At 36.3% G+C, this 144,179-nt stretch overlaps 1 protein-coding gene across 1 annotated transcript; it reads left to right on the top strand.

The window, feature by feature from the left end:
• Positions 1–63,232: 63,232 nt before the first annotated feature.
• Positions 63,233–129,826, top strand: RNF19A (ring finger protein 19A, RBR E3 ubiquitin protein ligase). The gene is given in 12 exon segments (XM_074200623.1): positions 63,233–63,381; positions 65,914–66,071; positions 106,688–106,821; positions 106,824–107,451; positions 113,827–114,035; positions 118,546–118,690; positions 119,724–119,886; positions 122,403–122,517; positions 122,881–123,042; positions 125,853–126,066; positions 126,691–126,834; positions 127,578–129,826. Coding segments are annotated over 11 exon segments (2,619 nt in total). The 5' UTR covers positions 63,233–63,381; positions 65,914–66,045; the 3' UTR covers positions 128,257–129,826.
• Positions 129,827–144,179: the final 14,353 nt, after the last annotated feature.

Here is a 144,179-nt window from a genome sequence, read left to right as displayed (position 1 = left end):
CTTGGTTGTGGGTGGATCACAGTCTTTATAAGTCCATCACAAAAGTTACTTACATATTTTTCCACCATTGCCATTGCTGATCGCAACTCCCATGTACTATATTTTTCTCTCTTCTTTCACTCTGACTCTGCTGTAGGGTAGCTGAGTGGTGTAGCAGACAGATCCCTGGCTCTGGGGCCAAGAAGCCCTGAGCCCCAATACCACCCCTTAGGCCCAGCATCCACCTGGCCCTATGGTCCTGGACAGGCCACCCAATCCCAGCCCCTTGCAAGAAGTAAAAAAGAAAATGCATTATATCTGACCACTCTCCCCGCATGGTCCATCCTCTCCTCCTTCATTCACATACCCACCCCTTCCCCCTGTTCCCCCCGCTCCTTCTTACTCCAGATGTCTATACCCCATTGAGTATATATGCTGTTTCATCTCCTAGCCACCTCTGATGAGAGTGAATATTCCCTCATTCCCCCTTGCCTTCCCCCTTCCATATCATTGCAATAGCTCATTGTAATCAAGAAAAATCTTATTAAATGAAATCTCTTGGCCTATTCCCCCTCTCCTTTTTCTTTCTCCTATTACATTTCCCTTTTTACTATTGACTCCATTTTTACACTATATTTTATCTTCAAATTCAGCTTTCTCCTGTGCTTCATCTATAAAAGCTCCTTCTACCTGCTCTGTTAATTGAGAAGGCTCATATGAGTATTATCAGTGTCATTTTTCTATTCAGGAATACATGTAGATCATCATCAAGTCCCTCATATTATCCCCTTCTCCTCCAATCTCTATGCTTCACCTGAGTCCTGTATTTGAAGATCAAACCTTCTGTTCAGCTCTGGCCATTCCAACAGGAACATTTGAAATTCCCCTGGTTCATTGAAAGTCCATCTTTTTCCCTGGAAGAGGACATTCAGTTTGGCTGGGTAGTTGATTCTTGGCTGCATTCTAAGCTATTTTGCCTTCTAGTTTATTATATTTCAAGCCCTACGAGCTTTTAATGTAGTTGCTGCTAAGTCCTGTGAGATCCTGATTGCAGCTTACGGTATATGAATTGTGTCCTTCTGACTGCTTGTAATATTTTCTCTTTGAGTTGGGAGTTCTGGAACTTGGCTATAAAATCCCTGGAGGTTGGTTTTTTGGGATCTCTTTCTAGGGGAGATCTGTGGATTCTCTCCATTTCTATTTTGCCCTCCACTTCTAGGATATCAGGGCAATTTTCCTATAGTAATTCTTTGAAAATGATGTCAAGGCTTTTTTCCTGATAATGACTTCGAGGTATTCCAATAATTTTTAAATTATCTTTCCTAAATCTGTTTTCCATATCAGTTGTTTTTTCAATGAGATGTTTCACATTTTCTTCTGATTTTTCATTCTTTTGGTTTTGAAGTATTGATTCCTGCTTTCTCATAAATTCATCAATCTCCCTGAGTTCTATTCTTTGTCTGAAGGATTTGTTTTCCTCAGAGAGCTTTTTTTATCTCTTTTTCCATCTGTCCAGTTGTACTTTTTAAAACCTTCTTCTCCTCAATAACTTTTTGAACTGTTTTATCCATTTGACCTCAGCTGGTTTTTAGCATGCTATTATTTTTTTTAAGGTTTTTTGCAAGGCAAATGGGGTTAAGTGGATTGCCCAAGGCCACACAGCTAGGTAATTAGCAAGTGTCTGGGACCGGATTTGAACCCAAGTACTCCTGACTCTAGGGCTGGTGCTTTATCCACTGCACCGCCCCTAGCATGCTATTTTCTTCAGCATTTTTTTGTATTTCCTTGACTAAGCTGCTGACTTCATTTTCATGTTTGTCCTGCATCTCTCTCCTTTCTTTTCCCAGTTTTTCTTCCAACTCCCTCATTTGATTTTCAAAGTCTTTTTTGAGCTCTGTCATAGCCTGAGCCAAATTTCTGTTTTTTCTTGGAGTCTTTAGATGCAGGAGCTTGTGTTTCCTCATCTTCAGACTGAGTATATTGATCCTTCTTGGGATCACAGATAATGTATTTCTCAATGGTGTTCCTCTTGTTTCTCTACTTGCTCATTTTCCCAGCCTAAGCCTGTTTTGGGGGTGCTTCCTGAGCTTTTGGGACACTCCCACAAGGGTCTCAGTGTGTCAGGCTCTGTCCTCCCTCCTGGTCTGTGAGTGACCATATACGCCACCCTCTGCCACAGGGCTGAGGTGGGGGGGGCCCTGCTGTTCTATGGGGGGGCGGGGCTAGACTGCAATCAGGATCTGAATGTGGTCAGAACCCCAGAGTTCTGTTCCAGGGACAGAGGACAGAGCTCAGCAGTCTCTCTCTTCACTTCCCTCCCTAGGTTCAATGAGCTCGTGCCCTGGGGGCTCCTGCTTATGGGCTCTGCCTGCTTCTGTTTCCTGGATTGGGATTGCCTTGGCCACCCTGCTGTTTGCTGCTCACTGTGTGCCATGAGGGCTGCGCTTCACGTGCTTGCTCTGGCAGAGGTCCCCCCGCTGTTCCCCCAATTTGTGTCTGATGCTCCCCAGGGTGTAGATCAGGAAACTCCCCCACTGCTGGGAGCCACAGCTCCCAACACCCTGGGACTACCTCCGGGAGGCTGAAGTTCTTTCACTCTGGCAGGCCACCCCTCTGGCAGGCCACCCCTCCAACCCCAGGGAGCAGAGTCTTTCTGCTCTTTTCCAGGTTACCTTGAGTAAGAGAACTGCTTCACTGGGTCCCTCTGTGGGTTCTGTCTCTCGAAAATTTAGTTAAGAGTCCTGAGTTTAGAAGTTTTATGAGAGAGCGCCCAAGACACACTCCTCTCTTGTCGCCATCTTGGCTCCGCCCCCAACCTGCCTCTCTTTAATTGGATTTCTCTTTTCAGAAATTCCACTTAAGAAGGACCCTAAGTCCAGGCATGTCTCCTCCTTCTACAGCCTGCTCTCTGGAATCTTTTCAACTATGCCCTCTCCGCAAGTACCTTCATCCCACACCCATCTTCATTTTCTGCTTCCTTTTATGTTCTGTCTTTCTCTGTTAAAAAGAAAATTCTTCCGATTAATAAGGCAAAACTCAGGGGAATAAAGAATTAAAAGAGTTTATTAAAAAATAGATCAAGGTAGCAACATGCCAAAGTATCTCTATTGTTTTGAGTAGGAGGATTCATGGAAAGATATGAACAAGAATTTTACAAGCTAAGTCCTGGTAGAGATTTGGAGTATCTTGATAGAAGGAACTTTTATAGTGATGAATTCATTATAGTATTAAAACATCAGAATAGTAGCAATTATTGATTCCCTATGAACTAAATAGTTGGAACAAGACATTCAAGATGGAGGAAGCAAATCAGCTTTTATTGATAACTTTTGTAATGAGATAAAGATAATTTGGATAGGTCTACGTCTGCAAAAGGGCCATTTCAAAGGGCCATTTCAAACAGAGCCTTCCTCAGCAGAGCCTCCCACAACACTGATTTACAGGCATGACTGGAAACAACAGGGTCGCTAAGTCAACATAACTTTCAAAGGCCCCATTAGAATATAAGCTCCTTAAAGGATTTTCTTATTATTATTGTTTAGTCTTTTTTTTCCTGTTATCTCCAACTTTTTGTGACATCTTTAGGGATTTTCTTGGCAAAGATACTGGAGTAATATGCCATTTCCTTCTTCATCTCATTTTACAGAGGAGGAAATGAGGCAAACAGGGTTAAGTGACTTGCCTAGAGTCACACAGCTAGTAAGTGTCTGAGGCCAGATTTAAACTCATGAAGATGAGTCTGTTTCCAAGTCCAATGCTCTATCCACTGCACCATATGAAACCTTTCCTTTGTAGTCCTATATCTATAATATGTATTGTAATCTGATGTATACAGGATTATAAAGGAAAGACTCTTCATATATTATTATGTACATATATATTTATATAAATATAAAATTATATATATTTTATACATATATATTTATATAAATAATTATAAAAGTATATATTTTATACACATATACAAATAATTTCATGAATTTAAAAATGTTATTATGAAAAGAGGGTCTACATTTCTCCAAATTGTCAAATAGATCCATAAACATTTAACAAAAGACTGACTAGAGTGAGGGGATGTACATTTCATACCATTAAAAGTTTGTTCTGACTTAACATTTTCTCCACATCACTTTCCTAGTCTAGACAATTAAACAAGTCCTGATTGTAGTGATTACCAATTTCTGAAGTGTAAATGCTCATGCTAAAAACTGACCAGTTCAATTACTTCCAGTGCACGATGGGGTCCATAACAAACTTAATACCAGCTCATAGAGCGAAAGCTGGAAAACATCTTCAAGAGCATCTTGTCTAAACCCTTATCTTGTAGAAGAGAAGTCTGAGCCCCAAGGAGATTAAATGATTTCCTCAAAACCAAATAATTTATCAGTTCCATTCTTTAGAAGTGTAGGGTTATGAATCAGCTGAAGACAGGATAGAACCTAAATCTCCCATCTCTCATTGCAGTGCTCTTTCCACTACAACTTCTTTAACAAGTTAAATAAGTCATATTACTGCAAAAATATTATTTTCAACTAATTAAAGTATTGGGATACCCTTTAACTCCTTTGTAGATTCTCTTACAGACTTCAAATAACATGTTTTTACTGGATTGTACTCGGGAATTCATAGTAAAACCTCATAAAGTCATAATAACCTAAATATATCTGGAACATATAATATGTGCAAGTTCTTTTTACTTTTTAAAAAGGCATCTTTGTAGTCTATGTTGCTGGGGAATAGTTGGCATACATCCATTTGGTGTTGCATTTCTACCAATTAAGCTCAACATTTCAAAGGTAGCCATGTTTTTTTGGTTTTTTTTCCCATTGACTTCCTCAATTTTCACAGACTTAGCTTTTGTATCTTTTTTGTTTCTGGAATCTGGGCAATATAATTCATTATAAGTTTATTTCAGCTAAGACTCATATAAAAGGCTCTGGTCTTTTGCTGAAAAGCAGTCACTTTGAAGACTAATATTATCAAATAGATTATAATACATTGTTATTAGCTCATTTGGTAAAGACCCTTCTCCTAAATTCAATTGATACAGCACGCATGAATGGAAAGATCCTTGAGAAGAGCTCTAGTCTTAATATCCTGATCTACCTTATATTTTCCAGTCATGACAGAAATATAATTGACTAAAATCTCCTTTATTCCAAGCAAATGATGGTATACTAATTTGATGTAGTGCTGTTAACAATAATAGCTATGTGCACTAAATGAAAACATGGAAAAATTATGAGGCAAAAATCTAAGTTGAAAAAGGAAATAAGTGTATGCCTATATGATTATATAAAAATATACATGCATGGATTAATAAATATGGGAAAAATTTGAAATATTGTAAATAGTTCGGTGTTTATGCTTATTAGATTGATTTTTCATTAAGTTCTCAAGTTCCTAAAAAGTGAAAAGTGACCTCAAAAACTCAGATTAAATCATCAATCAATCAGCAATCAATCAATCAATCAACAGACATTTATTAAACACCTAAGACTCCTGAGCACTCCCAAATTTCCCTTCAAACAATTTAAATAATGCCTCAAAAAAATTCTAGAGTGGCAAATTCCACAAAAAGATGCAGTGATACAATTTTCCAGTCCACGACAACTTAGAAAGTTGGAAGGAAAGGTCACATTGGGGTGAGAGTGGAGGGCAGTCCAACATGGACTACACCAGCATAGGAACCAGCAGCAGGTCTTGAGGGTGACTAAATCAGCAATGAGAAGCAGCTGATTCCAGAGCTCTCAATCCACAGATGATAAAGGGACTGGACAACTGGTCAGAAGGAGACTGCAGGAGTACCTTTGCAGGCCCTAGGTGCAGAACTCTGTTTCATTGTCCATACTCATATCTGAGTTGCAGTTTGAACCCTAGGAAGATCACTAGCACATCAGAGCTTAAGGATCCTGGTCACAGTTCCAAGGTATAAAAGAGTGCTTATGGTCACCCACAGACCAGAGCTCAGACCAGGAGAGAAGCAATCATAAGATCTAGTAGATCATACCACCTTGGAAAAATGAAAGCTTACAGACTCCCCCAGAACAAGCTTTGAAAACAACTGCATAAAAAAAAAAAATGGAGCTAGGGATCAGAAGCAGAGAGCAACTTTATTATGAAAGCTAAAAAAAAAAAAGGCTGGGAAAATGAGCAAACAACAACAAAATCCTGACCATAAAAACTTACTATGGTGACAGGAAAGATAAAAATAACAAAATTAAAACTGCTACATCCAAAGTCTCAAAGAAATATGTAAATTTGTGTCAGGTCCTAGAGGAGCTTAAAAATCAAATTAAAGATCAAATAAAAGTAGTTGAGAAAAAATTGGGAAAAGAAATGACGATACAAGAAAATCATGATAAAAGTGTCAAAAGCTTGGTAAAAGAGGAACAAAAAATTCTGAAGAAAATATCTTTAAAAACAGAATAAGGGGCAGCTGGGCAACACAGTGGATAGAGCACTGGCCCTGGAATCAGGAGGACATGAGTTCAAAGACAGCCTCAAACACTTAAAAATCACCTAGCGACCTTGGGCAAGTCACTTAACCCTATTGCCTTAAATAAAAATAAAATTAAAAGAAAACAGAATAGGCCAAAAGGCAAATCAAATGAAGAAAAGAACATTTTAAAAAGCAGAATTGGCCATAGGAGAAAAGATGTATAAAAATTCACTGAAGAAAAGAACTCCTTAAAAAGTAAAATTGGCCAAATGGAAAAGGAGATAAAAAGCTCAATAAACAAAAATTGTTCTTTAAAAATTAGAATTGGGCAAATGGAAGCTAATAACTCCATGAAATATCAAGAAACAATAAAACAAAATTAAAATAATAAAAAATATAAGAAAATGTGAAATATCTCATTGGTAAAACAACTGATCTAGAAAATAAATCCAGGAGTGATCATTTAAGAATCATTGGACTACTTTAAAGTCAAGATCAAAAAAAGAGCTGAGGCATCATCTTTCAAAACTTTTCAAAAAAACTACCCTGATATCCTGGAACCAGAAAGCAAAAGAGACATTTTTAAAAAATCTACCAGTCACTTCCAGAAAGATATATCAAAATGAAAACTGTCAAGAATATTATAGCCAAATTACAGAACTCCTGGATCAGGGAGAAAACATTGTAAGCAGTCAGGAAGAAATAACTCACATATCATGGAGCCACAGGAAGAATAAGATAAGATTTAGCTTTTTTCTACACTAAAGGATAAGAGGACTCAGAATAAGATATTCCAGAGAGCAAAGGAGTTAGGAATTCAACCAAGAATAACCTACCAACAAAACTGAGTATAATCCTTTGGGGAAAAAAACAGACATTTAATGAAAGAGGACTTTTTCATTTGTTTCTTTTATTATTAATTTATGGAACAAGCATTCCATGACATAGAATAATTCTTTAAAAAGATAATTGCACATCAAACTTAAATCTATTATGTATTATGATATTTCTTTTAAATATATATATAATAAAATTATTATATAAATTTATTATTTTTCTTTTTCTTCCTTCCCCCTGCCCTAGAGATGGGTATTAGTCACAAATATGTGTGTATACATATATATAAATATAAATCATTCCATACATAATTATATAATTCTACTTATCAGTTCTTTTTCTGAATGCCGAAAGCATTTTCCTTCATAGATCCTTTGTAGTTATGATTTAGTCATTCAAAGTTTTTCTTAAAACAATATTGCTATTGCTCTTCATTATTTTGAGCAATTCTATCCATGGTTTACCTTAAATCATTGAGCTGTCATTTCTTACAGCACAATCATATTTCGTCACAACCATATAACACAACTTGTTCAGCCCAATTAACATGCCCAATCAATAATGGGGATCTCTGCAATTTCCAGTTTTTTGCCAGTATCAAAGAGAGCTGCTGGGGCGGCTAGGTGGTGCAGTGGATAAAGCACCAGCTCTGGAGTCAGAAGTACCTGGGTTCAAATCTGGTCTCAGACACTTGATAATTACCTAGCTGTGTGGCCTTGGGCAAGCCACTTTAACCCCATTTGCCTTGCAAAAACCTAAAAAAAAAAAAAGAGCTGCTATAAACATTTTAGAACATATATATTCTTTTCCTTTTCCCCTAGTCATCTTTGGAAATAGACCTAATTGTGGTATTGCTGAGTCAAAGGATATAGTCAGTTTAATAACTCTTCTGAGCAAACAGAATTTTCAAGCATTCCTGATGAAAAGACCAGAACTGAATAGAAAATTTGACATTCAAAAAAAAAAAGACTCACCAGAAGCATAAAAAGATAAACAGGAAAGAAAAGTCAGAGATTCAATAATGAGTTCTGTTTTGAGAATATTGACTTTAAAACATTGATTGGGCATCCAGTTGATAATTGCCAGCCTAGAGATGGATCATCAGCATAGATAGTCATGAAAGTCTAACTTTAAATCCTTTGATGATTCAATTAATAGATTAGGGAAATCCTATATATCTATATATCTATATCCTATATATCTATACATCCATAGATAGATTTCAGTAAAGCATTTGTCAATATCTCTCATGCCATCCTTGACATGAAGACCTGCAGGGTGCAGGTCAGGAAACTATTTCTGCTGCTGGGAGCCACAGCTCTCAGGCACCCTGGGATTGTTCCCGGAAGGTGAAGTTTCTTCACTCTAACCCTGTGGAACAGAGTTTTTTCATTATTTTCCAGGTTACCTTGGGTGAAGAATTGCCTCACTGGGTCTTTCTGTGGGTTCTGTCTCTCAAAAATTTAGTTAGGGTCATAATTTTAAGATTTTTGAAATATTTTGGAGAGAGCACCTAGGAGAGGCTCTTCTCCTGTTGGCATCTTGGCTCTGCCCCCCATAAATGGTATTTTTATAGAATTTGTATATGACACAAATTCAGGAGGGAATATCTGATGTGCAGAATGAGTCAGTATCCAAAACAAAAATCCAGACAGACTAGAATTTAAGGACAAATATAATTATAGAAGACTTTGTTAAGTGTAAAGCTTCACACTTGAGTTAGAAGCAGTCAATTTCATGAATATATGATGGGGATGACATGGTTAGAAAGTAATTAGATTTCTTGGTGATACAATATAAGAATTTCAGATGACCCAAAATGTAGTGAGAAGGGTCAAGGTGGATTAGATTTAGATTAAATATTCTTTTTTTTTAGGTTTTTTTGCAAGGCAATGGGGTTAAGTAGCTTGCCCAAGGCCACACAGCTAGGTAATTATTAGGTGTCTGAGACTGGATTTGAACCCAGGTACTCCTGACTCCAAGGCCGGTGCTTTATCCACTACACCACCTAGCCACCCCTAGATTTAAGATTCTTAATGGGCAATTCATGAATTCTTTTTTTTTCCTCTATGGATAACTGAAATTTAGTGAGACAGATTTTCTTTGAAATCCTGTGTATTTTTTTATGCACTTAATAAAAATATTCTGAGGAGTTCCTAGGTTTTCAATACAGTCCATGTTATCAAAAAAAAAGTTAAGAATTGTAATTTAGATCAACATCTTATACTATATGCCATATTAAGCTACAGATTTGGTGAGGACCTATGATTTCATTGGGAAATTCCAAGGAAATCCAGAGACAAATCCCTCTGTCAACTTAGATTGACAACTTTTCTGCAAGCTAGGAAAGTTGCCTGGGAGTACTGAGAGCTTAAGTAACTTGCTTTGGATCCCATAACTAGTAAGTATGGATGGCAGAGACTGGATTTGAACCTAAGTGTAATTAACTCTCAAGATAGCTCCTTATCCACTATATCACACCAATGCCCAAATGGAGAAGCATCACTTAGACATAATTACCACCTAACTATTAAAAGTCACATTATTTTAAAAATTAGAAAAAATAGTAAAAGGTACATTACATAGCCATAGCTGAAAGAGAATTCCTAAAGAAAGAATAGGTATGATTTTTAAAAGATAAAATGGGGTGGCTAGGTGGTACAGTGGATAGAGCACCAGCCCTGGAGTCAGGAGTTAGTTGAGTTCAAATCCAGCCTCAGACACTTAATAATTACCTAGCTGTGTGGCCTTGGGCAAGCCACTTAACCCCATTGCCTTGCAAAAAAAAAAGATAAAATGGATAATTTTGATTATATAACATAAAAGAGTTTTGCATGAACAAAATCAATGTAGCTTGAAAGAGAAGAGAGGTTATCAGTTGAGGAAAAAAATCAACACATTGATGTCTCTCTTAAAGGTAAATGTATAGGCAATTAATACAAATATTAAAAAGCAAAAATTATTTCCCAAGTGGTTAAATATGATCTGACAGTTTTCAAAGAAGGAAAGCAAATTATCAGTACCTATTTGAAAGAATGCTCCAAATCACTAATATTATGAGATAGGCAAATTAAAACAATGTTAGGGTCTCATCTCATACCCATTAAATTGGTAAAAATGATAAAAATTATGACTGGTAAGGGTTAAGATAATTGTGAAAGGGTACTCTAATATACTATAAATCAGTCAAATAAAAACATTTGGAACTATTTTAGAAAGGTCACTAAAAAAAAAATTCCCTCTGACCTAGCTGTTGTTGCTGTTCAATTGTGTCCAACTCTTCATGATCCATTTGGGGTGATTTGAATTTTTTTTTTGTCTAATATACTGGAGTAATTTGCTATTTTCTTTCTCTAGCTCATTTTATAGATAGGAAACAGAAGCAAACAAGGTTAAGTACTTCCCCAAGGTCCCACAACTACTAAATATCTAAGAACAGATTTAAATGCAGGACTTCCTGACTCCAGGCCTAGCACTCTATCTATTATAAGTCATATACAAAGAAGGTGAGATCATGAACCCTAATGACAAATTGGATATAGGATTTGAGAGATAGTGAAGAGAGACCCGTGTGACACCTAAGTTGTCACTAGGAGGATGGTGGTACTCTCAATGGGAATAGAGATGGAAGGGTTTTGAGAAAAAGATAATAAATTCAGTTTTGGACATATGAAATTTAAAATGCCCACAAGATATACAGTTCCAAGATATTCAACAGATATTTGGAGATTTGAGTCTGAAGGTCAGCAGAGAGGTGAAGGCTAGATAAGTAAATTTGAGAATCACAAGCATAGGGATGATAATTAAATCCATGATTGCTTATGAAATCACCAAAAGAAATAGTATTAGAAGAAGAAGAGAAAAAGACCCAAGACAGAGCCCCATTACAGTTAGCAGGCTGACCTGGTTGAAGATTCAGCAAAGCAGACTGAAAAGGAATGATCAGATAGATAGGAGAACAAATAGGATTTAATTATATCTATGCTGTTTCTTCTCAAAGCTACCTATTCTGCCCTGACCTCTTTAATAACCTTCAGGCTTGCATCTTTAACTGCCTTTCAGACATCTTCAACTGGATGTCCCATAGACTGTTTTTTTGTTTTGTTTTGTTTTTTTAGATTTTTGCAAGGCAATGGGGTTAAGTGGCTTGCCCAAGGCCACACAGCTAGGTAATTATTAAGTGTCTGAGGCCGGATTTGAACTCAGGTACTCCAGGGCCAGTGCTCTATCCACTGCACCACCTAGCCGCCACCCCCCCCCCCCCCAATAGACTGTTAAACAAAGCATGTCCAGAACTAAATTCATTATCTTTCTCCCTTCACTCTCCCACTCTCCAAACTTCTCTATTATAGCCTGCCATTCTCCTAATCACTCAGGCTTTCAACCTCAACTCTTCACTATCTTTTACCTTGAATGTCTAACCTGTTCCCTAAAGCTTGTTAATCTTCAATCTTCTTTGCCCTGATACTGACACCATCATGAGGATCAGCCCTCATTACCTCATGTTTGGACTATAACAATAGCCTGCTGGTAGGTCATTTCAGCCTCAAGTCTCTTCCCTCTCCACTTCACTCTCCTTTTTTATCTCTGACTTTCTGGCTTCCCTCAAGTCCCACCTAAAATCCCATCTTCTGGGAAGCCTTTCTTAACCCTTCTTAGTTCTCATGCCTTCTCTCTGTAAATTATTTCTAATATATCCTTAATATAGTTTATTTGTACATATTTGTTTGCTTTTGACTGTGAACTTCTTGAGGTTGTGATCTGTCTTTTGATTCTTTTATTGTAGCTTTATCAATTAGTACAGAATCTAGCACATAGTAGACATCTAATAAATGTTTATTTATTCACTGACTAACCAAGAAAGAGGACTACCACAAAAACCAGAAAAAAGAATATATCAAGGAGAAGGTAAATAATCAACAATGTCAAAAGATTCAGAGAAGTCTGTTTTGAGGATCTGAGAGTTAGATCCTAAGGTTCTATGGTACTCTGTGGTTGGCTATTTCTAATACCATAGTTCATGTCTCCCACCTATGTGTTTCCCATTAACAATCAGTCAGAAGATATAATTTAGCTCTCAGAAAAAGGCATTTCTCAAAATGGTATAATAATAACACTAAATATAAAACCTTTTCTTACAGACATACTCCACCACTAATGAAAAACAAAGTCTGTAAAAATATTCACAATCTTAGAATACAATGGTAGGGAGACATATGTAGGAAATAAATATAACCAAAGCAATTTACAGCTCCAGGACTACAGGGGCCTCAAAGTCTTTTGTTGTTGTTGTTCATCTTTCCTTTTTTTAAGAGGATTAAAGACATTATGAGGGTGATGTCTTGACTTGCTTGTGAACTGGCTTTAAGTACAGCAGAGCTATGCAAAGTTCTCAGTCTCACTTTTTCCTCCAGTTATCAAAGTTCAGAGACAAGACTAAAGTCAAGAAGACTGGCAATGGCCAAGGATGTAGCAGGTGACCTTGTTCTTTCTAAATTAAGGTCTTATATTAAAGATTATCCTGTGTGACTGACTATAAAGAATGATGTAAAATAAATACAAAGAAAACTATATGGGAATTGGAGTTATTTGTCTGCCATTTCAGCTTTGTATTAGAGCGAAACCTGTCTCAGGTTATATGAGTTGGTTGCTTGTAATAAACTTGTCAACAAGAGACAGAGAGAGAGAATAAGAGAGACAGAGACAGAACCTAAGAAGCACAAAACACAAAATGATACTCAATCCAACATGACCCCTTCTATTTCTACAATGTTGGAGTTAAATTAAAGAGAAAATGAATGTAAATTATAACATTAGTCAAATATGTGTACATGAAAATTCAATAACTTACCATTTCTTAGAAATGTTCATTCAAATGTACTATTAAAAATTTAGGATTGAGAATCACATAAAATTTGTAATCAAAGTTTTCAGGAGAGAAATGATATCATTGATCTTGACAGATGTCTTAAACCAGAGCTAAATATAGCCAGACCCAAGGGGAAAGAAGCATTAGAAAAGTAGCAAAGTAGTGAATAAAATCGTCCCTATTTAACAAATTTGAATTTAACAAGCATTCATTAAGGGGGATGGACTCAGGTACCTCCCAAGGAGTTAGCTCCATGCTAATTCAAGGATTTCCCTGGTCAACACAGAAGGTTCTGGATTAGGTTGTGGCCATACAGAGACAGAAGCAGTTACAGTTTCTTCTCTCTAAAAGCAAGAACTTTTGCAGGAGCTATGATATGTACACAAATAGAAGTATGATAAGACAAAGGCAGAGAAAGAATCCAAAGTTTTCAAGGAAAACATGAAAAGTGAAAAATCATTTTCAATTGGAGAAATCAAAGAAATTCAGTATAGCTTAGGAAAAAACTAAGAAAAAGTAAACTCAACAGGAAATTTCAAAACATTCATGATTCTTCTTTTTCATTCAAGTCACTTTCGAGCATACTACCTTAGTACTAAGGAGGGCATTGGAGAACAGTTGAAAGAGGAGATGGAGGACGGATGGTGTTTTAGAGTAGTTTAGAAAAGACATTCAATGAAGCCTACCTTGAGAGCCTCAGCAACTATTCAATGCAATCACCCAGCAATTTATGGAGACTTACTCAGAACTGCCTGCTCTGTCTGCTACAAGAAAAAAAAAAGTGAAAAGTTATAGAATTACTTGATGATTTCATCTCTACCGTATTGGGACAAGAATCTATATCATTTCAGGACCAGAGAAAAATACAAAGAATGAAAGAGATAACCCAAGGCCTGAGGTCTATTACCCACTTTTGGGGTGGCTGGGTGGTGTAGTGGATAGAGCACCGGCCCTGGAGTCAGGAGGACCTGAGTTCAAATCCGACCTCAGACACTTAATAATTACCTACATGTGTGGCCTTGGGCAAGCCACTTACCCTTTTGCCTTGCAAAAACCTAAAAAAAGGAAGCCACTTTTTAACTGTCTACTTCACAAAGGGGATATTTATGAAGCAGCCTAGGGATAATGAAAAAAAACAGGTCCTAAGGGTCTTCCTGCCAAAAGAGTAAGGTGCAGTGATTATTGTCATTTTACTGATAAAGAAACTATAGCAGACAAAGATTTAATGACTTGCCCTGGGTCACAGTTGGAGTCCAGAATGGTATTCTGATCTTTGTTGACTATGGTATCTACTGTATCACCAAGCTGACTTTCAAAGTTCACCTAAAGGACCAAAACTTGAGGTCTTTCCTACTTCCTCCTACCTGCTATTCCTTCTCTCCCTCACATGACCTGGTTTTAGTTTTGTTTATACTTCTATGTTTATATAAGCTCCCTTCAAAATGTAAGCTCCCTGAGGATATGACTAAAGGAATGTGAGACTGTTAATGACTTTAGGGATCAGTCATTGGAATATTAAAGGAACAATGATCTTTGGAATTTGAAATCTCTATTGAGTGAAAAACCCAGAAAAATACGGCCAGCCCTTCCACTTGTATTCCATTCCTTCCTTTCCAATTTTTTCCAAGGGCTTGCCTCTCTAATTACACTTTACTAGAATGGTCTTATTGGGTTCTACCTGCCAACACCATTAGCCCCAACACAGGAAACAGATGGAACATTTCAGTTTATTCATTCAAAGGGTAACATGCCCCCTCAGCAATTGATGGAAATATTCCATTTCTACAATATTGGCGTCAAATTAAAGAGAAAATGAATCTAAGTTATAACATTTGTAAAATATGTGTACTTTCTAATAGTTGGGCCAATAAGATTTATACATTCTTTTCTTCAAAACCTGGAGATAATAGAGAAAGAAAAAAATGCTTCTTATAGAGCAATTTGACCAGAGAATATAGAGGACTTTCTGAGGGAAAGGGACAAAAGAGGATACTTATCACTTGTTCAGCATGGAAGAATGGGTCCTTGTTAGCATAGACATTTATACTAGACCAGTGAAACAATATCTTTTTTTTTAATCAGTCAGTCAATAACCACTTGTTAATCAGTTTGAATAAAAGATAGAGAGACAGCTTTTTTTGAACTATCAAAGTCCTGTTGTCATGGAGTTATTTGGAGGAAGGAAACGATTGAAGGGGAAGTTTGCTTTAAACAGATCCCTGCTATTTGTGCTGATACATCATATAGTAAGAACAATAAATACTGAACAAAATGAAGTCAGTTATGTCAACTCTTAATGGATCACTTTTAGTTTTTAAAAGAATCTTCTTCCAACAATTCCCGTTTTTTTTAAAGATTTTATTTATTTTGAATTTTACAATTTTCCTCCTAATCTTGCTTCCCCCCCCCCCCCCCCCCCCCCCCCCCCCCCCCCGCCACAGAAGGCAATCTGTTAGTCTTTACATTGTTTCCATTAAAAAAGTAGTTAAAATGTCCATTTCCTTTGACCCAGAGATTCCTATTGCTGGGCACAGATCTATATGCATCAACATAATCCAATCAACCTTTTTTACTTTGTGGTAGCAAAGAAAAATAGATGGTCATCAATTGGAGAATAGTTTAAATAAATTGTACTACATGAATATAAAAAATATTACTGTGTCACAAGAAATATTGACTATAAAGAATACAGAGAAGCATGAGAAGATTTATATGAACTGATGTAAAGTAAACAGAATTTGGAAAAAACATACCCAATGACAATATCAATAAAAATAAAATACCACTATCAATAAAAATTGAACACTGTAATTATAATGAGCAAGTTTGACCTCAATAAATGGAAGAGAAAATGAACTTCAGCACCTTCTTAGCAGAAATGGGGGATAATTGGGATGGAACATTGGATATGTTTTCAGATTTTGTTCTATGGTTTGATTTTACTTATATGCTTTTTACTTTGCTTCATTCATTCTTTTTTTACTCTTTTTCACAAGGGATGATTCTAAAATAGGAGAAATGTGATGTAAAAGTTATGTAAAAGCAGAATGCATCAATTCAAAAAGAAAAACTTCACTTACTGTTACTACTTCCTCAAGCAATTATGTCCTGGACTTTATTGTCTAACTCCTAGAATAAACTGTCTATACTCATTGCCTCTACCTGTTTCACTTCCACTCAGTTCTTAACCCTTTGCAATCTGGGTTCTAACCCCACCACTCAAAGGGGCTCTCTCCCAGGTTACCAATGGTGTAACAGTTTTTCAGTCCTCATTTTTCTAGACCTCACTTCAGCTTTTGATATTGTTGCTAACTCCCTCCCATCCTTCCTCCTAGACAACATCACTGAAATTTTTTATTCTCTATTTCTCTTCACACTTGTCTAATCACTATTCTTCAGCATTTTTTGTTGAATCATTATCCACATCTCTCTCCCTTTGCCTATATATATATATGTATATGCGTGTGCATATATATGTATATGCACACATATGCATGTATATGTGTATGTGTGTGTATGTATGTATATATGCACACATACTCCTAGGCTCTGTCCTGGTTCTCTTCTCTCTAATCAAACTCTCCCTCTTTTCCTCTCTCTCTTTCTTTCTCTCTGTCTCTCTCTTTTCTCTGTTTCTTTCTCTTTGTCTTTTTCTCTGTGTCTGTTCTCTCTTTTTCTCCTTATTTTATTAGATCCCATGGGTTTGATTATTATCTATACAAACGTTCTAGTTCTCTCTCTCTCTATATATATATATATATGTATGTATATATACTTATTTCTATATATATATAACTAGTTCTAGTCCTATATCTCCAACTAGCTGTTAGATGCACCATATGCACCTCATATTTAACATATCCAAACCAGAAATCATTGTCTTCCCTCCTGCTAATCATACACAACTCTACTCTCCAATTAGCTGCCACATCTTGTCAGTTCTACCTCTTCAATAGTCTTCATATTCATTCTCTTCTCTCCATTGATACAATTGCCACCCTGGTTCAGGCTTTTCATCACTATTCACCTGAACTATTCCAATAGTCTTATAAATAGCCTCCATTGGTTCAGTTTCTCTCTTCTTCAGTACATCTTCCATATAACTTCGAAATTTATATTTCTAAAATTAGATCTAGATATTTCACTCCTGTTCTCAAGAAACTTCAAAGATACCCTATTGTCTCTTGAATAACTTTCAAAGTCCTCTGGCATCTATAGCTTAGGATATAGGCAGCATCCCCTATCTTTCCAAAATGGTAACATATAATCTCCCTTGTACACTTTTTATTTCAGCCAAATTGGCATACGTGTTGTTCCTCATGCATGACATTCCACTTTCCATTTATATTCCCTCACATTTGCCATCCCCTAAGCCTGAAATGTTCTCTCCTTCCTCACCTCCACCACACTGACTCTCAAGTTTTCTTCAAAACACAACTTAGTTGCCAAACTCTATAGGAAGCTTTTCCTGATTTCACACACACACACACACACACACACACACACACACACACACACACACACACACACACACAACACCTAAGGTGTTAGTGCTTTTGTCCAAATTCACAAAAAAATCAATTGGTATTCATTCTGTATAATTCCAAATATATCTTTCTATGTAGTGGTTGTTTTCCTTTCAGTGGTAAGTAAGGTCTGTGAGGACAAGGTTAGTTTTACTTTTGTCTTTGTATTTCAGATTAGCTGAATTGAATTGGATTTACATGGGTAGATATTATTGCAGAGTTGCTACCAATGATCTTGGGAAAACCCTTAAAAATTTGATCAGTGTCATAGAATGGGGGAAGTTCCCAATCTCCAGAAAATGAAAGAAAATGAGTTCTGGAACCACTCTGCTTATGAGCTTGACTTTGATTCCTGGAAAAGTTTTAGAACATATTATTGAAAAGATGATTTGTTTAGAAAGAGAAGCAGTATCATCTAAGAGCCAGCATTATTTCATCATGGAAAGACCACCCTGAACTACTGCACTGCTGGTAGCACTGAGATTTAGAAAACAATTTAAAGTTGTAATTTAAAAATCACTAAATCATCATATGCTCTTTGATATGACATACCCTTAATATCACTACAAGGCATATAACTTTATAAGTCATGTAAATATCTTAAATCATAACATGTTCAAAAGAGAATTCAGTACCCACACCCACCCCAAACTATGCCTTTTCCCTTAACTTTCCTATTACTGCTGAGGCTACCTCCATCCTAGAAATCACCCAAGCTCACATCCTGGGTATCATTCTCCTCCTCCTCCTCCTCCTCCTCCTCCTCCTCCTCCTCCTCCTCCTCCTCCTCCTCCTCCTCCTCCTCCTCCTCCTCCTCTCTCCTCCTTCTCCTCCTCCTCCTCCTCCTCCTTCTCTCTCATTTCTCCCCTCTTTTTCCTTTCTTCTCTCCTTTATACAGTTATCAAATTATGCTGACTTTAGCTTCATAACATTTCTCAAACTCACCTCCTTTTCCTCTTTAATATTGTCATTACCCTAGAGTAGGCAAACATCATCACCCCATGTCCATTCTACTACAGTAGTCCTCTGGTTGGAATTCCTGCCTTAAGTCTCTCTTCATCCCAGTCCATCTTCCACTCAGCAATAAAAGTAATTTTCCTAAAAGGCAAATCTAACCAAGTCACTCCTCATATTGTTGATTCCAGAATCAGATTTATGAGTAGTAAAGCTATCCCCCCTCATGTAATATGGGAGTGTCTTTGTGAACTTCAAAAGGAGGCAGAATAGATATCACTAGCCTCTTCATCTCTCAACTCTTCTCCAAGGGAGGAGAAAAAGTGAGAGGCTGCTTACTCTGCTCTCCCAGAGAGAGGAAGTTCTGAGCTAGAATTATATATATGTATATATATATATATATATACATATATATACATATATATATATATATATATATATATATATATATCTGCTCCCATAAATATTTTTAGTCTGGGTGATATAATTTTCAGATTCAAGCTAAACTTCCAATAATGGTTCATTAATATAGAAAGAGAAGGGTTTGGAGTGTTCAGGGAGAACCAGCAACTTTGATGTGAGGATTTGCTGAGTCCTTTTCAGGGCTGCTCTTCTACCTTTAGTTTCACATGTCACCTAACTCTCATCTGTGGCTCCAAGAAGTTCCAAGTAGCATGCACAATGGTCATACCCTGGTAAAACTATCTCAGCAGACAGTCTAAACCAGGTTGACGGTAACCAACAGGTCTCAAATCTATCAGTAAGTTAGAGGGATGTCTTCCCCAAGCATGTGAAGACCTCCCACAGCAGAAAGGGTGAATGAGAACAATTTATTCCATCAGTCATGAAGGTGGCTGAAGTAGGCACTGTGGAGCACTAAGAACTTGGTCAATTCACATGCTAGTCAAGACATTATTACTCCATGATGTCGTTGGTCCTCTTCTAAAACTAAGGAGAAGCAACCACAGGAAAAGGAGAACCCTAAGACTATATCCCTTCTCACCAAATACCAGTTCCACAGTGAACACACATAGTAAGTAGAAAAGAAACTGATCTATCCAAATTGATAGTAAAACAGAAATTAAAGTATACATAGGAGAATATACAGCTGTCAATTCAGAGTGAAGGGACTCTCCCATTGGGAATGAGGTGACTGAGCTCAATCAAGAGAGAGAGAAAGTTCCAGACCACCCAAGGGGAAGCTCCCTAAGGACTCTGGTGTAGCAAGTTGAGATAGGGAAATGATGGAGACAACCAGCTCCTTTCTTATTGGTTTCTTCTAAGTATCTTCTTCTCACTTCTACACGGTGAAGTGTGTTTGCAATCATTCACCTTCTCTTTCAAAACTCGAGAAACTCAAAGACATTTGAGGAGAATGAAGAGATTGAAGCTCTTCTCTTTCCCATTCTCCAAATCCACCTCACCCCCTTACTTAAGGGAAGATGTTTTCAGGAGCCAGACAACAACATAAGACAGCTAGGATTCAAAATGTAGTTTCTAATTAAATGGACATTGGGAGTGGGTTACAAGGAATCAATGTTAAATATCAATGATTCATATTATATCACCTTGTCTTTTATGTTCATGGTGTTTATATATACCTGAAAGAAAGGTATACCATAATTCCCTTTATTTAATGTTAGGAGATCAGGGTTATTTCTCCTGAAACTTTCGATCAATTAAAAGCCTGTCTTCTGTTCTTCTTAACCTCATCTTATCAAAGTTTGACTTATGGAGTAATAATGTTAACTGACATTTCTCAAGTAGAGGCCAAAGAAAGTTTAAACTTCCTAAAGTGATTTAGATATTTGTAAGTTATTCTAGTTAACTGTAAGGAATTCCTTGACACTGAGTTTTCTTGGTTACTTTGGTGACATGTAAATCTACTGTCTTAGAATCAATTCGTTACAAACTTTCTAAAAGAAGTTTAATGTAAAATCTGACTTAGTTTACCTATAGAGTCTGTTTAATGAGTCCTGTAGGAACTTTTAAGATTAAGCCTCTAAGTTTGTTCAACTTTAATAATATTGAAGGAAGAATGGGATTATGATTTTTGTGATATGAGTGACAGGTTGTTTCCTAAAGTCAATTGAAGTCCTTTGACTTACAGCAGCTTCTGAGAGTTACTCAGACTGATCCCACTGACTATAAGACATTGGGAAAATTTTATCATCAATCTGACCCTCACTTCCTTAAACGAATTAGATAAAACTTTAGACAGGTTGGTTAAGGAGTCAGGTGCTTCCATTGATTCAAGTTATTTTTGTGCTTTGAAATCACAACCCAGTGTTCTGCTTCTGTAATTGTGCTTTTGTTTGTATGAGAATGTTGCATTTGAGCCCAAAAGAGGAGTTGTAGAATATTATTTTTCACTTATTTACATATTGCTTGAACCTAACTTTATGTGACTAAATATTGGTTGCACCCAGAATATTACCTTGACCATAGGAACTCTCCAAGATTGTTAGAGTTGGCTCCAAGGAATTTTGTATTGCCCCAAGTCCTGAATCATCCCCAAATATTCTTTTTTTGGGTCCTTACACTCAGATCTTGTTTTGGATTTATTCAAGCTTGTGTTTTGGATTTCCTTAGTGTTTTGACTTTTCCTAAGTTTTGTCCATTGTTTATAGTAACTCATATCCATCTCAACTTACCTAACTTTCAAGTTACCCTCTTGGCAAAATTACTTAACTGTGTTATGTGTGGTTCATGTTATATCCTTGTGTAAAAAAGGTAAACCTTCCAGAACCTGGATGGGAAAGAGTCACACCTCCCTTTTTGCTTATTTTCCTTTAACAAATGACCTAATACATTTCTTTCTAAAGCATTTCTAATTTTGCAATTTGTTTTCCTGAATAATAAGATCCCCTTTGGACATATTTAGTTTAACTCTGTACCACTCAGTCAAATTTGGCTTTCTTTCTTATGGCCAGCATCTACAATACAGTAGATTCCCTGGCTGTTATCCCCAGGGATACCACTGCCACTTCTCTGATCTTTGGACTTTTCAGAATTCACAAATTTGCTGCCAATCCTGGATGTGTCCAGAATGGAATGCTCAGCTTATAATCAGGAAATAGAAACACAAAAAGATCAAAGAAGCTCCCAGATATAAACCCACTCTCTAGACTTCATTATAAAACTGTTATATAGAAAAGGACTATCTTTCCTCATTCCTCACTTAAAATAGCTCCCAAGAGAGACAAGATGAGAGACTACCAGCTGCTATAGGCTTCCTCTTCTTATTCTTTTTTTTAGGTTATCAATGCACAATCATGATATATATATATATATACATATTTCCATATTAGTCACACTGTGAAAGAAGAATCAGAACAAAGGGGGGAAAAACATGGGTAAGATAAAACAAAAAACAAATTTAATAAAGTGAAAATAGTATGCTTTGATCTGCATTCAGATTCCAGTTCTTTCTCTGGATGTGGATGGCATTTTCCATACAAGTCCCTTAGAATTGTCTTTGGTCATTGCCCAGAAGAGCTAAATCAGTCATAATAAACCAATGTTCCTATTACAATGTACAATGTTCTCTTAGTGCTGCTTATATCACTCAGCATCAGTTCATGTAAGTCTTTCCAGGTTTTTCTGAAACCTGCCTGCTCATCATTTCATGTAGAACAATTATACATTCATATACCACAACTTGTTCAGCCATTCCCCAAGTGCTGAGTGAGCACCCTCTCAGTTTCAAATTCTTCGCCACCACAAAAAGAGTTACTACAATTTTTGTATGTGGGTCTTTCTCCTTTTTTTTAAATATAATTTCTTATGGTGATAATGCTAAGTCAAAGGGTATGCACAGTTTTATAGCCCTTTTGGGATAATTCCAAATTGCTCCCCAGAACGGTTCGATCAGTTCTCAAATATAGTACCCTGCTCCTCTGCCGCTGTAACAATGTAGAAGTAAGGCACAGAGAAGGGTAGTAAATGAGGGACCACTTAGGCTATATTAGACTATATTAGACTATATTACATATATATATATTATTATTATTATTAAAATGAGTCCTTTCTCAAGGGAATGCAATATGGGTATAAACAGCCCCAAAGTTCCCTGGTGTTTGACTACAGAATCAGGCAAAAAATATTAGTACATACTCTATGAAATGACACCTATGTAATTCTGGGCAAGTCATTTATCCTCTATGTCATAAATCCAGACCACTAGCCTGGCAGTCTAAACTCAACTATCTCTAGAACTCTCTGGGGAATAGAATCACAAAAGGCAATCAAGTGAATATCAACCCATGTACCTAATTCCTAATCTTTATCAATCTTTTTCCTAATCTTTACATATTGAAGCAAACTTTAATCAAAATATGAGAAGAGATCAGGTAAGCTTTCATAAATAATTTTCTATCACAAACACATCTTTATAGTCATATAACAGACTGAAATGTACAAAGAAAACAAAATCCTACTGTTTATTTTCTGCCAATTAACAACAAAAAAGCCAAAACAGAGCTTTTAAGACTCCCCTCCAAAAAAGAATCTTTCATGGATATGTTAATATCAGAGATTCTTTGACAAATTCTAAAAGAGATAAATCTGTTTATTAGCTTTTTGATTAATAACATACTGGTGAAACAAAAAAGGAGATATATTCTTATGAATGTGCTTGATGCAATCATGAAGGTTGTCATCAGTCAGCCATAGCCTTTCCTCTAGAGTCTTCTCCAGTCAATTACAACGGTTAAGACAAAAGTCAGGAAACTGACAATGACAAGAAAGTGAATAAATTTCAAAAATTATGTAGTACTTTTAATGATCAAGATGCTTCTTTTGAGCAAAGTTTCATCATTTTAGCACCAATAGCTTTCATAATTCTGTATGGTTGTGAATTTTAACCTTAAAAATATTTAAATTGCTAGTGGTCCAAAAATGTCAAGTGGCCAAATAATGCCAAGATGCATCATGGGTTGTGTTGCTTGTCCTTCATACTCAAAAAGCATAACATCAGCCATGTGAAAAGACACAGATGAAGGGACTTGCTCAGTCACACAACTAGCAAGTCTCTGAAGACAGATAAGTCTTCCTGACCCCAAGCTGGGTGCTCTCTCCATGGCACCACTTACCTGCCTCCTTTCTATTGATAACCAGCACCCAAGAAGTGGTATAAGGAATATCATTTTGAATGTGATTGGAAAAGAAGTGAATAGGTCATAAGCAAAAGTATTGAAGAAACAAATAGATAGCCTAAGGGCTCCATTGGTACCCTTGAAATGTGAATGCACCAAGAAGTTTTTCTATATTCTCAGTGTTCCTTTGTGAATAATCAACAGAAAAATATGAAAAAGAAGCACAGAATAAGAAGTTATGAATGTTATGATCTGCACCAATGGAAGTCTTACATTGATAAGTTCATATATCTAATTGAAGTATCAAGGTATTATTTTTATTATTGTTATTATTTTAGTTATTAGCCTCATGGGGCTGTTATTGGGAAAATTTTTGTAAATCATATCTTACTATATAAAGTCAATTCCTTTCTCAATATTAATAACTTTTTGAACTATTTTTCTTCCAAGGAACCTAAAGCTTTCCTAGTAATTTTTCTTATGTTGTAAGAATCAAATAAATAGAAGTAGGTTTTGTAATTCCCACTTGACATGTGGAAACTAGATCATAGAAAGAATAGACCCAAGTTCATACACAGCTGACGTAAGACAAGTAATTGGTCTCTTTTAATATGCCTATTTTTTTGTGTGTGTTCTGAATCTATGGAATTAGCACAATCCTTTCTTTTGTCCTAGTTTTCATTTAAGACTTGAGGCACTACCATCAAAACATCAACTGATAATGATGAGGATTTAAAAACCTTTAAGGCCCACAGGAAGAAAAGGAAAGAAATAATAAGGAAGGAGAATAGTTTATGGCTAGACTCAGTTTGGACAGAGCTGAATTGTACTGAATCAGCCCCAGTAAGAATAAAAGGGTGAATTGGGACATTGAAAGGAATACTTCCCTTTTAATCATAAAGAAGTTTATGCCCTCATTACATCTAGGCCAGTTGTATATTATGTGTGCTTTTGTAGTTTATGACCTAGTTGTCAGTTTAGGTGTATCTTTACATTCTATATCATTCTTAACATCAGTTTTTAAGTGGGCAAATGTCATTTCCTATTAGAGCTTTCCCTATTCAAAGACTAAGTAAGTGGTTGCCTAAATTGTGCAATTTCAGGGTCAAAGGGACGTGGTCACTATGTCCCATCAAATACAGGCTCTATACTGGTTTACATTTGAAATGCTTCATTCCTCTAAGCAAGGGTTCTTAACCAGGGTTCCAAAAACTTATTTAAAAATGTTGGGGGGTTTTATGTAATTGATTTCCTTTATAATCTTATATATTTTGTTTTGTGCATTTTTAAATCAGCTCTTTTGAAGTATCTGGCAAAGCAATCTGTGACATACAAAAAAAGCTGATGATCCCTTGTTCTAGAGTAAACCAAATAAAAATTTTGTAATCTATTAAAATCACTGGATCATAGAATTGAAATAATAGGGTGCTATCTTGACTCCCACACAAATTGGATTTAAGTGAGACAGAATTACACAAAGTTGTCAGTCTCACTTTCTCTTCCAGAGTCATCAGAGACCACTAACAAGACAAAAATCAAGATTATTGGTGATGGACTGAAATGCAGAGGATGACCTTGGCATCTTCAAAGTCTGACCAAGCTAAAGCAGTGCCTGCTTCAGTTGCCTTCATAGCTGTTGGAACAAATTCCACTAGGAAAATCTTAACATGCTTGAGCTAGACATCTTCCCAATTCACCAACACTTTTGAGACTCACTGGTTACTCTCAACCTGGTTGAGGTACATAGGGGATTTCAGGGAGTTTGTTCACTTTTGATGTCAACTTTTCTCCCAACTCTCACTTATTGTTCCAAGAAACTGTAGCATTTGTAGCAGTGACGTGTTGGATGTAGCTTTTGAAGTTCTCCCTCCCCCAAAATGACAAAATGTTCAAAAATGAAACTTGACTATATCTTCCTTCGAACCAAATCTCTCTTTTTCTTAAGCTACATTCATGGTCCAACTCAGCTATGAACTTATTTACCCCTTCTAATAAGCCCTTTGGATTTATTTATCCTGGTTCATGCCCAGTAAGCATTTTGTTTGTCCAGGATTCAGACTATGCCCTTTCTCCCTTTGACCCTATTAATTACATTTATCATTTTAAAGGGACAAGTATCTGATGGTTTTGTTTCACTTCATACCTCCTGAAGCTTAGAAATCCTGCAAGTCCTCTACCTAGAAATATCTAGCTGCAAAACTATACATAGAAAAATATTCCAGCAATGGTGAGACCAGACCTCTTAGAATCCAAGAGTAGCAGAACCTTTGCAGGCTCAAAGGAAGAAAAAAAAAATAAGAAAGGGAAACTTCCAAAGCAATTCGCATCAGCTTCCAGCAGAATGATGAAGTCCTCCACATTCTTTCACTACATTCATTCACTCAATAAACATTTCATTTAATAAACATTTATTAAGTATCTATTCCCAGCACTGCTGGGAATTCTAAAATAAGCAAAATCCTTGCCCTCAAGTAGCTTTGTTCATCCTTCATTTTTGAAGAAGACCATGACATCAGGGAGATGATGCCATGACAAGCACATGAATTGAATCTGAGTGAGGGGGTGCTGTGCTAAGTCACCAGCCTCAGTTTCTCCTCCAGAACCATCTGGATCCAGTGACCAGATATGAATCAGAAGCACCGGAGATAGCCCTGGATATGAGGCAATCAGGGTTAAGTGACTTGCCCAAAATCATATAACCTGTTAGAGTCAAGTGTTTCAGACCAGATTCGAACTCCCATCCTCCTGACTCCAAGGTCAGTGCTCTATTCACTGTAGTAGCTTACACTTTAATTAATACACAGGTCTTTTCAGGAATGACTATTCTGGAGTCAGCTGAAGATTGTTAAATTTCCATTGTTGAGGAAAATGTCAATGATGCAGATTAAACATAAAAGAATACCATGTACATAAATTATAAATATGTGTATGTGTATAGATATGCATATACATAGTAGATATGTATTTATGTTGACCTCTAATAACAAAAATAAATCTCTCAATTGTATCAGTGATCACTGAGTGGCATTGATATCCTGGAAGGGGAAGATTTACATACTTTGTGGAGGTCTTAGCCTAGTGGATAAAATATCCTGGATTAAGAGGAGTCATTCCTCCTGATATGTCCTCCTGGACGTATCTCCTAGGATATATTATCCAGCTCCATTCTGAGTTAAGGGCTGTTCCCTTAATGGATTCCAGAGGCAACTTTAAATAGATGTATGTGTATAAGTGTATATATGTGTGTATGTATGTGTGTGTATTTGTATTTGCATATGCAAATGTATATATACATTTTAAGGGACCTAATAGTTATTTATCAGCATGGCTGTTTTGGGGGCTCCTAGCCCAGTGCACACATTACGCAAATTTCCACCCTCAGGGATTTCTCAAGTTTGGACAAGGGAACCTTGACTGTCCTCTGTCTTGAAAAACATGCTGCCTTGCAGGCCACATCCTACTTCACAGATAGAAGCTCTTTCATGTATAATACAAAGAAATTTCTTTAGGAAGTCTTTAGAAAGATGTTTATGGCATTTACTTTTGGTCCATATTGCTAACTACAACAATTCACTTGCTTAATTCTGAGCAGGGACAAAACATAGCATGGTAGGCTATGCCAACTTCTTCTGACCCTTCAGCCAAGATCAGAGGTGAATAGATTGAGAGTTAGAAGGGAATCTAAAAGCCAGCTAATCTAACTTCATTAATCCATAGAGGAAGAACTGAGGTCTAGAGGAGTGGACATACTTCTCCAAGGTCACTCTATTGGCAGAGGTGGAATTTCAATTTCAGGTCTGTGATTTTTCCATTTTCTGGACTTATAGAATACTGTTGAACTGGTAGATTAGTTTGTGGAAAATCCATTTGTAATGAATTAGTCTCTTATTGACTCAGAGTGAATGTAAACAGCAAGTGTTCCTGTTTTGACCAGAAACTCTGAGTCTTATGAAAGAGGTAGCATTAGAAATGAGTTTTGAAGGAAAACAGTTCTGTTATGTAGAGGGGACATCTAGCTGTGTGACCCTGGTCAAGTCACTTCACCCTGTTTACCTCAGTCCCTCATTTGTAAAATGAGCTGGAGAAGGAAATGGCAAAGCAATCTAGGGACTTTACCAAGAAAACCTCAAGTAGGGTTACAAAAAGTTGGACAAGACTAAAATCAACTAACAACAACATGAGATAGAAGGAATGGATTCTAGATGGGGAAGACAATTTATGCAAAGCCATGGAGATAGGAGATGGAATATCATGGAATGTCAAAGGACCCTATGAAAATGTAAGTAAGGAGAAACCATCCACAAAGAGTGGATCAGGGAGGGTTTCATAGAACTGTGGTATCTGTGTTGATCCTAGAAGGCAGATAAGGATTCTGAAAGGCTTAGAGGAGAGAATATATTCAAGGTGGGGAATTGTTTGTCTGAAAAGGAACAATAGTCCACTTTAACTGGAATGCAGAACATGTAAAAGTGAAGAGTGGATTAAGAAATGAATCTGGAAGGTAGATTATTTGTTACTGTTCATCCTTCATTCTGGAAGAGCACCATGACATCAGGGAAGTGATGCCATGATTTGCAAGTGAGTTGGATTTTTTCAATTGCTATTTTGTTTTTTCACTTACAGGCAAAGATAGTTTTCAACATTCAACTTTTTATAAGCTTTTTGAGTTTTTCTACCACCCTCCTTTCCTTCCCACCTCCCCATGATTTAAATAATCTGATATAGGTTATACATATACAATCATGTTAAACATATTTCCATATTAGGTTATGAAAGAAGAATCTCCCTGATTGGTCAACAATAGGAGCCCAGGCTAAACCCCACATCGTCATTTTTGGGGGCCACAATTAGCACAGAGTGAAGGTAAATAGCAATTGTTTCAGTTTTGACCAGAAACTCTTTAGGGTCTTCCCTTCCCAGACTGATTTTTTTTTTACTAGGTAAAAGAAATCATTCTTTGCCTCATTTCTTGCTTAGCCTTAATCACTCAATGGGCCTTGCCTTAGTCAAATTGAAATCCCATAAAGACCCTAGCTTAAAAAGGCCAAGGTCTCCCACCACATCCAGGGCCAACTTCAGTCATCCTGATCTACATCTTGTCTTTGAACCCAGATAGCTATAGAGGAGAGATTGAGACTGGTTACTTTGTATAGTTGTCCCTCAACAATAAGGGATGCAGAAGTGGGACCCTAATGTACTCTTTGTGGAATTGTGAATTGATCCAACCATGGTATTATTGGATCAAAAGATATGAATAGCTTTATTGCCTTTTGATAGTGCTTGTCCTCCATTCAAAAAAATTGTCTTGTACTGATTTTGCATATATTCTGCATATGTTTATATATACTCTCTCCCAGTTTAGACTCATACTTATAGGTTGGGGGTCCTCCAGAGAGATGATTTCAGGTTCTAAGAGTAATCTTTGTTGATGACTATACTCCTAAAAACTATCACCATTAGCAATAATATTCCTCATGGTAGCAGTAGTAGCAATAGCAGCAGTAGCTATAGTTGCAGCATTAGTAGCAGTGACGGAGGGTAGTAGTAGTAGTAGTAGTAGTAGTAGTAGTAGTAGTAGTAGTAGTAGTAGTAGTAGTAGTCGTTGTCGTTGTTGTAGAAGAAAAAGAAGAAGAAGTAGCAGCAATTGTACTAAACAGAGGACTGTGACATTGTGGTGAGGATCAGCCTAGAGCATATGTAACTACAACCCAAGAGGTAAGAATTGGAGATGACTCCAATAGCTACAGCAGTTTCAGGAGCACTCAGCCCAGAGGTGGTAAGGGGATTATACAACTGTTCAAAAAGAGAGATTCTAGGGATCCCTGAGCTGGTACTGAGTGCAGAACTGGGTGCTGTTTGGAAATCCCTTTGCCCATATCAGTTCCAAATTTCACTTCCAGGACAGAGAGGAGCACTAGCTTGTGGCTTCAGGGGAGGAGGAGACCTAGTCACATTTCAAGGCAGAGAGAGAGAGAGAGAGAGAGAGAGAGAGAGAGAGAGAGAGAGAGAGAGAGACAATAGCACTTGTAGCTGAAGGGGGAGTAGGGGCTCTTCTCTGGTAAAGACCATGAGAATAATGATCATACCTTTCACCAGATCATACCACTTTGGAAGCACTGAAAACTTAAAAATCCCCAGAATTAGCTCTGAAAGGTGTAAAACACACACACACACACACACACACACACACACACACACACACACACACACACACCTTGATTTGTAGAGTCCAACTTTAACAAAAAATTCAATCAAGAAATGAGCTAGAAGGGGGGCAGCTAGGTGGTACAGTGGATAGAGCACCAGCCCTGGAATCGGGAGTACCTGAGTTCAAATCCGGCCTCAGACTCTTAATAATTACCTAGCTGTGTGGCCTTGGGCAAGCCACTTAACCCCATTGCATTGCAAAAACCTAAAAGCAAAAAAGAAAGAAAGAAAGAAATGAGCTGGGGAAAAGAGCAAACAACAAAGAACCTGATCATAAAAGCCTCAAAGGGGAAAAAAAAAGTCAATTCGACACAATTCCAATGAGACTCTCTAAAAAGAGATGCAAATGGTAGAGCAAAAATTAGGAAAATAATTGAATGATTCAAGAAATTTATGAAAAGATAATTAACAATTTGATAAAATTCACCGAAGAACTCCTTAAAAAAGTGAAATTGGCTAAATGGGAAAAGAATCAAATATGCTCACTGAAGAAAATAATTCCTTAAAAATAAATATGGGGCAAGTGAAAATCAAGAAACATTAAAACAAAGTCAAAAGCATGGGGAAAAAATAGAAGAAAATGTGAAATATATCAGCAGAAGAGCAAGTGCCCTGGAAAATATTGATGAAGATTGTGAAGAGATAATTTAAAAATTACTAGTCTACTTGAGTGCCATGAGCATAGACAACCATATTTCAAGCAGTCATAAAAAGAAAACTGTCCTGCTATCTTAGGACCAAAATAAAAACTGAAAGAATCCATCAACCCCCTCCTGAAAGAGATTCCAAAAATGAAAACTTCAAGGAAGATTATAGCCAAATTTCAAAATTCCCAGGTCAAGGAGAATATATTGCAAAGAAACCACACATAATCAGGACTACACAAGATTTAGTAGCTTCTTCATTAAAGGAATGCAGGGTTATTCAAACACAAGACTCAAGAATAAAAAGATAAACATAAAGAGTATAATAAGAAACTCAAACTATATGAGAATATGTAACTCAAGAATTTTGCCATCATTAGGGCTGTTAAAGGGAGGCTTCATAGACAGGGAGCATGTTGATTATGTTGAGATAATCCCCCAGAAATGAAGAGGTGAGAAAGAGGGATGTATTTGGAGAAAGGGGAAGGGAGGGGAAGAATGGGGGAAATTATCTCACTTATAAGAGACACACAGAAGGAAGAGTTTATATAATGGAGGAGGAAATGGAAGGGTGGTGGGCACTGTTTGAATTGGTATTAGTTCAAAGGGGGAAGGAGATATACACACACACACTCTCTCAATTGGGTATAGAGAGCTATCTTACCCAAAAGGTAGCAGGAGGAAAAGGGGGAAAGAGAAAATGAAGGGAGGTGAAGGATTTCAGTGGTCAGAAGCAAAACAGATTTTGAGAAAGAGAAGGATACACAGAAGAAATGCATGGGGGGATTACACACTAATCATATCTGAAAGGAGGAACAGGAGGAGAAGGAGAAGAGAAGAACAGGAGGTGGAAGAGGAGGAGGAAAAACAAGATGATAATGATTAATTATTTGCACAGGTTCACACAATGAAGTGTGTGAGACAGAATTTGAACTCAGATCTTCCTAACTATATATCCGGCACTTTTTCCACTGTGCTTTCATTATTGTTCTATTGAATCTTCTAACTTTTTCACAGGTCTGAATGCTATCTGACCTACCAGCCTGTGACAGACAACCTTAATGCTCTGAGGATCAAGCTAGACCATAGTAGCTCAGGGATGCTTATCATTAGAAGGCTGTTCTTGAAGGTTTGATTTATTTTTTGTTATTATTTTTCTTTGGCCAGAAAAAGCTCATGAAGAACCATCCTAGATACATCTATTAAGACCTGGAAGGATTATGATCTGATGTCTTGGGAAAATATCCAAGATGAAATCATAGCTCTTTTAAATTATTGATATTTGTACTTCTAATCTCCTCAGCCAGGCTTTCAGTTTCATGAGGAAAAGGATTAGGGGACTGGGTTTTGTCTTTGGAAACAGAAAGACGGGAATTTAAATTACACCTTTACCATTTACTAGTTATGCAACCATAGACATGTCACAATTGACATTTTCTTCACTTGCTAAAATGAGAAAAAAATATTTCAAAAGACATCACATAAAACACTTTGCAATCTTTAAAGCATAAATGTCAGCTAATATTCCTTGATTTTCTACCAAGTACATAATAAATTCCTAATAAATAGTTACTGTTGGAAAGTCTTGCTTCCTTCTCAAAGTTATTAATTTGCTCTCCAAGTAGCCAAGAAAAAAGTTTCCTATAATGTTTTTAGGCATCTTTTGATATGTCAGTAATAAACTTCTCTACTGTGTATATCTTTGCAATTATTTCATGATTCATTGAAGGGAAGAAAATTTGGCAGTAAATAGTAATTTTAGACAACATTGTCCTGTCCACATTCAATTCGTGACTAGTGTCATCTTGTCATGAAAGAAACCCTCTTTGAGTCATTCTAATATAGTAACTTGGCTGATTTTTCATCATTCATGAGATCACTAATACATTGAAAAAAAAATCTTAGCTATGTTTAACAAAAAGACATTCTATCAAGTGTTTTGATTTCATTAGAATTTAGTTTTTCCAGGACTGTAATATACTGAGAAATAAATAAAATGATATAAAAATGAACTGAAAAGAGTTTATGAAAAATAAACAAAAATACATAGGGAAAAAATATTCGCAGAAATATCTTACTTGGGCAGCATTCTTGAAAATCCAGCAAACTTGAAAATCCAAAGTCAAAGAATTAAAAAATATTTATTCCAGGCAACAAAAACTTCAAAATTCTTGTATTTTATTCATAAGAGAGGTCTTCAAGGCCTTACTCATAATCATTTTACTATTATTTTGCTTACAATCTAAACAAGTTTAGTTATCTAGTCTTTACCTCCCACAGAAGGCTAGAAGCTTCAAATTAGATTTGAGTGATTTCCATACTTTGATGAATCTATGATCTTATCAATGTGGGTCCTCCTTCCAACTGAGAAGAGGCCTAGCCATCCTGCCTTGCTCTTTTCTGTCCCTTTTGTCTGCCTACCCCTCAGTCCTCTACTGAGGTAACCCTTGAGTTCAAAGATTTGGGTTCACACCTTAAATAATTTGGTTGAAGATTATGAAGATATTTAGCCTGGAAAAGATAAATTTAAGCAGGGATGTGATCCTTCTTTTCAAGCATTGGAAAAGAAAGAGTAGATTTGTTCTGTTTGTCATCTGAAAGTAAAACTAGGAAAAATGGATAGAAGTTGCACAAAGGCAAATATAGGTTGAATGTCAGAAAAAATAAAATCCAACTAGCAGTTAAGATGCCTCAGGATTGTCTTAACTGAAGGTTTTCATGGAAAGGCTGGAAAACCATCTGGGTATGTAAAAGGAGATTTGGGGGGTAATTGCTGCTATTGTTCAGCTATGTTCTACTCTTTGCAACTCTGTGGCCCATATTCCATGGAGTTTTCTTGGTAATGATAGTGGAGTGCTTTGTCATTTCCTTTTCCAGATCATTTTACAGATGAAGAAACTGAAGAAAACAGGGTTAAGTGACTTGCCCAGGGGGTACATGACTAATAAGTGCCTCGGACCATATTAGAAGTCAGGAAGAGTCTTCCTGACTTCAGGCCCAGCATTCCAACCACTGCACCAACTACAACAGGTGATTGTTGTTGTTTTGTTGCTGAGTCATGTCTGATTCTTCCTGACCTGTCCTAAACTTTCAATAAATAACCAAAAGGTCTTTTTCCAGTCATGTATCTCTCTGATGATATTCTTGATCCCTCTTTTCTTGCTCTTCTCATTGTAAAATGTTACAGCAAGTTCAGACCATGCATTTTTCTCTATTACCTTTTTGGTGAATCACAGATTTGTTTTTCCTTCAGAAGCTTTAGTATTTCTTCACTTAAAGTCATACTTCATCACCAAAAGTATATTAATGTTCAAAAGATGTCTTTGATTGGTGGAGAAATGTGGAGTAATTAAAAGTAACACACAATGTCCAGAAGACAATCAAAACTTCTCTCTCCTCCTATTCAATTTTGAACCTAATTCATTATTCATCTCTTAGCCTACAATATATGTAATAATGATCAACCTTTGTAGATTATTCATATAGATACATATCATAGTCTGGAAAATATGGATTCTTCCTCTATTAATTTCTTCTTCTTCTTATGTGATTAGATGAGCTGGACTTTTTTGAGTGGTTTTAAATTCCATTCAGGAAGTGTTGCCAGTGTTTATGCAATCAGTATATTGTCATTCACAAATGGGATAATCTGGGACCTTATCAACCAAAGGGAATTGCACTTCCATTTAGAATTTGTTCTGGATGTCTTCTATGGTACCATTAATTTATCTTTGTAACTCATTTGGTATCTAAAATCAAAATAATCTCTGTTGTTATTTCTTTCAAGGAATTATGTATGCTTTTAATAACTACATTGAAGATACTATGCCAGAGAATAACCTTTCATATATTTTGCTAAAAAGAATCAAAAAACATTTTAAAGTCAACAGATAATAAGTATGGTGGGATTTTTAGAAGTTTCATCACCTTTCAGTCAATCATGTGATTGTAAAGTTGTGGTCTGCTGCAGAACGTTATTTGCAAAAAGCCACCCTATTCCTTTCTCTTACCTTCACCAAGGATGCCCTTGATTTGTGCATTGTTTATTTCAAAAATATTTCATAGCTATTTGAAAAGAGAAAGTAGGTATAGAGATCAATAGTTATTAATATTTTCTTGGTTACTTTTATTTGGTAATTATGTTACTGGATGTTTTTCCCCTCAAAATGTATATTAACCACTTCACTTCCAGATAGCTTGGGAATCAAGCCTTCAGTGTCCTTAAAAATTATGTTTCTCTACATAGACCTTTCCTCTACATACTTAGTCTAGTCTAGATGTTCTTCCCCTTATATTCTCTTTGGTGTCTTTTCTAATATTGCTTGTGCAGTATATTGGGACCAGTTATGTTAGCATGCAGATTTGGTAACTCCATGATCATTAAGAAGGAATAAAATTCAAGAATACCTAGAAAGTCCATGCTATGTCAGTAGATGCAAACTGCATTTTAAAAAATTCTGAAGACAAAAAAAAATAGAGACAGGGTAAAAAATTTTAAGCCAAAATAAACATAATAAAATTTTTGCATCAATTCATGTGCCTTATCCTCTTAATTTTAACAGAGAAAAAGTATTTCTTATAAAAAATATACAGATTTGGATTTTTTAAACATCTATTTGTTTTTCTATTTTGTCCTTAAAAGTTCTTAGTATGCTTTCACTAAAGTGGGTCTGTGAAATTGGTTTTCACTTCACTGCTTCTCATTGTTAATGAAGAGATAATGTTTTTCTTAATCTTCTACCATAATCCTCTGTCACACTTTATAAATGAGTTTATATTCTCAAGTAGTATATACGTGTGTGGCCTCTATCAGATTGAGACATACTAGTTGACCCAACCCAACATGAACAGATCTCTGATCTGGGATATAACCCACCTCCTGTCTCCAAGGGAGTTTGCAATCTCCAACTTTGTGAAAAGTAATGGAAGGGTTATAACCTTGGAGAATGGAGAGGGGATGATTATGAATAATCTAGGACCTAGCTCCATTGGCTACATGTCTTCTCCTTCACTTTCTTATCTTCAAGAAATATATCAGGCTGGACCATATCTAGATTATATCTATCTAGCATACAGAAAATATATGTTGTATGGGGTAAAATAGAGGTTCACAATAAAAGTCACTTTCCCTGATTTCTCTTAAAGGGAAGGTAGCAATTAACTTATCGTTAATTAGTTCCCTCTCCCCAAATATTTATACAGAAGACTAACACAAATAGCGTTTGTTGTGGTTCAGACATGTCAGACTCTTCGTGACCCCTTTTTTTTTTAGGTTTTTGCAAGGCAAACGGGGTTAAGTGGCTTGCCCAAGGCCACACAGCTAGGTTATTATTGTGTCTGAGACCAGATTTGAACCCAGGTACTCCTGACTCCAGGGCCAGTGTTTTATCCACTATGCCACCTAGCCACCCCTCATGACCCCTTTTTTTAGGAGGGGGGCATTTCTTGGCAAAAAGACTGAAGTGCTTTGTCTTTCCCTTCTTCAGTTCATATTACAGATGAGGAAATTGAGTTAGGTGACTTGCTCAGGGTCCCATAGCTAGTAACTGTCTGAGGCCGGGTTTGATCTAGTGATGATTCTTCCTGATTCCAAGTTCAGTGATCTATGCACTGTACTACCCAATTGTCCCTTCATAAAAAGCTAGTAAATTTCGTTATCAAAGTAAACAATAAACAGAAATCAGAGAAGTTATATAGATTAGGGTTGTTAATAGAAGATACCACAGTAAATGAGTTCTTTGGTTTGAAAATTAGATAAAAAATTATGTCAAATAAGGAAAGAATGATATCAACAGGATAGTCCATTTTTAACAGTTTCTATGGTTGTGAGTGCTGGAAATCAAGAGACATGTTGGAAATTAGCTTCCCCACATGTCTTCTACTCCAAAGAGATCTCTAATCTACTATTCAAAAGTTCAGGCTTGCCTCTATAAAATTAGGTAAATCCATGAGCCACAGTCAACAATCCAGGAATTAAAGAGAAGTGTTCTAGAGCAGGGGTTTGCCAAGCATGGTTTGATGGCCAAATTTGACCTTTTGCCAACTTCTGCATGACCTGTAAACTAAGAAAGGTTTTTGCATTTTAAATAATTTACTTAAATATTAAATATAAAATATATTCAATTTTAAAATATTTTAAATAAATGTATAGTACTAAAACACACACACACACACACACACACACACACACACACACACACACACACACACATACACACATACACACGAACCAGAGAAGGAAATGGCAAACCATTCCAATATCTTCGCCATGAAAATACCAGATGGGTTCATGAAGAGCCAGACATGACTCTTAGCTTGCTAGCTTGCTAGTCATACAAAGGGTCAAATATGACCTAAAAGTCACAGTTGGCTGACCCCTGCTCTAAAACATCTCTTTTGAATTCCTTCTAAAGGGAGGTTATATTCAGGACCATAGATTTAGAAACTTAGAGGTCATGTGGTATTCATATTCCAGATAAGGAAACTAAAATCTATACTGAAATATGACTGTCATATCTCTCTACTTGGCAAGAAAATCAAATATTTGCTGGCTTATATAATTTCTAAACTCTTTGATTTCTGCCATTTGGTAATTGATTCACACTGGTTCAACTTTCTGAGCAGAGAAAAATGATTGTATCAATGTCTGTTCTTTTATCCATTGCCGAAGATCAAGTTTAAGATGTCTAAAGTATGTATCATATCCTTTCATTTTAATTATTTCTTATGTGATAATTTTTACTATTCCCTATAATTATTATTTTAATCTTTGCTCAAATAAGGCAATGGCCAGACTGTACTCCATTCAGAAATCACCTTCATATCAATAACTATTATTTTCTGTTGTTTAAAATATAATTAATTTCATTTTTTGTGTTATTTAGTGATCAGTAAGTAGAGTGACTCTTATTATGAGATGCTATGTTACAGTGTAATGAAAAAGGAATTTGGAGTCAGAGGACCTGGATCAGGTCCAGACCTACTATTTACTACCAATGTGACATTAAGACAATCACTTTTACTCTCAGTCTCAGTTGTTTTATTTATAAAATGAGGGGGAGGGGAAGTTGGGTGATTTCATATTACAGATGAGGAATGTACATTAACCACTTCACTTCCAGATAGCTTGGGAACCAAGCCTTCAGTGTCCTTGAAATTATGTTTCTCTACATAGAACTTTTCTCTATATACTTAATCTAGTCTAGATGTTCTTCCACTTATATTCTCTTTGATGTCTTTTCTAATATTGCTTGTGCAGTATATTGCAGTTTGCTACTTTTAAAAAATTATTCATGATATCCATGAGTGTCTGGTCTATGTCTTCAGCTCTCTCATTTCTTACTCCTTAATCATCTTTTCCAAATTTTTTTTAATTTTCCTTCCCTTGACATTGAAGTCAACAGACATTAAAGTATATGTTGATTTAATTTGGAAACTGTTATTAGAATTTCTTTATCTCATCTTTTTCAATAGATACTGGCCCATAAACTGTGATTATGTTACTCTTTTTCATTGCAGTCCAGGATGGCCAAACATCCTATGACTTTCTTTTCCTGTTGTCTTTGGACACAGTAAAACCAATAACCATGAACCTCTTTATTTACTTATTTACCATGCTTCCATTTAAAGGGCTATCATTTGTCTTTTAATCTCATTTACAGTTATCCCTTCCCCATCATAATTTCAATGTATCCTATTGGCATAAGAAATTAAATGGGAATTTTGGGGGGGAGTTTTGTGGAAGCCACAAATGACATTTGAAGGACAGCAGATGACACAGAAAAATACTTAACCCAAATTTTACAATGAAGTACTGTAAACATCCCATGAAAGAAAAAGAAAAATTCAGACTTCTCTGTTAGGGAGGAAGGATCAAAAAATTTTAGGTGTATTTTCCAGATCCAAGGGTGCCATGCTCCTAACCTTCTCTCGATGCCAAAGGAATGACTATATGGTGAAAATGTCAATTGGGATAATTTGGGACCTCCAACTTAAGAGTACCCATTGTTTATCTAATATTTATAACTGCTCATGGCAGCTATGTGGGGAAGAGAGTGTGGTGCTTTTAGTCAAAAAATCTCTGCCCCTCATTTGAAAGGAGGGAGTTTATGAAAGAGGAGTAACTTACAGAAAGGAAAGTGCTATCTCCACTCAACCCATAAGTTTTGGCAGATAGGCTCTGAAAGAATTCCTGCCCCCCACAAAGGAGGAGGGAGACAAATACTGTTTACTAGCCTTCCAATTCTGACCTCCAAAACAGCACCTGAAGATTACAATATAATGACTATCCTAGACTCATAGGGTACTTCACCTCATTATTTCCAATCACTGCTACAAGATAAAAGATTGCCCTACAAATAGACATCAGCAAAGATTGAAATTGGTACATATAGGTTCTTATTAATATAACTTTGATAAGGGCAGCTAGGTGGCAAAGTGGCTCTGGAGTCAGGAGGACCTGAGTTCAAATTTGACCTCAGACACTTAATAATTGCCAAACTGTGTGACCTTGGGCAAGTCACTTAACCCTATTGCCTTAGATAAATAAAATTAAAAAGAAAAATATAACTTGTATATTACATGATAATTTTCATATAATAGTCTGTTTTAGAATAAAGCAAATCATAAAGACTATAAGCAAAATTGTCCTCACAGGCATTCAAATATATCTCATTGCAAAATTGTCTGGACCTAATTTTCACACTGCAACAGTCAAGGTTATTCCAATGGCTAGAGAACAGTACAATGTTCACCATTCCTTATTTTAATTCAGACCTGTATGTGCTCCTGTCTCAGGTCTCTCCCACTATCCCAAACCTAGAGTCACCCCAGATGCTCCCAACTCTACCTACATTTCTTGTACTTCTCTCCCCTTCTTTACCCCCTCCCCTTCCTTTCTCTCCCTTTTCCCACTAGCTCAAATCTTTGGGGTTCTCATTTCTCCCCAAAGTTGGTTTGCTTGGAGACACCTCAGATACTTTACTTCCCCCATTCTCCCCAAATATCCTTGTCTCAGTCTCTTTCCATGAGCCTAGGGAAACCTATCCATTGAGCCAGGGTTTCACAGAGCTGCCTTTCCTGGCTTAATGGACTTAGCTCAGGTCTTCATTTCAGTCCTGCTCCTAAGAGCTGACCTCTTTTCTTCCCAGATGCATACCAATTCCCCTTCCTGACTCAAGGAACTTATCACCCATTTATAATGCTTTTCCTGTAGAATCAGTAATCGTGTTCCTTCCTCTGCAGATTGTACTCCAGGTCTATTCCTCCACAAGACTTTGTCTACCATACAATGTAAACCTCTTCACTCTGGAAGTTCACTACACCTAAACTACCCTCCACTCCTGTGGTCTCTCCTTCTGATTGACTGAATCCTCCCAGAACCTCCATTTAATTTTTTAAGATTTTTTTTACATTTAAAAAAAATTTTTCCAATTACATACAAAGATAGTTTTCAACATGATTTTGCATGATTTTGAGTTTCACATTTTTTTAACACCCTCCTTTCCCTCCTCCCTCCCCATGGCAAGCAAACAATATGATATAGGTTGTACGGGTACAATCTTGTTTAATACATTTCCATACTGGTCATGTTGTGAAAGAAGAATTAGAACTATGGGGTGAAATCAATGAAAAAGAAAGAAAAAAAACAAAAGATTTCAAAAAGTAAATACAACATGACTTACTTTACATTCAGACTCATTGTTTTTCCTCTGGATGTGAATGGTATTTTCCCTATAACAGCTCTTTTAGAATTGTCCTTGATTATTGAACTACTAAGAGGAGCTGCTTTCATCACAGTTGATCATCTTGCAATTGCTGTTAATTTGTCCATTGTTTTCCTGGTTCTGCTCATTTCAGTTAGTATCAATTTGTACAAGTCTTTCCAGGCTTTTCTGAAGTCCGCCTCTACTTGATTTCTTACAGAATAACAGTACTTCATCACATTCATATACCATAGCTTTTTCAGCCATTCCCCAACTGATAGGCATTCCCACAATTCTTTGCCACTATAAAAAGATCTGCTATAGATATTTTTGTACATGTGGGTCTTTCCTCCCATTTTATAATCTCTTTTAGATACAGATCTAGTAGTGGCATTGCTGGATTGAAGGGTTTGTACAGTTTTATTGCCTTTTGGACATGGTTCCAAATTGTTCTTCAGAATGTTCAATCAAATCCCAACTCCATCAACAATGCATTAGTGTCCCAGTTTTCCCACATCTTCTCCAACATTGATCATTTTGCTTTTTTGAATCCTTTTTCATAAATAATAACTGAAAATTTTTTCCTAGCTTTCTGCATTCCAATTTTGATTGCACTGAGAACCTCCATTTAAAAAAGGTAGTCCACATCAACCATATTTCCTCTCCACATTTCTCTCCTGACTCTCTTCAGAAAGTTGTTTACCATGCCTCACCCTGGGGACTTCATCTCCACCCTTTTCAGCTCCCTTTTAATGTTTTCTACCCCTTAGAGTGGGGGGCAGGAGCTGTCTCACTTTCTGCTTCTCATTGTATTCCTAGCCCTAGCACAGTGCCTGTCATATAGAAAGCTCTTAATAAATGCTTACTTGCTTGACTTGTGTTCCTCCAAAGTTATTGTTTGTGGAACCATTCAGTGACACTATTCACAGAGTTCCTGCCATGTACTTTTCTAGACATATATCAATAGTGCTTGAATAGATATGCTTTTAATCTGGACTATTGTGAGTGTTTTAATCATCCATGTGTTTTGATGCAGGAACAGGAGCAGCATATACACAATACCGTTCAGTATAGACATAGAAGTAAACACCTGTCAAGTCTAAATTGATCACCTTTGGAAAACAACAAAGCAAACACCAGATGGTAAAAGCCTTGGCCTGTGAGGTGTCCAAGACAGTCACTTTTCATGTCTAAGATCAGCACTTGGAGTTGACTACAGCAGTTAACTAATCACTTCCTGTAAACAACAAAGACAGCTGGAATAGGAGTGAAGAGAAAAGAGATGGGGGAGGGAATGAGAGGAACAAGCTGCAATGAGCTCCACAGTCTCCAAAAGGAAGAGGAGAGAGGGGCTAAGAACATAAGTCTATAGCTCTTGGGAGATGGAACAGAGGATCCAAATGTTTTATCCATCTCTTTTCTCCTATTAGCATTAGAGAGTGAGTAGAAGATATTTTGGAATCCCCTATTAAATACAACAAAAAGTGGTCTGATGGGATTAAGTAATCAATCAATTATTTATTGAGTATCTAATCTATCAGATTATGTCAGATTTGACCAGCGTGATAGACACTGTGGAATATAGATGTAAATAGCACATTCCTTACCTACACAGAACTTCCCAAAGAGTTTAGGTATTAAATTAACATACATAAAGGGATTTTGTTATTGCTGTTGTCATTTGTCATTTTCAGACATGTTTGACTCTTCATTTATCAGATCCCATTTGGCAAAATACTGGAGTGGTTTGCCATTTCCTTCTCCAGTTCATTTTATAAATAAGGAAGCTGAGGAAAACAGGATTAAATGACTTGCCCCAGATCATATAGCTATTAAGTTGTCCAAGGTCATATTTGAATTTTGGAAGATGATTCTTCCTGACTCTAGGCCTGATGCTCTATATCCTTCACCACCTAGATGTCATATGAAGGGATTTAGAGAATAATTGAGTGTAATGCTGATTACAAAAGGGAGGAAAAACAGTGATCAGAAGAGGGAGAATAAAAGTGTGGGTTAGAAGTTTTCAAACTTGTAGGAGATCAGGATTTGAGGGGTTAACTGAAAGGGTGAAACAGATGGGGCCTGGGTGGGGACAGCAGAGATCCATAGCTAAAATGTCTTGATCGCTTCAGTCCTTTTCAGCTTTATGGTGTCCACAGTGGGAGAGGGAACTGATTGTTACCAGATGCTGATGTGGCCAGACTAAGCAAGATCCATGTGAGTCAAAGTTACACTTGGAACTGGGAGATCAGGCTATGAGAAAGGAGAAAGATTCTGAGTCATCAAATTCAAGAGAAGTCTAAAGAGGGAAATGTGAGTCAGCAGGTCAGAAGTCAACATGGAACAGGCTGGAGGAAAAGATCTGGGCTCCTGAAGCAGGAGCAGCCAGAGTCATTGACACTGTGAAAACCACATGCAGCAACCACCTATTGCCTGTTGGTGATTAAGTTAGGAGAAGGGGGTGAAAATGGAGGAAAACAGAGGAAGTATGCTCCAAGAAGGGCCAGTTTATCAGTGGAGGATGGATAATTGCTACCAGATGATGAAAGCTCAGATGGAGAGGATCTGAACCATGATTCAGATGATGGAGAAAGTGTATAGTGGTAGCCCTTTGAGTTTCGTTAAGTTATTTAAGAATTCCCCAATTAAAGGGAGTTGTCTGTCCAGGCTGGAGATGAGAAAGCTAAATTAAATTTAATATACTATGTGGAGCTTCCAAGGAAACAGTAGTCATGTGCAGAACTCATTAGAGGCTAAAGATAGCAAATACCCCTAGCCTGTCCACAAATCCAGTTCTGAAACTAATTATAGTCCAATGGATAGAGGAAACCAAGGGTACAGAAACAATAGTGGATCACTGCAGAAGTACCAGGTATATGAGTCAGGACCCAGGATGGCGTAATGTTCCATGGCTAATGGATGAATAAATTAGATGTAGAACCATATAGTACCCACTAATGAAGTACATGGAAGTAATTTATTTGAAATTCTAGAAAATGATGACCTCTATGTTTAGTCTATTGGATGCAATTACACTATGTGATGCTATATGTTTGCATGCTAGTCTACTATGTGCAACTTGGCTATGTAATTCTCTGTATTAAGTTTATTTATGTCACCTTCATTTCTATTATACTGTTTGAAACTCTAATATTGGGTGTTCATGTAGCTTTTGTAGTTCACTGGACCATAGACCCAGAACTGGAAAGGATCTTAGTTGTCACTGAATCCAAGCTCCTCATTTTATAGATAAGAAAACTGAGAATTACCTGTGACTTTATTTTAGTGGCTCCTCTGAACTATGCCTGCCTACCTGGAATAATTTATTGATACTAAAATATTTTTTACTCAGGGAAGATGTTTAAAAGGTTGGGGGGGGGTTACTATGGTGGTAGGAATGCTTAGCAATAAACCCCAGTTCTGTCTCTCCCTGTCTCTCTGTCTCTGTCTCTGTCTCTGTCTCTCTGTCTCTGTTTCTATCTCTCTCTCCAGGGAAGGTTTAAGGTAATTTACATGACCTGGTTCTAAGCTGCCAGAAGCATGATAGGAATTGGAAGGTAAATGAAAAGCTGCACAGGTAAATGAAAATCACCACCATCCCAAAGAAGATTCAAAGGAAGGTATAGCTTGCTTCCTGGGTTGGACAGCCTCTACTCTGGGGTGAGAAAAAGTTAAAAGGAACTCATCCTCACTTAGACAAGAGTGAGCACTTGGGAACTTCTGTAAGGGAGAAAGAGGGGTGCTGTAGGACACAGAATGAAGATCTTAACAACAATTTGGTGGTGCTTTTGTACATTAGTCAAGTGTGGTAGATAGATACTTTGTGAACTTAAGAGTTAAAAGTGTGGCCCTGAAGTATGTTGACTCAGGACAACTAGGTGGTACAGTGGGTCGATCAACCAGCTAGAATTGGGAAGATCTAAGTTTTAATCCAGCTTCAGACATTTACTATCTATGTGATCTTAGGCAAGTCACTTTAATATTGGCCTCAGTTCCTCATCTGTAAAAGGGGAGCACACTGGAGAAGGAAATGCCAAACTATTCCATGATCTTTACCAAGAAAATCCCTTGGACAAGCCCATGTAGAGTTAAACCTGCCTGAATATTTACACATATTGTCTCAGGGTAACCTCAAAAGAAAGTAATAAAAGTTCCCCAAGCAAGAAGCAGCCAAAGCTTCAGTAGAGGACAGCTTAAGCAGATGGTAGCAGCAGTTTGTCAGACAAGTTGTGAAACCATTTTTCCAAAGCAGATAGCAGTGAGATGGGCCTGCAAATTCTAGAAGTAAGAGATTAAGAGATTTTCACATTAGAGATCTCAGAGCAAGTCTATGATGATAAGGTCTGATGAATGGTCTTGAATAGTCATGTGTAGTTGATGTAAAAATATAAATATAGCTCTATGGAATTGAAGCTGGTGAGAGACAGTGAAATTGTGGGTATTGTTGGTTGTCAATAGGTATGATGAAATGCTGAAGATGTTAGGGGCTGAAATAGAGCAGAAAAATATGAGCACCTCTGTTAAAAGTCAATATAAAAGTGGAAATGAATTCTGGTCTATGGTGATGGGGAAGAATAATAGACAATCAAAGGAATGAATTTAAGAGGATAGTAGAGATTTCATGGATCTCAAGTGAGATAATAGAGAATAAAGGATAGAAATCCAATAATCTAGAAATAGCACTGGGAAACAATGCAGAAGAAAGTGAGACCTCTTTGAGAATGACCATACATAATTCAATTTAATTCCATAAACCTTTGTTACTCATCTCCTATGAGCCAGGTACTATATTGTGCTAGGGATAAAGAGAGAAAAATTAAATTGATCCTGTCCTCAAGGAATTTACATTCTAGTAGGGATGGGTCAAACCTACTGAGATAACTACAAGTAAAATAAAAATAGAATAAATACATGAGCAATTTGGTTTAAAGCACTTGACCTTGGGCAGCTAAGTGGTGCAGTAGATAAAGTAACAATGAAATAACAAAGAAATTTGACTTTTCAATTTATTTAAGCAAGAAATAAATTGGTAAGTAAATCATCATCTTCACAGTATAAGAAGTCCACTTGCCAATAGGAACTTGGTATTTTTCAGGGGAAATTCAGATTTCAGTTATGGCAAAAAAAAGTAGAGAGAAGAGGTAAAAAATAAGGTAAATATAAAGCTGGTTTTGCTCATAAGAGAATGGGATTTGCACTGGATAAAAGTCAGTGTGTATAGAATGAGTAGATGGAGGCGGGAATAAAGTGAAAATAGGAGTGTGAGTATGGATAATGGGAAAAAGGCTGCCTTCATGTGGGAACCAAATTAGAGTTCCATCAGAGCCATCAGAGCAATGAAACTCTTTTGTGAGGCCAAAGTTATCTCAGTGGCCAGCTGGTTAGTATGAAGCTGTGTCAGAGCCAGCTAAATAAACCAAGACTACTGCAATTCATTTCATCATTTCTAGTTTGTGGTTGCTGTGACCCTGCCCTTAAAGTTAAACTTGCTTTTTAGGATTTTTGTAACTTCAGGTAGATGTAAACATGGTGACACTGCTTTCTAGTAAATGTACATAAAGAGGCACATTAGCAGTTACTTGCTGGTCCATCTCATTGATGTGTAATACCCCAATACATGAAGTACTAAAGGCAAGATACTGTATGAATTTCATTCTCTTCTTTACACTTTTTTTTGAGGTTTTTGCAAGGCAATGGGGTTAAGTGACTTGCCCAAGGTCACACAGCTAGATAATTAGTAAGTGTCTGAAGATGTATTTGAACTCAGGTCCTCCTGACTGTAGGGCAGGTGCTCTATCCACTGAGCCACCTAACTGACCCTCTACACTTTTTTATTGTTAGATTATTTCAATCATGCCCTAGTCTTCATGATTCCATTTTGGTTTTCAGTTTTGATTTTTTTGGCAAAGTATGGAGTATTTTGCCATTTCCTTCTCTAGCTCATTGTACAGATAAAGAACTGAGGCAAACAGGGATTAGTGAATTGCTCAATTTCACACAGTTAACAAGTGTCAGAGGTCAAATTTGAACTCAGGTGCTCCTGACTCCAGGGCCATTGCTCTATCCTCTCTGCCACATTGGATTAGATGTCCTCTAAATTACCCTCTAGCTCTAAGTCTTTTATTTTGTGTGAGAATTTCTGATTTCCTTGACCTGTAACAATTAATGTATCCTCACAGCCATTTCCTTATCCAGATCATTTTACAGATGAGGAAAATGAGGCAAACAGTATTAAATAATTTTCCCAGGGACAAATAACTAGTAAATGTCTGGTGCTGAATTCTTTTTTGAGAGAGAGGCCTTAGATTTGAGCTCTACATAAAATTGTTCCTGGGGTATCAATGCAGAGGACTTAACATTATGAGAGGTAAAAATCTTGCAAACTCAAAATTAGCAACAATTCAAAAAGCTCTGTATGTAAGGAGTAGGGATTCATGAATCCACCACCAGAATGTTGGACTGTTTTGCCTTTTTTTTGGGGGGGGGCTTAGATTTATGATTTGATCATTGTAGGGAATAATGTAAGTCAGGGTCTCATTTGTAACATAGTAGGGGCTTTGAACCTAGGTTCCCTTAATTTAAAAAAAACAGTATTTTGAGAACTCTAGTTCAATATAATTGGTGACCTTTGTAATTCTATTATTTAAACGTTCTGAAAAGAGGTTCATAGAATTTTCTAGATTGTCAATATGATCCATGACACAATAAAGGTTAAAGATCCCTGATTTAAAGTCTTAGAAAGTTGCCTAGGGGTACTGAGAAATTTCAGAGCTACACAGCTAGTACATTCCAGAGATTACACTTGAATCTGGGTCTTTCTGACCCCAAAGTCAAGCTGACTCTTTATTGCATTACACTTGCCTCTTCCTATTTCTTCTAACCCTTCACTTATACCCTAATGATGCAGGCCAGTCAGAAATAGGTACCACTTTCCTGAGAGAAGGACAGGAGATGTTTTTTGTTGTTGTTCAGCCATTTTTCAGTTGTGTCCAGCTCTTCATGACCCCATTTGGGATTTTCTTGGCAGAGATACAAGAATAGTTTGCCATTTCCTTCTCTAGTTCATTCTACAGAGAGGGAGATAGGTACACAAATATAGCTAGAGTGACAAATGACTATGATTATAAACCCTGACTCAAAAGTAATTCTGGTCAGGCTATGTCTAGAGAATCCACTTTTTGTACATGTGTAGCTTTATTTCCCCAGACCAGACAAACAGTAAACCCAGAAATTAGCAGCCAAGCAGTCTTCCTATAGGTTCTCAGAATCATAATATCTCTACATAGTCTGTATATTATTTCCTATATCTTGTAATTAGAACCCTTTAGTGTGAAGCTTTGTGTTTCATTTTTCTAATTACACAAGTGTTGGCACCATAGGTGGCAAGCAAGTAGTTCAGCATAAAGCAGAAACCTTTTTGCTGGAGCTTGCTCACTGCTTCAAAAGAATGTTTAACATGTCAGGATTGAGACTGCCTCCCTCCTGCCCTGCCTCAGATACTGCAGCTGAGAAACAACGACATTAGCCCCTCATCACCCTGGAGAACTGTCTCTGACCCTCTCCACTGCACAGATTCCATTACATCGGTCACTTCTCTAGTATTTCTCCAACTAAATAATTTCAGTAGCAGCAGGGCAGAGAGAATACATCTGCATCACTTGCTCAGACATCCTGACTCCCTAGGTAGATCTAAGACAGATGATAAAAACAGATCGATTGGTGATGCCTTTGTCATCTTTCTGAATTTGTTTAGGCTTAAGTCCATTTTGATTGCGCAAAAAAAGAGAAATTGGATGCTTTCCCTGAGAAAAATATTTACCAACATACTCTCTTTGAAATGAAGCTACTAAGAGATTATAAAATATGCTTAAGAGTTTGCAGAGATTATGACCACAACAAAATAATGATTGATGCTGACATACTGGAGAAGGCTGATGAAGAACTAGTGCTGCAAATAATATGCAAGACATACTAAATAGAAGAAGAAAACACAAGAATAACACATATTAAAATCCCAGTATCTCACCCAATTACCACAAATGCATTGATTTAACAAAAACAGCAACTTATTTTTCCATATACCTTAACCAGGCCAAGGGTAAAGATGGACAATCCAAGACTGGATGTGTGGGATTGTTTCATTGCAAAATGTCTGAAAAACAGTCCAAATAAAATATGCAAACGGAAGAAATGCTGGCTTACCTACTGTAGAAGCTTAAACCATATCCAGAGATGTCAAATGCACTGGCTCCTACGATGATTATTTTGGGACAGAGTAAGAATTTTAATAAGAAAGAAATAAGATGTCAACCCGCAGAAGCTCTGCCAATACTGGATTTAAACAACCTGTGGCCTAGAGCAAGTACCCCAAACCAAAATTGTATTTAAGATTTATTCAGTATTTCTTTCTTAAGAGAGAATGTCGAAACATAGCTTTATGTTTGCAACCAGGTTCTGAGTTTATGTTTCAAGTAACATTTTTTTTAAATACAGTATAATTATTAAAACTGGTAGGTAGTAGGATCCTGGAAGAAGGGGGGAAGTGATTAGATCATGGGTTCAGGTAAAGAAATGAGAAGGGAAATCTTGTCTTTTTGTGCCTAGCCTCAAAACAGTGCCTAATTCAATTCACTCGTTGAAGTGAAATGAATGGAGATGTCTAAAGAAAAGGAATTTGGTGAAAAGACAGCTACGTTGAGATAGTTGGGAAGGGAAGTGAGGGAACTGACATCCAATAGCCTTAATCTCAATGAAGTAAATCAAGATCATTTCCTGAGAGAAGAACTAGAGCAGGAATGGGAAAAGTTTTGTAGGGAATAGAATGATCAGGAAATCAGTAATTGAAATTCTAAAAAGCTATGAGGGCCCATTTAAAGTAGAAAGCAAGTACATGGTTGGGTCAGTAAAATTCCCTGACATTTTCTAGGTGTGCTGTTTATCCTAGAAAAAGGAAGACAGAAAACAGAACAATTTCAGATATTGGCACAAGCTGGGAAGATTGATCTTTATTCCCCATATGGAAGAAGCTGCAAAGCATGATGATATACCTAGTCAAGTCAACAAGCATTTATTAAGCTCTTACTCTGTGTTAGGCATAATATTAAGTACTGGAAAAATATAGGATAGGAAAAATAGTCCCTATTCTTGAGAAGCTGACATTCCTCCAGAAGCAATCTATTGGATTTTTTCAATTGACATTTTGTTTTCTGTGTCAGAAAGTTTTAGGCAGTTTTCTTGTTTTATTTCTTGAATATGGATTTCAGGTTTTTTGATTTGTCATGATCTTTATGCATCCTGTCTTCAAGATACTTGTATGAAATTCATAATTTTCTTTTAAAGTTATTGTCTTTTGCTTCTCTTCTTCCAGATTGTTCTTCACTTCTGTATATTTCCATTCCCATTAAGCAGTGGTGGAATTCAAATAAATGAGCAACCAATTCTCTGCCCTAATGACCATTTTAAGTATACAAAAAGCTATTCCAAAAGGTAGTTTAATATTTCATGCATTTAATATACAAGAATAAAAAAGGATCATAAAACTAGATTATGTTAAAATGTCAACCCACAAACACCATAAGCAAATGTATCCTTATGGAGCGAAAGCAGCCATGTGACCACAGCAGCCAATGTTGGATCATATGTACAATCAAAACTCATTCTGCCTAGTCATGGTTTCTGAAATGGGAGATAAGACAACCTTTGAAATTTATATTTCTATTGGTTCATTGAGTCCCAATTTCCCATTGGTTTCACCATTCAGGGAATACCCGCGCACTCAAAATATCTCCAAGGAATTTGGGGCATATTTAAAGAGGAAACAAATGAAAGTTTGTCACCCCCTGGTGTTTGGCACTTTTCCTCTTTAGGTTATATGTTTGTTACTGAAGTAAACAAAAACAAGGGAATTACAATGTATTTCATCAAAGGTATATTGAGTTTTAAGAAATGAATAAATAAATATTACAAGCATAGTTCTGTCATTTTTTTTTCACCTATGGATGGAATGAATATTACTATGGGTGCTTAGAAAACATTGTTGCACAGAGGAGTGTTAAAAAAGAATAAGGAACGCAAATTTATGATTTTCATATTGGGCCACTGCCCAGGTGTAAAGAGAACCACTGCCCACTGTAAAGAGAACCCTGATTACAAATGCCATTTTTAACAACCGGTTCACTGAACTCAACATAAAATTAGGTTATCAGTTCTGCTGAACTGTAAGAACCAGCTGAATCCCACCACTGCCAATAAGCTATTCTCTCTGTTTCTTTGGGACATTTGCCACTAGGGATTCAGGTTTTTCTATTCTGTCAATTCCTTCTACTATGCAGACATAAATTCTGTTTTCACAGTAAATCTACCTCCAGAATGTTGGATTTTAGAAAGTAGACTTGAATTCAGATCTTTCTGACTCCAAAGTCAATCTGCCTATTTATCACATCATACTGCCTCTCTCTCTACCTGTTCTAATTTCTAGCTTATGCTCTAAAGATGACCAGTTAGAAAAGGTCCCATTTTCCCAAAGGGAGGAATGGATATCTGTACATATATATATCTAGAGTAACAACTGACTATCCATGATTCCAGTTCCTGACTCCAAAGTAACCCTGCCAGCTCCTTTGTTTGGCTTCATCTGACAGTGGTCAGGAAATCTGGACACAACTGGCTCCAGCTCAATGCTGGGCTCTTTCCCCCAGACTTAGTGGAATACTCCCCAAGCACAAACTCAGATTCCTCTGTTCCTCTGTTCTGTGATTGAATTCAATTACAGCACAGAGTGACACCATCAAGCCTCTCAGGCAGATCAAGTTTCTTCCTTTTGGTTGTCTCTAGCAATGGCAAGAGTCAGGGACAGAGATGTTATCTGTTGCAGGCAAGCAGGTCCACCTAAGCAACCCCACCCATGGCATTGAGGGAGCTGAGAGAACAAGCTAGAGGTTAAGAATTAACCTTCTCCACTGTTGGCTCATTAAATTCTTGCCTCATTTGGTTCTTGTCGTCCTAGAGTCTAGACCATGGAAACAGCTGAAATAATTTTTTGCAAGTGATTTCTATTTTGTACAGATAAGAAGATATAAAGATTAATCACACTGGATCTTCCACCTTGCTGGTCATGTTAAGAACTTATATTATGATAGGGAAAGACAATACATAAAATTAAATAGAAAAGCAGGTATTGGAGTGATGGCTAGGAGGAAGAGAAGATGCCTAAGTAGGGGTATGGTGGAGAAAGAAGTCTAGAGAGTCAGAAATGGAACCCCTTGGAAGGAAGGAGAGAGCATTCCTGGCCTGGGCACTTTACATAAAATGAAAATTTCAGGATAATTGATTAGAGAAAGTGCTGTAAGGGCAGAGTGATCTTCCAGAGTGAACAGATTTTTGTGGCATGGCGGAAAAAGAAGTCCTGGAGAGTGAGGAATGGAGATTGGAGAGGAATAAAGAAATGGGAGCTTATGTGTAGAATAAAGGAATGGAAAAGTGAGGTGTAGTGTAAGGGCCTTGCTCCCCAATTTAAGCACACCAAATATCCTATAGCTAACTAGCTATATGATAAAGAGGAGTCATTTTGAATGACTTGTGTACTAAAACTGAGGTGAGGTGCATTCAGAAGGCACCAGTTATTAAGTACAATCTCTCAGTGAGACTCAGAATCATTGGCATTGGAGAAGAACGAATTGCTGAAAATCTCTGGGTATATGTAGGGGAAGGGAAAACCTCAGCATCTTCTTCAGTTGACCTGAAATAAAAAGAACACGATCTTGCTATTGCCTCTATCACTACTATGTCTATCATCTTATTGATAAAAAATGAAAGAAGTGAAGAAGTGAAAGAGACTGAAGATGGCCATAACCTTGTGATCTTCAAAAGAGATGGGAGTAGAGGGAAATAAGGAGAGTGACAAAAACAGAGACAAAGGGGGAAAGAGCATGAGAGACAGAGATAGACAGACAAATAGAGAGACAGAGACAGACAGACAGACACACACACACACACACACACACACACACACACACACAGAGAGAGAGAGAGAGAGAGAGAGAGAGAGAGAGAGAGCTACCAAAAGGTCAGCCAGTTCCTTCTTGATAGTCTGAGGAATAACATTCAGGACTCAGTCTAGCGGTATTGAAACAGATTTATCCAGCAACTCTTCCATTATTGGAAGTGAATTTGGTGGAGCAAATGCTATATAGAACTTAAGTTAAATTTGAGCTTTCTCTGCCCAGGAACTAAAGTGATTTAGGGGATAGTCCTGAAGTTCTATTCTTGCTATATCTTCATAGTTAAGATCCTTTGTAAAAATTAATTGCTATTGATGACCTCCATGAGTTTGACCTTAATAAAGAATGAAATTAAACATGGCATTGACCTTTGGAGTTTAATCTCAAGACAAAACAAACACAATTAGGTTAACAGACATGTTAATTGAATTTCTCTAATTTGCTGATTATAAAGGTATGTGTGAGGACCAGTTTAAAAAAACTAGATCCAAAGATTGGAGTTTTGAAAAGGGAATCTTATACAGTTTCACTATCAGAAGTTGAGATCTGAAAAAGCTGCTTCTGACTTCTCCATCGAGGGAGATGCCCTCAACTCAGGATGGAGCAGAAGAGCTCAATATCAGATATTCCTTTAAAAGGAGTGCCTTATTAGTTATGCTTAACACCTCCACAAAGCATGTGAATCTTCCCCCTCAAGGATGTCAGTACCATTCATCTTTGGTCATTGATACAATGGGGAGAGTCATATTTGTTATTAGAGATGGAAAAAAAATCAGGCAATTTATTTTGTTTTTTAGGCGATGTCAACAATGCTAACCGGTTATATGATACTGGCTAGTTAATTTCTGGCACTTAAGAGTGGTTGGAATAGACCACAAAAGAATCTAAAGCCAATAGCTTATAAAAAGACACCCATGGTCTTTTGAGGATGCCATATAACCCTGAGGGGAGAGATGTGACCTGCCTGACTTTGGGAGAGTCAAATCACTACATTGGTATAAAGGATCATTATACCTGGAGACCAATGTTAATGTAGGTGACCATGGAAACAATTCAATTACAAAAATGGGCTCATGATCTAGTTAAATTCATAAATATAGAATTCAATAGTTATGAACTTCAGAGATCCACAAGTTCAACTAGTACCAGAAGCATGAGAAGATCTCTATCAAGTTTGAGGACCACCAGGTCTTTGAATAACTCCAGAGAAAGTGAACTCATTTCCTTTTGGAGTCATTTTCACATGTGATAGTTACAATTGTTATACTTGTTTTCTTTATATTGTTTTGTTTCTTGGTTTTTTAGGTTTTTTCAAGGCAAATGGGGTTAAGTGGCTTGCCCAAGGCCACACAGCTAGGTAATTATTAAGTGTCTGAGACCAGATTTGAACCCAGGTACTCCTGACTCCAAGGCCTGTGCTTTATCCACTACACCACCTAGCCGCCCCGTTTTCTTTTTATTGAACCAAAATCTGTTTCTATGGAAATTTCAATTCTATTCCATTTCATAGAACAAATATTTATTAAGCAATCACTATTCATCCCTGGTTCTAGTCTCAGCAACTAAGCAGAACCCAACCTTTCAAATACTTGAAGACAGCAAATCAATTTCCCCTTAATCTGTTTTTTTAATTGATCCTAAAAAGGCATAATCTGAAAAAATCAGATTGTGCAGATTGAGCAGTTGGGCATCACAGTGATGGAAAAAGAACCAGTTTGTGGGATAAGAATTACAGATATAGAACTGGAAAGGCCATCAGGGGTAATCTGTTTGAGCCATTTTCATTTTAAAAATGAGGAAACAGATCTAGAGCTAAGTGATTAACTCAAAATCATACAAGTAGAAAACATCAGAGGTAGATTTGGAATACAGATCCTCAGGCTTCAGAGTCAAAATTCTTTCCACAGCTCTATATCCTTTAATAATCATTGGAGATAAAACTAAAACCTATGAGACAACTTTCTACTACATCAAGTTTTTAACCATTATATAATGTTTTAAACAGAAAACAGTGGAATTAGACATGAGTTGAACTATGCTATAGCCCTATCCCTATGACAATTAAGTGAATGATCAGATTTTCAATCTAGTACAAGTGCAAAATATCTAATCTGCACTAGCAAAGTACTTGAGAAAAAAAAATCACATGGAATTTCTTCTATCTAAATTTCCCCTATGGGGCAGCTAGGTGGCACAGTGGACAGAGCATTAGACCTGGAGTCAGAAAGATTCAGCTTCCTAAATTCAAATCTGACCTCAGACATTTATTAACTGTGTGACCCTGGACAAGTTATTTAACCCTATTTGCCTCAGTTACTCAACTGTAAAATGAGCTGAAGAAGACAGTAATGAACCATTCCAAGTATTCTTGCCAAGAAAACCTCAAATTGGATCACCAGGGGTTGGACATGGCTGAAAAAAAATTACTATAACAATAAACTGTCCTATTTTAAAAAATTTTTTTGTTCTAGTTCTCCAATTTTTTTTCAATTATTCTTCATGAGTTTTATTATATACATGTAATAGGTTCTGGGTTTGGAGATGCTTAGTTAAAGAAGTAAATCTTCTCTCTAGCCCTTACTCCCTTCAGATTTCTCCCAAGGGAGTGTTCCCTAAATTGATGCCTTTATTCAGGCCCTTCCAGGAATCAAATTTCTTTGACTTTTCTGTGGAAGTATATAACAGAGAGAAAATTTGCCTGAGGTCTGCTGCAGTGCATCTAATCATCAAACCTCCCCACCACTTAAAACTGCTTTCTCTTAGTTCAAGTTTTGCCTTAGGATAACAGGTAAATTCACTAATTTTTCTCCTGCTATGGGAAATTTATAATATAAATAAGATTCTCTTTCATTTAGCTCCAGATCTGTCAATTGGGAAGATTTTTCCAATTTCCAAGAGAGAGCCTATTTTCTCCAATTGCTACTCACTGAATATAAAACTAGTTACTGCCCTCCTTTCACACATACTGTTTCCAATAACAAGGCATATACAAACCAGAAATTGAAATAGTTGTTCATACTTCTATGTTGTCTTTAAATATTAAATAAAAGGGAAAAAATTAAGGCACAAGTAAGCCTTGGATCTAACATAAATTCTTGGGGAGGAGGAAGGGAAGAAGGGATGGCTATCAAATTACATAGAAACTTCAGTAATGACTAGTCTACCTAAACACACCTCTCATTATTGGCCTCAGGTTGTTCCCACCAGTTGAGGTGACAGCAGTCACAGTCAAGCTATAGTGGGTGAACAAACATAAGTTGCCCTACCCACCTTTATATCCATTCCAGTTTCTTTCCTGTCTCTACAGAATTTATGCCAGAGCAACTGAGCTTATCCTGAGACTCTACATAAATCTCATCTTTCATAACCAAGGCAGGAGGAAAATAACACTTGTTTCTTTAAGACAAAATTCTTATTTATCTTTAATCAAAACAAGCTGAATTTCTTTTCCAATCATGGTACTTCATCCAAATGCTCCAGATCTTTTGGGAAAAGGCACAAAAGGGGATCTACATTCAGAACAACTAAGAATATTTAGGTTCCTCAGAAGGAAATACTTTATAGGAGAAAAGGTATGAAAAGATGAGTTAAAAATTGCATTAAAGACTATACCTTTTTATTGTATAAGCAGGTTGAAGTAGACCTGAAAGAAACTGACTACATTTCCTAACCTGTCACATCATAAATTGCAAGATAATTTAATACTAATTTTAGAAAACAAAAATGCCACCTCCCTTTTACTGCAAAGCATTAATCCAGTAGAATATTGAAAAGGCACAAAAATCAACATTTATGATTATCTACTTAAGTCATTTAAATTCTTCAATTTGATTAGGTTACAGTTTTCTTCTATTCAAGCTGCGTTGGTTGAAGTATACATACTCTGAGTTCTAAAATGCTTGCTGCTAAATGATTTCTGAAGATTTAAACAGGGTGGATGGGCCAGGAAAATGAATAATTATTTTTATGAACTCTCACTGCCCAGATTACTATAGGCACAGTGGGTTTCTTTTTATAGTGAAAAACTATAACATTCATGTTTATTGTACATGAATGTTTAATTCCATAAAAACAGGGAGTCTTTGTGATCATGTGATCAAAACAACTTGGTAAGCATTGAAGTTTTCAGCGTTTCTGTGAGATATCACTAGAAAAGTAAAAGCTTTTTTCTTAAATCTCAAAATAGGAATAACAATAATTTAAAATAGAAATATGTCTTGAATGTAATTTTAGGAGTTTTAAATTCCAGAAGACATCTTCTAATTACTGTTTAGTACTTCTACTTAATGCATGACTTTGGACCAATCATTTAAAACTTTCTGAGCCTCAGATGATTTCTAAGGGCTCTTCCAGAAATAAAATTCTATTATTCTGATAATAGTCTTTATATAGTTCTTTAAGGTTTATAAAGTACTTTAGAAGTATTATCTTCACAACCATCTTAGGAGGTAGATGCTACTGTTATACTCATTTTGCATATGAGGAAGGTGACTTTAGTGACTTACAAGTTCACACAACTAATATCTGAGTCTGGATTAAAACTCAGTTCTTCCTGACTCCAATGTGTGCTCTATCTCCTTTACCACTTAACTGTCTCATATGAGATTTCTGACAGGTTCCCCCCTTTTATACAATATCTGGATATTTTAACATCTTGTTCTCTTTGAACATTGAAAAGTTTGTTGGCTTAGCAGTTTGTTTTTTATTCCAAGTTGGTGATGCTTTTCTGTAACTACCAAATCTGGACTTCTCCTAAGTCTACACACAGCTGTAAATTTCTCTATCCTAAGGTTTAATGTATCTATTGCTATACCTACAGTATTTAATATCATCTTCTGCCCATTTTTTTAATTTCATGAAGACCTTCAATATGCTGTTTTGAGACCTGGCTCATTTGCTGGGAAGTGATTGTTTAAACACGTCTTCCCTAAAGACATTTATAATGGGATTCCCCTGGCAAACATAGATGGGATTTTTTAAAAAATTGGAACTATCCTAGAAATTGAATCATTTTTGGTAATGGCAGATGCATTTTCCTGAATGGCATGGGTGGAGCTAAAGTGGCAATAAAAACGAAAAAGGGAAGGCAGGTGAAAAAGAGAGAAAGATGTTATCTTTTGAAAATACTCTCTACTGTCATAGCACTTATGAGTATGTTCCAAGTTGCATTTTTCTTTTCTACTTTCCTCTTTCTGTTTAAATATTTCATGACTTCTGTTTCATTCCAGTGATTGATGCTGCAACAAGCTGTACATATCCTAAAATAAAAAGGAAAGAACAAAAATGATGTGATCATACATTTGGAACTGTAACAATACTTCACAGGGCTATAAGGTTCATAAAGCACTTAACAAACAACTGATTTTATCCTCAACAACCTGAGGAGGGAAGAAAGGGGAAGGCACTTTTATTTTGCCCATTTTATAGACAAGGAAACAGCTGGATAGAGGTTAAATGACTTGCCAAAATTAAAAAGTATCCAAGGTCACATTTGAACTCAGATCTTCCTAATTCCAGATCCAGCCTTCTGTCTCCTAGGGTTTCTAGAGATTTTTCTGGCAGCAGGTATTCATAAATGGGATATATCACTTATTTACAAGAAAGTTAACATAGTCATATTTTGAGAACTTCCTATATGTAAAAGTAGGCAATACACTATTAATTTTAAGAATTAACAGAGAAGGGGCAGCAGACAGGGAACCAGTCCTGGAGTCAAGAGAACCTGAGTTCAAATCCAGGCTTAGATACTTAATACTTAGTTAGCTGTGTGACCTTGGACTACTCACTTAACCCCTTTGCCTTGCAAAAACAAAAAAACTAAAAGAAATGTTGAAAATTTATTTAACATAATGGAAGTATTGGAATTATTTTAAAATAATGGAAGTATGATGGAGGAAGCATACACTTTGAAGTCAGAGGATTTAGGGTCGTATCTTCTGATGTACACTTGGGCAAATCATTTTAATTTCCTGGGACCTGTTTCCTCATTGTTAAAATGAAGGGGGCTGGACTAACTGGCCTCTGAGGTTCTTTCAAGCTTTAAATCTATGATTTGTCTATAATAAATTTATGAAAAATCTAAATCTTACTCACTAGCTTGATGCTTTTAATTCAGTGACTATAAACTCTTTTGAGAAAGAGCACCCTTATAAAGGAATCATCATTGCTATGAGAAAATACATGACAAAAACCAATGAATGCAGCATGGTTTTAAATGAATTAAAAGTTATTAATCATAACTCCATGTACATATACTTGAAAACAACAGTCATATGGAGAAGCCTAAAACTGAACTTAGACTTTAAAGACACCCTGTACATGCACAACATCTTTTTCGGCTATAGAAGGTATGAGAGCTAACCTCAAAAGTCAAGGTAGCCTAGGGTCCAGACTCTTCTCACACATGTTTGACTACATGATCCTCAAGTCTCAGTATACTGAAAATAATTCTCTCAAACCTCTGAACTGGTGGTAGACAATTTTCCTCATCAGAAATCTGACTCCATGAAATCCAAAGCCTGGACTTTTAAAAATATTAGCTGTTTTGCTCATTTTTTTAGTTGTGTCTACCTCTTAGTGGCTCCATTTGGGGTTTTCTTAGCAAAGATACTGGAATGATTTGTCATTTCCTTCTCTGGCCCATTTTACAGATGGGAAAACTGAGGCAAAAGGGTTAAGTGACTTGCCCAGGGGATCACAATATATTTCTGAGTTCAAATTTGAAGGAAGATGAGTTCAGTTCAGTCAAACTGGGCACTCCATCCACTATGTTTTAAGTCTTTCCATCAAAACGAGAGGATTGACAAATAGATGGATAGCAGAAAAGGGGCAAGCTAAAACCCTTGAAAAGCTAAAGTGCTGCCCATTAAAAGATATACTTATAAAATTGATTTGATGTCATCTAATGAAATAATTTGCTATTTTGCAGCTTTCAGAGATTGGATAGTTTGGATGAAGCAATGTCAATTTTAACTTTAGATGGGGTTCTTCCATATCTAAATTGTTTAAGAATTTAGATGAAAAAATGCAACAAGTACAGAAAATCCAGTTTCACTAACTTGTGGGAAAAGGTATTGAGTATTTCACAATCTTAATTCTAAGAACTTGGGTTGAATGTGGTAATAACTGACATTTATATAACTTTTTAAGCTTTGTAAAGTAATTAATAAAAACAATTAAAAAACCTGGGAGTTAGTACTGTCCCAGGATTATTCCCATTTTACAGAAGAGAAAACTGAGGCTCACGTTTTTGGGGATGACCACAGGTTATTCAAGGCCAAGTCAGTATTGATAAACTCTAAGGGTTGGTATAAACAGATTACTATCTACAATACTGAGAACCATTGTTAATTGATAAAGGTGAAAAAATACCCACACAGGGCAGAGATCATGTCTGTTGATAAGGAAACCAAGATTACAGAGGCTATCGTCATTAAAATATTAAGTCCATGAGAGATGGCATTTGAACCTAGCCTTACCTGACTCAAAGTCCAGTGTAATTTTCACAACATTACAGAGTCAGGAATTTTAAGATTTTTTTTTCATATTGAAATAAAATACAAAAATTCCATACAAGACATTTACACTGTATATCTTACTGAAGGTAAATGAAGATCAAAATGAAAATGCATGACGAATATGGATTCAGAATCTTCATATTATAACTCAAGCACTTATCCTCTCCCAGATGAGATGGAAGTCACTAAAGTGGCACAGTGGATAGAGTACCCAGTCTGGAGTCAAGAAAATTCATCTTCAAGAGTTCAAATCTGGCCTCAGACTCTATAGCTGTGTGATTCTGGACAACTCACTTAGTCTTGTTTGCCTCAATGTTTGCCTTATCTGTAAGATGGATTGGAGAAGGAGACTCCAGTATTTCTGCCAGGAAACTCCCAAATAGGGTCACAAAGAATGGGACATGACAGAACAACAAAGATGCTAGGCAGAAGCAGAAACCACAAAACAAAGTTATAAAAGCAATAAATTGCTTAAAATAGGTGGCAAGTGACCATCCTGACATTTGGCTAGTAATACAGATTTGAGGTTGCTGTAGTGAATTTAAATTCCAGGCTCTGAGGCCCACAACCTGAGTTTTCTCATCCATAAATTAAGGGGTTGAGTCAAGTCCACAAACAAATTGGGGGCTGCACTAAGCACTGGTTAAGCAATACATATAAATGTAATAAAGTGTTAAATATATATTTATCCAAATCCTGCATGGGTTTGTTCTTAAAACAGGTGTTCTTAAGATTGTATGTATGTAACGTTATATATACTATGTAGTTATGTCTACATGAATTGTCTAACCATATAAAGACAAGTCTCTTGGAAGGCAGAGGTAAATATGACCTGAGGTCTAGACTGCCTCTGAAAGAGTGGAGGAAAGCCAGGGTAGCACCAGCACCACTACCAGTGTGAAAAGGGGAAAAGGGGCAGACAAGCTCCCATGGTACCTTGAGTCTGGGTCCTTTTTTTTTTCCAATCTCCAAGAAAAGTTTAAGACTAGACTTTATAATTTGCCACCCTAAATATGGCTGAGGTGGGAGTTTTAGAAATTCAACACTTTAGCTTTTCAAGGGTTTTAGCTTGATCCTTTTCTGCTATCCATCTATTTGTCAATCCTTTAGTTTTGATGGAAAGACTTAAATAAAAGTTCACTTTTGGAGGACTTTGAAAGAGTGTGATAGAGATAGGACTATCTCTTAGCAAAACTTCTTTATACAAGGACCTTCTTGATACTCATATTTTAACACTATTTTGAAGTTACTTTGTGTTACTTTGTATTTATTTTCATGTGCACACATCTTTGGAAAGTGGGGCTTTACTTTTTCTTTCTATCCTCAATGTCTTGAACATAGAAATCTAATGGAGAATGCGAGTCACCTTAGAAACAAGACCATCCCCCTTTGGTCCAGCTTCTTTGTTTTAAGGATAAGGAAGCCAGGAGTAGTTTAGTGACACATAGGTGGTAATAGTCACCAAACTTGTAATTTGAACCTAGGCCTTTTGACTCCAGTCTTAAGAATTTGTATGTTTTGAAAAGGAACTCCCTCTCGCAACCTCCCATGGCTCAAAACAAAAAAAAGTCAAGCAGCATCTATTAAATGCCTACTGTATGCAAAGCACTGCGCACCAGGTATAATTAGTGAAAAATGTCAGGGTTTCAAGTTCACAGTATAATGGATGAAACATTCATGTTTAACAAAAACATGTTATTTTTAAGTTCTTAATTTCTTATAACAAATATACATAAATTCCTAATATATACACATACAGTAGGTATTTTTTCATCTCATTGGTTCCCTTGGTCATCCTATGCATTTAAAAACACTGTTCTGAACTATTGTTCTATTAGAAACCAGGAGGGCAGTTGGCTAGGTGGTGCAGTAGATAGAGCCCCGGCCCTGGAGTCAGGAGTACCTGAGTTCAAATTCAGCCTCAGACACTTAATAATTACCTAGCTGGGTGACCTTAGGCAAGCCATTTAGCCCCATTGCCTTGCAAAAATAAGAAAGAAAGAAAGAAAGAAAGAAAGAAAGAAAGAAAGAAAGAAAGAAAGAAAGAAAGAAAGAAAGAAAGAAAGAAAGAGAGAAAGAAAGAAAAAGAGAGAGAGAGAGAGAGAGAGAGAGAGAGAGAGAGAGGGAGGAAGGAAGGAAGGAAGGAAGGAAGGAAGGAAGGAAGGCAGGAAGGCAGACACACCGGCAGAGAAAGAAAGACAGAAAGAAACCAGGAGGATGGGAATTCAGGGAAGCCTGGAGGGATTTGCATGAACCGATGCTTAAGGAGATGAGCAGAACCAGAAGAACACTGTGCACCCTAACAGCAACTTGGGGGTAATGATCAGTGCAACAACCAGGGACAATTTTGGGTTATCTGCAATGGAGAATACCATCTGTATCCAGACAAAGTATTATGTGACTTTGAACAAAGACCAAAGACTATTACCGTCAAATGGGGGGGAAGCATTATATTATTATGTCATTTTCCTATCTCATACTTTATCTTTCTTCCTTAAGGATATGATTTCTGTCTTCACATTCAACTGAGCTCAATGTATAACAAGGAACCAATGTAAAGACTAACAGACGGCCTTCTGTGGGGGGTGGGGGAGGGAAACAAGAATGGGGGGGAATTGTAAAACTCAAAATAAAATCTTTCTTTAAAAAGAATAAAAAGATTGTTCCGAGAAGGGCAGCTCGAGGATGAAGAAGAGCATGACATGGGGGGGGGGGGGGGGTGAGGCCACGCCGAGCCCAGGCACGGGGCCCAGTGGGGGGACCGCTCGCCACGCTCTCCCCCGCAGGCGGGGCCCTGCGCGTGGCTCCGGCTCTGGGGTGGCCCCGGGGCCGGCCGGCTCCCCGGCGAGGGAGGGTCGGGGGCCCCGGCGGCGGCGCTGGCCCCGGGAGGGCCGGGGCGGCCCGGACTGCGGAGGCCGGCGCCGCCGGGCGGGGGCGGGGCGGGCTCGGCAGGGGGCGGGGCGCCGCCGTGACGCCGCCGCGGGCGGGGCCGGGGGAGGAGCCTCCCCGCCGCCCGCCCCCGCCCCGTGCCGGAGGCGCCTCCGCCCGCCGGGCCCCTCCCCCCGGACTTCCTCCCGCAGCCGCCGCCGCCGCCGCCGGGAGATGGGCCCGGCCGCAGACCGAGCGCCGAGCCCCGGGCCCCGCCGCCGCCGCCGCCGCCGCCGCGCCGGAAGGTACCGGGCCGGGGGGCCGGGGCCGGGGCGGGGGCCGGGGCCGCGGGGGGCCGGGCCGGGCCGGCGCCCCCCTCCGCGGGCCGCCGCCCTGCCCGGCCGGGGCGAGCCCGGAGGAGGAGGAGGCGGGGACGCGCCCGGAGGCCCGGCCGCCCCCCCGCCGTATTGTGACGGGAGGGGGGGCGCCGGCGCCCCCAGAAGCACCCCCAGGCCGGGCGGGAGGGAGACCTGAGCGGCGGCCGCCGCGGGGGCGGAGCGCATTCCTGGTGGGTGAAATCGGCTCCCCCCCGGGGAGGAAGGCGAGGGTCAGAAGGGGGTGCCCCCCGGGGGGAGAATGCTGCGGGAGGAGGGGGCCCCCCGACACCTCGCCTCCCCCACCGGCTCCCCAACGTCGCTTTCGTTTCCTGGCTCCGCCAGTTGTAGGATTCTGGGACACGGTCAGTCCGGGGCGGGGGGGGGGGGCGAGCCGGGGCTCCCCGGGGGAGGGGCAGGAAAGGCGCCTTGTGCGGGTCCCCCCCACCTTGAAGAGCCCCAATCTCTCATTAATTCTTAACCCCACGAGCGCCGAGGCTGCGCCCCCGGTTCTCGAGCCTGGACCCCGGCCGCACATGTCAGCGAGCCGCGGAGGCGGCACAAGCCCGGGCCGGCCGACTAAACTTGACCGTCGAGGCCCCCCCGGGACAGTTTCCGTGGGAAAGATACAAAGTATCCTTTTCTCCCTCCAGAGAGACAGCCCGCAGGTAGCCATTTGCATTTTTTTCCCCCAGTTTTGTGGACCAGGAGACTGTCAAGCTTCCATTCCCAACTTTTCCATTCACTTAGTCGGATCACCGACTGGGCCTTGCCTTTCTTGCAAACGGTATAAACAACCCTGTACTGGTGAGCTCACCGGGAAAAGACCTTTCCTGCGTAGCTGGTGCTTTGAAAGAAACAGCATCATTAAGCTATCCGTTACTCTGTCTATATGAAATTTTGTTATTCAATACTGGAGAGGAGTCTGAGTTGAATTAAAGTTTAAAGACATAGCTGCCTGTTTAAAAAAGCAGGGAGATTATCTTAGTTTGAATTCATTTTCTAAAGTTTTTAGAAAACGAACCCATGCATAGCTTCTTTTAAGACTATAAAAAAGGGTTAATTTTGTTTTAAGGATATCTTGTTTTTTTTATGGATATGGTGGAATTGGAAAGCTTACTTATAAAAAAAGGCAAGAACAAAAAAAAATCTCACTCTTTCCAGAGAAGCACTCAGAAGAATTGAAGAATTCTTTTGGTGATTAAACTGTAAGATTTAGAAGACAATTTATTTTTCTTTTCAGTTTATCTTATCTTAGATTACTCTATTGTTCTCTTCCTCTCAACCCATCCAGAATAGAGGGATCTCTGGACTCTGTAGTTTCCTGATACCTCTTCTGCTTATTAATCTATGGATCAACCTATAGTTGCTGTGTAGATTTAAGATTTTTTGGGTGAAATGTTTAAATTTTAAAGTTTTTATATAGACTATTCATAAAGAGTGCTTTATTTTAAAAAGTCCCCTGTCTAAAAAGCTTTGCATTTGGAAATTACTAATAAAATCTGGTAAAATAATTTCATAGTAATCCTTATTCATATTCATTTGATTCTGTGACCTTTTAAAGATTTAGAAATAAGCAGATCTGAAACAGGCAAATTAATTATCTTTTATTTTTGGCTGCTTCAGTTGGCACTGGAGTTTGTTTCCTGACTTTGGTGCTGAATGTGAGCTTAGCAAATCAGTCAACTTTTGAGTGGCTTTTCATCTTACTGAACCAGATTGTTATTTTCCCCATAGCATATTAACAATTGCCTCTTTTTTTAAAAAAAATAAGTTGAAGGGGCGACTAGGTGGCGTAGTAGATAAAGCACCAGCCCTGGAGCCAGGAGTACCTGGGTTCAAATCCGATCTCAGACACTTAATAATTGCTGTGTGGCCTTGGGCAAGCCACTTAACCCCAATTTGCCTTACAAAAAAAAATAAGTTGAAGAAAAAAATTTAAGAAAAGAAATGTAGTTGGATGGAAATTTCAGTGTATTTGGTTGGAATCATATAGTCATACAGTAACTTTTTTTTGTTGTTGACAAGTCAACTCTGGGATTTTCTCCTTTTTTTATGTTTGTATCATAGGATTGCTGGATCAATTTTGAATAGGTCATTTAGGAAACATTCTTAGGGCTTGTATCATATAATTTTGATATTTTTTGACAGCTTATTCTTTGATCTTGAAAATTTAGGCTTAACACTGAATGTGTATTTTGCTTCTAATAATCATATTTTGCTTTTGTAGTAATGTTGAGTTCAAAAATTGAATGTTGGTTCATCTTTCTGTGACTTTCATAAAACTGACTATTTAAAAGGTTTCATTCACGCAGCTTAAATTTTTTTTCCCAAATAAAGTTCCCCAAAACCTAGTGCAGTGTTTTGTATATAATAGTCACTTAATCAGTGTCAATTGGATGAGTAAATGAATTCCATTTCTTTCCACAAGGTATTAGGAATACAGTGAATCTTCAAATAAAGTTTTTATATATCTCTGAAGCCACTCACAAGGGCCTTTTCATTTGTCTAATGTACTCTAGTTTTCTCCAGACAAAGCATATGCTTTCATATCTTTAAGGTCTGCAGACAAAATTAGGCCACTTCTGAGTATAAACAGAGTAAACCGAAGATTTCTGAATTTATCTTCAAAAACATAATGATACTGTATTTTGAAAACTACCAGATCAAGCAGAAATATTTTAATAATTGATTAAAAAGAGTACTCTCATATATGGAACACTTCAGTGCTTAGAAGCTTTGGTTTGACTCCTATTCAGCAAAATGTTAATCTGATTACCAATAAACCCTTCTCTATAACACCTAAATTTTCCATGCTTAACTTAGCTGATGGTTTGGTAAGGACTTTTTCTCCCTATCAGAAGCTAATTTTACTTTCATTATATTTATATTTTCAGTTTTAAGATGTCACTACTTTGTTAGCTGAAAGAAGATGCATAAGATCAAAACAATACACATGTATATCTACACCTGCACAGCTGAAGACAGAGGAATAATATTTCTTTGCTAAATACATCTATCTATTCCAGATGGTGGTAGACTTCAACAAAAAAAGGTAATGAGATATTTTGAATGCCTATCAACTTGATTGTTTCGCTTTCCTTTTTATAACTTCCATATTTATATTTTTTGTATTTAAGATATGAAAAACTTGTGACTTTTCAAATACACTAATATTAGTATTTGAGTTTGCTTTCTTCATAGCTTAGATTACCAGGGAATATTTAGTTTGTTCTCTGGATGGCAACAATATTCCTTCAGGATTTGACATTGGCCTTGAAAGTGTTGTAGAAATCTTGTTGCTATGGATAAGTTTTTTGCTTTAAAAAGTATTCACTGAAATATTAATTATAATTATTGTATATATTTGGAGAAATTTATGTGGAAGACTTTGAGAAGCAGTAAGTAGCATAATTTAAATGTTGATGTATTTACATATTGGTCTATTGTCAAGCAAAAAACTGCTCAGAAAATATCTATTAATGGAATTATATAATGTTGAATCTCAAAGAAACCTTAGATCATGCTTTGATTTAATAACTAGGAAACTGAGACCCAAACCGAACTTAATCTAAAACCATATTATACAAACCCAGCAAAAGAGTCAGAACTAGCATCCAGTTCTCCAGACTAGCTTTTGGGTCTAAAAGGTTTATGAACATCATGCCAAATTGCTCTTTTTAGATTCTCCTTTGTTCCAATAGCCTTGGTGTAATGTCAGGAGCTGTCAGACAGACTGCTTAAGCAGAAGATGCAGTCTTGATGGAGATAAGCCATAGAGAAGAAACGCATTCTATAGAAGAGCACATCTTACATCATTAGACTTCTAGATAAATACTATCTTGTATTTGTACAACATCGAATCTGCATCTGCCTGTAAGACTGATCACTTAAGTTAGAGAATGACTATGTGTTCCCAAGATAGCCCTTCAGATCCCAAAGTTGCTACTCAGTTTTAACATGGTTTTGAGGCTTCTTTTCATTCCTTGGACTTCAGAACGTCATCACCTTGCCTGATCTGCCTCCTCCTTTCTTTGTAAACCTCCTGTAAACCTCTTCTCCTGTTTATGATGAGTTCTTCCAAGGGCCTCAGTTTTGAGGAAGGGCCTTGCCCAGCAATTTTTCATTATCAATCTGGTCATCATTTCCCTATTACCTCCTGAGGATGGATAGCTGTTTTTAGTCTCTTTTTATGTGTAATCCTCCCCCATTAGCATGTTAGCTGCTTCATGGCAGGGACTGCTTTTCTTTTTTGCTATTTTTTTTGTATCCAGCAACAACAGCACTCATTAGCACAGTGCCTGACACATAAGAAACACTTAATAATTCTTCATTTGACTTGAGTGACAGTGTTAAACAGGGAAAAGTAGCAATGCCAAAATATTTTCATTTTTAATTTATCTTAAGATGCATTATTAAAATGAGAAAAAATCCAAATAAGACCCAACATTATACAGTGTAACTTACAATGTACATAAGAATCAGTTACAGTTTAGAGTAGGAATTCATCTAATCCAGAGAGCTTAGCTTTTTTGTGGGATGAATCTTTCTGGCAGTCTGGTGAAAGCTATGGATCTCTTTTTTAGAATATCTGTTGCCTATATTCATAATAGAAGAAAATACTAAATTTTAATTAGAGGTTAGTGAAAATAAAGATGTAATATGTTTTACTCAGTCAAGTGTCATGGACCCCCTGAAATCTTATGTGCAAACCCTTGTTTTAGAATTCCTGACTTTGTCTGATCTTTTTTTGAAGGACTTGTAAGTAGTTTATGGGTTTTTTTTTAAACTTGAAACCTTTAAATTCAGGACCTTAATAGGAAGAAAACTAAAACCAGTGTATTTTCTACTTGGCTTTTTTGCTGCCACAGAAAGTACTATTTAAAGGTATATAGTACTTACTTGAATGAAAAGAGGTATCTTCCTTCTAAACCAAGGTTACCACTTGAAAGAATTCTGTTAATATTGTAGCTAGATGAACAGGTATAACTGGGCAGCTAGATGATGAAGTGATACATGATTCATCATATTACAAATGACATAGTACACACATCTCTTCTGCTTATTGCAATTAACCCATAATTAATACAGAATGTAGATAGAATTAGACCTAGTCAGGAGTATCTAGGTTCAAATCCAAACTTCAGATACTCTGAACAAGTTAAAGGTTTCTTAGCCTAAGTGTAAACTATAAAATAGGACTAACCCCTCAGGGTTACAAGGTTCAGTCCTCACAGTGATTCTTTATGGCACAGGATAAGCACTTCATAAATATTTATTCACTTCTAACTTTTATAACAGAAATCACTAAGTTAATGCTGTCTATAATTTTTTAAATTTCTATTTTTAAGAAATAGACCTTTTTTATTGTTTGTAATTAGGCTAAATGCAAGAGGAATCTTTCAACTGGCCCAATAATAGTTTAATGAAATTTCTGGAACCATACCAAAAATCCTCAATATACCAAGATTTTATTTTTATATGTTGATCATGCCATCCAAATTATGTTTATAGTAGGTAGCAGAGACAAAAATTTTAGTATTCTGCTAGGACTATCAGAGGAAGTGCGCTACCCTCCAGTTTGAGCAGGACCGAGAGAGAAGTAAAGATTATATGTACTGGGAAGATTAGTTTTCCCTCTGACTTCAGTACCACTAGCTTAATATCTAGAATAGAGTGTCTAACCTTTTAGCTCTTTTGGACCACATCTCCCAACAAGCACTTGTCAAGGGCTGCACATAGAATTTAATATTTTTTTATTTACTTATTAACTTACTGTTATAGTCATAAATGAAAAAATTCTTTGTTTTTCCCATATTGTATTTGGAAGACGATAACCATTTCCAAAAATCTAATTAAAACATCTCTTTTATTTGTGTTCTATGTATTTTCTTTAACAAATACACATGTATTTTCAAACAAAACAAAAATTCTTTTTAATTTAATCTGGGTGATGTGGGAAAGGTTGGTGTGTGTGTAAAAACTCAGCAAAATTAATGAAGGTATAATAACTTGATTAAAATATTTAGGGAAAGGGTAGAGATTGTTTTAGATGACTAAAATAGTCTGAATGATCTAGGGTTCACCATTTTTAATCCTTGAAGGTACCAAGTGTTTCAAATGTAGTGATACAATATACTAAAAACAAATATTTTTATGGAAGGGGATATTTTTCTCAATTAAAGAAAAAGGTTTTGGAGGTGGCTAGGTGGATAGAGCACCGGTCCTGGAGTCAGGAGTATCTGAGTTCAAATCCGGCCTCAGACACTTAATAATTACCTAGCTATGTGCAAAAACCTAAAAAAAAAAAAAAGTTTTGTAAATAAGGCCAGACTTTGATACCAGGCAGTGATCTTGTTTCTTCATCTTTATCTCAGTCTCTCCTTATCTCCCTGTCTACACACACACACACACACATATACCCATCCTCAAAAAAATCCTCATTTAATCCATCTATCCCTATTAGCTATTGTCCCATATTTACTCTTCCCTCTTGTGGCTAAACTTCTTGAGAAAATCACCTACATTAATAATTTCTTTTTTCCTTACTCTTACTAACTCCCTGCATCCTGCCCTCCTACCTCATCGTTCAACTATTCTCTCCAAAGTTACCATTCAAAATATAATGGTATTTTTTCAGTCTCCTTTTTAATTGCACTACAGTTTTGGCACCATCAGTCGTTACCTTCCTGATAACACTTTTCTCTAGGTTTTTGTGGCACTCTTCCATCACAATTTGCTCTTAATTCTCTTGGCAGTTTCAACTCGTAACTCTTCATCCATGTCCCATTCTCTAACCCTGTATCCCACAGGGCACTGTCTTGGTTCCTCATCTCTTCTCCCTCTATATTATTCTGTTTAGTGATCTTATCAGCAGCACCCATGGATTCAATTGTCTTTGCTGATTCTTTTTTTTTTAAATTTAAGGCATTGGGGTTAAGTGACATGCCCAAGGTCACACAACTAGGCAATTGTCTGAAACCAGATTTGAACTCAGGTCCTCCTGACTCCAGGGCCAGTGATCTATCCACTGTGCCACCTAGCTGCCCCCTGGTGATGATTCTTAAACCTTATCTACCCCAGCTTCTCTGCTGACCATCTATTTCACATCTCTAAGTACCTATTAACATCTAAAACTAGACACTTAAACTAAATATATCCAAAACTGAACTCATTCTCCCCTCTTCCTAATTTACTATTGATGGTATCTCTATCCTCTTCTCAGGCACTTCATGCTTCCAAGCTAGGTTGACTCCCTTATTCTTACATTTCCCATATCCAATATGTGGCCAAAATTTTACCAAAATTTTGCCAATTTTACCCTCATAACATTTTTTGTATATTGCCCCTACACTCCTCTGACATTGAAATCACTCTGAAGTTCAGGCCCTCATCATCCCATGTTGTTATCTACTGCTGTCAGGAGCGTCTGCAGGTTGATCTGTTAGGAGCCAAAGAAGTCTTTGGCATAGGTTTGGCCCTGTCATATACGTCATGTATCCTCTCTTCTCCCCACACTCCCCAAGGTAAATACAATCAGTAAATGCCAGGATCTACCTATCTGCTGCAGAATCAAATATAAACTCCTGTTTAGCATTCCTATTTAGCATTTTATAACCTGGCCCAACTACACCTTTCCAATCCCCTAACAATTTATGATCCTTCTTACCTGCCCCCATTTTCAGCTTTCCAGTGACACCCCTTCTTCTTGTTACTTGACCAAGACAATTCATCTCCTTACTTCACAGCATTTTCACTGATTGTTCTTCATGCCTGGAATACTCCTTATTTTTACTTCTTGGATTCCCTGATTTTCTTCAAGTCTTGGCTCTGATCTGGTCAGAAAGCCCCATTAATTCTAGTACCTTTTCTCTATAAATTATTTCTGCTTTATCATGTATTTTGTACATAGTTTTTTGCATGTTGTCTCTCAAATCAGATTGTGTGTTCCTCCAGGGCAGGGATTGTCTAAAAGACTGAAAAATTTGTCTTTGAATCTCTTGGTCTTAGCATTTAATAGGTATTTTAAAAGTGTGTATTGACTGACTGATTCTAAAATAACTTCCACCTTGTGAGCCTGTAATCTGGGATAGTATCTTAAGAATTTTTAGTCTATTTCAGAAGGAATTGGACCATTATATTTACCTTGAAAAAAGCTAGGGCTATTAAACTAAAAGCTGAGTTAGATAATCATAACTGGTCTTTAGCATTACCATCTAAATCATACTCATTTTTATCTGTTTCCCCTGACACCTAGCACAGTATGCTTAATATAGCTGTTTATTGATCCTTAACAGACTCTGTGCAAAGGTTTGGGCTAAGCCCTGGGCATACAGAGAGGTGTAAAACATGATCTCTGCCTTTGTGAGCCTTCTGTAGCAGTTAGAATATAAGTGCCAGGTGAGTGAAAGTGTGCTTCAAGAGTTCAGAGAGAGGAGGCAGAACCAAGATGGCGACAAGAGCTGAACATCTCTTAGAAGCTCTCTCATGAAACTTCAAAACTAAGGACTAACTAAACTTTCGAGATACAGAACCCACAGAGGGATGCAATGAGGCAGTTCTCCTATTCAGGGTAACCTGGAAAAGATCAGAAAGGCTCTGCTCCTCGGGGTTGGAAGGGCGGCCTGCCAGAGGGGTGGCCCACCAGAGTGAAAGAACTTGAGCCTCCCGGAGGCAGCCCCAGGGCACTGGGAGCCGAGGCTCACAGCAGCGGGGGACACAGTGGGGGAGTCTCCTCAGCTACGCCCCCAGGGAGCACCAGGCACAAATTGGGGTAACAGTGGGGGACCTCTGCCAGAGTGAGCACAAGAAGCCCAGCCCTCAGGGCACACAGCTAGCAACTTGGTCTTTTGGCAACGACAGACCAGGGCATGAGCCCATTGAACTGAGGGAGGGGAGTGAGGAGAGAGAGACTGCCCAGCTCTGTCCTCTGCCCTTGGAACAGGACTCTGGGGCTCTGAACACATTCAGATCCTGATCGCAATCTAGGCCCCCCCCCCCCAGAACAGCAGGGGGCCCCCCCACCTCAGCCCCGTGGCAGAGGGGGGCACATATGGTCATTCACAGACTAGGAGGGAGGACAGAGCCTCACACACTGAGATCCTTGTGGCAGTGTCCCAAAAGCTCAGGAAGCACCCCAAAACTAGGCTCAGGCTGGGAAAATGAGCAAGCAGAGAAACAAGAGGAACACCATTGAGAAATATTTTGCCTGTGAGTCCAAGAAGGATCAAAGCACTCAGTCTGAAGATGAGGAAGCATAAGCTCCTGCATCTAAAGACTCCCAAGAAAAACAGAAATTGGGCTCAGGCTATGACAGAGATCAAAAAAGACTTTGAAAATCAAATGAGGGAGTTGGAAGAAAAACTGGGTAAAGAAATGAGAGATGCAGGAAAAACATGAAAATGAAGTCAGCAACCTAGTCAAGGAAATCCAAAAAAATGCTGAAGAAAATAGCATGCTAAAAACCAGCTTAGGTCAAATGGATAAAACAGTTCAAAAAGTTATTGAGGAGAGGAATGCCTTAAAAAGCAAAATTGGCCAGATGGAAAAAGAGATAAGAGAACTCTCTGAGGAAAACAAATCCTTCAGACAAAGAATAGAACTCAGGGAGATTGATGAATTTACCAGAAATCAGGACTCAATACTTCAAAACCAAAAAAATGAAAAATTAGAAGAAAATGTGAAACATCTCATTGAAAAAACAACTGATATGGGAAAGATAATTTAAAAATTATTGGAATACCTGAAAGTCATGATCAGGAAAAGAGCCTTGACATCATTTTCAAAGAATTACTACAGGAAAATTGCCCTGATATTCTAGAAGCAGAGGGCAAAATAGAAATGGAGAGAATCCACCGATCCCCCTGAGAAAGAGATCCCAAAAAACCAAACCCCTAGGAATATTATAGCCAAATTCCAGAACTTCCAAGTCAAAGAGAAAATATTACAAGCAGCCAGAAGGACACAGTTCAAATATCGTGGAGCTGCAGTCAGGATCACACAGGACTTAGCAGCAACTATATTAAAAGCTCGTATAGCTTGGAATATAATATACTGGAAGGCAAAAGAGCTTAGAATGCAACCCAGAATCAACTACCCAGCAAGGCTGAATGTTCTCTTCCAGGGAAAAAGATGGACTTTCAGTGAACCAGAGGAATTTCAAATGTTCCTGTTGGAATGTCCAGAGCTGAACAGAAGGTTTGATCTTCAGATACAGGACTCAGGTGAAGCATGGAGATTGAAGGAGAAGGGGAAAATATGAGGGACTTGGTGATGATGAACTGCATGTATTCCTGCATAGAAAAATGACACTGATAATACTCATATGAACCTCAGTTAATAGAGCAGGTAGAGGGAGCTTTTATAGTTGAAACACAGGAGAAAGCTGAATTTGAAGATAAAATATGGTGTAAAAATGGAGTCAGGAAAAAAAGGGAAATGTAATGGGAGAAAGAAAAAGGAGATGGGGAATAGGCCAAGATGTTTCATGTAAGTTTTTTCTTTATTACAATGGGCTATTGCAATGATATGGAAGGGGGGAAGGCAAGGGGGAATGAGGGAATCGTCGCTCTCATCAGAGGTGACTAGGAGAGGAAACAGCATATATACTCAATGGGGTATAGACATCTGGAGTAAGAAGGGGGGGGGACGGGGAAGGGGGGTGATGTGAGTGATGGAGGAGAGGATGGACCATGGGGGGAGAGTGGTCAGATATAACACATTTTTCTTTTTTACTTCTTGCAAGGGGCTGGGATTGGAAGGCCTGTCCAGGACCATAGAGCCAGGTGGATTCTGGGCCTAAGGGGTGGTATGGGGGCTCAGGGCTTCTTGGCCCCAGGACCAGGGATCTGTCTGCTGTGCCACTCAGCGACCCTACAGCAGAGTCAGAGTGAAAGGAGAGAGAAAATATAGTACATGGTAGTGGAGAAATAAAAAAGGAGGGAGTTGCAATCAGCAATGGCAACATTGGAAAAATATGGAAGTAACTTTTGTGATGGACTTATCATAAAGAATGTGATACACCCATGACAGAGTTGTTGGTGTTGGAACAAAGACTGAAGCACGTTTTTTATTATTATTTGGGGGGGGGGTGCAGGGCAAATGGGGCTGGGTGGCCTGCCTGGGGCCACATAGCAGGATGATCGTTGGGTGTCTGAGGCCGGATTTGGACCCCGGTGCTCCTGGATCAAGGGACAGTGCTCTGTCCACCACCCAGCCACCCCTACTATTATTACTATTTTATTTTATTTTATTTTGGGTCTTTTTTTTTCTTTTTTGGTTTTTTGCAGGGCAGTGGGGTTGGGGTGGCTTGCATGTCACATGGCTGGGTGATTGTTGGGTGTATGGGGCTGGATATGGGCTCGGGTGCTCTTGGCTTCAGGGCTGGGGCTCCATCCGTTGCGCCACCTGGCCATACCTACAATTATTACTATTTTTTTATTTTAATTTTTTTTCTCTCCCCTTTACTTTATCACTCAAGTGAGTCTATATTTTGTGGGGGGGAGGGGGTATTCTGTTTACTCTTAAACAAGAATATTTTATTAATGTATGAAAAACCATTATTTGTACAAAAAGAGAATAAATAAATATTTTTTAAAAAAGGAAAAAGAAAAGAGTTCAGAGAAAGTAGAGAATCTTGTGAGCTTTAGCCTTTAAGGGAGCTTTTTGGAGGAAAGGAGATTTAACCTCAGAATTAAAGGTTGGTTAGGATTTGGATAATCAGATGTGGGGAGACCAAAGCAGGTATATGGAATATCATGTGCCAGCTTTAATGGAATATAGTGTGGGTAAGAGGATTGGGAGGTTGTCTTTTGAAAAGAAATTGGAATTCAATTGTGAAAGTTTTAAAATGCTTTAGTTGTATTTTATCCTTAAGGGGATAGGGTGGGGCAGCTAGATAGAGCAGTGGATAGAGCTCCAGTCCTGGAGTCCAGAAGACTCAAGTTCAAGTTCTACCTCAGACACTAATAATCACCTAGTTTGTGTGACTTTGGGCAAGTCACTTAACACCCCCCCCATTGCCTTGCAAAAAACAAACAAAAAAATAAAGGTAATAGAGAGCCACTTCTTGAGTAGAATAAATAACACCGCTACTCATGCTTTAGAAAAGTTTGTAAGATGTTGGTGGAGGGTGGATTGGACAAAGGAGAGATTGAAGGTGGCTAGGCCAATTAGGAGGTTATTGTAAAATATGATGAAAATCTGAACTAGGAAAACTTTGAAGGGAATGGGATATTTTGGTGGTGTTTTGGTGGATTTAGATAGAATTAACTGAATCCTTGGAGGTAGGGTGTGTAGGGAGGGACAGTGAAGGATGAAAGCTAACTCCAATGTTGTAAATATTGGTGACAGGAAGTATGGCAATACCTTATATAATATTAGGGAAGAGGGATGGATTTTGGGTAGAAGATAATGAAGTTTTATTTTGGATATGTTAAATTTGAAATGCCTATGAGACATTCAAGTAGTGATATCCTGCAGACTAGGACATAGGAGATAAGGATTGGATATCATATGTTGATTTAGGAACCATTTGCATAGAGCTAGATGGTAATTGAATCCACAGGAGCTGATGATGTCACCAAGAGAAAGTATACATAGAGAGAAAAGGGTAGGATATAAATGTTCATAGAGTAGGTCATGAATAGTGAGCCAGCAAAAATAGTGACCCTAAGAAATCTAGTTTAACCTACACCTGCATAGGAATCTCTCTCACTGCATGTTTGGCTTCTGTTTGAAAATTGAAAGTGATAGGGAATTTCTAAGGCAGCCTATTATTCTGCTTTGGGACAGATTAATTTGAAGTTTTCCCTTGCCATATATGGTGTGGAAATTGCCTCTTCAGTTTCCACCTATTGCTTTTCATTCAGTCCTTTAATCATTCTTCCACATGATAGCCCTTAAGATCTTTTAAAAACTGCTGTCAAAATACACACATATACAAAATCTCTCTCTCTCTCAACTTGGACAAATTAGGAGGGACAAATGTTCTGAGCATCCTCAGATAGCATACTTTCAAGTCACCTCACTATCCTGGTCGCCACCTTTTTTTTTTTTTTTAAAAGGTTTTTGCAAGGCAAACGGGGTTAAGTGGCTTGCTCAAGGCCACACAGCTAGGTAATTATTAAGTGTCTGAGACCGAATTTGAACCCAGGTAATCCTGACTCCAGGGCCGGTGCTTTACCCACTACACCACCTAGCCACCCCTAGTCACCACCTTCTTTTGAACATTTTTAATTAAAAAGCTGTCCTTTGTATTTACAAAATATTACAGAATCAGAACTGGAATACTTCTGAGTTACTATTTAGAATTAAAATTAATAGAACTGATATTTTAAATTCTGTGAATCATATTTTTTCATTAATTTGTACCCAACTTAGATTTTTTATAGCATCATCAGCTCCAGCTAGTCCTGGAAGGAGTAGTTGAAGTTATTTTGTATGTAAGATGTTGGTATTCTGTCATAAAGGGTGCTCTTATATTTTCCAGAAAAATTGAATTTCTGACTATAGTAAGTTTACTTTTTCCTTTATATTGTTTTTCTTTAGAGATCTTCAGTTTTATGGAGGAATTGTTAATTGAATGCTTATTGTGCTGATAATAAGAGCTAGGTTATAGAATAATTAACTATAAATTATATAGTAAATAAATTATAATTAAATATTCAACAAACTTAAAATCTGCCCTCCTTTGGGTAGTAGAATTTTTAATTGGATAGAAAAAAATAAGATTTTTCTCTCTCGGAAATCATTTTAAGTATTTATTGTGTTAGGTCTCTTAAGTCCCCCCAAAATATATTAATAGCTCATTTGTATTGTGCTTTAAGTTCATAAAGCATTTTCCTTATAACAGCTATGTAAGATAAGCTATGAAAAATGAAGATATATAGGCATATCATATTTAGGGAATAAAACTGTGTTTGTTATATTGACCATGCATGTATATACTTCTTTTGGGACTCAATACATTATAATATAGTACTCTTCACTGATGCAGATTACGATTCATTTTTGACTTAATTATCTTCTTTCATGTGTTTGTTATGTGGAGGAAAAAACAATAAACCTCTTCTGGTTAAAGACATGATGAGTCTCTCTGAACTTAGCCTGGTGCTCAGTCAGTTTCCAGTCCTTTTTATTGCTAGTTTTTCTAGTTTGCAGGGCCTTCTTAGACCTTATGCTCTACTGTGGTCTTTAAGAATTTAGGATTACTCTCCAGGTATGATTTAGAAACTTCTTTGGGGGGAGTACTTTAGTGGAGGATATAATATAGTGTCCACTTCTCCCTTTCTCAAGTTTTTCTTCATTTTAGTCTATCTTCCACACTGTTGCCACAGTTATTTTCTTTTTTTCTTTTAATTTTTTTTTTGTTTTTGCAAGGCAATGGGATTAAGTGACTTGCCCAAGGTCACATAGCTAGGCAGTTATTAAGGATCTGAGGTCAGATTCAAACTCAGGTATTCCTGACTCCAGGGCTGGTGCTCTATCCACTGTGCCACCTAGCCGCCCTAGTTGTTTTCTTTAAGCACAAATTGAAACTTTCCATTCCCCTACCAAATCAATGCAATACTTCTAGAATAAAATGCAAACTCCTTATTTTAGCTTTTAAAGCCTTTTCAACTTTTCCCCAGCCTATCCTTCCAGCTTTATTAAATTAGTGCTTCTCCCACAACCATCCTCCTTTCCATATCTATTTGTTTTCTTTACTATAGTACCTAGAATGTACCATGTCAATACCTCTCCCTCTTAGAGAATTGTTCTGTTCCTTCAAAATTCAACTCAAGCATCTCCAAATTTTCTCAAATTCTAACTACTTCATATTTAATCTCCTTGTATTCATTCTATTTGTATGTATATGCATGTCATTTCCCTAATCTGAATGTAAATTCTGTGTGAGTAGGGATTGTTTTGTTCATGGCAGCATGTTCATCCTTGTCATCTAACCCATTTGTTAACCATATTTTCAGACATGTCCAACACTACATGACCTGATGGCCTTTTTTGTTGTTGGACTTTTTTTTTCCCATTAAGTATGTTCTAGAGCCTCCTGCCTTTCTGCTTTGGGGGAGATTTGTTTCGTTATGGCTTCTCCTTAGTCTTCATTGGTTTTTCTATTATTCACAATTCATCTTCCTTTTGCTCATATTTCCTTGCTGGTTTTTGAAGTAGTCAGTCAGTAACATTAATTGAACACCTGTTAATGTGCCATATACGATCTCATGGGAGATAGAGAAAAAGGTAAAAATAGTTCTTTCTCTTAAGAAGTTCTCAATCTGACAGAGGAGACAACCTATAAACAACTATGTATGGACAATTTATATACATATTAAACAAGATAATTAACGGAGTAAAGTTACTAAAATTAAGAGGGCTTAAGAAAGTTTTCCTATAGGAGGTGGAATTCTAGCTGGAATTTGAAGGAAGACAGGAAGTCTTGGAGATAAGAGATTGGGGGGGGGGTGCAGTTTCCAGGTATGAGAAACAGCCAGGGAAAATTCTCAGTCAGGAGATGGATTCAGTTCAGGTAATAGCAAAAAGGCCAGTGTCAATGGAAAGATGAATATGTGGGAGGTAAGGTAATATGTGGAATATAAGGAGACTGGAAAGGTAGAGCAGGTTAGGGGCAGGTCATGAAAATCTTTGAATGCTAGATAAGATTATATATTTGTTTCTGGAGGTTGGGAGCCACTGGAGTTTATTGAATGGGGTGGGAGAGATGAAATAGTCACATCTATGCTGTAGGAAGGTGACTTCGGCAGGTGAACAGAAAATTAACTGGAATGAAGAGAGACTTGTGGTAGACTGACCCACCTAGAGGTTGTTGCCATAATACAAACTTGAGGTGATGAGACCTACACCTCAGGTGGGATGTCATTATTAGAAAAGGGAAAGGGGGTATATATGAGGGGTTTCAGATATAAATTAGGCCAGCCTTAACAAGAAATTGGATGTGAGAGAGTGAGAATGAGTTGAGGGAAGAAATATTCAAAGATGATACATAGTTTGTGAACATGAGTAATTGGAAGTGGGAGAGAATTTGGAAGACAGGGGTAAGTAATAAGTTCAGTTTTAAACATGTTTAGTTTAAGATATCTAAGGGACATTTAGTTGTAGATGGCTAATAGGCTATTGGAAATGGTAGTCAGTAGAGGTTAGGACTGAGAAAGTATCTGAAAGTCATTATATAGAGAAAATTGAGACTGGAGATTTATGAGATAATCAAAGGAAATAGTATAAAAAAGAGAAGAGGACTCAGGACAAAGCCCTAGGAGACACCCACATTTTGGGCAAAGGAAACTTGAGTTGAAGCATCAGAAAGGAGAACCACCACAATGGAATACTATCATGGAAACCTAAAATACTATAGTTTTTTAAATCCATTCCCCAATCAGATTTCTATTTTGTTTCTAGTTCTTTTGTGTACCACAAAGAATAATGCATTTAATATTTTATTAATTAGACCTTTGTTTTTCTGTCTGTGATTTTTTTTTTTTTGAGTGGTATGTGCACAATTGTGGAATAGGTAGATCAGAGGGTTTGGACAGTTTTGGTCACTTTTCTTGCATACTTCCAAGCTATTATCTAGTACCATTGGATCACTTAACAGCTTTAGCAACAGTTGGATCGCTGTCTTCTGTGGATCCCTCATAGTCATTCCTTATCTGTTTTATCTTTTTTTCAGTTTGCTTAGAAATTCCTTTTAAATAAGGTAATAAAGTCTGTTAAACCTACTACTAAAAATTGTCAGAGAATTAATATACTGCTCTTATGATATGAATCTAGAGAAAGATTCTAGAGTATCTTGTAGATCAGACAAAAATCTCATTTCTGTATTAAAAACAAAAACTGGTTTTATCTTAAAATAAAGGGGGTAAGATGACTGACAACTGAAACTAGGATTGTTTTGATTGAGCACCCCTCCGGGGTGAGAGGGTTCAGAAAAAGAAAACTAAAATTATTAGGGTGGATGTAGTAACTACCAAATAAAGACATTTAAAGAAATTAGGACTCAAGAGTCTAAAAAGGCCTTGTCATGGATATGATGAACTATATCGAAAGATCAAGACATGAATGGATGAACATAGATCTATTTATCAAATCCAAGGGTATTAGAACTTGGCCATTGGACCAGGTTCCAGGCATGGAATGGAACTACTGGAAAAGGTCCTGAAATCCTCTGATTTTTGAAAGCCCTTTATAATCTGACTCCTCCCATCTTTTAAAATTTTTTATACTTCATTCTTCTCCACAAATTATGTGCCTACACTGACCCACTTGGTGTTACTCACATATGGCATTCCACGCAGTTATTTCATGTTGTGTCTCCTCCTTAGAATTTGAATTTTTGGGGGTGGCTAGGTGGCAGTGGATAGAGCACCAGCCCTGGAGTCAGGAGTACATGAATTCAAATCCAACCTCAGACACTTAATGATTACCTATCTGTGTGGCCTTGGGCAAGCCACTTAACCCCATTGCCTAGCCAAAAACAAAACAAAACAAAACAGAATTTGAATTTTTCAGAGCAGGGACCATTATTGTGCTTTCCTTCCAGGCACAATGCCTGGAACATCATAAATATGTAATAAGTGCTTATGTTTGTTTATTGACTGATTATTGGTTTTATTGGAAAAGCTGTGAATGTTTCTCTGTTACAAATAATGCTCACCTTTTGGTTTTAGGTAAAATGCTTTTGATTGGGTAAAGGAAAAGGACCCTTTTAAAAATGCTTTTTTAGTGTTTAAACTTACAGAAGTGCAATATTTTTGCAAATATCTTCTCTGCATCTATTGATATAATCATATATGGCTTTTATTTTTTCAAGCTAATTTTTTTTTTTCCCAGAGAAGCATTTTGGCATAGTTTCGAGGTCTAGACTTGAAGTCAGGAAGTTGTCCTTCCTTCAGATCTTTCCTTCCACACATTGTGTGACAAAATCTTTAAGTGTCCTCAGGCAATTCACATTGGGAGTTTCCTATACCAGTAAAATCACCAGTCTAGAATAAAAAAAGAGTTTTTCTAATGTTTGTGCTAACCTTACTTTACTGGTGTGGATGAATTAATGAAAGAAAAAGAATTAAGTATTTAATTTAAAGCATTATGCAAATGTATTACATATCTATATTTTATATATATTTAAAATAGGGTACCTATTTTAATGCATATAAAAAGCTAGGCCCTAGTGAGAGAGAGAGAGTTCAGGGCTAGCATAAATATAACTTGATCCTAATGAATACTTCTTGTCTCTTTGCCAAACTTGAGTTGAAAATGACTGAAGTCATGTATTCAAACAGAATGTCGTGACTACTCCTATAGAAAACTTTTCCATCAGAAACTGGTAAAAACATAATTGCATGAGAAAATCTGAGGAACTGGACTCCTCAGGATGGTGAAGTGAATGGTCATAAGTAAACCCATTTTAAAACCATGGCAGAAATCAAAAATAAGGGAAAAGGAAAGAAAGCCTCACAAGAAAAACTTATGAAACAAAGCTAAATGCACTCAAGAAAAAGTTCACCCCAAAAGGTCCTAGTACAATGAATACTAGGCACTTTAAAAATTTGAGTTGAAACCTACCTTCTTTTCTTCCCTTTGGGATACAGAGCTAGTAGAGATATTGCTGGATCAAATTGTATGCATTGTTTTATTGACCTTTGGTCAAAATTCCAAATTGCTGTCCAGATTGGTTGGATCAAATTTACAACTCCAACAGTGCATTAGTTTCTCAATTTTCTTACATTTATCATTTTCCTTTTTGGTCATAGTAGACAATCTAATAGGTGTGAGGTCATATTTTAGAGCTGTTTAAATTTGCATTTCTCTAATCAATAGTAATTTTTTCATATGACTATAGATGACTTGGATTTCTTCATCCAAAAACTCCTTGTTCATATCCTTTGACTATTTATCAATTTGAATCAGTCCTAGAGACATTTGCTGTAAAAATTGTTTTGCCGCTTTCTGCTTTCCTTCTAATCTTGATTGTAATGGTTTGTTTTGTGCAGAAACTTTAATATAATAAAAATTGACCATTTTGCATTTCATAATGTTCAGTTCCAATTTGTGAATAAATAAATAGAATAAATAACATGCTTTCTGCAGTGGTGCTATACTTTAGCTATCTAGTATTTAGCAGTGAATCCATGCTATGAATCCTTTTGTGCTTATGTATATGTTTAATCTATTTGAAATTCTGAGACATTAGTAAAATTTTAAAAGCATGAGCTTTTATCAAATTTCTTATCTTTGTTTCTGCTCTGCCTTTTGAAGTTCCTTGATCTACCTGACTTTTGACATTCAATATTTGCCAACAAGCACACACTTAATAAACCTTTCTTACTTTCCGCACATTTGTATCATCTGTATACCTAATGCTTTTAAGTTGTCTTGTTTAATTCCATAAACTTTTATATATTGTATGTATTGAACTGTAGAAAGTTTTAATTGTGGTTCATCAACACGATACAGATATTTTTTTGACCTTAAATGAGTTTCAGGAGTAAAATATGGTATCAGGAATTGAAATAAAGGAGAAAAAAGAATCTGAGAGAAGAAAAGATACAGGACCTCTGCTCAATTTAGCTTTGTAAATAGACTGCCACTGCTGAATTGGACATAACTGAATTTGGTGTCCTAGATTTGATTACAGGTATGACTAATGTTCCTGGAAATAACTGAGTTGTTTTATGTGACCTCTCAACTACTAGAGAGCAAGGAATTGGGATGGGAGAAATCAGGGAAGGAATTGATCATTTATTAAGCACTTACCTATGTGCTAGGCAGGCAATGTGCTTGGCACTATCTTGGCAACTATCATTTTATTTAATTTTTATTTATTTATTTTATTTAATTTATTTAATTTTTATTTAATTTTATTTAATTTTCATAAAGACACCCTATAAGGTTATTTAGAGTTAAGGGATTGGAGGCAGAGGATAAAATAAACTTAACCTAGTGGGTTACATGACTAGTAAGTGTCTGAGACCAGTTGTGAACTCCGATATTCCTGACTGCAGGATTAATGTTCCTCCTCACAATTCAATTGCCTCAAGGAATTGTAAATCCTCCCCTCAAAATGTTAGAGAGAAATTGAGATGAATGGATTACCGTGAAAATGATTTTTTTTGTCTTTTGATGTGAGGCTAAATTTTGAACCTCAGGTAAACTCTTTTAATTTTAAGAACTTTGTTCACTGTTTAATTTTTAGATGGAGCACTTTAAAATTCATTCTGATAGCCTGATGAGGGATCACAATATTATTATCTAACTAGTTTCTTGTCATCTACAAAATTGATAAAATAAGCTCTGTTTTCCTTTATCTAATTCATTGATAAATGTATTAAAAAAGAATAGATCCAAATATCAGATCCTGAAGCATTTTAATAGAGGATCTCCCTTGGCATCAGCCACTGCTCTCAAGGTCTCATTCCATTAAAGATTATGATGTGATATTCTAATTTACCTTCCTAAACTATTATTTCTGAGCTCATTTTGATTGATGTCTATGATGCTACCAGTCATGAATGCATTTCTGCCAATCTTTGCTACCATTACCCCTTATGAAATAGTGAGTTACTACCTCTCTTGGTAAACTTTATCTTGCCTGTAGCTCTCCGTGCTTTTAATTACTGTAATATCTGGAAATTCTTCATCACTTTATCATTTAAAATTTTCTAAATATATATACATATATATCTATATGTATATATCTCTATATATTAGGCTTTTTGCAAGGCAATGGGTTTAAGTGACTTGCCCAAGGCCACACATTTAGATAATTAGTAAATGTCTGTGGCTGAATTTGAACTCCGGTACTCCTGACTCCAGGGCTAATGCCCTATCCACTGAGCCATCTAGCCACCCCTAAATATATTTAATAAAACTAGCTTTGAAAGGGTAACAAATATATTACTATAAAATATTCTTTCCTTCTATCTTAAGTTGTCCTTTTGTTGATGATTTCCCAAATTGAACCCTGACACCCTAACCTGCACTGTAGTTTTATATTTATTTCAGCCTGTCTAGACACAGGCTACATTCATTTGGTTAGCCTGACACAGGATCATATCTAGGAAGAAATTGAATTTTCATTTTAAAACCTTTTGGGGGGGGGTTAAGTTTAAGGCTTGGCCAAGGCCACACAGTGTGTCTGAGGCTGGATTTGAACCCAGATTTGAACCTGAATTTGAAAGAGACAACTCTTACCCAAAAGGAGGCACTATGCATCAAGATAGAGAAAAAATAACTCCTAAAAAAATAGTTGGTTTATGTGCAAGGCTAGGAGAGGGAAGGGGACACCATTATCCTAGGAAAAAATAGATAAATTTCATATATGAAGGGCAAGTACCTTCTTGATTTTCTAGTTTTATTTTATATAGCAATTGAGGTTTTTGAGATTTATCAAGCACTTTTCTCTCAAATTACATATTTTCCCTTAAATGTAAAAGGTTTACATTTAAGAAAATTGAATCTTAATGGATGTGTCTTGCCTAGGATCACACCACACTAAAGATGTGGTTTTGGTTTTTGTGTCTTATTTTTTATTGCATTTTGAGTTCCAAACTGTTTTTTTCCCTCCCTCTTAAAGCCCAAACTTCAAGCCCAATTTGACACAGATAAATATGTAAAATCATATGTATGTACTTCTATAGATCAGATCAGTTCTTTCTCTGATGGTGGATAGCATCTTTCTTCATAAGTCCTTTGAACAATTTTGTACTCTTGGAACAATATTGTTTTTACTATATACAGTGTTCCCTTGGTTCTATTTGTTTCATCTTCATTATTTCAGGTAAATCTTTCCATGCTTTTTCTAATATCAACCTGTTCATCGTATTTTACAGCTCAGTAGTCTTCCTTCACAATCATATAACCACAATTTATTCAGTCATTCTCTAATTGATGAGCATCCATCCCCTCAAGATCCAGTTCTTTGCTACCACAAAGAACTGCCATAACTATTTTATAACATGTTGGTTCTTTTTCTTTTCCCCTGATATCCTTGCGAAATAGACCTAATAGTGCTATTGCTGGGTCAAAGGGTTGGGCATAATTCTGAATTGCTCTCCAAAATGGTTGAATTCACTCAGTTTCCACCAATTTTTCCACATCCCCTCCAACATTTGTCATTTTCCCCTTCTATCATTTTAGCCAATCTGATCGTATTTCTCCAATCAGTAATGATTTAGAGCATTTTTTCATATAACTAGATAGCTTTGATATTTTCTTCCAAAAACTGCCTTCCTATCTTTTGACCATTTATCAGTTTGGGAATGAATTAACTCATATTCTTGTAACTTTGACTCAGTTCTCTCTATATATATTTGAGATATGAGACCTTAATCCAAGAAATTGTCTAAAATCTTTACCCAATTTTCTGCTTTCCTTCTAATCTTGGCTACATTGGTTTTGTACAAATCTTAATGTAGTCATAATTATCCATTTTTTTATCCTACAGTGTTCTCTTTTTATGCATAAATTCTTCTCTTGTCCATAAATCTGATAAGTAATGTTTCAGTCTGATAAGTAATGTTTCATGATTTATGATATCTCAATTTATGTCTGTCACTTGTCTATTTTGAATCTTAGCTTGGTAAATGATGTAAACTGCCAATAAGTGCTAGAGCCAAGATAGCCAGTTGAGTTCTCTTTTTATACTGAATGTTTTTTCCCCATTGTCACCATGTTGCTTTTCTTTAAATCTCTGCCTCTTAAAAAAGGAGGATATGGACTGAGGAAGGATTGGATTATTGAATGGTTGCTTCTTGTGATTTAACTGGAAAGATGTTTTGGAAAATAAGGCAGATTAGTCTATCTTGACAGAAACCTGTGGCACATGAAACAATTTTGGGCTATCACCTAAATGGGTGTATTTGAGTCCTTTTGCCTCTCATTATACTTTTTTTTTTTAAATTTTCCTTCCATTGCACCAGCATCTGGCATAGATTTGCCAGCAGAACTAGCATTTTGTTCAGCTTTAGGGCCAGAAGGGAAGAGTTGCTAGCCAATGTATTGAAGACTTCAAAATTCCTTTGATTATAATATAAATAAAAGTATTATCTTTCATTCATATGTAATCATCACTGGCCAGTCTTTAAATTGGGATGCTATTGAATGTAAAAGAAAAATTGGGATACTAAGTTCAGATCTATTATTAGGCATTATTATTGTTACCTTGAAGAAGTCTCATAACCTCTGCTTCACTTTCCTCACCTACCTCACAGGATTGTTACGAGGCTCTCACACAAAGCAAAGTGGTTTTGCATATGTGGTTTTGCAATCCTCAATTTACTAATCATCTTTTTTGCTATATATAGAAATATGTTATGTTTTCTTATAAACTGGACTTTTGCTTTTATAGGGCATTTGAGTTCTATTTCATAGTACAATTCAGTATATCATATTTTTTTTCTGTTTGTAAAGCCAGAGAAGCTTAAAGGAACACTCATCATCCTCACTAAACTTGTAAAGGTAGTAATTCAAAAAGTGTTTTTCACAGCATTGATCAGTCTTGTGAAGAAACACATTTACATACATTAATTAGCATTTAAAAATTTAATCAGTATGAAATGTAATTTATTATGAAAATGTTATTGGGGACAGCTGGGTGGCAGCATTGGCCCTGGAGTCAGGAGGACCTGAGTTCAAATGTGATGCAGACATTTAATAATTGCCTAGCTGTGTGACCTTGGGCAAGTTGCTCTTAACCCTACTGTCTTAAATTTTAAAAAAATGTAATTTTCCTTTTCTTTTAACTATAGTTTGGGGAAGATACCAGATTCAAAAAGCTGAAAATCAAATTTGATTGTCTAAAAATGGAGGGGGGAAAACCTCAAAGCACTATGAAATTGTATCTAACAAGGCAAAAAGTATAGTTTCTAAAACTGAATCCCAGACTACATAAATACAACAAAGTATCAAACTAAGGATCAAGAAAGATCTCTTGCAGATGGTGGTATTTGAATTAAGACTTGGAAGTAAACCAAGGAAACCAAAAGAGTGGAGGTGAGGATGGGAGAAAATTCCATATATAGGAGGCAGCTCAAAAGCATAAAGATAAGAAATGGAGTCTTTGGCAACTCATTTCCAGCTTTCCCTCCACCCTGCTTTTCTTACCTTATTTTACATAGTTCATGTACTTTTAACAAATTAAACAGTTTTTATTCTCTAATACACCCTGTACTTTTTCTGCATGTCTTTGTTCTTTTCCTGTGGGTCTTGTGTCTTTGTTCATGTCTTTATTCTCTTGAAATTTCTTCTGTCTTGACCAGGTCCTTTTGTCACCCTACAGGAAGGTATCCTCTCTGACTACCTACAGCTGCCTTTCCTGGATCCTTCATCAGTCTCCAGAATCCCTCTTAAATTACTTCTATTCCAGTACCCCTTTTCCTGCCATACACAGCCACTAATGCCCTAGGACAGGTCCACTTGAGGATAGATTATTCTGTAGACAATGATGACCTACTTGAGCTCAATTCTGCAGTGATCAACCTACCTGTACTTTTTCATACTCACCCCTTCCCCATAATCCTGGCCATTGTTCTCTATTCTCCATCCCCTACTCATTACCCCCCTTATTCTCATTACTTTCAATTCCCTTCTTCCCCCCACACCACCTCCAAGTTGCCTCTTTCCTCCACTGTGTTCTCTGAAATGCCTGCTCTATCAGTAACAAACTGGCATTTATCTTAAACTTCCTTTTTCAACCTTTCAGTAGTCTTGCTGCTCTCACTATCTTTGCCCCCCCTTTGATAGTGAGACCTTTCCTCCCTCAGTCCACATGATACTTTATTATTTTATACTTCATACTTAGAATTTAGATCTGAAAGAATCATTACAACCACCTGTTCCTTTCCCGTCTTTACTCACATGGATTTTACAGTCTTATAGGAGAAATAGAACATTTATGCAAATAAATGGGATGCTAAAAAATGTAGTAGTAAAGAAGAGATCCTGAAAAAGTGCTTTAGGACAATTTGAAAAAAGGAGAATAGTTATTTTTAGCCTTGGGGGGATCAGGGAAGTATTCCTGAGGTGATATCAGAACTGAGACTGCAAGGAAGAAAATTTTCCCTGGGGACAAAAATGACAGAGAAAAGGGGGTATTTTTCCCATTTGGGGGGGATGAATCCCAGGTCTGAGCCTAGAGCTTTAAAGCTCTTTAAATCTTCCAGGACTTAAATATATTTCAATATTTTCCCCTTATAATTATTAATTTCTTGACATATCTCCTGCATAGTCTTTCTTGCTCAATACACTAAACCTTCTATTTAGGTAAATAACTTCTTTCTCCTCAAATTATCTCATATTTATTTATTTCTATGTTGTATCCCTGGTTCCTGTACTTAAAGGAGTTGCCTCATATTTTTAAGTGACAAGTCAGTGTGGGCTGGAAGAATGTCTTTATTGCAGGTCTTCTTAACTCGGTTCTATCTTCTGCTCCTTACTGAATCTTTTAGCGATAAGATTGTAAAGTTAAAGCTCTATTATAAAAGACTTTTACCATGTCAGATTAAAGGTTTCTTTTTGTTTTTCCCCCCCATAGGCAAGAGGAATTAACTGAAGTTTTGAGTAGAGGAGTAACATGATGAGACTGTACTTTAGGAAAATTATTTTGGCAGTTTTGTGAAAGATGATTGAAGAAAAGAGAGATGAGAAAACAATGATGTCAATTAGTTGGACTGTCTGAAGTTCCTTCTAGCTGAAGGGCTGGGGTTCTAGTATACAATATATAAGTATTCTGTTTTTTTTTTTCAGGTTTATACAAGGCAATGGGGTTAAGTGGCTTGCCCAAGGCCACACAGCTAGGTAATTATTAAGTGTCTGAGGCCGGATTTGAACTCAGGTACTCCTGACTCCAGGGCCGGTGCTTTATCCACTGTGCCACCTAGCCGCCCCTTAATGATGTCAATTAGTAGGCCATTATAGTCATGTAGACATAAGATTGAGGTGAGAGTGCCTGAGCAATGATTGTGGCAGCATGATTCCTGAGGGGAAAGATTGATAGGAGAGAGTGAAAAGAAATAATTGATCGGCTTTGGCAAGTAATTGAAATTTGGGTAATGAGAGAAAGCAAAGGGCATACGGTTTCAAGTATGGGTCGCTGAGAATTGCATTATGCACAGAAATAGAGAAGGTAAGAAGAGCAACAATATATTGAATTATAGACAGGTTGAGAGATTGAACCTGAGATCTTGTCCACCAAGGAGTACCTCTAGTGTGGCAACTCCACAACCTTTCTTGATGACAGATAGTTTAAAAATTTAGGATTGTAACTGAGGGTAAAGATTACATAGATTGGGAATTTGCAAAGAGCCTCAAAGCCATGAGATTCAAGGGTGGGAACATAGAATGCTATTAATATGTGAACATTATTTGAAAAATTTAAGCTATAGGCATGAAATAATGAAGCAGAACCATACTAATTTTCCAGATATCTAAAGCCTTATACACTGTATAAAATTTTAGTTTAAATCATTTCTGGTAGAAATGTTTTTAAATTTATTATACTTTACCCTTGGTTTCTTAAACTACATACTTCAATCCTTTGCTTCATATGTGATCTTATTGTAGGTAGTATAGATTATAGTCTATCCATGCTATACATGAATTTTGCCCATGTGTCTTGTAAATCCTCCAAAGGATGTTCACCCAACATGCCTGAGGACTTTGTTCTCAGTGCCTTGACATCATAGAGGAAATTAGTGGAAGCATATAAATGTGATATTGTCCTTCCCTTCTTTATGTAAAATGACTCCTCTATCTCTTTTTCCAGTCACATATCTCTGTGAACTTTTACCAGGATTCTTATGTATTATTATTTATTGGAAATATGGTATGACCTCCCCATTCTCCATTGCACCATTTGAGTCACCTGAAATTTTGATTCTTCATAAGCTGTAGATGTTCCATAGTCATAGTCATATAGCATGACTGTTGAAATATTGGTGATACGAGTTAGGTTTTTGTTTCAGGGAAAAGGTTAAGTTTATTAAATGCACAGTACAGTTGCCCAGAGGCAGTCTCTAACCAGTGAGTTTCCATCTCTTCAATTTTGATCTTAGCTCATTGTCCTTGTGTGATACCTATCTAAGTCATAGGTACTGATGGACCAGTTCTATAGTCTCTCCATTCAACTGTATATAATAGTTTGGACAATAGATCCTCCATCCACTTGCATTTCTTCTGTGGATAGCGAGGCTGAACTCTTGAGTGATTGTGAATCTCATTTAGGAGGCTCAGCAGTGTTCCCGGGCTTGATGTAATCAACACAATGTCATCTGCAAACAGGAGCATCTGGAGGACCTCACCATTCATAGGGAATTCCTTTCCATTTGGACTCTGTGCTGGACATCCTCCATGACAGTGACAAACACCTTTGGTGAGCATATGTCTCCCTGTTTTATGCCTCTTTTAATAATCAGAGGATTGTTCTATATACTTATCTGTTGCATCTTTCAAGGAATCTTCTTTTTGACTTTAACATATGGGAGACACTTTGGAGGAGAGCTTTAAAGTCTGCATTTTCTTCTACTGAATCAAATGCTATTTTTTAATTGCCTATGAACATAAAGAACAGTGGAGATATTATTTGTACCTTTTAGTCAGTTGTATAACTATAAAGATATCAACTACTACAGAGTTTATATTTTTGAAAGCCTGTCTCTTCCTTTGTGATGTATTTCATCATATATGTAGATCATTCTCATTAAGATTTTTTTAGGAATGCGAGGATAGACATATAAATCATTACTGATGTCTTCTATATCCCTCTTTCAGTTATATTGTCATGTGATTCCCCCCCCAGTCATCTGATACTGTCTTCCCATCTTTCAGATAGCCTGAAAAATGTACATAGTTCTCCCTTTTAGCATATGCATTTCTTCGAAGTGTACTTAGTATGGTTCAGTTTTTCTTCCTGCCTTTTTTTTTCCCTACCATTTCTACTTCCTTATATCATATATTGGGCACTGAGATGTTAGAAGACAAAGTGGAAGATCTGCTATCAGTAATGAAATAGTATAGAAATGCTGACACATTTATTCCATCTGTTAGTCCTTTTAGTTTTATACCCTGAATATCTGATAATCTGACTTAATGTGGTCTCGTCAGACTTTGTAAATTTGTTTTCCCTTCTTTTACTACTTTTATTAAATAGTGTTGCTCATAATTTTTACCTATCCTCTGAAGTTTTTTTTAATGTTTTGTCAATGCTTTACTATTTAATGCCTCTTTTAATAATCAGAGAATTGTTAAATATATTTATCAGTTGTGTTTTTCAAGGAATCTTGTTTGACTTTAACATATGGGAGACACTTTGGATACATTTCTGTCATTTCCCAGTATACTATACCTCCTCCTTCAGTAGAACCATCTCTCATAAGAGTTTTATAGTTAAATAAAAAACATATTGACTTTGTTAGACCACATAAGCTTCATTTTACACCTATCTCTAATAGGGGAGAGTAGAAGTATTTCACCATCAGTTTTCTGAATTCAGAATTACTCTCTGTATTTATCAGAACTGTGACATCTTCCAATTTTTGCTTAACATTGTTATGATCATTATGTAAATTGTATTTTTAGCTCTTCACAATTTGTGTTGTATCACTTCATAGAAATTTTACCAGTGCTCTTTGAATTCATATTTGTAATTTCTTAAGACCCAATAATATTTCACTACATTCATATACCACAGTTTTTTCAGTGATTCCTTAATTTTTGCACATCCACTTAAGTTTCCATTTCTTTGCTATCATAAAAAATGCTGCTATAAATGTTATTGTATGAATGAGATTTTCCCACTTGTCGTCTTTGCTTAGTAGTAGTGTCACTTGGTCAAGGGGTAAGTACAGTATAGTAACTTGTTTTCCACAACAGTTGAACCAATTTAGAGTTTTAACAACAGCATAGTGTAATTTTCATAGCTTTTCCAATATTTACTATTTTTATTTTTTTTGTCATCTTTGCCTGTATGATGACCATATATGGTGAAAACTCAGCTATTCTACTTTGCATTTCTTTTATTAGTGATTTGGAGTATTATTTCATATTATTATTTATTATGTGCACTTCTTCCTTTGAAAACTAGCTATTCATATCCCTTGACTACTTAAATATTGGAGAAATCTATACAAATTTGCCAATGAGTTTCCATCCTAAAACATTGTTCCCTTTAGTTGCCATGTTTCCCCTCATGGTAAAGAGATTAAGTGCTGAGACATTTTTTTAAACTCTTCTGGCAGTAGTTTTTATCAGTTAAAAATGTTGTGAGAAATGGTAATTGTCAATAAGCCTTTATTAAGCTTTTACTATGTACCTGGTAATCTAGTCAATGTCTTTTTCTATCATAACTTTATCCTTCCAATTTTTATTTATTTTTACCTTTTTTTAAACAAGTTGTGTGATGGTCTATATATACGTAACTTGTGAAACAGATGATACAAGCGATAAATTAGAGTGCTGGACTTGGAGGTCAGGAAGACCTGTCTTTGAATCCTTTCTTAGACATTTAAGTTTCTTCATCTATAAAAAAGAAATTAGTAATAGTATTTACTTCACCAGGTCATTGTGAAGATCAGTGAAAAAGCTGTATAAAGTACTTTGTAAACCTGAAAGTATAGAAAAATGCTAGAGGTCTTGGTGATGTATTTTGACATTGATAACTTTATTTCCTGTCTATTTTCATGTTCATTTTTAGTGATTGGTGTTCACATATATTTATTGATTTTTCTACTGTTGTTGAATGTCTTGATCACACAAAAAGTGTGAGGCTTCTGAAGAATCTAAAACCTTCCATCTCTTGGTTTTTGATCCAGAACCATATTTTAGAATTTTTTTTTCCTTTGCTGTCTTTGCATTAAGTGATTTAATATTAGGTGGCTTATTCTGACTTAGTTTGTGGGATCTTATTGTACCTGTTAGAGCATTTCTTCATTTTCTTCATTATACTTTGAAATAGATGTTGGAGCATTCATTGCCATTCCCTTTATGGTACCCTTTCACTGTCACCTTTAAGTGTAAACTATGACCCATTTTGGTTTAACCTCAAGGTCCTTGTGTCTTCTGGTTTCACTTATATTGAGAATGTCAGCGTTGGCATGGTTGTTCAGTTCCTTAATATAAGTGTACACACACACACACACTCTTAAGTATCTATTGGGGACTTAGACATTTATTAGGAAATCATTCATTATTATTAAGGGCAACTAGGTGAGCCACTGGTCTTGGAATCAAGAGGATGGGAATTTGAATCCGGCCTAGGCATTTGACACTTTCTAGCTGTGCGACCTTGGGCAAGTCACTTAACCATGATTGCCTTGCATCCAGAGCCATCTCCAGTCATCCTATTTTATATTTGACCACTGAACTCAGATGGTTCTGGAGTGAAGTTGATGACTTTACACAATCCATTCTAATCCCATCCAAATCATGTTCTTGTTGTGGCATCTCCTCCCTGATGTCATGGTCTTCTATAACAAAGGATAAACATTATCTATATCATCACCATCATCATCATCATTACTATTATTTGTTCTTGATGTTCATGTACATGACCCCATTTGAGATTTTCTTGGCAGAGATCCTGGAGTGGTTTGCCATTTCCTTTTCCAGCTCATTTTATAGATGAAGAGCCGAAATAAACAATTGGTTTTCCCAGGGTCACACACAGCTAATAAGTGTCTGATGTCAGATTTGAACTTGGAATGCTAAGTCTTTCTGATTGTAACCCCTTCATCACCTAACTGCCCAAATTAATATTTATTAGTTAATAATTAAATACACAGAGACTTGGTAATTAAGACTCAGCTACTTTTGGGAATAGGTACTTAGGTCCTTAGATATCAAAGTACTTTAATTATATATACTCAAGTAGATATACTTTGATACTTTGGTATCTAAGTACTTTAAATAGGTACTAAATACTTTAAATCAGTATTGACTCCAAGTCAAATATTTTGATACTTAGGTTATAAGGTGGGGGAGAAGTAATCACTGAATATTAGTTCCTGGTGTGTATTGGATGTCATGGAGGACCAGTACGTACCTCTGTTGAAGGATTTGCCAGCTCTTTTCAGGACTAATCATCTACCTTTGATGTCTCCTTGGCACTCAACTCTAACTTGTGGCTCTTAAGAAGCTGTAGCATTCACCTCAACCACATGTCAGTAAGCCATCTGGGCAGGTTAAGGGATTGAATTGGGGGGGGGGTTGTCTACCCAAGAATGTGAAGACTTCTGATAGAATGGGCAGATGATAACAATTCCAGCACCCATAGGCACCTGAAGCAGGTGCTATAGAGCATTTAGAGCTTGGTCATCTGTTGAAGGCTCTAGATTATCCCTTTTGCCTTGCCACTGGGTTCTGAAATAGAAAGGCTAAGGACTTTGTGTAGCTCTGCTTCACTTGAATTCTATTCACGTAGAAGTCAAGGTATTACCCTGTGGTGTCTTACAAAATGAAGAGCAAGACAATTACAAAATAATTAGGTTTTCAAGTACCTAGGCACATAGGCAATCAGGTAATTAAGTACTTAAAGACATGGGGATTTAATTATTTAATGATGAACACTGAGGGTACACTTGGATACTTCTGCACTTGGGTATTCGATGATTGGGCATTTAGTTGTTCAGTTGATTTTCAGCCTTGTTTCTCTTCGTGACCTCATTTAGGATTTTCTTAATAAAGATACTAGAGTGGTTTACTATTTCTTTCTAAAGCTCATTTTATAGATGATGAAACTAAGACAACAGATTTAAGTGATTTGCCCCAGGGTCAAGCTGCTAGGAAGTGTCTGAGGTCAAATTTGAACTCAGGAAGAACTGCCTTCCTGCCTTTAGACACAGCATTCTATGGTACCTAACAGCCCTAATTAGGCATTAGGTACTTGCTAATTAGGCATTTAAAGTACTCAGGTAATTATTAATATAGTTACTTGGGCACATGGGTAATTAGTTAGATGCTTAGGTGCATAGGTACTTAGATAATTATATAGTTAAATACATAAACTGTTAGTTAATTAGATACTTAGATATATGGTACTTAGAGACTTAGGCACTTAAAGTAATTATTTATATAGATAAAAAGCATGTACTTAGTTAATTAGATATTAGGTGTATAGGAACTTAGAGACCTAGGCTAGGTACTTAACCCAAGCTTGAATCTGATTGAACTGGTTTGAATTTAATATAGTCCTGAGTGTGGTTTACTCTAGATTGAACCTGTTGGGTTTAAATTGGATGTTTAAACTGGATATTGGTCTAAAAACAGAATTGTGCTTAGTATCTTCCATCCCTGTTAGCATTGCTGAACAGAAAGGATCTTCACTGTATTGGGAACCTTGACAGGACTTGAGGGCCTTCTTGTTATCTTGTTTATGAATTGTTTTGACCAAAGATCTGCTATACTAATAATAAGCCTCTTTATGTTTAGATAGGCACATCCTTGGGCAGCAGTATCTACACCCGTATTTGCAAACTTTCCAGCTTGGTAGAATCATGGTGTTTTTGTTTACCCTTTTTAAAAAAATAATTTTTAAATTAGTAAAAATCCTCCTTCTCTCACTTCAGTCTATCTCATTCCCCAGTTGAGAATTAAAGGAAAATAAATGCCTTTTACATATATAGTCATTTAGACTTGTATTGTCAATTAAAGCAAATTTTCCTCATTGGTTATGTTGAAAAAATAATAATCTACTTTGAAGACCTTTCTATATCTATAAGGAAGTGGATAGAATGTTTAATCTTTAGTCCTCTGGGATCATGTTATTGTGTGCTGGTAAGAGTTGTTTGTATAATTCTTCAGGTTCTGTTCATTTTGCTTTGCAATCTGTTCATTAAGTCTTCTGATGTTTCTGAGTAACCTCATTATTGTTTCAGATAACCCTGTGGTATTCCATCACATTTACATACTGCAACTCACTCAGCCATTCCTCAATTAATGGACACCCTTCAGCCTACAATTTTTTGACTCTGAAAATAAAACTGCTATAAATGTTTTTGTATAACCTTAGGTTTGTTACATTTAGGATTAATTTCTTCTTTAATCTATTTTCCCACTTAGTCCTATCCCTCCACCTTCTTTCTGTTGAGTTAAAGCACATTTCTATGCCAATTTGTGTGTGTGTGTGTATGCGCACACATGCGTGTGTATTTCCTTCCTTTGATTAGTTATGAAAGTGAGGTTCAGGTGTCCCCTCCCTCCCATCCTTCCTCCTTATTTGTATAGACTTCTTTTACACCTTATTTGTGTGAGATAATTTTCCTTAACTTTACTTAACCTGAAACCACAGTATATTCCTTATTTTCTTCTTTCCATTCTTTTTAAGTCATCAGGATGTAATCTAACTACTACTGCAGGACATCTAATTACTCTCTCTCTGACCTCTACTGATGATAAACTTCAGATTTCACACATGTATCACACCTCTCCACACTAGAATGTAAACAGTTTATACCATGATCCTCTATACTCCTGAGTTTGTACTTAAGAACTTTTTTTAATCAAGAATGCTTAGAAATCCTCTTCTATTAGAAGTGCCAAAAAAAACCCTGAAAAAACTCCTGAAATGTTTAATAAAATAACAGTTCTAACTATGTAATATAGTTAATGTGTTTCCTAGTATGCAACCCGTGAGAATCCATTTCTATTTGGATTTTATATTTTTTTATTTACTTAATTTACTTTATACTTTTTTATTTACTTAATAGAATTATACACAAGTTTTGCCAGGTAAATTATTCTTGGTTAATTAGTCCATATCTTAAGTCTGTTCCATTAAATCTTATGTGATTCTGACAAGTTTTTTGGTACTTAAATTCTTTCTGGTTATGTAATTTTTTTTACCTGCAGACTCTGGATTTTGGTTATGATATTCCTGAGGATTCTTATTATGAAGTTTCTTTCAGGAGATATCTGATAAATTCTCTTTTATTTTATACAATTCTCCCTGGTTTCAAAATTTTATGACTTTTTGAGATGTCTTTACCTTTTTGGTCATGGTTTTCAGGCATCCTAATGGTTCCTCAATCTGTTTTTCAAAGTCATTATTTTTACTTTATATTTTCTTTTTTTCAAACCCTCACTTGGTCCATTTAATTTTCAGTGAGTTTGTTGCATATGTATCTGTTGTGCCAAGTTGTTATTCTTTTCTGCTTCTTTCTTATGCATGACTCTTGTCTTGTACAATTTTTCATCTGGTACATTCATTGAATTTATTTTTAAACAAATTTATCTATTGCTTAATAACTTCTAGGAATTCTAGCTGAATTGTTGGTTGTGTTTTGTTCATCTCTGAAGTTTTAGAGTAATTTTCTTTTAAATTATATCTTGAGCATCCACATTACTATAATGGCTTTTTATTGAGATTTTTTTTTTCTTTTTCTTTTTCTAGCTTGATGATTGATTTCAGATTTGTTAGGACCAGGCTCTGCACATTTCTAGAGGTAATATCAGAGCCTAGTCTCATGTTGTTTTCTTGGGATATTGGGCAAAATCTTATTGTTGGGGGGCGGCTAGGTGGCGTAGTGGATAAAGCACCAGCCTTGGAGTCAGGAGTACCTGGGTTCAAATCTGGTCTCAGACACTTAATAATTACCTAGCTGTGTGGCCTTGGGCAAGCCACTTAACCCCATTTGCCTTGGGGGAAAAAAACCTAAAAAAAAATCTTATTGCTGGCCTATGTTCTTGCAGGTTCCTGACCTGCTTTTGGATCTACACAACACTTGTGGGCTTGCCAGTGGTTGGAAGCCCCAGTAGATTGCTATTGCACTCAACCAATGTCAGCCAGCTGGGAAAATCTGCTTCCCACTTTGCTCTGGGCTTCTGTCTTAATTATTCTAGTGTGGGTTTCACACCAGACTTGAAATGAAGTTTCTGCTCTCCCTCAGGAGTCCAAGTCATACTGTAGCTGCTGCTTGCTCTTAGAATGCTTCTTATTTGGTTTACAACCTAAGGTTCCAAGACCACCTCTTCTCCTGAAGTGCCCCTCCTTGACTCCGGTCCCTTCAGTCTGACCTAGGTGACTTGGACCTTCATGTCATAGTGAATGACAGAGCTTGAGTTGACACCTCTTTCTTCACCTTACCAAAATTTAGGCTTCTTTGTGATGAAATTGGGACTTCTTGCTGTATGTTTCCTCTCCCTGTTTAGCACTATGTGCTCATACATAACTGGACCTCATCCCCAATGTTTATATCTCTCTATGTCTTCCAAAGGTAGAAATATGACTAATTTTTTTTCTTAGATTTTCTACCCAAAATTCAGTCCTATGCATTCTATATTTCAATTACACATAAAACAATTTTAACATACTTTTTTAAAAATTTTAAGTGACAAATTCTCTTCCTCTTCTCTGAAACGGCAAGCAATTTAATATGTGTTACACATGCAAAACATATCCATAATGATCATATTGTGAAAGAAAACATAGAGCACAAAAACAAAAAAAATGAAAATAGTATGCTTTGATCTGTATTCAGATGCCATCAATTCTTCTTAAGGAAGTAGATAACATTTTTCATCATGAATTCTTTGGAATTATCTTGGAGTGTTGTATTGTTGAAAATAGCTAAGTCATTCATGATTCTTCATCGAAAAATATTATTACTGTGTATAATGTTATAATGTTCTCTTAATTATGCTCACCCCATTTTGTATTAGTTCATTAGTCTTCCCAAGTTTTTCTGAAAACCTCCTGCTTATTTCTTAGAGCACAGTTAGTCCACCACAATATTCAGTTATTCCCCCAATTGATGGGCAATTTTCCATCTTTACCAATTCTTTGCCACTATCAAAAAAATAACTGCTATAAATAGCTTTGTAGATTCATTTCCTTTTTTTTTCTCCCCCCCAAACCTTCCAACCTCTTTGGGATACAGATCTAGCAGTGGTGTGACTGGATCAAAGGTTTATACATAGATTTCTTGTATTTTGGGCATCACTCCCCAGAATGGTTGGAGCAGTTCGCAATGTATTTGTGTCCCAGTTTTCCCGCATCCCCTCCATCATTTATCATTTTCTTTTCTGTCATATTAACCAATCTCTTAGATGTGAGGTGGTTATTTCAGAGGTGTTTTAATTTGCATTTCTGTACTCAGTAATGATTTAGAGCGTTTTTCCATGTAGCTATTAATAGTTTTAATTACTTTGCAAACTTTCTGTTCATATCATCTTTGGCCATTTGTCAATTGGGGAATGACTTGTATTACAAATTCTACTCTGAGAAATGAGCTCTTTTTCAGAGACCCTAAAATTTTTCCCCTGATTTCTCCTCTTCCTAATTTTGTCTTGGTTTTGTTTATACAAAATCTTTTTAATATAATATAATTCAATTCATTCATTTTACATTTTGTAATGTTCTCTTCCTCTTTTTTTGATCCTAAATTCTTACCTTCTCCATAGATTTGACAGGTAAACTGTTCCATGCTTTTCTAATTTGCTTATGATGTTACCCTTTATGTTTAAATCATGTATCCATTTGGACCTTATCTAGGCATATGGTATAATATGAGTTTTCCCATTAGATTTTGTCCGGGTGAGATTTTGTTGTCCGAGCTTGGATCGATCTTTGGATTTATCAGACATTAAATTGATCATTTGAGGGCAGCTAGGTGGTGCAATGGATAGAGCACTGGCCTTGGAGTCAGGAGTACCTGGGTTCAAATCCGACCTCAGACATTTAATAATTACCTAGCTGTGTGGCCTTGGGCAAGCCACTTAACCCCATTGCCTTGAAAAAAAAATCTTAAAGAAAAATTGATCATTTGCTCCAATGTTTCCTGTATTTAATCTCTTCAATTGATCCAGCATTCTTATATTTTAGTCTATCAGATTGTTTTGATGATTACTGCTTTATATTTGTTTGAAATCTGGTACCATGAGGCCAACTTCCTTTACAATTTTTTCATTAATTCCTTTAATATTCTTGATCTTTTGTTCTTTTTCAGAAGACATTTGTTAATATTCTTTCTAATTCTACAAAGTTGGTAGTATGGCCCTGAATAAGAAATTAATTTAGGTAGAATTGTCATTTTTATTATATTGACTCAGCTTGCCCATAAGCAATCAATACTTTTCCAATTTAGATCTATTTGTGTAGAAAATGTTTGTTCCTGAGTTTATCTTGGAGGATTAGTTTATATTGTTTTTAGTTATTTTAAATGGAATTTCTCTATCTCTTGCTGCTCAGCTTTCTTGATTTTATATATAGATGTGCTAATGACTTATGGTGGAGTTTATTTTATATCCTGAAACTTAATTATTTCAAGTAATTTTTTAGTTGATTCTCTAGGGCATTCTAAATATGCCATCATGTCATCTACAAAAAGTGATAATTTTGTTTAGCTTATTTTCATTACAAGTAATGCTTACTGATTGTTTCAGATGGTTATTGTATATCATTTTAAGTTCCATTTATCCTTTTTTTTTTTTTAGGCTTTTTCTAGGCAATGGGTTTAAGTGGCTTGCCCAAGGCCACACAGCTAGGTAATTATTAAGTGTCTGAGACCAGATTTGAACCCAGGTACTCCTGACTCCAGAGCTGGTGCTTTATCCACAGCATCACCTAGCTGCCCCCTATCCTTGTGCATTTTTAACAGAAATTTTGTCAAGAGATTTTTCTGCATATTACTGACATAATCATATCTATTGGGGAGTTTTATTTATATTTTATTTATATTTATATGTCAATTTATATGTCAATCATGCTAATTTCCTATTATTGAATCAATTTCATCAGGTCATAGTGTATGATCCTTAAATATATTGTTTTTATCTCCTTGCTTTAATTTTATTTAAACTTAATGTATTCAGTATTCTTTAGGAAAATGGGTCTTCCTGGTTTAATTATCAGATGCATCATATATGTTGTTGTAAAAGGAATTTAGAAGAATTTAGAAGAACTCCTACTTTTACCTTTTTTATAGTTTATATTATATTGGAATAAATTGTTCTTTAAATGTTTAATAGAATTCACATATTGAACTCATGTGGTTCTGGGAACTTTTTTCTTGAGTTCATTGATGGCTTGTTCCTTTTTTCTAAGAGAGGATTATTTAATTAATATTTTTATAAATATTTTAAATCTGTTTTATCTCCTTAATCTTTGTTGAATGTAATTTTTATTGCATTATAATCCGGAAAGGAAGCATTTAATATATCTGCTTTCCCGGGTTTTATGCCCTATAATACACCATCACCCTTTGTGTAGGTGCCATGTTCTGTTGAGAAAACATTATTCTTTTCTATTCCCATTGTTTTCTCCAGAGGTCTTTCATATCTAACTTTTCTAAAATTATATTCATTTCCTTAACTTCTTTCTATATTTTTTAGTTAGATTTATCTAGTTCCAAGAAGTCCCCCACTAATCTGATTTTACTGTTCGTTTTGTAACCCATTTAATTTTTCCTTTAAGAATTTGGATGCTATTGTATTTGTTGTCTTTATATTTAGAATTGATATTCATTATTTCTGGTACCTTTTAGTGAAATGTGGTTTCTCTGCTTATCTCTCTCTTTTTTTTTAAAAGGATTTCGGCAAGGCAATGGGGTTAAGTGGCTTGCCCAAGGCCACACAGCTAGATAATTATTGAGTGTCTGAGGCTGGATTTGAACTCAGGTTCTCCTGGGTACTCTATCCACTGCCCCACCTAGCTGCCCCTCGGCTTATCTCTTTATTTAAGGTGTTTTTTTTGTTTATTTGTTTGTTTGTTTTGCAAGGCAAATGGAATTAAGTGGCTTGCCCAAGGCCACGCAGCTAGGTGATTATTAAGTGTCTGAGGCCCGGATTTGAACTCTGGTACTCCTGACTCCAGGGCCAGTGCTCCATCCACTGCACCACCTAGCTGCCCCACTCTGCTTATCTCTTAATTAGATTTCTTTTTGCTTTTGCTTTATTTGAGAGCATGATTGCTATTCTTTATCCTCAGTGTGTGCCTCTATTTCAAGTGTTTCTTTTGAACAACATATTGTTGGATTCTGTTTTTTAATTCATTCTGGTTTACACTTCTATTTTATGGTTGAGTTCATCCTATTTACATTTATAGTTTTGATTACCATGTATTTCCCTCCATCCTATTTTCCCATTTGTGTTAGCCTTTTTCTCTCCCTTCTTTTTTCTCCCTTCCTCTCTCTGTGCCCCTTTTCAAATTGTATTGCTTCTGACCTCTACCTTCCCCAATTCTCCCTCCCCTTCTTCAATTCCTATTTTCATTTCTCCTTTCCTATAAAATAAAAGATTTCTATACTCAATTGTGTGGTGTATATATATATATGTATATATATATATATGTGTATATATATATATATATATATTTATTATTATTCTTTGACATCTTTCTTTTGATCTTTAATTTTTTTTAATATTGTCAACAGGTAATCAGAACATCACCAGACTTATGTGAAAACCACGTTTATTAGAGAAATAAATATGCATGTGGAACCCCAAGGGTTCCAATCTTCACAGAAGTTCACATTTTTATAAAAGCAGATCAAAGGGAGAGAGGGGATACCAGGAAGAGGCTTGACAAGGGAGGGGGAACAGTGCAGCAAAGGTGGGAAAAAAGACAAGAGCACTTGGCAAAATCCTCATCTTGGGAACTGCTTGACTATGAAGATAGGAAGGTCCGCTTATCTAAAAAGGACCCAGCTGCACAAGCATTATCCTAGCCTGGCAGACTGGCTGGTGCCTGTTATGCCTCCCAAGGACACAAAGGGAGAGTACAGCTTCGGGGTGCAAAAACAAATCATGTCAGCTGGGGAGGAGCTTTGTCCTTGACACAATCAGGGCCTCCTGCATGTTCAGAGAGACCCATGGTTCCTAGAAAAATGGCAAGCTCATGTCCAGGCAACCCCTTAACAGCGGTAAACAATACCATTCCATCATAGTCAACTTAAACCCATCACCACTCTATATCTATACTCTATAGCTCAATCATAGGAGTTAAAGGTATTTTCGCATATAGGATGTAAACAATTAACCTTCATTAAATCCTTTGTTATTTTCTCTTATTTACTTTTTCCTGTTTCTCTGGAGTCTTGTGTTTGAATGCCAAATGTTCTGTTTAGCTGTGGTCATTTTATCAGGAATGCTTGAAGGTCCAGTGCATTTTATTTGGAGTTGGGGATCAAGATGATGTGGGGGTTACAGCATTTGGAGAGTAAAACAGCTTGTTATACTTCTTTGCTCTACTATGCAATTTTCTGTTTCTCAGGTTGATAGATTCTTATAGCTCTTTCAACCAGCTTATACTTTTGAGAACCCAGTTTAATTTTTCCCATGAGAAGGCATCAGAACAACACTTTCATGGACTTAAAAGTCATGATAACATTGTGCGAGACATGTCACAGGGTAGTATATGATTAGATTTCAAATAAGTGATATTCATTCAGTAAATATGAACACACTTTGAGCAGAGCAATGTGCTTGATGTTAAGCAAGTTTAAGTAATGCTTTATCTTCTAAGAGTTTGTTTAATATGGAGATGCAATACAAACAAGTAACTTGATTACATGATAAATATATTAAGAGGGTTTTATAACATGGCATGTTATATAAATTGAGAAGAGGTAAAGATTATTGTTGGTTATCAAACAATGATACTTCATATGAGATTTGAGCTACATACAAAGAAGGAAGGATTCATTTTGGATAGAGAGGGTGGAGGATTTATAAACATAGGAAGGCATATGGTATAGTTAGAGAAACAGTTCATTAAAACACAATTTGGAAAAATTGGTGGTGACCAAATCAGAGGATAACTCTGAATTTTAGGATTGTTTTTGTATGTAATTGTCTGTTTTCTAAGAAGATTTTTTTGATAGGGATGATTACATTGTAACAGTGGATCTAATATTTGTAACTATCCTTTAAACCCAGAATTTGTTTTGAAACCCCAGGGATACTTACTAATAGTTTAAAATAGAAGGACAGTTTTTCATTTTCCTGGATGTCTGCTTACCATTCTCTACCTCTTCTCCTTTCTGCCTCTTGTTCAGTGTACCTCTTGCTACTGTGAAGGGATGTGGCAATCTTTCTTTTCTTTTCTCTTGTGACTTGGAGTCCTAGAAATGATTTTGTGTGTGTGTGTAGATAGATATATATCTATAGATAGATATATAAATATATCTATACATATATCTATATAATTTTCTATTTACATGTTGTTCCCCCCAATAAAATGTAAACTTGTTGAGGGAAGACACTATTTCTTGTCAGTGCCTGGCACATAGTAGGTTTTTTATTATTTTTATTATATTATTATTATATATTATTATTATTTTATTATTATATGCTTGTTGAACTGATTTCCAAAATGTGGCATAATAATGTCTGATTTCAGAAAACTTCAAGAAACGGGTTTTAGAAAGAGCCTTCATATAGCACAAGATGCAAAGAGATCATGCTATTTTTTTTCTTCCATAAGTAGGGAGAATAACTGTCTAGAGAGCAATAGAGTTAGGCAGAATTTTTTTCCAACTCAGTTTCCTTCTCTATATAATGGAGATAGTAGTGGCACCCACCTTAGAGGGTCTTGTAAGGAGCAAATGAGATGATGCAAATGCATATAGATAGTTTGCTATCTTTAAAGAATTATACAAATTCTACCTGTTACTGTTGTTAGTTGTTAGCCTAAGTCCTGTGATTTCATTGACATGGCAGTATGATTTCCCAGCAACAGTGGCCTCTACCAGTGCACATCAGCACCTGCTTTTACAATTTATAGATTTAGAGTTGACTGAAAGTTTAAATGATTTGCTCTGGGTCACACAAATTGCACTTGAACCCAGTTTTTCTTAGTTACTGATTCTGTCTAGCATACCAAGTTGTTTCTTAATGAATCATTTATCTCATATCATAATTATTCTCGTGTGTGTTTGTAAGTGCATGTGTAAATGTATATTCAATAATTTTTAGTTCTGCCTTACTCTTTATGAGACCCCATTTGGGGTTTTCTTAACAAAGATACTGGAGTCATTTTCCATTTCCTTCTCTTAACTCATTTTACAGGTGAGGAAATTGAAGCAAAATGGGATTAAGTGATTCCCCAGGACATAGAAAGGTCTGAGCTCAGATTTAAACTCAGGTTTATTTGACTCCAGGGCTAAGGCTCAGATCATCTTGACTCTAGGTCTGTGGGTGTTCAGCTAATAAAATTAGGCTAGTGTACCTTCACTGTACATTCTGTCTAATTGTTTCAAGCATCCTTATTTTACTTTTAGTGAAGTAATAAGCATTTTCATTAAATTTCAAGTAAGCATTTTCATTAAGTTATTTTCATTTCACTATGCTTACCCAGAGTGAAACACGAGAGATTTGAAGTGGATTCATCACTGATTTGTATGGCTATGGATAAATAATTTCATTTCAGAATCTTAGTTTTATAAAATATTTATAAAATGGTGTGGATGGTTAGTGGAAGGTTCTTTTAGATCATTTCCAAGGCTCCTCCCAGCCCTTAGTATTTCATGTTTCTATTTGGTTTTAATTCCCTATGATTTTTTCTCATTCCCTATCCCCATCAGCATGTCAAAGTCATTTACTTTTAATAAATAAATAAATAAATACAGTTTTTTTAAGTAGTGTACTTTAAACTCTCTTGAGAGATAATAGATTATGTCATCACATGTGGAACTACAGGTGTGGAAATTCCCAGCACCTATTCTAAGGATAGCTTTAGAGAGTTATCTGAAACCTTTGGTGACAAAATTGATTTGATTTTTTTAAAAAAGCCTTGAAATTCTTCCAGCTCTTCTGAACCACACAGCCTAGTCCTGTAGACCTGATCTGCTATACTGTCTCATATATGTGTGTGTGTTTGTGTGTGTGTGTGTGTGTGTGTGTGTGTGTGTATATATATCCTTCATACCCCACTTGGTGCTTTTTCAAAAATACTGTAGTTTTCCCAATTTTTCCCCTGTCTCATCTATTCCTTATATCTACCAATTTCTTCATATTTCCATTTTTACCATTATCCTAGTTCTATATCTATGAAACAAGTATAATAATTGTAAGAAGTAATGCTTAGCATGGGATTTCAAGTTTAAAGAACATTTGTATAGTTTCTTCTGTTTACATTTATTTCACAATAGATAATGGAAATATTTACCAAATATTTCTAGAAATTAATGCAAATTATAAGTTTTATGCTTATTGGCAATATAGAAAAATATAAACTTTTCCAAGTGCTTTGGGAAAAAGAGTTTTTTCTAGAGCAGCTAGGTGGCTCAGTGAATAGAGCACCTGCTCTGGAGTCAGGAGGACCTGAGTTCAAATGTGACCTCAGACACTTAATAATTGCCTAGCTGTGTGGCCTTGGGCAAGTAACTTAATCCCATTGCCTTAAATAAAAAATTATTTAAAAAGAATTTTTTCTCACTATCTTTCAGCTGGCATTTTGATTGAATTGGATATAATCTTTAAAAATATATCTTCTATTATGAATATTATAAAATGTCATAACTTATAAATGTGATAGCTTATATTTTGGCTTTATTCATTTTCCTATATTCCTTTATTAGCTGCTCATTGAAAAAACTGGCTTTAAAATAATGTATAGAATGAGTTTATCAGCTGATTTTTAAAATAAATTTCCTTAATGATTTTTTGCTTTTGTTTTAATTTTCATAGTGACTAATTTTCAAAAGAATTAAACTAATTCTGATTTTTTTTCTCTCACAGAATATCTGTTAGAACAATCGCTTGGAAATTAAAACTTGTGAAGGTTCTTCAGCAGGAACAAAGAAGGATTATCTTACATTATGGCCAAATTTTAATGCAGAGACAAGAACAATTACTTATTAAATATGATGAGGGTTGTGTGTGAACACTGACCCTGACTCAGTTGTAATGAGTATTTTAGACATGAGTTTGCATCGACAAATGGGGTCAGATCGGGACCTTCAGTCTTCTTCTGCCTCATCTGTGAGTTTGCCTTCTGTTAAAAAGGCACCCAAAAAAAGATCATTTAGATCATTTATATTTAGGAAGAAAAAGGACACCAAACGTAAATCAAAGGATCTCAATGGCGGGGTAGATGGAATTGCAAGTATTGAAAGTATACATTCTGAAATGTGTACTGATAAGAACACAGTTTTCTCCACATATACCACCTCTGACAATGGAATGACTATCAACAGCAAGCAAAGTGGAGAATTTATGGAGTGTCCTTTGTGCCTTTTGCGGCATTCTAAGGAAAGATTTCCTGATATAATGACCTGTCATCATAGATCTTGTGTGGATTGCTTACGACAATATCTGAGAATTGAAATCTCTGAGAGTAGAGTTAATATCAGATGCCCAGAATGCACTGAACGATTTAATCCCCATGATATTCGCTTGATATTAAGTGATCATATCTTGATGGAAAAATATGAAGAATTTATGCTTAGACGGTGGCTTGTTGCAGACCCTGACTGTAGATGGTGCCCAGCTCCAGATTGTGGGTAAGAATATATATTAGAATTTTTCTATTTGTTTTTTCCTACATATCACGTTAAACTTTTCTATGGATGAAAATAAAATTGCTGAAGAATATGAGATGAAAATATTCACCAAAGAATGTCACTTGTTAAAATTTTATTCTATTTGAAATGAATCAGAATAACTCCAGGGTATCAAGAGGTACAAGATTCAAGTATAAACAACACTTACTAATTTCGAAAGAGCTTCAACTGTGGAAAGTAAGGTGGAGAATATAGAAGGAAGGAGAAAGGAAAATTTCCTCTCTGCTGCATAGCAAAGTAACAAAATGATTTTATTTAAATAACTACAAAAGATGGGAGGATGAAGATTACCCAGTTTGTAAAAATTGGCAGTAACACTACTACTAAGTATCTATATAGTATAGTTTCTTTCAGATAGAAATACTTCAAAGGAAAACTGTGTTTTAATGTTTTACATAACAGCACATTGTTTTTCAATTAAGAATGAGAAGAAAATTTAATATTATACTTTTAAGGGTGTTGAAATAGCCTATATCACATTAAATATGTTTATTGTAATTCCCTATAAATTAAAGATAAAACAAGTTTGGCATTTCTTATCTGGGCCTTTGGATGAACCTTTTTTGTTGAAAGAAATTTTATATACAATAAACAGATTTATAGTGAACTATCATAAAAACTAATTTATCTAACACTACCGATTTGAAATTTTTCTTAGCTAATTTACTAACTACAACACTCCATTTTCAGACCCCCATTTTGATAATTCAGTTTATATGCCACAGAGTTCCATGTTTTAGTTTTCTTTCATGTGATTTTTGTTTTTTGGTATGTGTTAATATTTACTAACAAAAGAGTGATGTACCTTTTGTTTTTGTTTTTGCTTTTTCTTTCTTTTTTTTGGTAAGGCAGGTTCAGTTAAGTGACTTGTCCAGGGTCACAAAGTTAAAACGTCAGATGACTGAGCTTGAATTTGAACTCTGGTACCCCTGACTCCAGGACCAGGAGGCTCTATCTCCTGTGCCTGCAAGCTTGCTGTACCAGAGGGTGTAATAGAAATGAAAAAAACTGCACTGGTCAACTCCTGAAAGAGATCCCAAAATGAAAACTCTTAGGAATATTCTAGCCAAACTGAAGAATTCCCAAGAAGAAAATTCTCCAAGCAGCCAGAAACAGTTCAAATATTAGCCACAGTCAGGATAATACAAGATTTCATAACTTCTATATTAAAGGAGTAGAGAGCTTAGAATATAATATTCCAGAGGACAAATAGGATAGCATTACAGGCAAGGTCACCTGCCCAGCAAAATTGAGTATAATCCTTAAGGGGAAAATGATTATTTAAGCTGAATAGCAATTTTGACATTCAAAGAGAATCATAAAGAGGAAAAATATCATAAGGGATTCAGTAAGAATAAATTGCTTGTATTCCTACATTGGAAGCTACTTTTAACTCCTAAGAATTTTGTCATTATGAGTGCAACAGAAGCCATTTATGCAGAAGGTAGGAGTGTGAATTGACCGTGATGGGATGACATCTACAAAATAAAATTAGGAGGTGAGAAAAAGGGATACACTTGTGAGAAGGGGAAAATGGAGAGGTAGAATGGTGTAAATTATTAACTGGTATAAAAGAGGTGTGAAAGAGCATTTGGAGAGAAAGGGGAAATGGGGAGAGGGTTGAACCTTACTCTCATTGGAATTGACTCAAAAGTGAAAATAGCTTGCACACTCAGATGACTAGAAATCTGTGTTACCCTACAAGAAAAGGAGGGGAAGGGAGAAGGGGATAAGAAAAATGTTGGAGGGGATGGGATGGCTGGCAGATTGGAGGAGAGGCAAGGACCAATAGCAAAACACTTTTGAGGGAGGGACAGGATAAAAGGAAGGAGAGAATAAATGGGGAGTAGGATGGAGGGAAATACAATAGTAATCATAACTGAGAACATTTGTACAGCAAATTTCTCTGATAAATGCCTCTTTTCTCAGAGACCTGAGTCAATCTATAAGAATACACATCATTCCCCAGTTGATAAATGGTGAGAGGATATGAACCAGGTAGTTTTCAAAGTAATCAAATTAAAATCACATGGAAAAAAATGCTCTAAAATCTTATTGATTAGTGAAATGCAAATTAAAACAATTTCAGGTACCATCTCACACCTATCACATTTTCTCATAATGACAGAAAAGAAAATGACAAATATTTATGAGATTGTAGGAAAACAAATGCACTGTTGTGAACTGATCCAACATTCTGGAGAAGAATGTCCATAGTCTATAAAACTCAGCAATATCCTTTGACTTGGCAATACCACTACTAGGTCTATATTAGAACATTTGTATGCAAAAATATTAATAGCAGCTCTTTTTCTCCCAACTTTTTTTGAGTTCTATATTCTATCCTTTCCTTCCCTCATCCCTCTCTGAGACAGTAAAGCTTATATATGTGCAATTATGTAAAACATTTCCATATTAGTCTTTTTTCCCAAGAAACCTCAGAAAGTGAAAATAGCTTGCTTCAGTCTGTATACAATCAATGTCTGGGTGTGCTTAGTCCTTTGGGATTAAAACTTTGGGATTGCCTTGAATTATTGTATTGCTGAGAATAGTTTAGTCATTTCGCTGTTGATCATCAGACAGTATTACTATGTACAACATTCTCCTGGTTGGTCACTTCACTAGGTATCAGTTCATGTAAATCTAGCACTCTTTGGTGAGTTTGGTGTTAAGTAAAATAATAGTAATCATTTACTATTTGCAATTGCAAATTTACATTGACAAATGCAAATAAAGAAAAGATTATTCCAATTTGTTTAAGTAAAGGAATGAAAACTGATACCATCTTGGACAGTCTTCTGACTAAATGTGTTTCTGTAAAGCTACTTAAAGAGATGGGAATTTAGAGATAGAAGGGTCCATCTAGTCCAAAACCCCTCCTCTACCCCCTACTCTCTTTTTCTTTGAACTGCTGATACATCTGCCTTAAAAAAAATGGATTAATCTTTTTTGCTATAAGAAGAAAAGTATAGGGGCGGCTAGGTGGCGCAATGGATAGGGCCCTGGAGTCAGGAGTACCTGAGTTCAGATCCGGCCTCAGACACTTAATAATTACCTAGCTGTGTGGCCTTGGGCAAGCCACTTAACCCCATTGCCTTGCAAAAACCGTAAAAAAAAAAAAAAAAAGAAAGAAAGAAAAGGAAATGTATATACTTAATGGTAACAAGAATGATATTGCAGACCTAAATACTAGAGAAAAGTTATATTTTAAAAAATCCTAACAGCTTGTTACAGTGTTATATACAAAGTACAGAAAAAACAACTTCAAATTTTAAGCACAAAGAGTAATGGTTTTGTACACTTGACTTTTATTTTCTTACATCATAGTACCTGTTTCATTTCAGAGAAAACTAGCCCATCCATTCTTGCAATTTAGAAATGGCAAACATTCTTACATTAAGACAAATTCAATAAACTAAGAGAATTATATTTAACAGTTTCAGGTTGTCAGAAATATTTTAATAATTGGAAGAGTAAATTTAATTGTAGTGTCTATATGAGTTAATATCTGAGAATTTTACGCTGGATAATCTTTAATTTACCTAAAATTAGGCTAAATAATTATTACCAAAAATCAAAACTTCTGCTCTTTAAACAAGTTTTTACTAAACTAAATCAAAATATAATTCTGGTAGATAGTATGATTTCCACCCCCAGCCCCATCCACTATCCCCTTGAGTGTAAAATAGCTGCTTTTTCTAAAGTTATCGTTTTTTTCTCCCAAAAAAGAAAAAAATAACTTTCTTTGTTTTTCTGCCATTTTAACTTTTGGGGGAAATCTTTCCCCTGCCCTATTCCTAATATAACTTATTCTAGATGTTTTTGAAATGAGATCAGGCCTTTAATTCTTAATCTATCACATTAAAATACAGGTAAGAATACTTTTAAAGAATCTTCTTTCCTGGCATATTTATGAGAAAATTTTCCACAGACAGAACCCTCTTTTCCCCCCTCCATAAATAATGATTAATCCAATTTTATCTTTTCCTCAAGGATATGTTTTTTTCTCTCAACACATTCGATTTCAATCAATGTAAAGATTATCAAATTGCCTTCTGTTGGAGGGAGTGTGGGAGGAAAAGTATAAAATTCAAAACTTAGCAAAAAATGATAGGTAGAAACTAATATTTTTATATATATATATATATATATGTGTGTGTGTCTGTGTGTGTGTATACACATATATATATAATTGAAAAACAAATAAATATATATAATTTTTAAAAAAATGATTAATCCAGTTGTTGGAAACCTGCTAAAGAGGTAGAGAAAACAGACATCGCCCAAAGAGTGAGATGTAGCAGGTTTTATGTTTTTTTAAAATGAATGGGGGGGCGTGTTAAAACCATATATATTAAAGCAACAAGTGACAACAGAAGTTAGCCAAGTTCCAGAGTGGGCAGAAACTGCTGCTTTTTTGGCATTTCACGACATATATCTTTATACAAGAGTAGTGCTTTTTCCTTAATTTTCTTTATTATTATAATGTAATAAATTAATATAATTTAAATTTCTTAGGAAATTTTCAATTCAATTTGTCCATTGATTTTCTTTTGTAACTTGTTGCCTTTTCCCAAAATGTGAATAAACCTATCCCCAGAATCTGATTTTTCTCCCAAAAAAAGAAAAAATAGCTTTCTTTGTTTTTCTACCATTTAGAGTAGAAAACAATTTAGAGATCCTAACATTGTCCAAGAAGCAAAGAAAGATTGCATTTAAGATTGAAAAAATAGGGGCAGCTCTGTGGCGCAGTGGTTAGAAGCACTGGCCCTGGAGTCAGAAGGACCCTGGCCTCAGACACTCAATAATTACCTAGCTATGTGACTGTCAGCAAGTCATCCCACTGCCTTGCAAAAAAAAAAAAATTGAAAAAATATAAAAGAATATTTTCCTGCAAATACCTTTTCCAAAATAAAGTTCTGCTTATTTGCATGATCATTTCGTAATAGATTTTACACATTTGCTAGATTTACGTTTACATTTAAATACATAATTTTAATATAGTATATCTTGGGAATTCTCTCTTGACTTTGTGGGATTTGATTTCTGGTTACTAGCTAGAGCAATGATGGGTATCTGGCTAGTTTCTAGAGCTTTTTACTTTTGTTTTTTAGAACTGACAGTATGAAGCTGATTTCTACTGAAAGACCATTATCTACTTTTTTCTTAGAGGAATTAATCTAGCAGTCACAGCATCTATTAAGAAAATGCTAATTTAGCAACTTGATAGCAGCAAGGTGTTAATTAAAGTTGGGAGTCTTTTGATTGGATTAACTAACCATATTCATTTGGATAGTGAATCATCTAAATCTTGTGTATGTTTCTGAGAACAAATTTGTTGTTAACTCATTTCAGTCATGTCCAGCCCTTCTTGATCCCATTTGGGGGTTTTCTTGCCAAAGATACTAGGATGGACTGGAGTGGTTTATCATGTCCTTCTTTAGCTCATTTTACAGATTAGGAAACTAATTTAAATGACCTGACCCAGACCATAAAGCTTGTAAGTGTCTGAGGTTAGATTTTAACTCAAATCTGATGTTCTTAACCACTGTGTCACCTATCATAAACTTTTGGGAGAATCCCATTGATATTTAAGAGATTTAATTGCAGAAGTAAAGTAAACACAGAATTGATATGAGTCTAGCTTTTATGGCATTTTCATCAAAAATGAGTTACAGAATACACATTCTTTTAATAGGTAAGTAAAGGTTTAGAAAGCACTGAGTTTTTTTTTTCAAATTTACTTGTTTTGTAAAATGTTTGCATGCTTGCTAATGTGATAATCATAGGTAAATTCTTAGTACTATCCTGTTCTTTAAATTGGATGTTGGTGGGGAAAAAGCTTGCTTTGGCTCATAAGAAAATGGGCTCTGAAGTGTGGAGTTAAGGGGAAAGTGGAGTTGGATTATAAATTGCATAGTGGAAAGAGAGCCCTAGATTTAGTCAGATAATAATAGATTCAAATATTTGCTTTTTCTACTTAACAGCTTTATGACTTTAATCGGGTCACTTAATATCTCTGAAACTTAGTTTCCTTATCCTTGAACAGAGAAGTAAACTGATCCCTTAAGATTTTTTCCAGATCTAAATCTGTGATCTTAGATCTTTTAAGTATGAGTGTGTAGGTAGCATTCATTCATTTACCTCTCTTAATAGATAAATATTTGACTTAGACATTTGTTTGTGAGTAGTTTGCTGGAAATGAAAATTGTTAGAAAGGTAAAATTAGATTTTTTTTTCCTTTTTAGTAATTTGAATTTCTCTTGTATTTAATGTACATATTTAACTCCCATCTTCTCATCTTGATTCTTCAAGATATGCTGTGATAGCATTTGGCTGTGCCAGCTGTCCAAAATTAACTTGTGGACGTGAAGGCTGTGGAACAGAGTTCTGCTACCATTGTAAACAAATTTGGCACCCAAACCAGACCTGTGATGCTGCCCGACAAGAGAGAGCCCAGAGCCTACGTCTGCGAACAATACGGTCTTCTTCCATTAGTTATAGTCAAGAGTCTGGAGCAGCAGGTATTTATACCCTATTAATTATCTTTAAAATGTTTGGAAGATTTCATAATTTCTTTCAACAAACAGTAATACACCTTTAAATTTTCTGTTTCCTTTCCAATGTTTAGATTGTTGTGATATGACATAAATTTTTTGTCCTTGAAGTACTTGAGAAAATTTTATGTGAGGAAATATTTACATTATTTAAGGTATGATTGAAACAAAAGTGCCAGGACGGTTTACATACTCAGTAGCTAAGATAGGTTATGATGTTGTACTTAACATAGTGGTCTTTTTAGGCAGGCTTAGCAAAAACATTTGAGAGGTAGATTCTAATTATGCCACCATTAGTTATGAATTGCTTTGTTTTGAAGGTTAATTTTGAAGTCATTAGTTTGAAGTTCTTTGAGGATTATATGTGAATAATGTATTTATCCTCCAGTCCTAGTTAGAAAAAAAATTTTTTATAAGCCACAAAATCCCAAATTCAGATTCTCTGGCTCTTTTAATATTTATCCTGCAGATCTTCATAAGAGGCTGAAGCTCACATTACTTTTAAATTCTTAGCATTTTCATTAGGATTTCATCAAGGCAGATCTATGAGGGAAATATTTTTACTTATGGCTTTAGGAAATTAAAATCTAAATTATTTTAGTAATTTCTTTAATTGAAATATAAAATGTAACATTTGTCAATTTGTATGTAAACATATTTTTTCATTTTGTGTGGATTTGCTTGATTCTATTCCTTCATCAAAAGCTTTTTTGTTTTTTGGTTTTTTGCAAGACAATAGGGTTAAAGTGACTAGCCCATGGCTAGGTAATAAGCATCTGTGGCAGGATTTGAACACAGGTCCTCCTGACCCCAGAACTGGTATTCTATCCACTGTGCCACCTGCCTCCTGCCCCTCATTAAAAAGGAAAGACCTGAAATAGTTATTAAAGGAAAATGAACTGAAAACTAGCTAAGCAATTGCCTTTAAGAGTCCACTTAAGGGGGCAGCTAGGTGGCACAGTGGATAAAGCACCGGCCCTGGAGTCAGGAGGACCTGGGTTCAAATCCCGTCTCAGAAACTTAATAATTACCTAGCTGTGTGGCCTTGGGCAAGCCACTTAACCCCATTTGCCTTGCAAAAAAAAAAGAGAGAGTCCACTTAAGGACTGACTTGTCTATCAGAAATAGGAACTTTAGTGGCCATTTGGTACAATTCATATGAAATGAATCCAGACCATTTCATAGCTGACAAGTAATCATATGCCTTCTGCTTAAATTAGAGGGAACTCATCACCTTTTGAGACAGAATAGGATAAAGGGAGTAAAAGGAAGTACTTGTACCTGAACTATATGTATATAGGGTGTGTATATTAAGATTTTTATCTTTGACACCACAGTGTATACATACAAATGCATTTGTCTCCTGTAAAGTGTCCATCTTTAAAATATTCACACTTATTTCAATGATTCTATCATTCAAAGCATTTCTGAAACTGTTCTTTTGAGATTGAGAACTTGAATGGTTTTTATTTGAGGGGGAAGGGAAACGAGCCTTGGAGATAAATTTCCTCATTCACTTGTTAGAAATAGCCAATTAAATTTGCCAAATGAAACTGATTAAACCGAACACACTAATTCTATATTTTAGCCAGAATGGAATTTTTTTATGGAAAGTCAGATGACCTTGAAAACAATTTCAAGAATTCAATAAATACTTCTAGGAATGGCATAATGAATGAACCTTTCAAGGTTTATTTTAAAATTTTAAAATTCTCAAACTACACTATCACTATCACAAACTACACTTCCCTATTATTTCCAGCATCAAATACAAACTATTTGGCATTCAAAGTTCTTCATAACCTAGATTTTGATCTGAGTCTAAAAAGTCAGTTGCCTAAGTTGATACAGTTTATTCAAAAATGACTGAGTTTATACAATTTATTCAGAAAACCAAAGTTTTTCCCCACCTCTCAAAATATCATGTTTATTTTTTGTGACTTTATTTGTTCCTCAACAGTACCCCATTTTAGATTTGGGTTTTTTTTGTTTTTTTTGCAAGGCAATGGGGTTAAGTGACTTGCCCAAGGCCACACAGCTAGGTAATTATTAAGTGTCTGAGGTTGCATTTGAACTCAGGTCCTCCTGACTCCAGGGCTGGTGCTCTATCCCCTTCCACCTAGCCACCCCCCATTTTAGTTTTGATATACAGATGTTAGGTTACAAGCTTAACCTCTCTGCTCTTCAACCATATGTAATAACATGTTTCATTGTCATTCTTTATGGCTACCTTTGCATTGAATTTAGGAAGATTTAAAAGTATTTGATGTTTAATTTTGAGTGTTTTTGGGTCCAAATCAAACTATTTGTTACAAAGCAAGTCACCACCACCTTTCCCAGCCCCTTTTTCAAACATTTCAGATATATATATGTCTCAGGTATATATTAATATCCTTTTAAACACCCTGGCTTCCTCAACTCTCATGACCTGCAATTAAATAACTGCCACATTCAAGGACTTTCCTAACTTTGATCTCATCATCACCCACAATTGAACTATGAAATTCTTCTACATGACATGACTTCCTGTCCTTATAGTCTCTCTCTGTCCCTCATCCCTCATAAACCTCTTCTTTATCCTTATACAACCTCCTGTCATTTTATAACTCCCTGTCTTCCTAGTACTGCTCTGGCCTTCCTTACTTTCATTAATCTTGATTAGTCAGTTCAACTTTATTCAATTCAAGTTCTTTGCCTCCTTGTTCTGCTGCTTCTCATCATCCTTTAAACTTCAACCATAGAAATTTTCCACCCTCTATCTTCTTGCTTGGCTTCTACTTTCTGCTTATTGAGTCCCAGTGGAGTCCCAGTCACATACTCTGCCAACTGGATTTACTACAGATTTGCAATATCTAATCTTAATTGGGTCTTCACTGCTACACAGTAATTTCTTTTCTGTTATTAACTATCACACCTCCCCCAACATATGTCTGTTCTAAAACTTCTCTCAAGCCACCTTGTGTACACTCTTGAGTGCATGAATTCTCTGTTGGTAGATAGCATTTTTCATCATGAGTCCATTGGAAAAGTGAGTTATCAGACTTTGTAAGTCTTTGAAAGTTATTTTTACAATATTGTTGTTTCTCTACAGATTGTTCTGGGTTCTGTTCACTTTGCAACAATTAATAGAAATTTCCCAGGTTTTTCTCAAACCGGTTCAATTTAGTAAACATTTATAGAATTCCTAATCTGTGCCAGGCACTGGAGATACAATTAATGAAAAAGATATAGACCCTTCCAAGGACCTTACAACCTAATGGAAGAAGATAACACACAAAAGGAAGCTGAAAGGGACGGGGGGGGGGCACCAGTGGGTTACCCAGCCAGAAGGGTACACTGTTTCCTGAAGTTGAAAATAGAGGAGCTCATGGAAAATGGAATACCATGAAGGTTGTGAACCCTCTATAAAGGAAGGCTTTGGTTAAAGGAGTTCAGTACTCTGCCTTCTAGCTCCTTGACTGAGGAGTGAGACATCTGAGGATGAGTTGAGAGAATGTAGAGTATCAAAACCTGAGTAATCCTTCGTGGTGATGTCATGATTTGTTTAGTCATTCTCCATTTGAAGGGCATTTCCTCAATTTCCAGTTCTTTACACTACAAAAAGAGATGCTGTAAATATTTTTGTACATATGGGTCCATTTACCCTTTCTTTGATTTCTCTGGGAAATAGACTTCATAGAAGAATTGCTGCATCAAAAGGGTAATGTATAGCTTAATATTTTTTAGCTTCCAGAATGGTTGGACCTAGCTTCACAAATGCTTCCCATAGTTCCTCTAGCATTTGTCATTTTTCTTTTTTGTTATTTTAGCTACCCTGATGGCTGTGAGCTGGTACTTCAGAGTTGTTTTAATTTACTTATCTTATCTCTTAGTTATTTAGAACATTTTCTATAAACTTGTTGATGATTTTCAGAGGAAAGAAATCCAAGCTATCCAAAGCTATCCTTTGGTCCTCAAATTGAGGAATGATTCTTTTTTCTTATAAATTTGACAATTCTCTGTACATCTTAAAAGACAAAACCTATGGTCTGGAGGCTAGACGTCTGTCATCAGATTAGCTGTGGAATAATGACTTTTTCTACTCTTAAATTTTAAAGATGATATATTAAGTCATAGTTGTATTGTTGGGAGAGTACTCACATCAATAAGGAAAATTGATTATTATTGAAATAGGTTCTTACTTCACCTCTATAGCCATCCCTAGGACTTACCTTCATTTCCTCATTCCTATTCTTTTTGCTTGTGTTAGTTCTCATCTTTTATCATACTTGTGTTTTAAGAAATGTTTGAAATAGCTCTGTCTTTCAGAAGGGAGGAAAAAGTTGATTATAAATTATGAAATACTATTGGGTAGTACATTAATGCAAAGGTTTTAGGTGTCTGAATCTTTTATTCAAATATTAATCATTAAGATCAGAAATTATTATTGATAAAATTTGGTATATTTTGTATATAAAAGTTTCTATTTTTTTAATAGCTGATGATATAAAACCATGTCCACGATGTGCTGCGTACATAATAAAGATGAATGATGGAAGTTGCAATCACATGACTTGTGCTGTCTGTGGTTGTGAGTTTTGTTGGCTATGTATGAAAGAGATCTCAGATTTACATTACTTAAGGTGAGTTTAAGGTAATGGTTATATTCTAAAATTCTAAAAACAAAGTGACATTAAAATTTTTTCTAAGTTTTAAAACTTAGATTTTGAAACATGCTTAAAGTAATTAATTTTGCTGTTCTTCAGTAAATGGTAAAATAAGCCAGATTTTTTGAGTAGAATTTCAAGTGACTTTTGGGGTTTTTTGGTTGTTGTTTTGGATTTTGTGAGACAATGGGGATAAGTGACTTGCCCAAGATCACACAACTAAGTAATTGTCTGGGGTTGGATTTGAACTCAGGTCCTCCTGACTCCAGGGCTGGTATTCTGTCCTCTACCTAGCTTGTCCCCCTACCCAGTTTTGAAAGATAGTTTCACTTATTTCCTCTTTAAAAATGATAAGATCTTTTATATTTAACTTGATTATCCATTTGAAACTTATCATAGTATATGACTTGCCCAAGGTCACACAGCTAAGTAATTGTCTGAGGTTGGATTCAAAGTCCTGTCCTCCTGACTCCAGGACCAGTGCTCCATCCACTGTGCCACCTAGCCGCCCCTCAAATGTTTATTATAATGAGATGTAGCATTGCAGGTTGTAGCCTTGGAGATATAGTGGGTTCATAACTTCCCAGAACCTCTGGTAAGTCTTTTTTTTTTTAAATAAAACATTATCCCTTTAACATTTGGTGAAAACAAAGCTTCATTTGCTTGTTCACTGTTGTATCATATTGGAGGCCTTATGTTCTGATTGTCCTGGTTATTTAAAAAAGTCACAGAGAGTACACAACATGTATACATCTAATATATGACTATAAAGGGAATACTTTCTGCTTAGGTAAGAACAAAATGTGTTTTGGATGATTAAGAACTAATTCCAATTCCCTTTGTGCTATACAAACTTAATTTGTTTTAGAAAAATCTCTTGGTTATATAAAAAAAAAATTTAAGGGAAAAACTCCATAACCTGTCTTAGAATCATTGCTATAATTTTGTCTGATAATTATTTTTGGATTTTCAAATTAGTGTTGATTTATTTTTCAATTCTTTTCATTAGCCCATCAGGATGTACTTTTTGGGGAAAGAAGCCTTGGAGCCGTAAAAAGAAAATACTGTGGCAACTGGGAACACTAGTTGGTGCTCCTGTAGGAATTGCTTTAATAGCTGGTATTGCTATTCCTGCAATGATTATTGGAATCCCTGTGTACGTTGGACGTAAGGTAAAATATGCAATTCCTTATTTAATGTGTTGGCTGTTGTTTTTGTTTTGTCTTTGAAGTTATTATCTGTAAATTGGTAATATATCATTTTTCTCCCCCTTATTTCAGGATAAATAACCTGCTTTTTAGCCTTATTTTATTCAGAAGGAGAAAAATGAATACTCCTTTAATCTTTCATGCTAAAATAAATTTCAATATTGAAAAGCCAGGATAAATAGTCTTATTATCATAATGCTACCCTTTTTCAAAAAGGAATTTGGGGGAATAGCAGTTCTTCGTGAGTTTATTTATTGAGGTTAATTCCATCACCTCCATAGACAACAGTCCAAAAGATATGAACTGGTTACTATGCCAGAATCCAATGTCCGGTGGTTTACATTTAATTAAATAGATATTGCGCACCTAGCTGACTTGGTGTTAGGAGGACCCGGATTTGAATTCTGTCTCGTTGATTTTACTAGATGGGTGACCTGGGTAAAGTCAGTTAACCTTTCTGGGCCTCTGTTTTCTCATCTATGAAAAATGAGGGACTTGAATTCTAATGTTCCTTCTAGCTCAATAATTTTATGGCATTTTATGTTCAAGACTTCATGCTAGATTCTGGGGATACAAAAACAAAAATAAAATCATCTGGCCTCCAAGAACTTCTATTCTACTGGAGAGCATGGCAGATCTACAAACTTTATTTTTTTAAGTCAATCATTCAGTTAAGATTTATTAAGCACCTACCATGTGTGAAGAATTGTGTACTAAGCACTAGGGATACAAAGAAAGGCAAATGACAGGCCTTTTCTTAAGGAACTTAACTATCTAGTAAAGGAATTCATTATGTCCCTGCCTTGGAACCTTCCTTCAGTAAAGGATCTGGGAGAAACCCTCAGATGTCCATCTTCAGCTGGAGGAAGGAAGAAGGGAGCTTTGGGGGCAGGGGGAGATACTGAGTTTTAGAGCTTATGAGCTTTAGAGATACTGTGATTTTATAGAAAGTTGAGTTTCTAGAAATAAGATGAAGTCCTGGAGAACTGCCAAGTGGCAAATTGTGGTGTTCCATAGTTTTCTTTATCACAAGTATTAGCATATTAAAGGGATAATTAGTTTTTTCCTCAGGTGAATTCAATCATGTTTATAAAGTCTAAAACAGTTTAATTTTTTTTAATGACCATTTTGGCCATTTACCAGTTTGAGGCAGTGGAGAGTCAGGAGGACCTGAGTTCAAATTTGACCTTAGATTCTTGATACCTACTACCTGTATGACTTTAGGCAAGTCGCTTAACACCATTGCCTCACCAAAAAAGAAAAAAAAATTACCAATAAGGAGGTACCCACAGTACTCTGTCAGACTTCATCTAGAATTATTCTTCAGTTTCTTGACAATAAATTGAGGAGCATTTTAGAGGGATCACAAAGGACTTTTAGTCTTTTCATCCCCATTTGAAGACTGGTTAAAGAGATTGGGACTGTGTAGCCTAGACAAAAGGAGACTCATGGCATGGCACTGTTCTGGCATTTGAAGGGCTGTTGTGTGAAAGATGAATTAGAATTATGTTTGCCAGAGGATCATCATAAAATCATAAGTCATAAAATCATCAGGTTGGATGTAACCTCAGAGGTTATCTAATCTGACCAATTCCAAATAGAACTCATTTACCACATACGTGACAAGTAATGAGACAACTAGCTCTCTTCACATGTAGTTTTCTAATAAAGAATATATTATCTCCCAAGGCAGACAATTCCCTTTTTGATAGCTCTGATTATTAGGAACTTTTTTCTAGTTCTACTTTTTTTGAAACCATAACAACCCATCAGAAGCTTGAAAACAGTACTTAAAGTCTCCCATAAGACTTTTCTCCATGCAAAATGTCCTATTTGAATTTTTTATAGCATGTTTAACCCTTGCTATTCATATTGCCATCCTTTGTGCATACTTCTAACTTTGTTGCCTTTTCTAAAATATTGCCCAAAGAATTAAATACTATATCCTAGTTACCATTTTACCAAGACATAATATAGCTATATTTTTAAAGTAATCCCTACATAATGCTTGAACTATTTTCAGTTATGTTTTTTCCTCCCATCTGTAGGCATAAAAGGGAAAAGAGGGTAACAAGTTGATAATTTGAGGTGTATTAGTCAATGAAATTTTTTGGGATAGTAAACACTTTTGAATAATCCACACTTATATAGTGCTTCATGACTGAGGCAACACCCATGCAGTCGTTATGATTAGGTAAGAGTGATGAAGCAAAGAGACTAAGAATGACCACTTTCAAAAGAAGAAAAATTTGTGTGCAGGGTGAGATCTCTGTGATTAAGATAGGTAAAAAAGAAAAGCAAGGAGCTTCTTTTGCATAGTCCACCCCCCCAAATCACTCTGGGAAGGGAAGACCCTCAGGGTTTCTGGCATGAGAAAATATTTTAACTTTTTGACAAGGCTAGATCAGTTCCATTTAAATAGCCCATGGACTGTGTGATGTTTCACTTATCCAACCATTTTTTCCTTTTTTCCAATCAAGATTCATAATCGCTATGAAGGCAAGGATATTTCAAAACACAAACGGAATTTGGCCATAGCAGGTGGTGTAACATTGTCTGTAATAGTATCTCCGGTTGTAGCTGCAGTAACTGTAGGTAAGCAAATACTGAACTCCTTCAGTTACCTCAAAACTTCATTTTCCTTAAAGTTTTGAGGAAGTTACAAAATAGGGAATTTTGAATTTAAATGTTAAATAGGATTTGAAAACGATAAAGTACTCCTTTTCACAAAAAGTTGTTAATGTACTGTTACCTTTTCATATTTAGTGTAGCAACTTGAACCAACTTCCAATGCAGATTGTTAAAATTTTAGTAGAATGTTATTTTTGTATACATATATCCAACTTTTATTTTGTATTCATCATCTCTTAAAAATTTCTTTCCAAATCTCATTTTTTCAATGTTTTACTTTTTGGTTCATAATAACATTTAATTTAAATTCTCTTTCTCTTTTTTAAGGCATTGGTGTTCCTATTATGTTGGCTTATGTTTATGGAGTCGTTCCAATATCTCTCTGTCGAAGTGGAGGTTGTGGAGTATCAGCAGGCAATGGAAAGGGAGTCAGGATAGAATTTGATGATGAAAATGATATAAATATTGGTGGAACGAATATAGCAGTAGGTAAGCCTTTTAACCAAAGGAAGCATATTACCTGACAGTAAATACATGAAAGTGATCAAGTATGATCTAGACTAGCATCATAAGATGTGGGTTTGAATCCTGGCTTTTGCTATTTACTCTATTTGACTATAGACAAGTCACTTAAACTTTTAGCATTGGCTTTGTCATCTGCAAAATCTGGAGGATTGAACAAAATGAACTTGAAGATCTCTTTCAACTCTAAATCAGAGATTCTATAATATAAGTGATGCCCTTTGTATTTATTTGGACTAATATAAATGCAGGCCTGTTTTGTAACTAAAATAATTCCAAAGTAAAATCTTTTGGGAAAGGGCATGCAATATCATCCAAGCTTACATCAACTATCTAGGCTTCCATATTCATTTATTAAATAACGAGTGTGTATGCCAGGTACAAGGATAAAAAGAAAAAACACAATAACTTCATTCCTCAGGCTTTTTATTCAACTAGACATGGCATATCACATTGACATTGAGCTTCAAATTCATCAAAATTCATTGATCTGTTTCAGATCAATTGATACTTAGCTATACCTTTGCCTATCTTCTTCTTCTAAAGTGTTTTTTTTAACTTATGCATAAGAACTTTACATTCATCCCATTAAACTTCATCTTATTAAATTCAGTCCAGTATTCCATCCTGCCAAGATATTTCTGGATTCTGATCATCATTGTCCATTGTGGAAGTTGTTTTCTTTCAGATTTGTATTATCTGCAACTCTTATAAACATGTTCCATAATACTTTATTCAAGTTATTAGTAAAAATTTTAAGTAGCATGAAACCATTAATGTCTATTGGATAAATCTATCCATTTAATCACCTTCAAACCCACCTAATTATTTTATTATCAGTTCTACCTATCTCCATCTTTTTCACAGAGCATTGTGAGAAACATTTATCAACTATTCTTATCCTTCAGTTTAGGAACAATATGAAAATGTTGGCTTTTGTAATCGGCACTTCCTTTTCTAGGTTTTCTTAACTGTCTTTTTTAATAATATGTTCTCAAATCTTGCCAAGAATTGAAGTCATATTCATTGGCCTATAGCTTGAGGACACTCATCTTGTTCTGAATGTTTCTTAGAGGTCAGGATTTAAAAGACAGCTCTTCTCCAGTCCTTGGTACTTCTGTTCTCTGCAGTCATTGACTCAACAAGGACCAAAAGTGTAGTTAGTTAATATTGGACCAATGACCTGAATTCTTCAGGGATAGCTAATTGCTCTTTGTACTTTATCAGAAAAATAAGATACAAATAAGATTTGAATTTCAAAATAAGAGTCCAGCAGTTTGTCTCTTCATTTCAGTGATTTCCCATCAATATCATTGGCCTCTCTTTAGACTTCATTGTTCCTGAGATTTTTGTAGCATTTAACACAAACCTACATCCCTTCTTTCATCATCTCTCATCCCTTAGTTTTTGGGATGTTTCTAATTTTTCATCTTACAGTTCTGTTTTCTTCTATTTCTATTTCTTGACCTTTTCTTGGATCTCCAAGTTCTTTTTCTTTACTTTGTTCTTTGGGGAAGTATTCTGCTAAAGCCCTCTCCTTTACTCTTTTTTTTTTAAATTTTATTTAAGGCAGTAGGATTAAGTGACTTCCTCAAGGTCACAAGACTAGTCAGTTATTAGGTGTCTGAAGCTGGATTTGAACTCAGGTACTCCTAACTCTCCAGGTTTGGTGCTCTATCCACTGCACCACCTAGCTGCCCCCTCTCTCCCTTGATCTTAATCTTTTATTTATTTATACCTTCTTCTATCACAATCAGATTTGCTACTTCAGTAGAATGTTTCTCTGCCCTTGAATCCATTCCCACATCGAAATCTAGTCCTTTTTAATATGACTACATTTCCTAAATAAGAATGATAAACCTATACTTGAATGTCCTGATATTACCTTCAATTCAGTGTGTTTTAGAGTCACATTAACCTCCTGCCTCATAAAACCTGATACTTCTCACTTTCCTGTTGCTATTGATAGCACCACCATTCTCCCAGTCACCCAGGCTTAAAATGTTAGTCATCGTTCTATCCCTCTTCTCCCTCCCACATTTCCTAAATTCTGTCAATTGAGTCTCTGTAGTCTCCTGTCATGAGTGGTCATGTCATATCCTACTTACCTGCATCACTTCAAAATAGCAGTAAATTAGCCAACTTAAGTAAAAAAACAAGAATAAAAATGGGTAAGAAATTTTCACAGGGCAAATTTCATAGAAAAGTCAGTGAAAATAAAAGAGAGCCCTTTTATAATGAATTAATACTGTGAGTAAAATAAGGGAGAAATTTCTTGCAGAAAGAAAGTACAATATTACAAGTATAACAAATGTAGACACTCCCTCCAGAATAAAGAATGGAGCAATGATAGGAACCTTCTAGGGAGGTTTAAAAGCTCAGTGAGAGAATTAAAGGAAAACAAAAGGATAGAAATTAAAAGAAAACCTATCATTCCTTCTTTATCTAAAAAATTAATGAATTTTCTATCTTACGTTATCAAGTGTAGCGTTATCTATAAATATGTTTTCATGTACACATGAACCCTTGAAAAATAACTTGAAAGAATTATAACTTCATTTAGATCAAAACCAGTCAAGTCTTTTGAGAGACTTCATCAGATCCCATCTTGTGACATTTTCTCAATTATGTGTTCAGTCAGTATTCATTCATTGTGCTGTTCATATAAGCATTTTATCTGCCTCCATCTGTCTGACCTTGGTATTTCATTTTTATCTTGAAATTTTCAGCAGTTGTAATGAAGCTCATTTCAATTTTTTGAAAATATTTTTATTTAGACGCAACTTCAGTAGCAGAAGCCCGCCACAACCCTAGCATAGGGGAAAGCAGCGTTGGTGGACTGACTGGTAGTTTGAGTGCTAGTGGAAGCCACATGGATCGGATAGGAGCCATTCGAGATAACTTAAGTGAAACAGCCAGCACTATGGCACTAGCAGGAGCTAGTATAACAGGGAGTCTATCAGGAAGTGCGATGGTCAACTGTTTTAACCGGTAAGAACATTTCTATGGTAACTATGTAAATTATTTTGCTGGTTATGGAATCATTATCACCTAAGGCAATGTCAATGAAAATTATTTCATAAAATTTAATTGCCCTTCAACCTAGAGGTTATATTAGGAACATATTCCTTGTTTATAGTACATATCATTTGGATCTTGACATATCACTTATAGAACAATGCATTTGTTCAATTTCAGCATATAATATTTTGACTCAGTTTTTCTGCAAATTGTTTTTCAAAATTGGTTTTTAAGTTGCTTTGAAGTAGCAAGATTACAAGGTTCTAGAGTCTGAAAATGAGAATAGAGTAAGAATTCATCCAAGATTTATTTCTTGTTGCTATAAATTAATGTCCTGCTTATTATCACCATCAAGTCTGAACTGATAGTACAGTGTACTTGTGTTTCAAGTTGTAACCAAATAACAAGAATGCCCTTTTAAACCAGAATTTTGGAAATTAATTTTGTAGTTGTTTCTGTAGTAACCATTCTCATTTACATGGTTGAATATTTTTTCTTCCACAAGAGTTCATAATTCTTAACACATTATAATAATACTGCTATTGTATATAACTAAATTTTTCTTATTTTTAATTTTTTACCCACCTCCCCAAGGTTGGAAGTACAAGCGGATGTGCAGAAAGAACGATATAGTCTAAGTGGAGAATCTGGCACAGTCAGTTTGGGAACAGTTAGTGATAATGCCAGTACCAAGGCAATGGCAGGATCCATCCTAAATTCCTACATCCCGTTGGACAAGTAAGAAAAAATTTAGTCAAAATTTTAAAAAATTAGATTAATTTTAAGAGAGAACTAAATAGAAGGATCATTAATGGATAGTGATTCCAATTAGCAAGTTTCTCACTTTGGAATGGAAAAATAGGAAATTATTTAATAAAATTGCCAAAGCAAAAAATAATTATAAAGGGGGTACATGATTTACACACACACACACACACACACACACACACACGTAGAATAGAAGTGGATGTGTTGATAAGGAGGGATGTAGGTTTGTACATCTGGGTGGTTCGGTAGTTAGACTAATGGGTCTGGAATTTGGAAGACTTCAGAATTCAAATCTGGCTCCAGACACTAAGTAGCTGTTTGACTGCCTCAGTTTCCTCCTCTGCAAAGTGAGCTGGAGGAGAAAAATGGCAAATCTCTCTAGTGTCTTTAACGAGAAAATTCCAAATGGGATCAGACAATTGAAGAATCACACACAACTGAAAAATGATTGAACTGTTCAGTGGAAAAGAAAAGGCTACCTTGAGAGGACTTAAAAATGGGTTGAAAATATTTTTTTGAAAATACAATAACTGAATTTTAAAATTAATTCTTCCTACATTAATTTGGTTTAGCTGTTTTTGAATTGGAATTTAAGCTTTTCTTGTACCACTTTGAATTTTAACATTATGATCAAATTTAACAACTAGTTTATTAAAGTGAGTTTTTCTTATTCTTAAATCAGAAATTTATATACATCTTGAATTTTGTTTCAGAGAAGGCAATAGTATGGAGGTACAAGTTGATATCGAATCAAAACCAGCCAAATTCCGACACAATAGTGGAAGCAGTAGCGTGGAGGATGGTAGTAGTGCTCTTGGTCGTGGTCATGCTGGTAGTTCATCAAGTGGTGTGCCAGAAGGAAAATCCAGTGCCACCAAGTGGTCCAAAGAAACAGCAAGTAAAAAACCTAAAGGAAAACTGAGAAAAAAGAGTAACATGATAAATGAGACTCGAGAGGACATGGATGCGCAGCTCTTGGAGCAACAGAGCACAAACTCAAGTGAATTTGACTCACCGTCTCTCAGTGACAGCGTTCCATCTGTAGCTGACTCCCACTCAAGTCATTTTTCTGAATTCAGTTGCTCTGACTTGGAAAGCATGAAAACTTCTTGTAGTCATGGCTCCAATGATTATCATACACGGTTTGCCACTGTTAGCATTCTTCCTGAGGTAGAAAATGACCGCTTGGAAAACACTCCCCATCCAAATGGTCTTCCTGCGCTAACTACCCCTGCTGAAACGCCATCATTAAGTTATATTGCTGAAGAGCGTGGGAACACTGTGACGACAGCCAGTGTGGATCTCTGCTTTGGTGGAGGACTAAAGGAAACAAATAACAATGATTCACAACAAGTTATGGAATTAAATACTACAATTCAGACTGAAATTTAGGCCTGTAAGTGCTGCAAGATATTTACCACTGAACAGCCCTCTCTCTGGAGCTGGTTGAACTACCTGTGACTACTGTAAGTTTCAAGTTACCAGCAGAAGCCAGGTTTCATAATAATGATGCAATTAGATTTTATATTTAATAAGGCAAAATGCTTCATGTGGATCTTAGTTACCAAACTCTGTGAAGTGAAGTGAAGTGAAGCTTTAAAAGTGCATTACAACAGGACAATAAACCATAAGATCAAAGCTAATGTTTTGTGTGTTTGCCACAAAACTTTGCTTTAAAGTACATACTTGTGTATTCAGATAGAAATTTGGCTTAATTTATAATGGAAATGTAAAATACTAATGTAATTCTACCACATTCTCATGAAAACCTGAGACTTTACTGATAAATGAGTAGTGGCAATTTATCAGAAACCACTAAGGGATACTGTTTAAAAGAAACATGATTCTCCCAGGATCCTTGCAGGTTATTCTACAATAGCTGATGTCCTTTATAACATTTCTATTCATAACTGGGCACAAATTTTTTTTTCCCTTCTGGGATAAATCATATGCAATGTGGATATCCAGAGCTTAATGCAGCCCATTTACTATTGTTTGAATACTTGTACACTTTGAGCAATGTCATGGCAATTTTTGCACAACTTTGAAATAGAGAAACATGGTACGTGGTATATCTTGTATAATGTTTATATCACCTTACTAGAAAGGTATAATGCTAATTAAGTAGACAGACAGCAACAGATAATGATAAGGTATATACAAAATGTAAAATAAAGACTCCATTGGTTTATAAGCATTTTAAAGAAACCGTTTTTTCATCAAGGGGAAGAATGTGCCCCACTGATTCTAGGTGCCTTTGAAATAGACTGGGTTTTAAGTGCCTGGTTGTTGAGGATTTCATTGTGTTGTTTTCTAGAACATCCTCTGTGGCCACCTTGGATTATAAAGAAAAACTACAGAATCCAAAATGACTATGGTCAGTAGGGAAAGATGTAATTCATATTGCAGATAATGATGAAATAGTATTAGCCTACCAAAGACTCCCTCAGGCTTAGTGGACAACCTTTATATAGTGGCAGTTTGCAAAACACATGCCCATCTCCAATCATTGAATCAAATCACAGTGCAGGGCTTGCACAGGTATAAAAGGCAGATTCCCAGTCTGACCAGCTTTATTCCCTTCAACTTTTGCTTGCAAAAGAAGTTAATGCTGGTCAAAAATGCATGCACTGTTAACTTTCCTGCCTAGTTCACTAAAATGCAAAGTAAGTGATTCTGAAAAAATAGTAGTAGAAATGTCCTATCTTCTATGTTTCTTGTAAGTATTGCCATTATGGTGCTACTGAGAGTTTTGGTTTGTTTAAAAAAGAAAAAAATGCCATGGGCTGCAGTCCGCTTCCATGATTCTTCCTTACCAGTTCCATTAATATGCTTATAACACTAGTGCCAGTTATGTTATTTGGTAATGCTTGTTATGATATTTGTATATTTGTTTGCAATCCAATTTTGTTCAATAATATGCGTGTAAACTGCATACCTGAAATAAATGTAAGTACTAATATTTTATTGTCTTTTGATTTATCCTTAAGCTTCTTTTATAAGAACAGAAATATTCATTTATTATATAGGAATTTTCATAAATATTTTGAGCTATCAAGATATTTCTAATTCTGAGCCCAAAATTGTTAACTAGATTTCAGCAGGTAGCAGCTAACTAATCAAAAGTATACAAGATGAGAGATGTAATAACTTGACAATTTGAACACATTTGAAAAATTTATCCCCTGTTCCTGCATAGAACCCCCCAAACCCTTCAGTCCTCCTGGGTCTCTGGACTCTGTCCCCCCCTCATCAGTTTCATACCTAAAATGTGCTACTGAGAACCGAACCACAATACTCTCAGTGGGTTCTGATCGGAGCAAAGTACACTGGAACTCTAACCTCCTTACTTCTGAACACAATACTTCTTTTAGTGTGGCCTAAAATTGCATTCACTTTCTTTACTTCTTCTAAATCATACTGCTGACTTATACTGAGCTTTCTGCCCACAAGACTCCCCAAATAACTTTCTGATAATTTACTGTCCAGCCTTCTCTCATTTTGCACTTGGAAAGTTGATTTGTTTTTGCATTTTTCCCTATTTAATTTTTTTAATTTGATTCTGGTGTTCTAGTCTGTCAAGATCTTTTTAACCTCTGGCTGTCATCATGTGTTAGCTATTCCTCCTGGCTTTATATCATCTACAAATTTGATAAGCTTGTAATCGTTACCTTTATTAAAATATAATAAATTAATTTTATTTTATTTAAGTAAAATTGTTAAACATCACGGACCCAAGTACAGATTTAGGCACTTCAGTGATTTCTTTTCAAGCTGACAACAAACTACAAACTAGACCAGCTTACATATTTTTCACAAGAATAATATGAAAGGTCCTATCAAATACACTGCTAAAATATAGGTAAATTTTTCTTCCTCGATATTTTCCTCAGTATTTCCTCAATTTATTAGTTTAATCCAACAGTAAATATAGTAAGGTTAGTCTGCATGACCTCTTCTGTGGATGATACTTTTTTCCTCTCCTTTTGAAACATTTATCTTTAATTCTGAAATACTTCTCCCATTCTCCACAGCTTGACCTCTGACAGTAACTCACCACCAATTGCATCTGACAGTTCTAGACTAGATGAATTCATGAATTGCTTAGCTTCCTATTGGCCATATTTGTTGTTCCTGAGATCAGATGTCTAAGGATGGAAGAGATGGGAATAATTTGTGCAATCATCTAGCTTTCTCTATTGGGGGAGGGGAGGGCAACAATTGGGATTAAGTAGTATGCCTAGGGTCACACAGTCCTGACTCCAAATGTGTATCCACTGGGCCATCCAGTTGCCTATAGCATTTTATCTAATAATAAACAGCTGTTACCCTTTGTCTCAAAGACACTGAAAAGTGAAAAATGAACTTTAGAGTTTCATTTAACATAAAACATCAGCACTGTATTAGATGTTAAGAACTACAAGCCTAAAGAACTAAAAAGCACTTGGCCTTCTTGGGATTCCTTCCGATTTCTGTGTCTTTAAAGTAAGATGTGCTTTGCCACTAATAGTTGCTAAGTAAAAGTTACAGGCTAAAAATTAACCAATAATAGATACTATTTATCCCTGAGGTATTTGTTTCTTTCTACTGGATAAGGTTTCTCTTGACATTAGATGCCATTTGACTTATATTGTGCCATCTTCTGGGACTTGGAAATACAAATGTGGAGTAAATTTCTTGGAAAGACATTCATAGTAGTGGTATGTGAACTGTATTCCAGCAATTTTCCAAATTGTTCTTGGCAGACCAGTTTTATTCCCAGTCTTTCTTCAAACATCTGACTCAAATTCCACCTTAAATTGTCAAGGTTTTAACTTCTTTTATTGTATGTTACTAAACTTTCATGATGTTCATGAGCCTTAGCTATTTTCCTGCCCACCAAATAGTTAAATTACTTTTTTTTCCCCATCTCATCTCATTCCAACTCGACCTGTGGCAAATCTCTCTGAAGAACATTTTTTAAAAGATTTCTTCATATTGGTTTATATTTGCCTGTGACTTTAAATATTTGTCTTCCGTTTGGTTACCTTTTAACTTTTTCTGTTTGTATGTATGTAATTTTCCTTAAAATTAATACTATAAATGGGTCCTTACATCTCTTACATAAAAGTAGTCTGTGTGTAATAAGTTTTGGAACATCACATCACTTAAAGGTTCATAAAACAATTTTCTCACAATCTTTTGATTTAAGGAACCTCCCCATTATGAAGTCACATGGCTAGCAAGTCTAGTCTTTAAGAGAAAAATTTGAATCCAGTACTTCTCACTAGTAGAGCCCTGTGCTCTTTCCATTACACCTTGATGACTTTCTAGAAAGGAACATGAACATGTGAGGACAGCACCATCTTGTTGTTTCTAAAACATGTGAATTCTATTGATGATCATTATTTTTTACATCTTTCCTGGAATTTATATCCTCCTTCAGAATTTATTTTTAGATCTATTTTTATTTACAGATGTAAATTTACAGATGCAGCTGGGTGGTGCAGTGGATAGAGCCTTGGAGTCGGGAATACCTGAGTTCAAATGTGACCTAAGATTTTAATTGTTACCTAGCTGTGTGACCTTGGGCAAGCCACTTAACCCCACTGCCTGGCCAAAAAAATTAAAAAAGAAAACTTGAAGATCAAAGATGGCTTGTTGTTAGTTTCTGTGATCCCTGGCCTGTCTCCTGGGTAGACTGAGCAGTGAATATAATTTGTTTTGTACATGCAATGTCAACTGTTCAATATCAGTTTTTATTTTGCCATGAAAATCTAGGCTTACAGAATTTTGAAAAATTGTCACAATACTGCTAGTCTCACATCAAGACAATTTTAAATGGAAGAAATTATTGTTCTCTTGTCAGGCAAATGTAAAACATCCCAATTTATTTTCTCAAAAGCCATTGATGCTCTCTTCTTGTCAAGGAGATTGTCAGACCAATGACTAGCTCAAGCCACTAATTCTTCCTTGAGGATGAAAACCATACCTTTTAGTTTTCTGTTCCTCACCATCCTGAGGACTACAATACAGGATTTTAAAATTGACTTGAAAAGTCAAGGGATGACAGACAAATTCTGAGTTTAGGAGGTCACATTTGTGATGGTGGGTCTCCGAATGTCAGGTCACTTCAAAGTATCATGCCTTAAAATGGGTTATTTAAAAGGTACAGCAGAAAAAAACAATAAAGCTACTTTAACAAGATTTTGTGTTAATCTTTTTTGGGAGAAACCACTCCATTTTAACTTGTGTACATCTCTCCCAGAGATGGTACAAAGATTTTATTCTTTTGGCTTGATAGAGTGTCTGATTTTGGAACCTATGTTTTGGTAACTTATAAATGCAAGGTTATTTTGCAATTAGCCTGTGAAGTGATTTTAGACATTGCATTCAATATTGATTAAACTGTTCATCGGATCTCCTATTTGGTGATAGAAAAGACCTTAGAGTCTCTTCATTTTTCAGATGAGGAAACTGAGGACATCACACAGAGACCAGAGTCCCAAACCCAAGTCCTCCCAACTCCAGTTTCACTACTTTTCCCATACTAGACTGTTCCAAATACACAAATACACAACTGTAAGATGTTTGTCATCACACATTTGTGAGTTTACTTGAAAGGAATTGGAATATGTATAGATACACAGACAATTCTTGGTGCTGATTGTACCAAATGAATGTATCAGCAGACTTGTGATTGTTTCCTTAATGCCCTTAACATAATGGTGAGAGGCATCGTAGATTAGTGGATGAAGGAACCAAACTTGGAATCCCAAAGGCCTGGACCCAAGTCTAACCCATAGAGGCTGTACAACCATAAGCAATTCAGAAGGAACAAATATATCACACAAAAATTCTCTTGGTCCTTTGAAGTGACCCTTGTGACTGTGGTGTTGCTAGTGGATCAAGGGAGTTTCCACACTAGAATTTTCTCCATGTTTATCAAACCCCAGTCTGAACCAAAACCATTTCACAGGTGATATCCAAACCTCAGTTCCCTCTTCTGTAAAATGACCTGGTTAGACTAATAAGTTCACTTTCGGCTCTTAAGTATATGATGGGCAGCTTGTTACTTAGCAAATAACTGGTTGATTTGACATTGCAAGGTGTTGTGGTTTCCATCCAGGAGAAAATGTTCTTAGTGAATTTAATCCAGAGCTACTTCAGATATTTTGGGTATGAGGAAAGAGGGTGTTCAGGCAGAATCTAAGCAGAATGAGCCAGTGTTTTTAAAAAGGGGGGGGGTGTTTTAGGTTAAAGAAGTTTTTAAAAAAAAATAACTTCCACAATGAAAGAACAGATCCTTAAATCAGAAGAAAGTAATGTGATATGAGAAACTTTGGCATGTAGGATCAAAGAGTGGCAAAGAATCCTATTGGTGTAATCTAACCCCATCTCATTTTGCAGATGAAAAAGAAGCAGAATAAGTGATTTGCCCAAGACTACATAAATCAAATGGCAGAACCAGGTTCAAACCCAGTTTTCTGCTTCCAAATCCAGGACTCTTCCATGGAACTATACTTTGCCCTGTAGTTTCCCCCCCCTTTTTTTGGGGGGGGGCAGGAGTTTGTACTTTACTTAACTTCCTGGGTTAAAGAAAATCAAATAAGTATTTGAGATTCTGCTCCTTAGTTCTATCCATAAGTGTAACACAGGAGGTGTTTTAAAGCATTGTTCAACTGAATTGTGCCACAATGTTAGGTTTTTGTTTTGCCAGCAGAGGGAACTGGGTCTGGTAAAACTGTCAATAAAAGAGATGCTGGAGTGACCCTTATCTTTAAATTAAATTTAAGACTGATATTAGGGACTCTGGACTCCTAGGGCTATGCTAAGTACTGAAGCATTTATATGCAGAACTAATTGATCTACTTTATTTTGGTTCCCCGGATAAAACTCCCAAGTGAGAATGATCCAGTCTACAGAAGGGACTAATACTTTTTGAGTTAGCACTTGCTAAAGAATGTGCATGCTAGCTCTTTAAAAAAGAAAGAAAAAGACCCGTTTGGTTAATTCGTGTATTGTCTTATTTGTCACTGCTAGTGAAACATTAGTCCCAACTATGGGATTAGGTGCTTTTCTTTGAGAGTTCCCTTTCCTTGCTCTCTAAATGCAGACTTTGTTTCAGTACTTGGAGAGCTCCCACAAGTGTGATGTCGATTATTACACTCATATTTCATATTCATGAAGGTGTAGGACCGATTATCCTGGTTTGTATAGGAAAATAAGGACCTGGTGCTAACATGGTTTTTCTTTCTGCCCCAATTTTTCTGTATCTGCTATTTTGGCAGCCCAAGTTGGATCTTGAAAGAAAGGAAATATGAACTTGTTAGTAAAACAGAACAAAAGATTGGTTTGTTTCCTTGGCACTTGAGGATATAATCTAAGAGGACTAAGAGTTTTTTGTACCAGATAAAATATAGCACCAACCACTGAAATGAACTTTTCTAAGAACTTGATGGCTCATAAATTTAATTATACACAGAGATCTAAAATTCCATGCTCTATTTTAAATATATTGTTATTTCAACAAGTATTTCACAATTTCATTTTTTAGATTTCTGAATTGCAAGTTCTCTCCCACCTCTTTAGAAGTTATGCAAAACATCTCTATATCAGCTGTGTTGCAAAAGAAATAATGTCAACTTAAAAAGTATGCTTCATTCTCTGGAGATGAATGTGATTTTTCATCATGGGCGCTTTGAAACTATCATGGAATACTATTGATCACAGTAACTAAATCACAAGTGATATTTACAATATTGTTGCTACTATATACAGTGTCCTTTTGGTTCTGTACACTTCACTTTACATCAATTTATATAAGACTCATCATGTTTTTTCTGAAACCATCCTACCTGTTGATTTCTTATATAGCATAATAACATTCCATCACAATCATAATTCCCATATATCCATATACACTTGCTTACCCATTCCTCAATCAATGGGCTTTCCCTCAATTTCCAATTCTTTACCATCACAAAAAGAGCTGCTATAAATATTTTTTGACCATGGTCCTTTTTCCTTTTTTAGAATCTCTTTGGGATACAGACTTAGTAGTAGTAGTATTCCTGGGTCAAAAGGTATACACAGTTTTATCTCCCTTTAGGCAAAATTCCAAACTGCTCTCCAGAATGGTTGGATCAGTTCATAACCCCACCAACAATACATTAATGTCCCAGTTTTCCCACATCACCTCCAACAGTAATCATTCCCCCCTTTTATTTTATAAATAGTCAATACCATAGGTGTAAGGTGGTACCTCAGAGTTTTTAAAATTTATATTTCTGTAATGATTTGGAATATTTTTAAAAAATGATTGTTGATAGCTTTGATTTCTTTGTCTGAAAACTGCCTGTTCATATCCATATCAATTGAGGAAGGGTTTGGGAGAGTTCTGGATCTGTTACTCGATCATTGCAGAGAGTTCCTAATGTGGAGATGCCTTCTATATTTACAAATCTCTAATCTTAAGAGACTTGACTGAGTGATTAAGGGTTTGCCAAGGTCATTTAGTCAGGTGTGTGTCTGAGAGAGAATGTGAAGCCAATTCTTCCTGCTGTGTATTAAAAAAAAATAAATGCTGGAAGAAAAAAGCAGTGTTGACTACATGGGGGCATGGGAGAATCTAACATTTTGGTTTGGTTTTGAACTTTTCCCCTTAACTGCCCTGAGAAAAATTGCAGTGAGTTTAGTTGATCACAGAAGCTGGCACCTTAAGGTTTGCAAAATATTGCACATTATTAATATTTTTGAGATTTACTAGTACTCTATATATCTGAGCTCAATATATGATTCTTCAACAACCCTCTGAGGTAGGTGTTATAAATTTTGTAAGCAACCGGGTAGTAGATAGATAGAGGACTTGGAGTCAGGAAGATCTGAATTCAAATGGACAGTGTACTCAATGGACAAGTCATTTAACCCCAATTGCCTCAAGAATAGAAAGGAAGGAAAGGAGAAATATCGTATGGATACTAGCTATTGATATTTTACAGGTGATGATTTTATAAATGAGTTTGCTTAGGCTGAGAAGGACACAGGGTCAAAAAGGTATATCTGAGGCAGAATTTGAATTTAGATCATCCTTTTTTTGAGTCTCCTTTCTACTACCTGTCCCCCTCCCCAGCATGTACCATGATAAGTAATTGTACATCCAAATCTTTTGCCTGATCTGGCTTTCTACTCTGCAGTGCAGCCTCACTGGGAAAATAGAACAAAAGGAAAGAACCAACAAAGATTCTAAAGTATTGAGTACCGAAGACTGAGTAATCCCTGGGCAGGCTGCAGTAGTCAAGGCTGAAAGATTTCCAAACCTGACCACCCTAACTGAGCAGGTCCCAACAGCAACAGAAGCACCAACATCAGGTCCTTATTTATTTTACTATTATCATTTCTTCCCCTTTGGTCTTGACAATAGTTATCTCTCAAAGTTGTTCTCTAATATAAAAAAATGGGGTGATGGGAAGTGGGGAGGAAGATTCTTTTTTCCTAATATAGCAAAACTTTCCCTTTTTTTGTAAAGCCTCAATCCCATTTAAAAATTAGAGCCCCATCCTTTCTAAAGGGAAACTTTCTAATACAGTAAGATCCTGAAAGGGATGGGTATTGTACCTATGATTTCATTTGTATGGGAAACTCCTGGAAGAGGAAAGAAATTCAGGTTTTATCTTTCTTTGTAGAAACTTGCCTAGAATACTGAGATTAAATGACTTCTCCCCCCTTCTCCAGGATTCTGAAAATGGTTTAATTTCCTACCAGCACTTAAAAAATAAAAAGGAAGCCATGGCCCCTTGGAGAGGTTCAGCACCCTATATGTACATTAGGTTAGGATTAAGAGGTTTAGAACAGAAAAATATGATCTAAAGATCTAAAACTGATCAGTACTTAGTACTTAGCAGATGTTTATTTAATCTATATTTGATAAAGAGAATGCTTTCTATTGTATCATGAGCCTGTAAACAGGCAGAAGAACTCTTAAATGATGCATGAATTTTCCACAAACCCAACTAAAGCTTCTTGTTGGAGGGATTTACAGGGCACAAGCAAAAATAGGATGGGAGAAGGGAGAGGAAGAGGAAATAATCTTACTCCATTATTTGAGGCAGAGATTTTTGATCTAGGATTAAAATGGATTGAATCTGGATATTGCCTTCTTACCCACCCACCCTTTTAATTATATCAAATTTCTCTCCTGGGGATGTGACTTAACCTACAAAGTTCACTTGATCCTATTGTACAGGTGAGAAAACTGAAGGTAAGGCAGGTCACATAGCCACTAATCAGCACCAAGACTACATGTGATTTACAGCTTTGGACTCATGGGTATTCTGTTTTTTTTTCACCAATAAAACGCTAAAAGGAAAAAAAGAAAATAACTCAAATACTATTTTGAAACTCCTACACCTAACTTCCATTGTGCCACCAAAGGGAGCCACAGAGAAGAGCTCTTGGGGTAAGTGTGCACTGTAGATTTTTCTACAGTAAATGAAAATATTCATAAAAAATGAAAACAGTCCCTCCTTTCTATTGGTCTGTGCCTCCTACCTTCTTCAAAACCCAACTCAGATTACCCATCTGGGAAGCCTTGTCTGATTAACCCTGCCCAAACTCCATTCATGCTGACTTGATCCCTTTAGTATTTATTGATTCAAAATAATACAATAGATGTTTTGTATTATATTTTATTTTTATTTTGTTGTCTATTTCTTTTTCTGTCATCTTTTCAACTAAACCATCTGAAAGTTTTTAGGGGAGCTTACATATATATATTATATGTGAATGTAAATTTTTATATGTATATATATTTTAATATATACATGTAAAAAGTATAAATATATATTTATACTTCACAATATCTCATGCAAAAAATATATAATAGAATCATAGAAGGGACTATGGGAAACCATCTAGCTCAATCCCCTCCTTTTACAGATGAGTCTTGAGACCTTGAGAGAAAAGGTCAGGAGCAGCAAACCAGGAAAGCTGAAATTTAAAACCAGGACTTCTGATTCATTATGCAGCATGCTATGATGCCCCAATAATGAGTGCCAACCACTATTAGATGACTATTTCTTATGTGTTTATTGAACAACAAGCTTCCTCCTATGAGGGAGGGAGCTGAACTAATCTCCAGAAACCCCAAGTGCCATTTTTGGGGGGAAGATGTAGACATTTCAGATCCGTACTTGTACTATAGTTGGGAGAAACACTGATGAGCAAAAAAAAAGGAAATAGAAGTAATGGGGGAAATTTGATATTTCAACACATTAGAAATAATGTTACCTCATTTGGGATAGTTTCACTATGCTGCTCAACCTGTGGTTGTAACATGACTCATTACCAGAAGATGGCACCAGAAAACTTCATCCATTCTCCTATAGACTATGGTAATCTTAATTGAAGATAAACCAAGAGATGCCTTTTCTAGTTGGGTAAGTGTGGTGTTTTTGCTTAGGGGCTTAAGATTTTTAAAGGACCTCTACATTCTTTTCCAAGAGTAAAATTATATTCCCCTTTAATAGACAAGACATAGGAGTTAAATTTGGATGGTGTTAATTTGTGCAAAAAAAAAAAGCCAGTAACAAGTTATCTTCCTCACTGTTGACTTCTTATTTTCCCTCAGTTTTTCTCATGCACTTCATCCATGAAGCATCTCTGCAAGCTACAGTATCTGATTTCCAGTGAGTAGACACCTCTTAAAAGCAGAAGATTAGCTGAAGTGGGTATTTTTTGTGATGTTCTACTTTGCTAATAAATATCCCATAGCTATTCTATTCAAGGATATTGAATTCATATTCATTTGAATTCATAATTAGTAAGACCCTCCACCAATATATGTATACTTCCAAGTGAGTTTCTTAGGGCCCTTTAATTTTCTAAATTAACTGTCACAGTGTAATGTGCTCCCCACATCCCATCATTTTCAAAGTTCCATCAATCCTACCTCAGTGATATTTCTTGCATCTGTCTCTTATTTGTCATTCAGCCATTCATTCAGCGGACTGGTTTGGTCTTTATATCACCAGTGCTTACTCCGTATGTTAGATATGAGGTTTATTCTCTAGGATTTGCTGAGAAACTTATAGGTGAAAGCCATCTTTGCAATAGATGACTATTTGGAGCAGAGAGAAAGGAGGATTTATGTATTAAAAGGAAAGGATCATTAAAACTATTGGTGAATAGTCACTCAGGTTACACAACTGCTCACACTTAGGTGGTCATTACATTGTATAGAGAAGATGGAAGATCTTGTACCTGGAAATCAGACACTTATGTGGTTCTCACAATGATAACAAGCCAGACTTCCCAAATTCTTATCATCTGTCTTCTTGTGATTGATAAAACAGTTAACAATATGAGAAATAGAAATTCCATATTCACAATCCTTAATTACAGAATGAGAATTTAGATTGTGGCCAATAGTATAGGTTGTAAAAATTAATAACTGTTATTACCAACTCCATCTCTAAAATAGACTGCCTTCACTGTCAAAAGACTCTTGTCTACCAAGGATGAGGTCAAGTGCCACCAACCTCAAATTTTCTCAGTCTGTCTTGGCTCTCTTATTGTACTTACTCACCCTCACTTATGGTCATATTTCATCTCCTTACAAATTATAAACTCCAGAGGACATGAACTATATTTTATTTTGTTGTTCATTGAGAAGCAGGAACCTTGGAGCTTAAAAACAAGCTCTTTGAGAGTGAGATATGACATAATTTAAATTCTTCTGAATATCATTTATAAGTACTTTCCAAGAGTTTTACAAATATTAATCTCATTTGAACCTCTCCACAAACTGGGATATAGATGCTATTATCACTCCCATTTTACAGATGAGGAAGCTGAGGCTATAAGTGACTTGCCCAGGGCCAAAATAACTAGTAAAGTTCAAAAGAAGATTAAAACTCAGGTGTTGTTGGTTCTGTTTACTGTACTACCTAGTCACCTATAATTTGGCTATTAGAAAAGCAGATCATTTGGGGCATAGTCATAATCAGAGGGAGGGAGGAAACAACAAAGTCATATCCTTCCTCCCTCCTATGAAGTTGTTGGATCTCAAGTTCATAAAGTATTAGAACAAGTAGCTATTCACAATCCTGAAATCCTTTAAGCTAGAGAAAAACTCTATTATGTTAGTACAGAGCATTCCTCTTCATAGCTGAGAAACAACATAGATTAATTCTCAATCAGAAGACATTTAGAGGAAAGGAGGAGCAAGCAATTTCTGACAGTACTGGGAGGCCAAATGTCACAGTCTCTTGAGTATTCAAGGAGAACAAGAGGCCTTCTTTCTGAGAGTGATCTAAGGGAAAGAATAGTATTCTTGAACTCTGGGCAAGCCAATATTCTAGCATTACCCTCCCAAGTCAGACCTGCTTCCAAGATACCTCTGTATTTGATTTTTGTTTGCTTGTTTATTATTTGTTTTACACCAAATCTATGAATTCATTCAGGGCGTGAAAAAGATTTGCCTCTTTCTAAAAGTGATTACAATCAATTCTGATATTGCCAGTGTGTCAGAAGCAGATCTGGAACCCAGATCTTCCTGACTCAGCCTGCCTTAATTCTGCCTCTTCATCAAGACTTCTGACCATAAGGTCCTCTCCCACGGCTCCCCACAACCTCTCTAGTGTGATTTCGTACTCTTCTCCTCTGTCCATTTTTTACTCCACCTATGGAAACTAGTCAACGTTTTCCCTGAGCTTTCATGTCTCTTCCTTTGGACATCATACCACTCTGGGACGAGCTCCTCACCTCACACTTCAGACTATTTCAATAGCCCAGTGCTTGACCTCCTTGCATCAAGCCTCTCCTCATTCCAGTTTCTCTTCCACTCAGCTGTCCTAAAAGTCTAAATCTGATCTTGTCACCTTCCCAATTCAACCAACTCCATTGACTCCCCATAATCCAGGCCCTTCTTATCTTTTTTTCCCTCTTTCACATTCTCTTGGGAATCTGGTGATGATCCTGGTCTCATTGTTCCTCCTATAAATTGACGTCTGGCTTCCTGGACCTCCAAGTCTCAGTTGAAATCTCAACTTCTGCAAGAATCCTTTCCTAAACCTCCTTAATCTCAATGCCTGCCTTCAGAGACCACCTCCAATCTAGCCTATAAATATGATTGTCGTTTCCCCCCATTAGACATGAGGGTGGAGAGGTTTGGTCTTCCTTTGTATCACCAGTGCTTACTCCAGCAATAGGCACTTAATAAGTGTTTGCTGATTTGATTTGATTTGATTTTGATATTGTCAAGGGGACAGCCAACATTTTTCTTCCACAACAATGCTTGAAGATCACCTACTGAATTGTGGAAGAAAGACCCTTGCTAATGACAATCAGAAAACCATGAAGTCAAAAGACTGAGATGAATACATTTTTCAGGTGCATCACTACAAATCCTGAATTTTGTATCTTTTTTTCCTTTGCAAGCAGTGGGGTAAAGTGACTTACCCAAGGTCACACGGTTAAGTAATCATTAAGTGTCTGAGGCTACATTTGAACTAAGGTACTCCTGACTCCAGGGTTGATGCTCTATCCACTACACCACCTAACTGCCCCAATTTTGAATCATTTTTAAGCCTAATACTCAAGTTCAAATTTTCCTAGGAGTTTATCATTTTTGTTATGATTTTAATGATATTTGCAAATATACATTGGTCCATTCAGCCATACTTTTCTGTTATTTACTAACTGATAAAACAAATGAAAACTCTGCACTATTGCATTGTTACAACATTATCCTTTGTTGCCAACATTATCCATCCTATTACTGATGTTACACATTGTTACCAACACTCTCCATAACCGTCAGTTTACCTACTGATTGCTGTTATCATTTCCTGATATGGTTGAGGTCAGTGTGTGTATATGTTCTTTTGTTACAGTTTTTTCCATCCAATCTGAACCACTTCAAAAGTATTTTGCTTTATATTCTTCATAGGATCGTAATTTTAAAGTTCAAAGATATAGAAGGCATTAATTTTACAGGTGAGGAGACTAAAGTCCAAAGAGGTTAAGTGATTTGCCCAGAGCCACGTATACAGTGGGTTAAGTTTCAGGCAATTGTTAATTTTGGGTCTGCTGATTCTAAAGCCAGTTCTCTATCTGCTATACCACACTGCCTCCTATTGGCCATGTCCAAAAATATGTTTTTCTGTATATTTCCTCAAGGACTTTACATACTGTGGAGAGAAATAACATGTACACATGAAACTATAAAGTAAGTATATTACAACTTGGCACCTCCTTTCACTTCATATGCATCTTCTGGCCAGAGAGAAGCTAGGAATGGTGCCAAGAGGATGGTGAGGAAAATTTTCTTTTATATTGTAGCCGATCTATCCTAAGAGACTCTATACGGTTTGAATACTGTTTATTTTTCTGCTACTAGACTGGCAAGAATTTGGGGTGGACCAGGGTAAGTGAGGGAGCTGGCCAGGGGATAGGACTTTTATTGTCAAGATAACTCTAATTTGGAAGCGACTTTCTAAATTTCAGGGCCCTGGGACAAAGCTCCCAATTTCCCCCACCCAAATCACAGCTTTCCTTTTTGTTTGCGATTTTGCATTAATGATCTAAACTCCATTCCTTGTCAGACTTCCTAGCTTTTCTCTTCTGCTGTTAGATGTAGCAGGAGTTGTTTTTGTTGTTCAGTTGTGGCCAACTCTTCCTGTCCCCATTTGGAATTTTCTTGGCAATGATAACAGAATGGTTGCATTTCCTTCGCCAACTCAAGGTACAGATGAAGAACTGAGGGGGAAAGGATTAAGTGATCACACAGCCAGCAAGTGTCTGAGACCAGATTTGAACTCAGGAAGATTAGTCTTCTGATGCCAAGCCTAGCACTCTATCTACTTCACCACCCTATAGCAGTTTGCTGTGACTTTCAATATATTACAAACAATGCTTTAACTGAAGCTTGGTGAAGGTTATTGATAAAAGCTTTACTACAACTGTGTCATAAAAGTAAATGTAATGGGAGAAAACTTCTAATCCCTTAACTCTAAACTTCAGTAGTTCTATAGAGCTCACTGAAAATTCTGGCATCATCTAAGCGAGTGATTGTTCCAACTGAACTTATATAATTGAACCTGTCCAAATTCCAAGAAAATATAATCTAGGTTTAAGGAAGTTAGGTACTTAGCTTGAAAATATAATGATTTAAATAGAATTTTGAAGGTGAAAATTTCCTTAAGAATTCTATCTCATAATAATAGACCTTCACAGAATTAAGGAAGGCAGGTTTGCAAAATTTTTTCTTATAAAAGTCCTGTGAGTTAGGTAAAGTAGTGGGCTTTCAGGCAATTTAAAGATTGCAAATCACTTTC

The sequence above is a fragment of the Macrotis lagotis genome, chromosome X, assembly GCF_037893015.1.
Source record: "Macrotis lagotis isolate mMagLag1 chromosome X, bilby.v1.9.chrom.fasta, whole genome shotgun sequence".
In the NCBI taxonomy this organism is placed as follows: Eukaryota; Metazoa; Chordata; class Mammalia; order Peramelemorphia; family Peramelidae; genus Macrotis; species Macrotis lagotis.
This window is presented reverse-complemented; position numbering and strand designations above follow the sequence as displayed.